The sequence below is a fragment of the Panicum virgatum genome, chromosome 7N (genome assembly GCF_016808335.1).
Source record: "Panicum virgatum strain AP13 chromosome 7N, P.virgatum_v5, whole genome shotgun sequence".
NCBI classification, from domain to species: Eukaryota; Viridiplantae; Streptophyta; class Magnoliopsida; order Poales; family Poaceae; genus Panicum; species Panicum virgatum.
The window spans coordinates 37308893-37447048 of NC_053151.1; the positions used below are offsets into that span (position 1 = coordinate 37308893).

The 138156-nt window shown below is 50.0% G+C and overlaps 9 protein-coding genes across 20 annotated transcripts; 5 read left to right on the forward strand and 4 right to left on the reverse strand.

Annotated features, from left to right (window-relative positions):
* Window positions 1–13630: 13630 nt before the first annotated feature.
* On the forward strand, window positions 13631–13942 carry LOC120681216 (prophenin-2-like). The gene has a single exon (XM_039962736.1). It carries the CDS (start codon window positions 13631–13633, stop codon window positions 13940–13942), a length of 312 nt encoding a protein of 103 aa, XP_039818670.1.
* A 6096-nt stretch (window positions 13943–20038) lies between these two features.
* On the forward strand, window positions 20039–21290 carry LOC120683946 (protein diaphanous homolog 2-like). The gene is made up of 3 exons (XM_039966035.1): window positions 20039–20423; window positions 20503–20814; window positions 21133–21290. The coding sequence occupies exons 1-3, from the start codon at window positions 20082–20084 to the stop codon at window positions 21211–21213; spliced, it is 735 nt and encodes a 244-aa protein (XP_039821969.1). The 5' UTR covers window positions 20039–20081; the 3' UTR covers window positions 21214–21290.
* A 3328-nt stretch (window positions 21291–24618) lies between these two features.
* Window positions 24619–28182, forward strand: LOC120683945 (probable cytokinin riboside 5'-monophosphate phosphoribohydrolase LOGL6). Its single transcript, XM_039966034.1, has 7 exons — window positions 24619–24882; window positions 25807–25904; window positions 26096–26126; window positions 26747–26846; window positions 27301–27371; window positions 27489–27632; window positions 27757–28182. Exons 1-7 carry the CDS (start codon window positions 24700–24702, stop codon window positions 27895–27897), a joined length of 768 nt encoding a protein of 255 aa, XP_039821968.1. The 5' UTR covers window positions 24619–24699; the 3' UTR covers window positions 27898–28182.
* Window positions 28183–31207: 3025 nt separating this feature from the next.
* On the forward strand, window positions 31208–36993 carry LOC120680600 (UDP-xylose transporter 1-like). Its single transcript, XM_039962099.1, has 8 exons — window positions 31208–31393; window positions 33610–33744; window positions 33838–34022; window positions 34092–34159; window positions 34422–34554; window positions 34789–34950; window positions 35568–35840; window positions 36708–36993. The coding sequence occupies exons 2-8, from the start codon at window positions 33630–33632 to the stop codon at window positions 36792–36794; spliced, it is 1023 nt and encodes a 340-aa protein (XP_039818033.1). The 5' UTR covers window positions 31208–31393; window positions 33610–33629; the 3' UTR covers window positions 36795–36993.
* Window positions 36994–38805: 1812 nt separating this feature from the next.
* LOC120680599 (pentatricopeptide repeat-containing protein At3g53360, mitochondrial-like) lies at window positions 38806–41341 on the reverse strand. The gene has a single exon (XM_039962098.1). The coding sequence runs from the start codon at window positions 41196–41198 to the stop codon at window positions 38919–38921; it is 2280 nt and encodes a 759-aa protein (XP_039818032.1). The 5' UTR covers window positions 41199–41341; the 3' UTR covers window positions 38806–38918.
* Window positions 41342–47851: 6510 nt separating this feature from the next.
* Window positions 47852–50692, forward strand: LOC120683106 (auxin response factor 8-like). Its single transcript, XM_039965126.1, has 3 exons — window positions 47852–49198; window positions 49278–50170; window positions 50312–50692. Exons 1-3 carry the CDS (start codon window positions 48062–48064, stop codon window positions 50382–50384), a joined length of 2103 nt encoding a protein of 700 aa, XP_039821060.1. The 5' UTR covers window positions 47852–48061; the 3' UTR covers window positions 50385–50692.
* An 18695-nt stretch (window positions 50693–69387) lies between these two features.
* LOC120682547 (endoplasmic reticulum metallopeptidase 1-like) lies at window positions 69388–84779 on the reverse strand. Of its 5 annotated transcripts, none has more exons than XM_039964504.1 (14): window positions 84569–84779; window positions 82530–82847; window positions 81346–81584; window positions 80864–81020; window positions 80016–80093; window positions 79618–79689; window positions 79192–79311; window positions 72664–72828; window positions 71984–72509; window positions 71750–71906; window positions 71516–71625; window positions 70902–71014; window positions 70264–70627; window positions 69388–70033 (listed from the first exon to the last, which is right to left on the reverse strand). In XM_039964504.1, exons 2-14 carry the CDS (start codon window positions 82836–82838, stop codon window positions 69702–69704), a joined length of 2742 nt encoding a protein of 913 aa, XP_039820438.1. In that variant the 5' UTR covers window positions 82839–82847; window positions 84569–84779; the 3' UTR covers window positions 69388–69701. The 5 variants fall into 5 exon arrangements, with proteins under 5 accessions (XP_039820438.1, XP_039820437.1, XP_039820440.1 ...); XM_039964503.1 differs by lacking the exon at window positions 84569–84779 and adding an exon at window positions 83877–84485 and having other exon boundaries at window positions 69400–70033; XM_039964506.1 differs by lacking the exon at window positions 84569–84779 and adding an exon at window positions 83877–84137 and having other exon boundaries at window positions 69400–70033; window positions 81346–81571.
* A 2082-nt stretch (window positions 84780–86861) lies between these two features.
* LOC120682686 (exosome complex component RRP4 homolog) lies at window positions 86862–91492 on the reverse strand. The gene is made up of 7 exons (XM_039964667.1): window positions 91208–91492; window positions 91034–91135; window positions 90250–90295; window positions 89793–89882; window positions 89362–89427; window positions 88009–88077; window positions 86862–87463 (listed from the first exon to the last, which is right to left on the reverse strand). Exons 1-7 carry the CDS (start codon window positions 91360–91362, stop codon window positions 87032–87034), a joined length of 960 nt encoding a protein of 319 aa, XP_039820601.1. The 5' UTR covers window positions 91363–91492; the 3' UTR covers window positions 86862–87031.
* Window positions 91493–131747: 40255 nt separating this feature from the next.
* LOC120682213 (DNA-directed RNA polymerase V subunit 1-like) lies at window positions 131748–137382 on the reverse strand. Of its 8 annotated transcripts, none has more exons than XR_005678292.1 (7): window positions 135771–137381; window positions 134431–135676; window positions 133731–134336; window positions 133222–133627; window positions 132868–133168; window positions 132198–132306; window positions 131748–132118 (listed from the first exon to the last, which is right to left on the reverse strand). XR_005678292.1 is itself a non-coding variant. In XM_039964014.1 (7 exons), exons 5-7 carry the CDS (start codon window positions 133503–133505, stop codon window positions 131960–131962), a joined length of 909 nt encoding a protein of 302 aa, XP_039819948.1. In that variant the 5' UTR covers window positions 133506–133627; window positions 133731–134336; window positions 134431–135676; window positions 135771–136081; window positions 136282–137382; the 3' UTR covers window positions 131748–131959. The 8 variants fall into 8 exon arrangements, 7 of the variants coding, with proteins under 7 accessions (XP_039819948.1, XP_039819949.1, XP_039819951.1 ...); XM_039964014.1 differs by having other exon boundaries at window positions 132198–132309; window positions 132868–133627; window positions 135771–136081; window positions 136282–137382; XM_039964015.1 differs by having other exon boundaries at window positions 132198–132309; window positions 132868–133627; window positions 135771–136081; window positions 136270–137382.
* Between the last annotated feature and the right edge of the window lie 774 nt (window positions 137383–138156).

The window sequence follows — 138156 nt, forward strand, 5'->3', positions numbered from 1 at the left end:
ATGAAGTTGCCCCGAAGGCTCACGATGCTGCTGTCTCGTCTTCGGAAGTTGAAAAACATGCCGAGAAGACGGCGTCGTCCTCTTCGGGTGGAGAGGAGGAGGAGGAAGTGAATGTTGTGGTTTCTGATGCGGCCACTAAGGGGAAGCAAGTCGCTGCCGAGGGTAACTCGGACGGTTCAGACTCTTCCGACAGCAGCGCCTATTTGATCAGTTAGTCTGTTCCTTCTGAAATTATGGAGGCCCTCGGGATGAAACATGCGAAGTTAATTGGTGGCCAGGTTGTTGGGAAGATTCGCTTTGAGAGCGGGCAGCACGAGCGGGACTACCTAGCCGAAGCGGGTGGGTCGTTTTGCTTCCTGCTCATGGAGCGAAGGCTCATGCTTACGGAGCCAGGAATGCTCTGTAGTCTGCTGAAGACCTCGCTTTGAAGTCATACGTTGTGGCAAGATGCGCCAGTCGTCTACTAGAGGCGGAGCGCGATCAGCCTCTTCGCATCGCTAGTTTGGAGCAAAAAGCTCGTGGCCTGGAGGAGGAGAAGGCTTCGCTTGAAGCTGAACTAGCAACTGCCCGCGCTAGTGCGAAGACGGAGCTGCAGGCCGCCTGCCTCGAAGTCGAAACCGCCAAAGCTGAGGCAGCAGAGCTTCGCCGGTCGCTGGAGGCGAAGGCTGAGGAGCTTAAGGACGCGGAGTGTCGTGAGCAGGTTGCTACGCAGGCAGTTAACGCCTATCGCGAAGCCGTTCGTGCTGGTGCCGAGCCCCTGCAACGCGACATTGCCGCATTCCTTGAGACGATGGGCCTGTCACCTCCCGATCTCTCTCCGATAGCTAATTCTATTTCGATATCTGAACTATTCCGGGGGCTTCGTGCATGTGTGTCTATGGCTACCTGCGGCAATCACGCGATGGGCGACTTGAGTGCCGCGGTGGCAGTGCGGTCCCTTAGTGCTGCTGTCTGCAAATTGCTTCCCGAGGGCAGCAGCACCGAAGCTTCTGTGACAAAGCCCCAGATGCGCACAATGCGCGATGCGACCTTTGTGTGGCCTTCGCCAGATGAAATTCGACCCGAAGCTCTGCCTCCCCTTCCCAAGAATATTGCTAAGAACTTCACTTCAAGTTTTTTCAAGACGCACGGGAGGGACCTCGTCCGGGGCGAAGCAGATCGACTTCGGAAATAGGTTTGTTTATGGTATTTTTGGGAGGTGCCATTTTATTTTGATTTATAGTTAAAATTTTGTTTCTTCCATAGCTTCAAGACAACACAGAAGCCTTCGCACGTGCCTTCCTAGGGTCTGCCAACGCTGGGAATCTTCGCGGTGCTTCGGCAAGTGGCACTGCAGCGACTCCTGAGGGCGAAGGTGGACATGACGCTCACCGCACAGAAGAAGTAGATGCCGTAGAGGAGTGACTTGTGGATGTAATTATCTTGGGATAACAATGTTTTTGTAAGAGACTAATGCCTTCGGTGTCTGCGCAGGACCCTGCACTGGAACCTGCGCGGATTACCGAAGGTACCCTGCCTTTATGGATGCGATTTGGTTCTTTTCATGTTGCCGGTCAGGCCTGGGCTAAGTATCATTATGAGCATTCCTGGGGTTCAGTTGCGGAATGGTTGGAGCGTTTGGAACGAAAGTATGATAGGGATAATGCGGAGTCCAAACAATTTTGGGCTGAGTTTTCGCGTGATCCGGAAAAACAAGCCAAGATTCTTGCTGATAGGTCGCTTAGTCGCGAGATGAAGCGTATTTTAGATACGGAGCATCCTTATGCGCCCGCGAGGGGTCTTCTTGAACCTAAACCAGAGCCCATCGAAGAAGTCTCTGACGTTGGGTGCTTTGCATATCGTCTGCGAGGAGACATTATGTCCGAATGAGACTTACGGCGGGCTTCGATCGTTTTCAGGCCCTGAATTCGAAGCATATATGCGGAGGACGGCCGACGAAATAATTGATCGTGCGGTCCGCATGGTCATCGAAGATGTGGAATGCACTATTTTCGAAGAAGAGGTGTCGAGTGTGACTGTGTGATTAATTTGATGGGTGAAGCCCCTTTTTGTAAATGTGACTGTAACTGTCAAATTTTGTTGTTTGATTGGAAAGTGAGTCCGTTCGAGAACAATGTTGACTTTGTAAGCGAAGCGCCACCTCCCCATCGTTGTGCTTGGAGGGTGATACTTTCCAATGTGTATGTGGGGTCTTCGGCTGCGCGAAGTACCACGCCACCTGTATTGAGGTTATATGCGAAGCCAACATGGCTCGTTTGTCTCTTCGATGACACACTTCCTTTTCGAGGTGCCCCCCCTCTTCATTCTGAGAGAGGCATTTGTTTGTACAGACGTATATAAATTTGCGAAGTGCCACCCCCTCTTTTTCTTATTTGGGCGGCACATGACTGCAAGGACGCAACACGTTTGCTTGCGAAGCGCCACCCCCCCCTTTTGCGTTCTTGGAGGAGTGGGGCACGCTCTTCATGCAGGTGCCTTGGGAATAATTTTCCGAAGGGCTTTTTGTAGGGGGGGCCTTCAGCACTTTTGCTCGATTAGGTGACCCTAGGCTTCAGCTTATGCACGATAGGACTTTCCGTGCCCTCGGAACTTTGGCGCGGAAGGACTTTCTGTTGGGGGCCTTCGGCTCTTTAGCACGTGTAGGCTAGCCCAGGGCCTTCGGCTTTCGCACGATAGGTCTTTTACATGTCCTTGGCCTTTTGGCGCGGAGGGACTTTTGATGCCTTCGGCGCTCTGCGCGGAAGATCTTTTCCATGCCCTTGGCGCTTTGGCGCGGAGGGACTTTCCGATGCCTTTGGCGCTCTGCGCGGAAGGTCTTTTCCAATTGAGAAAAAGTAAGAACTGAGGCCCAAGGGTGTTGTGGGCCGTTAAGCTCTGCGAGCCCTGGGCTCATTTCTAGAAGTGTTAACCACGCACAACGCACCGATGACTCCCCCCTTCGCTACGACGAAGGGGGGAAGATGCTTCGGCGCCTTCTCACAAGCTAGATTTTTATGGGGACCTTGTTTATATTTCACAAGGGGTTACACAGGGTTGCCGCCTCGTTAAAAACCTAACACCTTCGGCAATCACAGCGATTGCGCGAAGGCTTCCCCTATGAGGAAAAGAGTACATGCCCTTGCATACATTGTTCAAACCAACTTAAACAATATTACATTTTATTTACAAAAAAGAAAACATCGTGAAACTAGACAAAATAATGCTGGAGCATGTCCTTGTTCCAGGAGTATGGCTCTTCGACTCCTTCAAGCGTACGAAGCCTGCAGGCTTCAGGTCTTGCCATCGAAATGACTAGAAAAGGTCCCTCCCATTTGTTGTGCATTTTTCCTAGCTGTTTGCTCTTCGGGATGCGACGAAGTACAAGATCACCCTCCTTGATTTCCCGAGGCCTCACCTTCTTGTTGCGCCACCTTCGGGTTTCCTCCTGGTACCTGCCGAGGTTGATTGCCGCTTGGGTCTTGATAGCTTCGATCGTATCGATTGTTGGTTTAATGTCTTCATCTGGTGCTTCGGTCCTGTATGACCCGTGGCGAAGTTCTTCTGGAGTCATTACCTCTTCGCCATAGAGGAGCTTGAAAGGAGTGAACTTTGTTGCCCTTGACTCTGTTGTATTATGAGACCAGATTACTTTTGGTAACTCATCAACCCACTTACCCTTCGGCTGTTCAGTGATGTTCTTTTTGATTCCGGAGAAGATGATTCCATTTGCCCTTTCAACCGCCCCATTCGATTGCGGGTATACTGAGGCGAAGCACAGCTTGGTGCCCAGTTGCTGACAGAATTCTCTGATTGTTGTGCAATCAAACTGTTTGACATTGTCTACTGTGACTTCTTTGGGTACACCGAAGCGGCATACAATGTTCTGCCAGAAGAATTTCTGTAGTGTGGCGGCTGTGATGTCGCGAAGTGCCTTGGCTTCGATCCACTTTGAAAAGTACTCTACAGCGACAACTGCATACTTGAAATTGCCTAGAGCTGTTGGTAGGGGTCCCACAATATCGATGCCCCACTGAGCGAGGGGCCAGATCGGGGGTATTAAATGGACCTCTTCGGGTGGGAACTTGCTATAATGGGCATGTTTCTGACAATTTGGGCAAGTGCGAACGATTTCATGGGCGTCTGCCACGGCCGAAGGCCAATAGAACCCTTCGCGGAAAGCTTTCCCCACCAGTGCCCTTGTTTCGATGTGCGACGAGCACATTCCTACGTGTATTTCTTGCAGTAGCTGTCTTCCTTCGATTTGAGAAATGCATTTCAACAATGGTGCGCACACACCCCCTCGATACAATGTGTCGTTGACTATTGAGTAGCTTCGCGCCCGAAGGGCAAGTTGTTTTTCTTCTTTCTCATCCTCTGGAACAAAATGTCCACGAAGGTAAGCCATAATTTTGGACCTCCAGTCTTCGCTTGAGATAGCATTGACAAACTTTGCTGGCTCTTCGGCGCAATTTACCGAACCGCTCTTGATTGTTTCAAAAAACACATCCGGAGGCAACGGGTCATTCTCTGCTGCTGCCTTCGCCGGGACATCTGCTTGCTTGTTTTGTATTCTAGGGAAACTTCGCACACTGAAACCCAAAAAATATTTTTCCATGCTGCGGATAGCCGCCAGATACTTCGCTAACTCTGGATTGAGTGCTCTGTAAGTTTTGCCAATGTCGTTTGTGACGAGTTCAGAGTCAGACTTGATGGACAACCTCCTCGCGCCCAGTGCCCTTGCCTTGCGAAGGCCTAGAAGCAAACCTTCGTATTCTGCGACATTGTTTGTACACCCTAGAAAATCCAACCTAGCTGCGTACTTCAATTGAGTTCCCGAAGGTGCTGTGAGAATTGCCGACGCGCCTGAACCATTCTTGCAATAGGCTCTGTCACATTCCAACAGCCAAATCGCTTCAATGACTGGAGGGTTCTGCGAAGGTGCTGATGGTGTCCAGTCAGCAACAAAATCTGCCAAGACTTGAGACTTGATTGCACCTCGCGGGATACAATCGATGGTGTGCGATGCCAACAGTGTTACCCATTTTCCAATTCTTCCTGAGGCCTCTCTATTCTCAAATAATTCTCGAAGAGGGAAAGATGTTGGTACTTTGATCTTGAAACTCTGGAAATAATGGCGAAGCTTCCTGGCTGCCATTACCACTGCTTAGGCCATCTTCTCCATTTCAGAGTAGAGCAACTTCGATCCGTTTAAGACTTCGGATACGAAGTAGATTGGTAACTGCTTCAAGGTGCTTTCAACCGTTCTCTCTTCGACTAATGCTGCACTCACCGCGGAGCTTGAAGTTGCAATGTATAACAAGAGCTCTGCTCCAGGCGAATGGCTTGTCATTACCGCCAAGTTTTCCAAGTACTTTTTCAGATCTTCGAAGGCTTTGTCTTGCTCAGGACCCCAGTGAAAATTTTCTGTGCCCTTCAACACCTTGAAGAAAGGAAGTGATTTCTCTGCTGATCGCGAAATGAATCTGTTCAGCGTAGCTAGGCGGCCGGTCAACTTCTACACCTCCTTCTTGGTCGAGGGCGGTCACATTCTTCTGATGACTTCAATCTTTACTGGATTTGACTCGATGCCCCTGTCTATGATCATGCATCCCAGAAGTTTTCCCCTTCTGACTCCGAATACACACTTTTCTGGGTTCAGCTTGAGCCCATGCTTGCGAAGGTTTGCGAAGGTTTCTCGAAGGTCCGCGATGTGGTCTTCACATTTTTTGCTTTGCACGACGACATCGTCGACGTATGCGGAGATATTCCTGTCCAGTACTGCTGCGATAGTTCTGTTCAAAACGTGCACCCTGCATTGCGAAGACCCTCGGGCATTCTTACATAGCAGTAAGTGCCGAAGGGCGTGGTAAAGCTGGTCTTCTCCTCATTTGACTTCTTCATGAAGATTTGATGATAACCGGGAAAGCAATTTAACATGCTTAACATCTCCGACCCTGCCGCCGCATCTACCAATGTATCGATGCGAGGCAAGGGAAACTCATCCTTCGGGAAAAACTTGTTCAGGGTGGTGAAATCGATGCACATTCTCCAATTTCCATTCTTCTTTGGGACCATAACTACATTCGCCAGCCACTCCGGGAACTGCACTTCACGGATTACACCCGCATCAAATAACTTCTGAACTTCGCTTTGTGCGGCTTTTTTGCAGTCTTTGGACATTGTGCGAAGACGCTGCTTACGCGGCTTAACCATTGGATCTACTCTTAGTTCGTGCTCCATAACTTCCGGACTGACTCCTCGCAGGTCCGAAGATGACCATGCGAAGACATCTTGATTGTTTCTCAAAAATTATATCAACTAGACTCTTTGGCTTCTTCTAGGCCTTTGCCTATTGTCACTGTGCAATATGGTACATCTTCGCAGAGCAAAACATTTTTGGTGTGTTCAGCCGGCATGACCCCTTCTTTTTCGGTCCGCTCAGAATTGAGTGGCTTCGCTTCCTCTTCTTCGATGACGTTGTTACTGGCTTCGATGGCATGCACATTTTTCATGGCACATGCTGCATTGTCTTTGCATCTCCTGGCTTCTTCTTGGTTGCCGAGGATCGTGATGACTTCTCCAGCTGTTGGGATTTTCATGCATAGGTAGGCTTGATTGATAACTGCCGCGGACTTGATGATACTGTTGCGGCCAAAGATGGCATTGTATGGGTAGGTGATGTCTACCACATCAAAGGTTATGAGCTTTGTTCTCTGGGTATTGCCTTCACCAAAGGTCACATTCAGATCTATTTTGCCGAGGGCTTCGATTCTTTTGCCCCCGAAGCCAATAAGTGGGTACTGGGACTTTTGCAGGTTCTTTTCTGTGAACCCCATCTTCAAGAAGCATTGCCAGGTGAGGACATCCGCGGAGCTGCCGTTGTCGACGAGGATCCAACCAACATCGTTTCCCGCGAAGTCCATGGAATTTCTTCCAATGTTTGCTTGAATGATGAGGGGATCATTGTGCGGGTAGTGTTGGAGTCTAAGGTCGGCTTTGAAGAAGGTAATTGGGACGTGAGACCAGGGGGTGCGGAAATGTTTGCCTTCGAAGACATGAGAGACTGTGCGGAGGTATTCTTTCCTCTGACATTTCGTCTCATGCACTGGCTCATTTGATCCACCGGAGATGGCGTTGATGACATTCACCGTGCCTCCGACGGGATCATTGGCTCTCTCTGGGATCGTATCGGATTCTAGCTTCGGCGGTGGAGAGAGGTAGTTGGATGCTTGTGGCTGGGGTTGTGGGCGCCACCCTTGATGTGGTGTCGAAGGGGTTTGGATTTGCGGGAATTGGGGTGCCGAAGGTGCTGGGAGGGCCGGAGGCGTGTATGTGGGGTTGTAATGGAAGGTTGGGAAGGATGGTGAGAGGGTGGGGTACGCCAAAGTCCAATGGGGTTGATGCGAAGGCTGCCACTGAATCTGCGGTGGCGGGCCTTGTGGCTGAGAGGAATGGGTATAATTGACGGGCTTCGGCGGCTGTTCGGTGTTTGTGGCTCGATCTAGCTCTTCTTTTTTTCTCCTTGACGAGGGGTCACTCGCTCGTCCAATGACCTTTGTCTCTGCCATGAATGCAACAGTAAGGAACTTTTTGCTTTCGGCCGGAGTTTTCCCTCCGACCACGATTGGAGTTGCTTCGGTCGCTCCTCCCTCCTCTGTTGTTCTGAGGCCGGGAGTCGCGGGCTTCATCACCGGAGACCGTGTTCACGGCCTTTGGGGTCTTCGCTTGCTTGGCTTGATGAGGCTTCGGTCGGTCGCGATTGCGCGACCTCTTCTCATTCATCTCTTCGATTCTCCGGCGCTTTCCTATGTCTGAGATGCAATACTCTTGAATAATCTCGAAGAGCCTGTTCAGGGTCTTCGGCTTGCGGCACTCGAGGTACTCCCCGCATGGGCCAAGGTTTAAGCCAGCGATGGCGGCTTCGATGGTGGTCTTTTCTGCCACATCTGGAGCCCTCGCGCGAAGCCTGACGAGGCGGTGCAAGTATTCTTGCAGAGTGGATCCCTCTTGCTTCAAGCTGTGGAAGTCATATGAGTTGATTTCTTCTGGCTTCGGCGCTCTGAAGGCAGCTGTGAGCTCTCTTCGGAGCTGGTCCCAGGTGTGGATGTGACCACCTGGGAGGTTGGAGTACCAATACTGAGCGAGGCCCTTCAGCGAGAGGACAAATGCTTTCACTTTGCATGCCGCGCCACCCCCGGATGCTTCGATGGCCACTTCATACTTGAGGAGGAAATCTTTTGGGTCGGATTCCCCATTGAACTGTGGAAGAATGGTGGGGTTGAAGCGTGGTGGCCACGGGAGCTCTTCGAATTCTACAGAGAGAGGTGTTGGCTTGAGTTTGCTGAGCTTGTACTTTGCGGAGATGCTCGGATAAACGAGTGTCGATTCTCCTCATGGTTTGGATGTCTTCGGCGGAGATACCGAGGTCGTGGAGATCGACCTCGAAGTCCCCATCAGTGAGGTCTTCGACGCTGAGGTCTTCGCCGTTGTCTTCGGTGTTGTCGCCGTTTGTAGTGTCGAGGGTGTTGTCATTCGTAGGAATGGCATCGGTCGAGGCATTGGCCTCCGAAGTGCCGGGGTTTGGTTTCTTCTTCGCTGCCATGTGGTCGTGTCGAGGATGAACCGCGGGTGGGCTCCAAAACTGTTGGTGTAGGACACTCTCTGGGATGAAGAGGTCACAACAGTTCGAGTGATTGTGAGCGAAGACTTGTGGGAAAATAGCAGCGGACGCAGTAATGACACGAAAATCAAAGCAACAGTGCGTTAGCACAGTTACAAGGGGGGGTATTTATAGCCCAACGGCTCACCTACCCATTAGCTAGAATTTCCAAAATGTCCCCTAACTGCCCCAAATACATAATATTCCGTGGGCTTTTAGGTAACATCACATTTACAGACACTCAGTGGATTACAGCTGGCATGACACACGGCCCCAGGTCCTCCGCGCCGCCAGATGCCTTCGTTTCGGGGCTTCGGGTATGACCCTTCGCCGAGCGAGTCCATCACTCTTCTCCTGCAGGGTCGCCCTTCGTCCTCGCACCTTCGCTCCGTACCCTTCGCGATCAAGCCGGACCGGGGCCGATCGTTGCATCGGCGGTTGGAGACTTATTCGAAGATTCTTCCCCCAGAAGTCTTCGGTCCGAAGTCTTCGCTCCTGGGCTTCCGCTGCGTCCGCCTCATCGGTCCTGGTGCCTTCGCACCCTACCCGAAGGTGGCTCCCCCAACAATATCCTAGCTAATGATGCCGTGCGTGCTTTCTCTATGATCTTGTTGTTCAGGAAGAGGAACGCGCCTTGCTAGGTTTCCGGCTCGTAAAAAGATGAGAGAGATTTGGACGACCGAGGAGAACGGTACTCGTAGCATCTGCATGGACGTAGTCAGTGAGCCTTGCGCTGTGTTGTTTACAGTGGCCGGATCGAGATGGAGAAGGCACAGAAGGCCAAGCTATGCACCGGCCGTGCGTTTGTGTATCATTGTCTTTCCGGAGGACCCCCCACAAAACTAGCTTGTCGGGAAATTACTGTTGTTTACTGCTGCTTTACAAATTGTAGAATGGTTACTTAAGATTTTCTTTTTCTGTTTTCAAGGTAAAATAGGAGGGGGGCCTCCCTACTGCTGCTGGTTAGGCGGAGCCGGCCGCAGCAGTCATCGGTGTCAGCTCTACTACGAACAGTGTGGAATAGTGATTTGCTGACATCAACAATTATACCTAACTCCGCCCCTGTTATATATTATAGATAATAAAGTTTACAATAGCCATTCTACAATTTGTGGAGATTGTTTCTTCTTTGCCATATGGCTAACATGGCAAATTCATGCTTGACGGTAAGTTTATTTACATGAGTCCAAAATCTATTTTGAGTTTATATATTTTATGCAAAGATATATATTTGATTATCGATATCTAAAATCAGTACTATATATTACCTTAATATTTGACCAGTAAAGGAAGGCTCCACCATGTTCTCTATCAAGGCATAGATAGGAGATAGTAGTATATAGGGTGCTTAGTGCTTACTATCTTATCTTACTATTACTAATAGGAAGCTTCTTTCGAAATCTCTATGTAAAGCCATATAGAATCTTAGGATTCTAAGTGGGCACTTTAAAAAATAGAGAAATTCTAGAAATTCTCAAAAATAAAAAATATCCAGACCATCAATCTAACAACTCTAATCATAATAGTGATTGAATCTATTATCTTTCCTAATAAATTATCCACCTCTGTAATTATAAAAATAGACTAAAGCAACCTCCCTAAACATGTATCTAAATTAGACCTGATCATCCAGTGGGTCGGGTCGAATCAAAAGGAACCCGCGAGTTTTTTTTGGTTCGGCCCGAGTTTGGCATGGCACATGGTCGTGTCGGGATGGGTCGATTTCGGGTCGGTAAAACCCTATTTTTATGTATAATTTCTAGATTTTTTTTCTGATTTTTGGTTAAAATTTTTGGTTCGAGCCCGGGCCATACAATATTGGTGTCGGATTGGGGTTTTTTTAGGCTGGTTAGGTCGGTGTTTTACCGGCAAACCTACCTAGGGATGATACCCTAAGGTAGAAGATTGCTCGTAGGGAATCGCCGAGATCAAGAACACGATGGTGCAAGCAACATAAGGGTTTAGATAGGTTTTAACTGCGAGTTGTGTAATACATTACGTCATGTTGGGTGCCCTTATATGGCTTAGGGAGACAGGGTTACATGAAACCCTAGATCACGTTGTTTCAGCTTTCGTTAGCAGGACAAAGCCACAAAACGTGGCTTCGAACAACTTCACCTTCATCTCGTTGTTTTGCAAAATGTTTTCTAAAACAGATTCAGCTTCACTAGAAGTTTTAGGAGAAGCCGAAGTTATGCCAAACCGAACCTCAGTAACTCCATCGGCTTGCTTTGCTTTTTGACAGGCCACTTTGTTTGATACCAACAATGCTTTTGCGATCCGCCAGCAGGACACGTTCGATAGACCCTCCAGGCCTCCACTGTGTGCTGTATTTGATGTATCTATGCAGATGCTTATTACTACGCAGCTGTGTCCCTGAATCTGCAGGTCCGCGTGCTGCTGGCTGGACTTGGACTGGTTCAACGGCCGTACCTGATCGACGACGATCCACGCTGCTCCAGTGCTCCTGATCTAAGCTGAACTATTCCGTCGAGATATTGCCGCTGGATTCAGCGGCATGCGATCGTGGACTCTCGCACGAAAATGGAAAGAAATAGTAATCCCGTAGTACACATGGGCACGTTCATCAGCTGCTCCACAGTCCCCCTCCTTTAGGGCAAGCTAGTATCATCGTTTAATATTTTCTCTTCTAAAATATAAGCCATTTAAGTTTTGTCCCAATTCAAACTTTGATCAAAATCTATAGAAAAACGCACCAACATTTGCAAGATTAAATTCGTTTATTAGTTAGTGTAATTTCCCCTTTTTTTTGTAGAAGTTCATATTTCGAGAAGTTGATAAACCACCATAGGAAAATGCACCATAAACTAATGATTCTCCTTTTTTTTTGTAGAAGTTCATTTTTCAGAGAATGCCTTTTCTCTTTCGGCATTGTTGGCTAATGTAACTGTTATAACATTGTAAAGAAAAATGGTCATTAGCATTCCGCATGTGCAGGCCTTATATTTTGCGCATAGAATCGGGCCCCAAATTTGGAGGTACGGCCCCAATCAGTAATGCCTCCATGGGCCTGCTGCAGGGAAACGCCCACTGATGATGAGCTGATCCATCACTGATGCCTCATCGATACCCAGCAGCGCCGCAGACTCCACAGGCCTACAGTATATCTTTTTTTTTGCGGGTATATTTTGCGTATAGAATCGGGCCCCAAATTTGGAGGTACGGCCCTAATTAATGCCGCCATGGGCCTGCTGCAGGGAAACGCCCCACTACCGGAAACAACAGTTATGCCGAGTGCCAGAGACTTTGCCGAGTGCATAATATCGAGCACTCGACAGTGTTTACATTTGCCGAGTGCTTCAAAAAAACCCTCGGCAAAAACCTAATACTCGGCAAAATTAATATTTGCCGAGTGCCGCTCATCTGACACTCGGCAAAATCAATCTTTGCCGAGTGCCTCTGATGAGACACTCGTCAAACATAACTTTGCTGAGTGCCTCAAAAAATACACTCGGCAAACATCCTCACGTGCCCCGCACACGCCCGTTCCTGTGGGGTGGCGTTCAGACCGTTATTGTTTGCCGAATGCCAGCTACGGGACACTCGGCAAACCCAGCTTTGCCGAGTGCCTGACAGTAAACACTCGGCAAACAATGTCATGTGTACCGCACACGATTGTTACCACGACCATTACTCCGTTACCCCGACCGGTACCGGTTACCACGTCCATTACAGTTACTAGTTGCCGAGTGCGAGGTGTAGGACACTCGGCAAAATATATTTTGCCGAGTGCCGTCCATGGGACACTCGGCAACGTTCTGTCAATGCCGAGTGCATTATGCTGGCACTCGGCATCCAGTCACCTTTGCCGAGTGTCTTTTTTGGCTCTCTTCAAAGTTAGAGAAAAACATTTTCATTTACCCTCCAAACTTTTTTCTCTGTTATTATAGTATTTGATGGACATCATATATAATTTTGGTAAATTATCCTTGAAGTTTACCATATTTACATTATTTATTTCATTAAAAGCGTATTTTGTGGATAATTCAAATTTGAACTACAAAATGTAGTGCAATTCGTGGATAATTAATGGAAAAAGTATATTCATGTTATTGAGTCCAATTTGATGCGTTGTCCAAGAATTCCAAGGAAAATTCGGGCCGAATAGATTTTAAATTCTATAAAACTCAAACGTAGTCCAAAAATTTTGAAATTTATCTTGCAATCATAATATCATATGTGGAGACTGTGAAAAAAATTGAGGACATTTCACAAAAGTTATCACATATGTTAGTTATAAGATGAAGTATCTCGTAAAAGGTTCAAGAGAGCTGTGAATGGGTACAGTTAAGATTTTGAGTCCAAGTGACAATCAAATTGATTTTTTACTTCAAACTTTTTGTGTAGGCAATGGTCATGATGGAATGATGTATGCTTAATTTTCATTATTTTTTGTGGCCATTTGATAATATTAGATTTTTTTTCCGCTGCATCTGTGTATGTAATATCAATATGAACTTATACTGCATGAAATAATGGAATTTTTTCGTAAAACATGTCACATTTTTTATATATGCAATAGACATCATAAATTAATCACTGTTAAATTTTGGGTATTTAAATTGTTGCGTAATTTTTAATTTATTTTGTCAAATGTAGAGAATTAGTCCATATAAATGGAAATATAGCTAATAGTGATTGAAATAATATAATATTTTTCGTTAAAGCATGAAAAAAGAATTGTTTCGTGAAATATAAATTTTGAAATGAAATATCGAATTTCATTCAAAGGAATATGTGAAAACAAAAATTGTATTCAAAGGAGTTGAGTTAAAACAAATAATGACTTTGCCGAGTGCCAGATCAGGGCACTCGGCATAGCTTTCATAGTTTGCCGAGTGCCAGATCACGGCACTCAGCAAAGCCAGTGTTTGCCGAGTGCCAGATCTCAGCACTCGGCATAGAGGCGCCAGCCCACAAATAACTTAGCCGCGCCGCCACACCCGCACACACACAAACACACCCACGCACATGCCAGCCACGCCGCCGCGCCGCCGCTCCACGCCGCCGAGCCAGCTCCCCGTCGCCGCAGTCCTTCCACGCCGCCTCCACGCCGACGGTCATGCCCCCGGCCGGAGCTGCCCGCCCCGGTGCGTGCCACGCCCCCGCAAGGCCGTCACCTCCCTGCCTGGCCGGCGCTCGCCCCGCCCCCGGACCCCGGCACGAGTGGCAGCGGCGCCCCCGGCTCCCGAGGCCCCCACCCCAGACGCTTGGCTCCCGGCCTCCGTCCCCGCCCCGCCCCCGGCGGCCGCCCCCGACCCGGAGTGCCAGTCCCCTCCTTGACTGTCGCCCCGGCTCCCAGCCCTGCCGTCCCCGCCCCCGGCGCCTGCCCCCGCCGCCCGGTCCCTGCGCCTGCCCCCGCCCAAGGCAGGTTGTGATTTCCCTGCTCGAGGTACGTGACCTCCCCCTGATGGCAATTGTTAGATGGTCTGGCACAGATTGCTTTGCCTGTGGTAGATTGGATGAGTTTGTTTCCATTTAGTGTAGTATCTTGCTATGAAAAGGACGTGAAACATCACCAGTGTGCTGTTTTGGGCTTTAGGGGTATCGGGCTCCGTCCCCGCCCCCGGCGCCAGAACCGCGTGTTCGGCGAGAGCACATCGAGAGCACCGGAACCGCCCGTGACATGTTCGGTGAAAAGCCGGAACCACGAGTCCACTTCACGCCGGCCACGACTACACCGCCGACTCTCGGTAAGCAATGCAACCACTCCCATTATTGATAATGTTCATAGATCATGCAACCGCAACTCAGTTAGGTGTCTCCCGTTTGGAAGAGATATAGTTGAAGATATGCGGATTTTTGCATATCTATAACTGTATCTTTTTCGAACTGTCCACGTTTTTTTGGACAGCCCGAGGATGAGTAGATACGATTAGTTTTCATGGTCCAATTCTATCTGAGACAGTCTCGGCATCACCTTCCCGTTGTTCTCTGGATACACAATCTCCCTTTCGGGACATGTATCTGGAGAACAGCGGGGAGGTGCTGCCGAAATTTTGTCTCGGATGGTAGTGGATCATGAAAACTGATCATATCTACGCATCCTCGGGTGGGATTAGAACCTACCTTCACCTATTAGAATGTAGGGACAACATGTAGATGCATTTGATTTTTATTGTACTCACTCCGGTCTAGAGGATGGATGACCATCATTGGATGTACACGGGCCGTCCAAGTCAGGCTACCATGACCGATGAATGGATTCGAAAGACCAATGATTTTTTGGAAGCCGCGTGGAGTCAGGCTGAAGGATCGAGTTTCTTGTGGTGTCCGTGCAACAGATGTGGAAATAAGAAACAGAAAACAAAGAAGGTTATGGGCCAACATCTTTGCAAGTATGGATTTACGCCGGACTATACCCGGTGGATCTTTCATGGTGAAGGCCACCGTATGAAGGACGAGGTCATGAGGCAACGCATCGATGATTGTGATGCTGATGGTGGGGTTGGAGACATGTTACATGACTATCATGAAGCACATTTCGGTGAAGGACCGCAGGAGGAGGAGCCAGAGGCATCCGCAAAGGTGTATTTCGAGATGTTGGAGGCTGCATAGAAACCACTTCACGGTCATACAAAGGTTTCTCAGCTGGACGGCATCGGACGGCTAATGGCCTTGAAGTCTCAGTTTAACCTGAGCCGAGAAGCCTTCGACAGTCTGTTGACCGTGTTTGGAAGCATGCTTCCAGAAAATCACATTCTGTCAAAGTCAATGTATCAGGCACAGAAAATTCTCGGTGCACTTAAGATGCCATATGAGCAGATACATTCTTGTCCAAATGGGTGTATCTTATTTAGGAAGGAGCATGAGAAAGATGCTTACTGTCCAAAATGTAAAGCCTCTAGGTTCCTCGAAGTGGACTCTGGTGATGGTCAGCCTAAGAAGCAGCTCACGATTCCCGTGAAAATCCTACGCTACCTTCCTTTCATTCCGAGGATCCAACGACTATTCATGACTGAGGAATCCGCGCAACAGATGACCTGGCACAAGAAAGGTGTTCGATACAACCCTGACAAGATGGTGCATCCATCCGATGGTGAGTCATGGAAGAATTTTGATAGGATTCATCGTGACAAGGCTAATGAAGCTCGTAATGTACGTATTGCGCTTGCAACAGATGGGTTCAATCCTTATGGGATGGTGGCCGCGTCGTACTCATGTTGGCCTGTGTTTGTTATCCCTCTGAATCTCCCACCAGGGGTCCTATTTCAACAACAGTCCATATTCATGTAGTTGATTATTCCAGAGCACCCGGGGAATAAAATGAGTGTTTACATGGAGCCTCTGATTGATGATTTGGTCAAGGCATGGGATGAAGGGGTGTGGACCTATGACCGAGCAACAAAGACAAATTTTAGAATGTATGTTTGGTACCAATTCTCCCTGCATGACTTACCCGCATATGGCATATTCTGCAGCTGGTGTACTCACGGGAAGTTCCCATGTCCAACATGCAAGGCAGCTCTGCAGTTCATCTGGTTGAGGAAGGGGGTAAGTATTCGTCGTTTGACAAACATCGACAATTCCTCCCCACTGACCATCCTTTTAGACAAGACGTTAAGAGCTTCACGAAAGGTGTAAAAGTTACAGAAATTGCACTGCCGATCATGACGGGTGCTGCGATTCATGCTCAAATAGACGCTCTTCGAGTCAACGATGGCGGTGGTTTTGTTGGGTACGGTGAGGAACATGCTTGGACTCAGAAGTCTGGGATGTGGAGGCTCCCTTATATTGATGATATTCTGCTTCCACACAACATTGATGTGATGCATACTGAAAAGAATTGGTGGGAGGCACTTTTGGAACAGTCGTGGACATTTCTGATAAGGCGAAGGACAACGTAAAGGCAAGAGTGGATCTGGCAAAGTTGTGCGATAGACCAAGATACGTTATGAGGACTCCTGGACCCAGGAGGAAATGGAAGAAGACACAGGCCGACTTCGTCCTCACGAGGGCCCAGAAGAAAGAAGCACTAGAGTGGATCCAAAAGTTACAATTTCTCGATGGATATGCAGCGAATCTTAGGGGGGGTGTGAACTTGGCTACTATGCGAATCAACGAGCTAAAGAGTCATGACTACCATATATGGATTGAGCGGCTTCTTCCGGTGATGGTTCGAGGCTACTTACCTGATAATGTATGGCTCGTGCTAGCAGAGTTGAGCAATTTTTTCCGTCAGCTTTGTGCTAAGGAGTTATCTCGGGCTGTTATTGCAGACATGGAAAAAATGGCTCCCGTGTTGCTCTGTAAGTTGGAGAAGATCTTTCCACCAGCTTTCTTCAATCCAATGCAGCATTTGCTTCTGCATCTGCCTTATGAGGCAAGAATGGGAGGGCATGTGCAGTTCCGTTGGTGCTATCCAGTTGAAAGATGCCAGAAGTTTCTTCAAACGAAATGTAAGAATAAATGCAAAATTGAGGCTTCGATTGCTGAGGCATATATTTTGGAGGAGGTGTCAAACTTCACGACTAAATACTATGGTGAGAAGCTTCCCAGTGTGCATAATCCACCTCCTCGTTACAATGCTGGCGATAATGAATCGAGTCTCAGCATTTTCCGAGGGCAACTTGGAAGTGCAAGTGATGCAAGGTACAAGACCCTGAACCATGAAGAGTGGCGTCGTATCATGCTTTATTTGTTGACCAACCTTTCTGAGGTGGATCCGTACATAGGGTAAGTTCTCATTTAACGTGTTCACGATGTTCCACGATTCAGCATCTCATTTAACATCTTCTTGCGTTTGCACTAAGTAGCATCCAACCCCTTGATCATATTTCACACAAGCAATTTCTTCGTCAATTCTGGCGTTGCTCAAGGTCTCCGACCCAGAACGAATCGGAGTCTCTTCTTAAAAATGGCGCCGGAAATTCTCAACCCGATTTCATTTATTGGTTGCAATAAAAGGTAAACTCCGATTCACAGGATCTTTGCTGTAGCTATAGGTTCAAGTCATTTAACATTTCGAACAATATGACGAACTTTGTCCCTTTCGCTTTCAGGGGCAAACCGATTCGTCCATGAGTGCCGAGTAGAGACAAGTGGCTGATGGATTTAGCTATAGGGTTAAGTCATTTAATGTTTATGACGTGAATGGATATCGCTTTCACACAACAGGATACGAGCAAAGTCGGCACAATCGAAAAACCACTAATACTGGAGTCTTTACACTAGGCCAAGATGGGGTCGAGTATTATGGAAGACTTGAAGAAATATACAAACTCAAGTTTCAAGGTTCCGTACCACTGACTCCCGTTATTTTCAAATGCCATTGGTTTGATCCTACATTAACCAGGCGAACGCCAAATGTTGGCCTAGTCGAAATTCGTCAGGATTCAAAGTTACCAGGCGACGATGTCTACATTGTGGCTCAATAGGCCACACAAGTTTATTATCTCTCATATCCGTGCCAAACCGACAAACGTCTTCAGGGTTGGGATGTTGTGTATAAGGTATCGCCACACGGAAAACTTCCTGTCCCAAACAATGAAGACTACAACAATGTCAGAGAGTTCTTTCAAGAAGAAGGACTAGAAGGGAGTTTCGAGATAGACTTAAGTGACGTGATGGGAATGGAAGTGGACAATGAAAGGATTGCTGACGAGGAAGTTGGAGACGAGGTTGAAAATGCTCATGACTTAGAATTACTCGAGTGGCTGCGTTTGGGCAGAGACAGTAAAGATGACATTCCTCCTTCGAATAATGCTGATTACGTCGAGGAGCCTAATAGTGATGATGAGGATTATGATCCAGCTAATCCCGATCATGATGACTATTTCTAGTACATGTATGAACTGAATTATTTAATTCTATGTATATATATTATTTTATTTTGCTTAATTTGCTATGAACCGAATTGTTTAATTCTATGAACTGATTTTGCATATTTGTAGATATATTTATTGTTTATTTTGCATAATTTGTTAAGTACATATTGTTCATTTTTGCTGATTCATTTACAATTATTCATTGCAGGTTATTGATTCGAAATGCCAGGCGGGGGCAAGATTGGTTTCCTGAGCGCCTTGTACAGGAGTAGTGGTGGAGAGCAAGAGGCTCCTGAGGGGTCCAGTGCAGCAGGGGGGTCCAATGCCTCAGAGGGGTCCAGGAGGCATTGGGGACGAGGGCCAAGGAGAACGAGAGGAGGTAAGACAGGTGGTGGAGGCCAGGGGAGGAAGAGAAGGAGCAGGAGGGAGAGGACACCTCCAGATTTGACGATGACGGCGACGGCGGAGGAGGAGGACGAGGACGAGGAGGAAGAGCGGGAGCAGGAGGAGCAGGAGCGGGAGCAGGAGGAGCAGGAGGAGCCGAGACAGGAGGAGGAGGACCTGGAGGAGGAGGAGGCAGCAGGAGATACGAGGGCGGTGTGGTTGCGAGGACCGTCACAACTGCCGCAGCGGCCGATATCTCTTGCGAGACGCCCGATGATTCGACCGGTACCGGACAGGAAATACTTTATGTTATGCACAATGGCATTTATTTTTCAATTCATATGTTCAAAATGATAAGACACTAATACTTTATGTTATACACTTTTACAGGTATTGGATGCACGTGCAGGCGGGTGCCCACAAAAGGAAGCCCAACGGCATCCTGGGAACCCTATGCAGGGAGCTCTTCCCTGGGCTGGTGATGCATGCCGGGATCCTCGAGCCGGCATACACGTGGGACCACTACATCGCCGTCCCAGATGCAGAAGATCGGGAAGGGAGGTCCTTCGGCAATAAGGCGAGACGGGTGGTGGGAGAATTCTGGGTAAGTCGTCGCACTATATTGGTGAATAGTTACCATATATTTGAAACTCTTTGAATATTGACTGCAATTATCGAGTCTATATGCAGGATTTCTACAGGTGCGAGCCAGGATATGAGGTCATAGCGGCTCAGGTGGCTAACACAGCATGTCGCAAACTAGTGAAGGACATGCACTACGAGGCGCGTATTCAGGCCGTAATTACCTACTGCGCCGATGTGGAAAAAAGAAAGGTCGGCAAGGACGTAGCAAGAAATATGTTCCTCACGCGGGAACAATACTTGAGGGTAAATGACGAAATCACTACTCATTTCTTTTGAATTTCATTTTCAGAAATGTCATCCACTTTGCTTCCATTACGTGTAGGTGCCTCCGAACTGGTGCGCCGGCAAGGGCGCGTGCTGGGAAATGATGGTGGACAAGTGGCTTAGCGAGGAGTGGATTCAGCGGCACAACTTATGCCGGGAGTGCCGCTTGTTGATGCAAGGTGCGCCACACCATCAAGGCAACCGAGGCCTTCTCGAGTACAAGGATGTTTGGGTAAGTCATTACACTTTTTGGTACTTTCAAACTCTAAATTCTGCATTCTCACTAATCATTGTATTCTTTCGTTTGCTTGCAGTCGGAGTCACATGAAGATCAGGAATGCAACGACTTCCAGGCATACTGTATGGCGCACAAGGGCAGGGCGACGTCCGACGTCTCCTACAACCCGACGGATCCACCCCAGGCGTACAGCAACCCGAGCGTCCACACACGCATCACTGAGTACACGGAGATGGGAAAGGCGCTCCATGGGGACACATGGGATCCGGCCACCCAGCCCCTTTCTGGAGAAGCCATCATGAGGGCAGGAGGAGGGAAGAAGCACGGCCGTTACTGGATCGCCAACAGCCTTGTCGACACAGCCAATACGCCGACTCTCTCCCAGCTTCGGGCAAGGACCACCGACTTGACCCCGCCAATACGCCCACGGCCTGAGACTTCAGTGGCCAGCGTGCGTGCAATCCAGGTTATTTCTGCTCCATTTGTCGTTCGTTGCTTTTAGTTATCTTTTGTTCGCATTGTAACATTTGGGTGAAATCTTATAGGCCCGGATGGACGAAGAGACGAAGAGGCGGGAGGAGATCGAGGCGAGGCTGGAGGAGGAGCGGACGCTAAGGCAGGAGCAAGAGCGCAGGTGGCAGGAAGAGCGGATGCAGGAGCGGCAGAGGATGGAGCAGGCGCTTCTTGCTGAGCGAGAGGCCGCGCAACAACAGATGCAGACCATGTTCTCATACCTCCAAGGTCTTGGCGCGACAATCAACTATCAACCGCCGCCAACGATGCCCTGGCCTCCACCACCGCTGCCACCGCTAGGCCTTCCTTCTATCTTTCCTCCATCTGGCGCTACAAGCACTCCTGTGAGTATGATATATAGATTTACTTTGCTTGCACATACATATTCAAATTTTGAGATACTTTATGTCAATATATCATGTGCTATATCTGAAAGAACATATAGATTTACTTTGATTAATGACATATGCTTTAATAAGAATGATTAGAAGGTATCACAGCTGATATATATACATGAGCTAAGTCAAGAATATGAAAGTTGAAAAGCGGCTATTCATTTAATATTTTATCTTTTCAAATTGAGTTTAGGAATGTCATACTATCAAGAGGGACATGAACTCTTACAATTTTCTCAAGATGTAATCCTCAATTTCTTTTTGCAGAATCAATCGATTGGGGGGTCAAATGAGCCTCCGGACGAGCATTCACCGGCACAGGCGGCATCACAGTGGCCACTGAGCTGATTTAGAGTAGTTTATGGTATTTATTCTACAGACTTGTACTTGTTAGACTTGTGCTTGTTTAATTTGTTGGACTTGTGCTTGTTGAACGTTACACTTATGGCATCGATGTTAGACTTGTGTTATTTGTGATATTCGTGCTATGTACCGTCAGATATTTGTACTATTATGCGATATTTGTGATGGATGTGCCATATATATGCTATATTAAATGTCTGGAATGTATATATGCTTTATTTCTGATGGATGTGGTTATTACATAAAAAACAGAAAAAATAAAAAAACAGCAAGCTTTGCCGAGTGTTATTACCTTGACACTCGCAAAGCAACCATTTTTCTATTTTCTGGAAAAAGGATTAGCCGAGTGCAATTACTTTGACACTCGGCGAAGTCTGAAACTTTGCCGAGTGCCGGACGCGTGGCACTCGGCAAATATCCAAACTTCGCCGAGTGCCGACCTGGCAGCACTCGGCAAAGCTCGAAACTTCGCCGAGTGCTGCCAGCTTGGCACTCGGCGAAGTTTGAATCTTTGCCGAGTGCCACGCGTCTGGCACTCGGCAAAGTTTTCGATCCCGTCCCGTTCGTCCGTCCCGTTCGCCCGTTTGCTGTTGTCCGTCCCGTTTCAACTTTTTTTTGCCGAGTGCGGCTTGGCACATGGTAAAGATTTGTCGAGTGCCCGAGAAAAGGCACTCGGCAAAGCCGGCTTCGCCGGTAGAAGAAAGGCCGTGTGCGCTTCGCCGAGTGCTACACTCGGCAAAGAAGTTGACAAGCGTTTTTCGGCCTGTGACACTCGGCAAAGTACGCGAGTCCGGTAGTGGCCACTGATGATGAGCTGATCCATCACTGATGCCTCATCGATACCCAGCAGCGCCGCAGACTCCACAGGCCTACAGTATATATGTTCTTCGGCTATTTGTAGCAGTGGGGCTACCCGAAAGTGATCCGCTGTAATCTGTTGTGCTTGAGCATATAGTAGTATTTATTACTCCAATAAATATGCACAGCAACGGTCGTAATTTCCTTTTACTTATTTACTATTTACTCCGACCCCGTGGTTGATCAGGCTGCTAGCTAGCTGCAATAACGGGTCCTTTTCTTCCAGCCGCCAGCGAGCAGTTCGTGCAAAGTTTCGCGAGCGATGCATGCATATGCCGGAACATAGGATCCCAACATAGCCCACGGAGGCACTAGCGGAGCGTCGTTTTGGCCATAGAGGCCATGACCCCCCTTGCCATGAAAATTTTCAATTAGTTAAATAGTAATTTTAACATTGTTCATTGCTTCAGCAGTTCAATTAACAAAAGCTGATCCCCTCATTCTTTGGTCAGCAGCTCAATGAGTATGCCTGCATATCCACTTCTTCTACTGAATTGCGTTTGCAGCATCAGACATTTGGGCAATTAGGCACTGCACGTATGTGAAAGTGATCGGGTGCTCTAGCCTAAGAGGGGGAGGGGGTAAATTATGCACAAATAAAATCTTAACCTAAGGCTCCAACTAGTTTGCACAAAACTTAAACTAAAACAAGCTATCTAGATGTGCAACTACGGTTCACCTTAGTGTGTAACCTTCATCCCAAAAGAGTTTTGCAACCTATAGCCAATCCTAACAAGATACTATACTAAGAAAGTAAAGGCACACAAGTTGCAATATGAAATTCGGAAGCTTAAAAGGAGGGATGAGAGGAAACGAACTCTCGACACAAGGATTTCTCTCGTGGTTCGGATTGCCACAAAGGCGCCCCTACGTCCACGTTGTTGAAGCACTCACGAAGAGTATCGCTTCCCGGCAATCAAGTCTCTTCCGTGAACACAATCACGGTCACCTTGATCCCGATCTTCACTAAGGGAGATTGCCCACGAAGGAGGGGTCTCCGTCCCCCGCACAATATCGTCGACGCTGCTCCACACCAAGCCGGAGGGTCGTTGACTTGCCGGCGAGCCACCAATTGCTCTAAGGGGCCGGCGCACCGTAATACAAATGTGGCTCACTCTAGAACCAGCCACAAGGATCTCAACCTTGCTTGTTCACTCACTCAAGAGCTAATCTAGCACTCACACTTTACAAAGCTAGTGCTAAAACCTAAGGATACGATTAATGAGCTCTTGTATGGGTTGGAGGTGTTCTTGGGTGTGTATGAGATGTCTTGGGACTCCAGCAAACTTCAAATGGCCGGGGGAGCTCATATATATAGGCCTCCAAGTCGAACTAGCCATTTGTAGCCGTTTGCAGCTTTCTGCGTAGGCATTGGAACGTCCGGTGCATAGTGCATCGGTTCTTCCGGTCACTCTGCGCTCTGAACTAGCCGTTGGCTTCTCTGACACGGCCACAACACCTTCAGGGACCATCGGTTGATCCGATGCTTAGGCGTCGGTTCTTCCAGTGACACTTGATCCGCAGATAGCCGTTGCTCTTGCTGACATTATTACACCGACGCCTTGCTCCGACGCACTACCGGTTCAACCGGTGCTGAAACCTTGGCTGCTGCACGCTTGACACCGTCTCTGGAATATAGTACGTTGATTGCACCGACGCTTCTCTTGACACCGTCGGTTCAACCGGTGCTTCATTTTTTCTTCACTTGATCTCCAGAGGTCCTCAGTCTTGCACCAAAGCTAGGCCGTCGGATCTTCCGACAACCATCGGATGCACCGATGCTATAGGCATCGGTTCTTCCGGTGCTTCTGGTTTCAGTAGAACTCGTCCAATTCAGCGTTTCTTTGAGTTCTTTCTTCGTGTTTTGCTTTGTATGGTCTTTCTACTTCATCCCTGGGATCTAGAAATATTCACTTAACAAAATCATTAGTCCCATTGATTATGTTGTCATATGATCACCAAAATCACTCGAAATGACATAAATGGTGCCATGTTCGTTACAGTACGATTTCATCCCTTGTCTCTGCACTTCTTCTACTCAATGAGCTTGCTTGCATTGTGTTCAATTTTTTCAGCGTCTCTTTCTTTGCAAGCAAGCATGTCTCTGTACGTCTTCCTTCTCGATGAACCCTAGCTAGTATGTGTGTGGGCAAGCCGGCGGTCGTAGCCGACACAAAAGCCGGCGGATGGCATTCAGTTTAGTAGGGATTGCGTACGACTGTCGACTGTCACCGGCCGCTAGCTAACCGAACATTATATTGGAAGGGAGCGAGATCAACGGACTGGACTGAGTGAGATACAGTAATAAATAAATTAAACTCTGTCCGATTCTTCTTTCAGAACTGATGAACGTGCTTAATTAGACCTTGATCAGGCCGGCCTTCTAATTTCCACCAGTTAGGTAGAAATAGAATCACACACCAGCTCTCCGGATATGCTTCAGCAGATAATGAGCTCCGCTAGCTGCCCCCCCCCCCCCCCCCCGAACTAGTATATAACACCGAAAGTGGTGGTGCAATCGAGTGCGGCAAAGCTAGCCATGCTGTAGTGGGATATCGCTCCATTCTACAGTTGCTGCAAAGGAGTGGACATATACGGAGGGAGGAGGGGTAGATGATGAATAGAGAAGATCACATGGAGATCATCAAGGAGGAGGAGGAGGAGGCAGCCGTGGAGGCGATGGGCCTGTCGTCGGTGGTGCCGTCTCGGTTCAGGAGGATCTGCGTCTTCTGCGGGAGCAGCCAGGGCAAGAAGAAGAGCTACCAGGATGCCGCCGTCGAGCTCGGCGAGGAGCTGGTGCGTCTTCTTCGTTTCTCCTCGCAATCTCGCTAGACGGCAGTCGTTGCATCATCTTTCCGCATGCTTGCGTACGTCTCTCTGTTAATGCTGAAGCCTGAAATGGCTGTTTTCTGTGATCAACGGTAACATGGTTCCTAGTACGCCAAGTTTTTCTTACACGACTACGACGACGTGCCAACATTATTTACCGTGTTTTGTTCTAGCTTAATTCCATGGTTGTGGCAGCAACTAACTCTATATATGCTGTGTGCTTCAGACATTCAGTGTGCTTGCTTAAATATGCATTAAGCGCATATTTAGGTCGAGCCGTAGAGCTGAATTCCAGCAGCAAAAACATTTCCAGGAATTCATATACACCTCGCCAGTTACTGCAAATAAATGCACTGAAATCCTGATTAACTTTTTTTATTTTTCTTATATCAGGGGCACCGAGTTTGAATTTGAATTTGAATTTTGCAGGTTTACACGTGACTTTTCGTGCAGTACAATAAATGAAGTTCTATAGATACTACATTTGAAGCACTATATATACTGTGTGTGCTTTTTACAAATAGGGACCCATGCTCCTGGCACCATATCCTCATTCTTATAATATTAATTGATGCTCCACTAGCTAGTTCTTTTCCATGCATTTGCTGAAATTATTTTCTGTTCCATTGAAAAAGGTCTCACTGAATCACCATCAGCAAGCTCCCGTGCATGCGTTCAACTGAATTTTGAGCAATTTTTTGTTCTCCTCACATCCTCAGTTTCAGTTATCTATCTCTCCATCTCATGACATTGCATAGTTGCAAAACAAATAAAATAAAATATGTACGATAGATCACCTGCATTCTAGTTCTAGCTAGTATATAAACTAGAAGTGCCCATCAAGTTAACTAGTTCCGCCAGAATTGTTTATCACTAGACTTGTCATTGTAGGTCTCAAGGAACATTGATCTGGTCTATGGCGGGGGAAGTGTCGGGCTAATGGGCCTGGTCTCTCGAGCAGTCTACAACGGAGGGAGGCACGTCATCGGGTACGTTAACAGCAATGATGCCATGATGGTCAGTCTTCAGCACTACTAGCACACACATGCATGAAAAGAATAGCCAGAAAACTTTTGTAAAATCGTGACAAAAAGAGTTGGATTGGTCGCATCCTCAGGTGCTAAATGCTATATAATTTGTCATCTCATTGTCGACCTCGACCCCTTACATTTATGTGCAGGGTGATTCCCAAGACCCTCATGCCGAGAGAGGTACGATGACCACGCCCACACTCCTCCCAAAAACACTGTCATTGTTTAATCACATTGCAAGCAATGATTCCCATGAATTCGACATAGCATGGTAGATCAGATTATCTGGGATTTTATATAACTGTTGGTAATTAATTAGGTAAGTATACATGTATGTATATACTATGTAATGAAGAACTGTTTTTACTCGTAGTGAGGTATATTTAGTGATAAAATGAAGATGCACCTACATATTTAGATGTATCTTTTCTTGAAAGTGGAAACAAGGATGCAATCTTATCTGCTTTCGTCTGAAAGATCGCATGGAATGTTCAGTGAAAATCTGGTTTTCCTTTCCCTCATAGATGAGATCTTGGCATCTTGCTGATCCTGACTGCTGCTTCCAGTGTCTGCCCCTTTGTTCTTAAGGCTTTGATCCTTCAAGCAGATAATGGCTTTATTAACAAAAGAAACGTCCCTCGCGTTTTCTTTCTGTCCCCCACAACAACACCATCATTACTTCTCCTGAACCATGCCGCCCTGCTGGCCTGAACAAAAATAAAATACTGTCACAGCCACCCATTTCTGTTTAGGCTGAGTGTTGATTACAGGCATGCATGCATGCTTGCTTGTGTGTCCAGATAACAGGCGAGACTGTTGGGGAGGTGAAGGCCGTGGCAGATATGCATCAGAGGAAGGCTGAGATGGCCAGGCAATCCGATGCCTTCATAGCACTCCCTGGTACAGTAACTTTTTTTTTTTAACTATCATCAAGCTAACCAGCCGACAGGTAGATGTAGTTCACTTTTTACTGTCGCTTTCTCTCCTTGGTCATGTCACGTATCCATGCCTAGTGGAAGCGTGAGTCGAAAGTTGTAAAGCAGGATGCATGAGTTAGTTTGACTTTAAATTGACCACCCAAATCGGCCTGTCTGGGTTGGTTGGTGCAGATCCTTGTGCGCATGGGTTTCACTTTATGGAAATTCAGATTCCTTTCTGGTCCAGTTGAGTCAACTGAAGCATATTTATTTGTGATAAAAATACTTATCCTACCAAACTGTTGACGTGACCAGTAATATGGTAGTTGCTTCAGTTATCCAAGCAGTGGTCAATATGTGCTAAGAAACACTAATCAGCATCCATAATTCTGATGGTAGAAAAACTTAACTGTTCCTTCCGTCCTTCGGTTATGCAGGGGGCTATGGAACGCTTGAAGAGCTGCTGGAAGTGATCGCATGGGCGCAGCTTGGCATTCATGACAAGCCGGTACGTGCTAATCGACTATATATAGCCCTCCAGTGCCTGCACTTCATGCACTAAAGTTTCATGTACTACCAGAGTCACAAATGTATTTACAGTTTTATCTGGGGATGGATCTTACAGGTTGGGTTGCTAAATGTGGACGGGTACTACAACTCTCTGCTATCCTTCATCGATAAAGCTGTGGAGGAAGAGTTCATCAGTCCGACCGCTCGCCACATCATCGTCTTGGCTCCGACACCAAAAGAACTGCTCGACAAGTTAGAGGTAACCTACCAGCTGACAGAAATACTGCTGATTCATGTTTAAGTATTTAAGCTGCTCAGTTTTTTATGCTTGACACTGAAGAAAGGAGAGCATCGACTGACATTTGTCTGATCCTGGTTCACAGGAGTACTCCCCTCGGCACGAGAAGGTCGTGCCGAGGATGCAGTGGGAGATGGAGCAGCTGAGCTACTGCAAGAGCTGCGAGATCCCGGGGCTCAAGGAAGGGAAGCCGATCATCCAGGCGCAGCGAGGAACCATGCTCTGAAGTCTGAGCGGTAGCTAGTTAGCTACTACTACCATGTGCTAGCCAGTGGCCATTTAGGTTTCTCTGCAGGCCTCTGCAGGTGTGGTGATGTAGGAATTAAGATTCAGAATTTTCAGATTCAGAAAGGCTGCAGGGTTTCTCTGCAAGCTGCGGAGAGAATTGTTGCCTTTTATTTATGTAACTTGGGTAGAATGCGCCCAACGTTGGTATGCGCCGATCGATCGGTCTACTATATATTTATTATGGGCTACATATAGCAGCTGTATTAATCCTGTAGAGATGACATTTCTAAGTGTGTTTAACTCGAGCTTCTAACTAGCAAATGAGCTGTTGATTTACTGGATTACTGTGTGCATTCGTGCAGTGCCCTGAGGGAGCTAAGGATGAAAACGTCCGTCCCGTCCCACCCGTATTTCTATATTTATCCTGCCCGTTTTCGTATTTATGGAAAAATACGGAAATGAGACGGGAATCGGGAGGAGGTGTATCCCGCCCGTATTTGCGGGATTCCGTTTTTAGCCGGGATAATCCTGTATTTTTTCCATATTTATAAATTCTGGAAAAAAAATTAATAGGCACATCATATATCCTCTCATGTTTCTCAACATCAATACATGTTCCTCGACATCAATACATATATTTCACGCTTTAATCGTAGGAAACAAGAAATATTGATCATATTTTTTAAAAAATAGCTTGTGTAAAGGAGTGTCTTGTGTTATATTCATGCAAAATGAGTGGTGATTAAATCATAATGTATTCCGATAGATTTTCCGGTTTCCGTAACCGTTATATCCCGTTTCCGTTTCCGTACCCGGGTATTCCGCTCCCGCTCCTGTTTTCCGTAATAAAAAACAAAAACGGAAATGGTTGAGGAGTTTTCCCGCCCGTTCCCTCAGGGAAAGCAGAAGATGACAGCATGCAGTACGCCGAGGCATTGAGATCTGAGAGAGTTTCTTTTTCTTTCTTTCTTTTTTTTTTGAGAGGATATCAGACTACCAGAGAGTTTTTTTAGAAGAGAAATGCGGCATGCGCTGAAACGACCATGCGACTGATGTCCAGCCCAGTAGGCTTTCAGTTTCGTTCGCATGTTGAGGTTTTGGGCCAGGAACTTTTGGCCCAGTAGGATCAGCCCACGCGAAATGGGCCTGTTTCGAGCCCGAGCCTGGGTCTCAAAACAGCTGGCCCTGGCGGCGGATGGCCTGGGTCTGCCTCCGGTTTTGTTTGTTCATCCTCTTCCCTCTGATTGGTGATCGGGGACCCGTGAGCTGATTCTGGGTGATGGTGCATGCATGCAAGTCCAATCGAGAAGAGGACCACCGCACGTCCGCACCACCGGAGGGCAACCCTCGGGTTCACTCCAGCCTCCAGGTCCAGGCGGTAGTATTTTCCTTCTACCCAGCCTTGCGTTGCGTTGGCTCAAAGCAACAGGCAACCACACGGAATGGGGTGAAAAAAAAAGGGAGGACAATTCACGGAGCAGTTGGACACGCCGGTTGCGTTCCTGGGAATTACCGTCAGCTTACGCTAGGCACTGTGTCAGTCTGACTGCAACTGCAAAACAGTTTCAGTTTCAGTTTGGAATCAGAGCACGAGCATCATCAGAGGAGCGAGAATACGCTCTGATTAGAATTGGAGTCTGAAACAGAGGGTCGCAGCGCATTTCACAATGCAGATTACTAGCACAACGGTTTCCAAATCAAACTTTTGTGTGGACAGAAAATGGAGTGCGTTTTGGCTGCGGGATCTTGGTACAGCACAGCTGCACAGGCGCATGAAAAGAGTGAGACCGAAGTCTCACCAAACGGGGACATTATATGGAGGAGCCGCTCGCTCCTTCTCCGTGTCCCTACGGTTGCGCAGCTCAGCTAGCTGTTGGGCCATTGCCTTTGCTTGCATTCGCAGGAACCCGATGCTTCCTTTACAACAACCGCCTCCCCCGGCCCTCCTCCCAACTTGTCCTCCAAGTGACAAAACAAACAAACAAACAAACAAGACGCCCAAAACTTTTATTTTCCTTTTTATTTCTCAATTATTGGAGGCCAGAGCGAATTCTGATCGTTCTTTTTTTAGACCGGATTATTTTTCTTTTTATTCGAGTGACTCTTTTTTTTTTGAACGGGTAGTGGGTGTACTCTGTTTAGGTCGCAATGGCTCTCTCATGGCTCAGCTGGCAGGCTGACTGCTGTTCGATTTCAGTTGATGCGTCGCCTGCATTATTTTCCAAGCTTTTCCATTCCCGTACGTGGACGCCGTGCCGGATCCTTGGGAAATCCATGGGGGTTGTGGCTGTGTTTTTCAGGCGACAAGTTAGTAGGAGCTGAAAACAAACATGTCACCTTCTCCGGAATGGTGGGTTGTTTTTATCATTCTGTCTCTGTGATCCGGCAACTATCAGGTGAATTAAAACTGAAGTTACAATCGAGCTAATGCCAGGGCTTTGATGTTCTCGGGTTGTATTGGACGTACCGCCGGTTGAGATCAAACGTCCTTCTCGCATTGTCCTTGGTAAAGTTATTTGAAAACGAATGTGCTCTGGTGATTTGTTACTTTTTGCGGCAAAAGGAACCAAGCGTGATGGCTAGGGATGACCAAAACAGGCGACCATCATGCTACAGGGCAAAAACAACCCAAGGAAGGTGAAAACTGGATGCTAGGACTAGGCTTTTACAGACAGTAATGCTAGGACTAGGCTTTTACGGTCAGAATCAGTCCGCACATCACGGAGTAACAAGTAATTAGAGAGACTTTGACTGTGGACAACAAGGGACACGCTATACAAGTTACACCCATAGGCCATAGGCACATTGGAAATTTTTCTGACACGAGGCAAGCCCTATTTCATTACTTAAAACGGAAGTACCATAGGCACACATTGGAATGTAGATATATGCCAAGTTTTCATCATAAAAAAAAGTAATAAAATAGCAGAATCCTCTACGCCGTGCCAAGGAGAAAAACGTACAGCTTGATTCTTTTAGCCTTGCCACCGTTCACCCTTAAATTTTGTCACCGGAGAGGGTCACGGGTTGGGCATGTTTGCAGCACTTCTACGGTACCATGCAATGTCGCAGTTCACCTTTCCGGCACCAGCACTTGTTGTTCCTAGCACCGTTTTTTCTATGCAGGTGGAGGCCCAAGACCAGTATTATTCTAGAACAGATGTTCGTTGTCACGTACCCACGCAACACAGTATTTTCCCACACAACATGGCCACATGTTGCACGATGCCTTGTAGGCTCACCAAGGAAGCATCCACTGACCTGACCAGCTGCATCCAAGCAAAGCGCCTAACCGCCCACCGTACGCGCGCGCCCGTGCCCCGGCCTGCACCTTCCCCCTCCTGTAAACTCTGAACATAAAAGTGCATCGCCCTCGCTCCCTTCCCCTCCCTCTTCCAAGGAGAAGCACCGCCTCCTGTTGTTGGAGCCTGCTGGAGAAGACGAAGGAACAGGGAGCGGAGGGGAACAAGTTGCGGCGACGGCTGGACTCTGAAGTAAGCTCCGTTCATTCATTCAGAGTGCAGTCTGATCTTCATGTTGCTTGCTCCCAACTTTCCAAGTTCAGTACTGTTTGTGTCTGGTTTCGGTTTTGTTTGAGCTCATCTCTTCATTCTATGCCTTTTGACGATGTAATTCGTAAACTTGTCGATGAGCCTGCGCATTCGTCGGGCTAGATTTGGAGAAGCAATTATTTTGCCCAAGAGCTCTAGTACCTGTCATCACAATATACTTTTTTTATCCTCCTCATTTTCTCCTGAAAATGATAAATTGCAGTTTTTCTTTCTCTACGGAACAATGGTCAAGTTGTTTCTTATATTGTTCTTAGCACACTAGGCACTTGAAATGTTTCTTTTAACGATATAGGCATTTGAAAGTCAACTGATCTAGTAGGCTGTTAGCCTGGGATCCCATGTTTTGTCAAACAAAAATGCATACGAAAGCAATATATCAGTAATCGCAAAGGCATCAGGTCAATGCAGTGATATTGAGTCTAATAAGTAATAAGTGTTTGGTGGATGGTTATTATTTCAACTGGAAAAGGCTATATAAGGTGTGATTATTTTCATGAAATAATTGAGTTGAGCTGTCTACCCATGCCGTTACGGCAATGCTAGCCATGTTAGGCGCAACTAGCTTCTCAGCCCGTACATCTGCATCTACGTGAGTTTGCTACTTTAGGCTGATTAAAATTCATACGTTTTCACATAATAAAATCATTCTAGTATGATCAGTTTATATTATAAAAGGAAAAAAATACGGGTTGCAAACTTTTACTATTTTAGTTGGCAATAGAAGGAAAGAAGTTATCCAAGCTGGGTTTTTTTTTAAAAAAAAGGCAGAATCCTGTGTCAGGGAGATAGGTGCCACAGAACTTTCCATCTATTTTGTATAAAAGTGAACTTATCATTTATATTGAAAGGTTAACAACCACTTGGAGCTCACCAACCATGCAAAACTACTTCTTAAGCAACATATTAATATACTATTTTAATAAGTAACCACCAAACACATGAAGCGTGCAGTGGATTGGATAACAATTATAAGGTATTGCATGTGTTTAGTTTCTTCTCTTCTGGTCAGCTTGATCATTTGACAACGACTTTAACCACTTTCGTTTGTTGTGTTCTGGGTCCCAGTAGCAGCCTGAGTAGGTAGTGGGTACCAGCTCGCCAAATCATAGGACACAAGCCAACAGATTGAGTCAAGACTAGCCACTGACTTGTCCAAAAGTTAGGTCAGGTACAGCGTTCAGCCATGTTGATAAATCAGCATATACAGATGCAATTACAAAATTTGCACGTCATGATCTTGAGCTGACACGAATTTAGTCAATATATTGGCATGTTGGGTTACCTAGGACTAAACTTTGGTTCGGACTATGACTAAACTTTAGTCCATGCCTGTTTGAATCCATGGACTAAATTTTAGTTAGGACACATAAAGAAATATAGAAATATCCTTTTGCTCTCGGATTATGCTGCTGTTGTGCCTGCTTGCGGATAATGAGTATTGAGTAGTTTGGTCTTTTCGCAGTTCGCTAGTTGGTTTAGTCCAAATTGTAGATTTTGAGGATTAATGGATTAAACTTTAGTTGGAGTGGAACTAAACTTTAGTCACCTGTTTGGATCATCTAATGGACTAAACTTTAGGCTCAAATTTTAATCCAGGGATCCAAATGGACCTTAGTGGCTTTATGTGCTTAGTTTGTGATGACCAAGGTCGTAATGATTAGCCTTATGTTACAGTCAAATGCCAAGCTTACATCATTGTGACTGCTATGTGAAGCACAACAACATTCAATCTTGTGCAATCTAACAAACTTAACATGGATCCGATCTTCTACATATGGTTCTTGTACATGAATAGGCAGCTAAGATTTTGTGAACACCCCTTGTGTTCTAGAATGAACATCAACGGGTTCCATTGGCAGCGGCAACGAGGATGCTATAGTCAAACGCTAACTACCTACCAGACTAGACCTGGGCACTCTATGCAGCAGTGAGCTTGGGCATCAATAGTTCATACTACTAATTTATAAGAATTAATAGGTAATATCACTTCAACAAAAGGCATGGCTGAGCAATGAATTCAAGCTAATCAGGCACAGGGAACGAACTTGACATGCTTTTACTTTCTCAAGTGAGTACTAATACACATACCTTGGACTAATTCTTTGTTTTTAACAAATAATTTGGATTTGGACAAGCAGAGAAATACCAGGTGGTCAAGATGTCAGCTGGTTTCCAGCTCGGTGTGATCGGGTCACTTGCACTCTCTGTTGCATCTTCAGTTGCCATTGTCATCTGCAACAAAGCTCTCATCAGCACACTTGGTTTTCCATTCGGTTAGTACAGCACACAAGTATTCCAAACATCAATGGAACTTGAAAAATTACCAGAGGGTGGTGCTGACTTGCCTTGTTGCTGAACCTATCCAGCTACAACATTAACAAGCTGGCATCTGATGGTGACCTTCTGCACCCTCCATGTGGCACAGCGCTTACATTTATTTGAGCCCAAGGCAATTGATGGACAGACAGTGATACTCTTTGGGTTGCTGAATGGCACCTCAATTGGCCTTCTCAACCTTAGTTTAGGATTCAACTCCATTGGATTCTATCAAGTAAGCTCCATTTGGGTATCTTTCTCTATATAACATGATCAAATACATTAAACTTGGTATGTTCTGCAGATGACAAAATTGGCGATCATACCTTTCACTGTGCTATTGGAGACAATCTTCCTGAAGAAAAGATTCAGGTTTCAGATATAACTGAGCATTTGTTTTATAATATCAGACCTCATTTATGGTAAAAGTAAACGAGATAAATTGACAGGCCTGAAATCTTCTGAATTCATCATGTACTTTTGATTGAGGGGAACAATTAGGTTTTAGATATTTTCACATAAACTCTAGGACCAAATGATAATAAAATATTTGTTTAGTTTCCTGGGCCAAAAATCGACTTTGTGGTATTGACTGTTATTTCCACTGAGCTAATATCAATTCAATGATGTGCAGTGAGAGTATCAAGCTTTCTCTTCTGGTCTTACTTCTTGGAGTAGGCATCGCTTCAGTTACTGATCTCAAGCTAAATCTGCTCGGGTCCATCCTTTCTGGCCTCGCCATTGCCACCACTTGTGTTGGCCAAATTGTATCCTACAATTAATACCAATAAGATTATCAATAAAGTCTAGACCTCACTTCTCATTGCAATGTACAGTATCAGTAAAGTACTATTATAAAAGAAAGCATACAAGGACCCAGTAATTATAATCTTATAAGCTGTTAAGAGAGTTTTTAGGTTCTAATTGGTATTTTGAGTTTGTGAATCTCTTGGCATGAATCTGTCACATGCTATCCTTAACCAAAATTTTTCTTAATGAAGCTCACAAATACAATACAGAAGAGGTTGAAGGTCTCGTCAACACAGCTATTGTACCAATCTGCGCCTTACCAGGCAGCAATTCTGTTTGCAACTGGCCCTTTTGTGGATCAACTCCTTACTAACCGCAGTGTCTTCGCACACAAATACTCTGCTCCAGTTTTGGTATGTTCTCAATACTTTAACCAAATACATGAAAATGGTACTCTTGTAATTATTTAGGGATATCAACTGATTTAAGATTGGAGAAGATGAAGGTGCCCAACCAGTCAATTCTATATTTGCAGAATACAAAATTCTGAGACCTACAAGATTGCTAGGGGTGACAAGTGAAACTAAAAATATGTAGTTCTCCAGTAAGATTCCAAAATGTTAAGTTATAAAAAGAATTTCACGAAGTAGCCGTTATGTGGATAACATGGGTCAAAATTGGACAGCCTGAAAAGACATTTTATATGGATGTATTTCAATGAAACAAACATGAAAAAAACTAAACTCATTAGTAATTCAGTATGGTGGTGGGGCGGATACATGATGACCTTTAACCATGTTAAGTGCTTTACATGCAAATTTATTCCATGTACAGTAAAATAGTCCAGCGATACCTATGGAAGTAAAAATCAAATCAAGTATGCAATGGCTTCAGCGGTTATTGGTACAATATACCAGCATTTTCAAGATAATATTACTCAATTGCCATGTTCTTGTGTGTTCCCTCCCTCCCTCGCTTCCTCGCTCTCTCTAACATGAAAAATGATCCTCTCTATATGAATCATATGTAGGGTTTTATTGTCCTATCTTGCTTGATTGCGGTGTCTGTGAACTTCAGTACATTTCTTGTGATTGGAACAACATCCCCAGTGACATACCAGGTGCTTGGCCACCTTAAGACATGTCTGGTTCTATCATTTGGCTACACTCTATTGCATGATCCTTTCACTCTAAGGAATATATTGGGCATTCTGGTAGCCATATTTGGGATGGCACTGTACTCCTACTTCTCAGTAAGAGAAAGCAAGAAGAAGTCAACAAATGATGCTCTGCCAGTTTCACAGGTTTGATTTTACCCCAATCATTGGACAACATACATTAGAATTCGTATCGATCATCATGAAGACAGAGTTGTTACGGTACAAAATAAAATGAAACTGATAAGCATATAACAGTCATGCCAATGACTGTCCTGCTTCGTATACTTTCTCTCAAAAGCGCAGGAGAGCTGCGCATCCTGCTTCGTATACTCAGCAGTAATAATCAAGAGTCATTAATCAAACTAAATATATTAGTGTTTGAACCTTTTACAATGGTGCAACCACGATGAAAAACATTGAAATTTGAAAAATTAATAATTTTAAATTGAATAGAATTGGTATTACTGACCAGAATAAGTATTTTAAACTGCTCAGGAAAAAAGGTAACAATTTGTATACTTTCTCTCAAAAGCGCAGGAGAGCTGCGTATCCTGCTTCGTATACTCAGCAGTAACAATCAAGAGTCATTAATCAAACTAAATATATTAGTGTTTGAACCTTTTACAATGGTGCAACCACGATGAAAAACATTGAAATTTGAAAATTAATTAATTTTAAATTGAATAGAATTAGTATTACTGACCAGAATAAGTATTTTAAACTGCTCAGGGAATAAAAAAAGGTAACAAGAATTTGTGCCACAGTTAGACAAATTATGGTGCCTCCAGTATTGTTAACCAGATTGAAGCTTGTAACTTGGAGAATCATGTGGCCCATACTATAGTGAATTATTAACTTCTTGAAAGAATTTCAAACATGGTCTACTCAGCTGCAACATAATTTATTACATGAGTGTCTGCAGTAAAAAACTGCAAAATAATCCTTGAAATACACTTTAATTTACAGCCTTTTTTTCATTTCACCCTTTTGATGTCTTTCATATGTATGTAGATGCCAGATAAGGAGGCTGAACCACTTTTGGCAACGAAAGACAGCAACGACACCAAAAAAGCAAATGGTCTATCTCACGACTGCTAAGACTTTTCTTGTAGTTTAGGTCTAGTATGAACAACTGCCCTTCGAATTTAAAGGACCTGGGGAAAGCCATTCTTTCCATTCTTGATTTCCTTTTTAGGAACGGAGATTTTTATGTGTAGAGAATGTATATTTGACATTACAATTATTATTTGAGTGTATTTTTTCACACAGCAGTTCCATCTGAAGCTTTACTCATGCAGATCTCAAACTATATTTTAGCACATGTAGTTTTCTACTTAGCCAGTCCAACAAAATCAAGCAATAAAATATCGTGACATTCCACAGATCACCTCTATACTGCTACTACAGGTACACTATGAAACACGGATATGTGGGGGTGCCGCCGTATCTCGTATCCGATACGTATCGGATACGGATACGCTATGGATACGCAGGGGATACGTATCCAAGCCGTATCGGCGTACTGGGCCGTATTGGGCCTAGAAACTCAAGATTGGATACGTATCTGTGTGTGATACGGCCCAGTAGCCCAACTAGCAGATGACATAGGGGTGGGGAAGGAGCACCGCCGCATCCGCCCGCCCCACGCCCGCAGATGCACCCGCTTGTGCCGAGAGGGGTGGGGAAGGAGCTGCTGGGGAAGAAGGTTGAGGGAGATGGTCGCCGTCCGCGGGGAAGAATCCCTGCCGCCGCCCCTACCGCCGCCGCGCGGTCGAGCCCGAGGCGGCCTTCCTGCCCGCGTGCTGCGCTCGATCCGCCGCACTGGTTCGCCGGCGAGCTCGTCCTGCCCGACGCCGGCGAGCTCGTCCTGCTCGACGCCGCGCTCCGCCCCGAGCCGGATCCGACCGCCGGCGCGCGTGGGGAAGGAGCTGCCGGCGCGCGTGGAGAAGGAGCTACCGGTGCTGGCCTCGAGGCTGCGCACTACCGGAGAGGGAGGGGCCGGCGGCCGGCCGGGGAAGGGAGGCGCCGGCGGCCGGCCGGGAAAGGGTGGGATGGGAGACCGAGAGAGAAGAGAGAATGGGAGAGAGAGAGAGAGACGGGGAGACCGGGAGGGAGGGGAGATAAGATAAGGTTTTGTTTTTTTTATTTTGCCCCTTTCCTTTTTCAATAATTATATTTTAGCCCCTAAAACTTCTATTTTCTCACATTCTAATTCCTATAACTTTTATTTTCTCACATTTTAATCCTATAAAGGTAATAAATGAATTTTTAAAGTAAAATGCCCACACTGTTTTTAGGTGTTTTAACTGCTTTTCGTTGTATCTGAGTGTGGCTACTTAATATGCATTATTATCTATTTATTTATATTTTTAGGTAAATGTATCCGCGTATCGGATTTTTTGGAAAAATGGCGTATCCGCGTATCCGTATCCTTCCGATACCGATACACGTATCCGTATCCGTGCTGCTTAGCAGGTACATAATAAACCTGCCAGTCTACCATCAGCTCCGAATAAGTTCCAATTCCATGGTGAAAGAAATGGAGGACAAAAGATTATGGATTTGTTGCTCCAAGTGGATTCATTTATGCAAAAGTGATCTACATGAACTCTGTATGTCACAGCTAGCTTGCATGAGATGTGTTACTACAAATTTATTTAAGGTGGTGTACTCACGAGCTGCTACGCTTAAAAGCCAGGGATTCTCAGCAGCAGATTATAAATTAAAATACCTGGTCTTTGACCATTCTGTAACAGCCCAGATCCTTCACTCGTTCGTTGGCTTGAAATATACCGAGTAAGAATATTTGACATTTCAAACAGGTGTTACCTTTCCCTCATCTATGAAACAGCAAAATCAACCTAAGTAGGTCCCTCCACACATTCACTACTATGTACACTGTCCAACTACGACTTAAGACATACCTCATGTAAACTAGTTCAAATTAAAAACTAGCGATGGAAGCAACACAGTTAAAAGAAGAAAGGGTTCTTCTGGTCTCAGACCGTACCTTTTCTTTCCATTCATCCAGGGAAAAGGAAATCACAACCTCCCGTTACTGAGTTATCAAAATACAGAACACCGGTAAGCTCTGTGTACCTTATCTGGGTTTGGCACTGCAATTCTGGTAAACCTCTATTGATTTCCATGGGCATTTGACAAGAACTCGTGACATGGTTAACAAAAAACCACCGGAATAAGCAATGACTGCTGTGAACCAACTCAACCGTATTCAGCTAATATTTCTTCATTCAACAAATCGGGGTGGTCAAAACTAGCATATTTACATGAGTGACGTGAAAGCTCTGGAATATAACCTGCCTTTACCATTTCTATTCCAACTAGCTCCAGCATTGTGTATATTTCATCAGCCTCTGGGTGTGATCTGTCCTCTACAATAAAGACTTTTAGCTCGCCCTTGAGTTTAATCCAACTCTTCCCAGGTGATTTATGGACACCGCTGCTTCTCATAGCATTCTTCAATCTTGCAAACTCGTCCCAATTGCCAGAAGAAGCATATATGTTGCACAACAGGACATAGGCTGCTGAATGAGAAGGATCAATATTTAAAATACCCTCTGCTGCCCTCTTCCCCATCTCCACATCATTATGTGTTCTGCTAGCAGCTAGCAGAGTCTTCCACATTATAATATCAGGCTCAAATGGCATTTGATCAACAAACTTTGCTGCCTCACTTAGTCTCCCAGCACGTGCCAGCAAATCAATGACACATGAACAATGCTCTCTTGTTGGGACAATGCCATATTCAGGCTCCATAATACTGTAGTAATAACAACCTTCATCAACAAGTCCCACACGGCTGCATGCAGTGAGAACACCAACAAAGGTTACATGATTTGGCTTGATTCCTAGGTTTCTCATCCTAGCAAATAAATCAAGTGCTTCCTTGGCATAACCAAATTGGGCATAGCCAACAATCAAGCTGCTCCAAGAGAATACATCACGACCAGTACCCATTATTTCGAAGAGCTTGTTCGCATCATCTAAACTTCCACATTTAGCATAAGTGTCAATGAGCCCATTACTCAGCATTGTATCACACACCAGTGCAACCTTGAAGGCATATGCATGGATCTGTTTCACCAATTCAAAATAACCCAACTCAGCAGAAGCACTCAGAACATTGTTTAAGCTGATCCTATCCAGACTTGCCACTGATCTGTGCAACAGGCTGAATAACCTAAAAACATCTTCGAAATGCTGGTTCTGTACACAAGCAGTAAGAATGCTGTTCCAGGTGACAACGTCAGGATCATTTGTCTCATGAAAGACATCCATTGCAGAGGGGAAATCCAAACACCTAGCATACATGCTGAGTAAAGAATTGCATACTGTAACATCCCTGCCCAAACCTAATTTGAACAAGTAGGAATGGATGGCTCTACCTTGACTCAATGCATCATGGCCGACACACGCACACAACAAACCCCTAATAGTGATGCCATCAGGCCTCAGACCAGAATCTCTCATCTCATAGAACAGGACCATAGCCTCACTAAGGAGACCCTCAGCAGAGTAAGCATTTATTAAGGAATTCCATGAAACCAAGTCAGGTGCCTCGATCCTGTAAAACACCTTCCTGGCTGAGTCAAGCTTATTGCACCTGGCATACATGTCACTTAATGAGCAACCTGCATATGAATCGCGGTCCAACCTATACTTTACAGACAAACCGTGAATCTGCTCCCCATACTCCAAACTATGAACAACTCCGCAGGCCCTAAAGACACTTCCAAAATGGAACTCATTGGGGTGATGCATGCCCTCAGCAATCATCTCCCTGAAAATCCGTAATGCCTCCATTTCACACTCTTGCTGCGCAAGCCCAGCGATAATTGAAGCCCACGAGATCAAGTCTTTGTCCCTGATCCTCTCAAAAAGTGTGAGCCCATCCCCAACCGAGCCACTCTTGGAGTACATCGTGACGAGCGCGTTCTGCACAATCAAGTCACTTCCCTCCTCCGACTTTATGGCCTGCGCATGCACCTGCCTCCCGAGTCCCACGTCCCCGAGCTCCGCGCAAGCACGCACCGCGCTGCCGAGCGCAAACTGGTCGGGCGCGGTCCCCGCCCTGAGCATGGAGGAGAAGAGGCCGACCGCGTCGGCGCAGCGGCCGTTCTGCGCGTGCGCGGCGATGACGGCGGCCCAGGAGACGGGGTTCCTGTCGGGCATCCCGTCGAACACCGCGCGGGCGGAGTCCGGGGCGGCGCAGCGGCCGTACATGGTGATGAGGTGGTTGCTGAGGACGGTGTTGCGGGCGAGCCCGGCGCCGTCAGGGGAGGAGGCGAGGAGGTGGCGGTGGACGAGGCGGCCGTGCGGGAGGGAGCGGAGGCGGGAGCAGGCCCCGACGAGCGCGGCGTAGGCGGCGGCGGAGAGGGGCGCCGAGGCGGTGGAGGCGGGGAGAGACTCGAAGGCGCGGAGCGCGGCGGAGAGCCGGCCCGAGTGGTAGAGCTGGAGGATGGTGGCGCTGGGGCTCTGCATCTGCGGCCGCTGGCAGTCGGAGTTGGAGGCGGCGACGGGGAACGCCGCGGCGGGAAGGGGACACTCCTCCCATACAGTAGAGACTAGCTAGACACAGAGGCAGCGGTTGGCTCGTTGTGAATGTCAGATGCTTTGGGCCGCCTGGTCCCTGCAGTCTGGGCAGCTCAACAAAAACATTGTTGTTTGTTGGTTTGTTTTTTAATAAACAAAAAATATATACTCGTAGAGAGCAATTCACTGGAATTTCCATCTGTCTGACATTCTGGCATGTCATAAATGATGTGTTCCTGTGCTCATGTGAACCCAGAACCCTCCTCTGATCATAGTGCCATCATGCAGCACGAATTTCATTCCACGCTAGCTGCACAGCACGGGCGCATGGTGCACCGACGGCCGGTCCAAGACAAGGGCCGGGAGAAAAACATGCCGCGCGCGCGACAGCAGGGGTTCGGCCCATCTCTCCTCCGCAAGTCCCCGCACCAGAGTCGCCGGCGTCGGCCCCAAAGTCAGGTGCCGCGGGCGGCAGCCTGGCACCGCAGGGCCCGGCGAGATGTTGGTGCTTGTAATTTGTTTGCGCTCTAAAAATGCGGTCCGTTCCACGATTTTTGCCCGCGTTTTGCTCTGGCCTCTTGCCCTCTCTTCTCCCTGGATCCAGTCCGCCAGGCCCTCGATGTCCGCAAGTCAAACTAGATGTTCGGGGCGATAAGGCCCAATCTTTCCTAGCACCAACATGAAGAGGTCAGCGCGCTCTTACTGGTTTTTTTTTACGTGCGAGTCCGTGATCCCGAGGCGCCGGGGTTCCTGCATAGCGGTGGCGTCGGTGCATGCACGCGCGGCATGGCCATGGATTTCTCTACTCTGTGGATGATGACCACGGTTTTCCCTAGGGGTGGGCATTTAAAACCCGAAAAAACCAAACCGAACCGAACCGAACCGAATAGACCGAAATGTCGGTCTATTCGGGTTCTCGGGTTCGGGTTCGGTCCACACTTATGGTTTAATTCGGGGTACGGGTTCGGGTTCGGTTCCTAGCCTCCAAAACCCGAATAGACCGAATTACCCGAAATTCATTCAAACTCTTGGTATGCCATGATATCTTATGTGATTTTTGAACTTATTAGCTAATAGTTGTTATCTCATCTTAATATTTGTATGTCTATTTCATTATGCTATTTTTTCATAGTTACTTATCGCTATTACTCGTACTTCTATTTAACTATTCATTGCATATATTTTGATGGAAGATGAGAGTGTGTTTATTATTCGGTTAATTCGGTGGACCGAATAGACCGAACCGAAATATTCGGTCTATTCGGGTTCGGTTCCTAATTTTGTCTTTAAAATTTCGGTTCTCATTTTTTTAAACCCGAAATTCGCAAAACCCGAATAGACCGAACCGAAATACCCGAATAGACCGAATGCCCACCCCTAGTTTTCCCTCCCCGTTTTGCTGCAACAGTTGACCAGTGCTTATGCCGTGTGCTGACCGAAAATCAGCGGTGATGTACACGCAGCTGTCTTCTGGGGAGCATGGATCGGATCAGGTTCAGTTCGGAGCACCGAGTCTTTGGCCAGAGCCTTCGTTTCGCCATATTTAATTAGGAGGAAATGCTACTATGCTACCAAAAAAAGGGGAGTTCCTTTTGTTATTCAGCGGTAAAAGCTCTCGATCATTACAACCAGAGAGCTCTTGCATTGCGTGCATCATGCATTCATGCATGTAGTAGTAGGTACACAGGCAGGCGTCCTAGCTGGGCGACGGGACTGCCCAGTGCCCATGCCACTGCAGCATATATAGGCCATGTTTGGATGAATGCATCAAAACTTTTTCACAAAAAGACGAATGCATGCATGAAGTACTAAACGAAGTTTATTTGCAAAACCTTTTTAGGAATGGGTGTAACTTTTCGAGACGAATCTAATGAGCCAAGTTTCATCATAATTGGCTACAGTGATGCTACAGTAATTGCACTCAATCATCTTCTAATCGTGCGGTCAAAAGCCTCATTAGCTAGAGCAACTGCTACAGTACCATAGTTGTGGAGGTAATTTTGTAATTAGACTTTATTTAATACCCCTAATTAGTGGTCAAAACATCATTTCTCTCTCATCAAAACTTTTACACGCCTAAACCAAACATGGCCATAGGTACAAAACGCACGTAGGGACAATCCTACCTATCCCTGTTTATTCTCACCCCATAAACTCCGTAAACACACAAAAAAATCATCACATCGAATATTTCGATACATGCATGGAGTATTAAATGAAGTCTATTTATAAAACTTTTTACATAGATAGGCTGTAAATCGCGAGACGAATCTAATGAACCTACTTAATCTATGATTTGCAACAGTGATACTACCGTAACCATCCATTAATTATTGATTAATCATGGATTAATTAGCATCATTAGATTCGTCTCGCGATTTACAACCCATCTGTGTAAAAAGTTTTGTAAATAAACTTCATTTAGTAATTCAAATTAGTAAGATTCCAATGTAAAAAAATTATACGCTGAAACTAAACAGGCCCTAGTGCTGCTGGATCGGAGGCGTCACGTCACACAAACAGTGGGCGTGTCGCCGGGGAACAAACAAAAGCCTGCAGGCAGATAGATCCAACACCGCACGTATACCGCCAAGGCCAGTCTGAAAGCTGCCTGTCCTCCCCCTTCAGCGCTGCCCCACTGTCCGGGAAGGACCCTACTATTGCACTGTGGAAGTGAAGACATTTCCCGTCATGCGTGTGAGAATGCACACTGTACCTGGTACGTCCAGCTGACAGAGATTCCAACCCCCAAGTAATCTAAATTCATCTTCTAAAAAAATATTCTATTCTAGTCATCAAAATTTTATTCTTTATTCTCAATTTTCCTACACTCATCATACTCTATATTTTATCCTCTATACCGATTACCAGTCGTGGGGCCCACATGTCGTGAATTTTTTTTCACTTTTTTATCCCCCACCCTCCCTCCCTCCATCCCCCCTCTCTCCCTCCAGGCCTCCTCTCCATGGCTGCGGCTGCCGCTCGGCCTGCGAGCGCACGCCGCCGCGCTCCCGCCGTCCGAGCTCCGCGAGCTCGCCGACCTCAAGGCACTGCTCGCCAGGCACCCGGACCCCTCCCGCGGCCGCGGGGCGGGACGGCACGACGCCAGCCGCGGCGGGAACGCGCGCACGCGATGCCGCACGGACGGCGGTCGATGTGGCGGCGGCGGCGGCTGCGGCGGTCGACGAGCAGGCCTCGTCCTCGCGCCGGCGCTCCGTCCTCCGCCGCCGCCGGCCCGTGGCGCCGGTGGGAGGAGCGCGCGTGACTGCGGCACCGGCGAGCGCCCCCTGGAGCTTGCAGCCGCGCGCAAAGGCCTGGCGGGATCTTGGACGGCTCCCCAACAAGCTTACCTGCCGGTGCCCCTCCTCCCTCCCCTGCGGCGGCGGGCGGGCGGCCTGCGAGCTCGAGCTCGGCTGCCGGCGCCCCTCCTCCCTCCCCTGCATCGAACCCCAAGATCCCGCCTCCCCTGGCTCCTCCCCGGCGGCCGCGCCGCTCCTTCCCAACTCCACCGCCTCCTCTCGCATCCCCGCGCCGCTCCTCGCGTCAGGGCAGGCACGCCGCCGCCTGATTCGTGCCTGGAGGAGCTCCGCCTGGATCGAGCTCGCGCGCGTGCTGCTGCTGGGCGAGGATGGATGCGCCGATTCATGGCGGGGTGGTGGCGCGAGGGCAGTGCGTGGAGCGCGGTCGCAGGAGGGAGGAACGGGCGGAACAAGGCCGCTCCTCGCCGGCGGCGGCGCCCTGCCTCCCGCCTTCTCTCTCTCCGGCTCCTCCTCCGCTCCCTCCTTCCCCAAATCCTACGGTCTCTTTTTTTCCCCACTGTGCAGGGCCCCCGCCCACATGGCGGGTCTCCTTGAGCTCCGGCCATGGCGGGCCTCGCGCGCGGAGGGGGACAGCGGCGCGGGCCTCCACGATGCTGATGAGCTTCGCGCTGGGCGTGGCGCGGGATCCCGACCATGGCGTTCTGGACCGGCAGCGCCGCCCCTGCTCCTTCTGCCGGCGAGGGCGGACCGGCACGCGCGGCTGCCGTGGCGGGCGGCGAGCTCGGCTCCGGTGGCGGAGCTCCGGCCGTCTCCCTCCTTCCCTCCTTCCTCCTCGGCGACGGGCTTGCCGGCCGCCGCCGCCTCCTCCTTGCTGCCTGCTCGCCATGGCCTCGAGCGGCAGTGGTGGGTCCTTGCGAAGCGGAGCAGTTGGGAGCGGCGGTGGCGGGAGGGCCGGGGTGGTTGGAGCTGCCAGTCTCGGGAGGCGGTAGCGGATGTCTCGCTCGTCTCCTGGGAATCCCGGACGAGCTGCCGTCCACGACAATAGCGCCCCCGCTTCCAGTACCCGCTGCGGAGGATTTTCCGCTAAAGCGGTACTGGAGGGTGGCGTAGCGTTCCTTTTCGCGTACCCACTGCGGAGAGCCTAATACTGAAAAAAATGGAGTTGAAGGGGTATCGTTTTGTATGTCCATCTAGAATTTCATAGGGTCAATCAGTGATAATCGTCTGATGAGTAGTCGAGGCGTAAGCCAGGGCAGGCAGCGGTCAGGGGTTTAGTTTACTCGTGTCGCGGTCAGTCTGCGTCAGGTGGAACGGCTCCTCCGGCGCTCGGTTCCTTGTCGGCTTCCTTGCTGCCACACGGTGCGTGCTCGTTGGAACGAATAGAGATCGTCGATCACATGGATGTGGAGAATTATGTAGATTATTACTGCCGTGTAAATGTAATCAGGATACGGGGGCGTACCAAAATCTTGTAGAATACTCTGGCGTGGGGCTTTGTCGTTAGTTACGTTAGCTCAAGACTAACGGTAGCTTTCAGTCACAGTCATAGTGTATGCTTCAGAACATGGCATGCCTTCTTCTTTTTTTCTGTTGTTGGCTTGTTGCGAGGAAGACGAGAGATGGCACTGCGATTCCTGCACCACGTACCAACCTTTGGCAGCAGCTGCAGGCTGCAGCTCGGCCTGAGGAAGTGAGGAAGCCCGATCGGGCGGTTCCTGTACCGTGCGGTGGTGAGCGGGACGGCTGGGCGGACAAATAAGCCCGGCGACACGGGGATCCGCGGTGGAAGCGCAGCCGTGGCGCGCGCGCGGCCGGCACGCATCGGCGGCGACAAAAGAATCCATCCCCTCGCCTCGCCACGCGCGCGACAGGACAGCACCGGCCGGCGGCATGTCTTGTGCCTGGTCCGGTCCGGGCCACGCGTCGGCCCCCCGTCCCCGTCCAGCCCACGCCAGCGACGTCGACTTGTCGTCCCGTAGCTGTCCTTATCCACACGGGCCCGTGGGGCCGCGCGCTCGCTTGGCTTCTGTTGTTCAGTTCAAAAAAAATTTCTACAGTACTCGTCACATCGTCACATGGAATGTTCGGACACATGCATAGAGCATTAAATACAGTTGAAAAAATAACTAATTACACAATCTAACTGATTAGTATGAGATGAATCTTTTAAGCTTAATTAATTAATAATTGGATATTATTTGTCAAGTAACAACGAAATATGCTACAGTACCAAAACCCAAACTTTTCCGCGAACTAAACAGGCCTTACTTGCTTTAGTTGCTTGTCGCCAAACTCTTCCAAACCCTCCTCCCTCTACCACCCTTGATCGCGTCGCGCCCGGCCCTGCCTTGCGTTCAATTCCTGGATGGCTGTCTTGGCCGGGGACGCGGGACACGGCCGTTCCCCGGCTCCCGGGATGCGTGGCGCGCGCGGTGGGGCGGTGGTACGTAGTACGTAACGTACCGGCGGCGGCCGAACCACGGATCGGGCGCCAGCGGGTTTCTCTTGACTCGGACACGGGGTGGCTGCGGGTATCTCTCCGCGCCGAGCGGATCGCCCCGCGGGGAGGAGGACGCTGCTCCGTACGCCGGGGAACGAACGAACGAGATGGGGGCGTGCGTGTGGCACGCGCGTTCGAAATCCCGGTGTGGAATCCAAGGCAGAGTACGCGCGCCGACCGACGAACAAACCCCCCCCCCCCCCCCACCCCCACCCGCTCGCACGGCGGAGACGTGTCGGTAACCTGAAGTTTTGTACGCACGTGATTCACTAGAGCTGGATGGGAAGGGCAACTTGGAGCCAGATCAAACCAGATCATTCCTAGACAGAGCCTGCCTGCTTATACAAGTGGAGAAAGCGATCCGGGACGAGTGACGCTGGCCATGGCGACGTGCATTTTTGTTTATTCGGCAAGTCAAGATGCTCGGTCGGTGACGACGACGATCTAAAAAAGAAGAAGAAGGGGGGCAAGCACCGCTCAGGGCAGGCTCGCCCATCACCTTCAACGTGCCCGTGTTTGCGGGGAATTGAACTCCGTGTCTGCAGTTCGGCACTGCGTCGTCAAAGCCTTGCGTTGCGAACGAACAAAGATGCCATGCGTGCGCCGATACACAACGCCAACAACACATCGCCGTTGTGCTGCCCTCTACTAGCCATGAGTCCATCCGGCGGCCTTTGAGACCTGGGCACCTGGCCCATCCATCCTGCCATGCGCGGCGTTGCTCCGCGGAACGGCTGCCGACGGCACGCCCCCCCGGTCGTCCAGGGCCAACAGCTCCACCCCGAGTCGCGCTCCGCCGCTCATGCACCGGCGCTTATTATAAGCAACGGGCAGGAGCGAGCGCGGAGGGTTTGTTACTGGCTGCTGCCCAACAGCGGAGGACTCCTTCCACGTCCCCGCCCGAGCCGCCCGCTCCCCGGCAACCGCAGCTCCAGGCGACCAGGCCCCCGCTCCCCACTACTACTAGTAGAGTCAGTCCACCGCGCACATCCCCTACCCAGAGCCAGAGAGAGCTCTCCTCGTGGACTAGGGACTAGAAGAGGAGGAGAGCCATGTCTGCTGCAGCCTGCGCGCCGACGCCGCTCGGGATGCTCACACTCGCCCACCGGATGGCGCCGCCGCCGCCGCTGGAGGAGGAGGAGGAGCCGGCGCCGGGCGCCGGCGAGGGGTGCGTCGACGCGCAGCTCTGGCTCGCGTGCGCGGGCTCCATGTGCACCGTCCCGCCCGTCGGCGCCGCGGTCTACTACTTCCCGCAGGGCCACGCCGAGCAGGCCAGCGCCGCCGTCGACATGTCCGCCGCGCGCGGCGCCCCGCCTTTCGTCCCGTGCCGCGTCGCCGCCGTCAGGTACATGGCCGAGCCGCACACCGACGAGGTCTTCGCCAGGATACGCCTCGTCCCGCTCCGCCCCGGGGAGCCCGTGGCGGACGCCGCCGACGCCGACGCCGGGGACGACCACCAGCACCAGCCCAAGCCGGCGTCCTTCGCCAAGACGCTCACGCAGTCCGACGCCAACAACGGCGGCGGCTTCTCCGTGCCGCGGTTCTGCGCCGAGACCATCTTCCCGGAGCTGGACTACCGAGCGGAGCCGCCCGTGCAGAGCGTCTACGCCAGGGACGTGCACGGCGTCGAGTGGACGTTCCGCCACATCTACCGGGGCACCCCGCGCCGCCACCTGCTCACCACGGGGTGGAGCAACTTCGTCAACAAGAAGAAGCTGCTGGCCGGCGACTCCATCGTCTTCCTGCGCGGCGAGAACGGCAGGGTCCACGTGGGCCTGCGCCGCGCCAAGCGCGGGTTCGGCGTCGGCGGGGGCGACGACGGCTCCCCCTCCCTGTCCGTGTCCGGCTGGGACCCCTACGGGAACCTGGTGCGGGGCAATGCGGGCGGCGGCGCGCGTTCGCCGAGCGGCAAGGTCCCGCCCGAGGACGTGGTCGCCGCCGCGAGGCTGGCCGCCGCCGGGCAGCCGTTCGAGGTGGTGCACTACCCGCGCGCCAGCACGCCCGAGTTCTGCGTGCGCGCGGCCGCGGTCAGGGCGTCCATGCAGGTGCCGTGGTGCCCCGGCATGCGGTTCAAGATGGCGTTCGAGACCGAGGACTCGTCGCGGATCAGCTGGTTCATGGGCACCATCTCCGGCGTCCACGCCGCCGACTCCGCCCGCTGGCCGCAGTCGCCCTGGCGACTCCTCCAGGTACGTGCACACTCTCCATCCATGAGCGACAGACAGATCCTTGTTGAGCCGTTGGTAAAATAGAATTGCCCTGTCGCAGGTGACCTGGGACGAGCCGGAGCTCCTACAGAACGTCAAGCGCGTGTGCCCGTGGCTGGTCGAGCAGGTGTCGAGTATGCCCAACCTCCACCTGCCCAACTTCTCGCCGCCGCCGCGCAAGAAGCAGCGCATCCCGGAGTTCCCCTTCGAGGGCCAGCCGCTTTTCGACCCGCCCGCCCGCCCGCTCCCTCCGCTGGCGCCCCACCCGCACCCGCACCCGCACCCGCACCCGCACCCGCTCCCCTTCTTCCCCTTCCCCGACGGCAGCGCTGCTGCAGGCATACAGGGAGCCAGGCATGCGCAACTCGCTCCATTCTTTTCGGATCTCCACACCGGCAACCTGCAGCAAAGCTTGCTGTTTTGCGGCGTCCGCCCCGCCGATCACCACGCCCCTGCCGCGCCAAGGATCAGCACCGACCTGGCGATCGGCAACCCGCCGCCCCGCCGCGACGCGCCGCGCTCTCCACCAGCTGCCGCCAACAAGGCCGACGACGTCAAGCCAGTGGGGATAATGCTTTTCGGGCGGGCGATACTGACCGAGGAGCAGATGAAGAGCAACAGCCCGACCTCGTCGCCGGGAGCCACCAGGAAAAGGTCACCCAACACACCGGATCGCTCCGGCTCCGGCTCCGGCGTCACCGAGGGCAGCCCTGCAAAGAACAACCTGTTGGACGCGGGGCTGGAGCCCGGGCACGGGCACGGGCAGTGCAAGGCCTTCGTGGAGTCGGACGCCGTCGGCCGGAACCTCGACCTCTCGGCGCTGGGCTCGTTCGAGGAGCTGCGCGCCCGCCTGTCCCGCATGTTCCTGATCGACGACGCTGAGCTGAGGATGAGCCATGTGCTGTACCGCACCGCCGCCGGCGAGGTGAAGCACGTCGGCGATGAGCCTTTCAGGTGAGCTCATCAGCAACTTCTTCTCTCTCCAATTTGCTTTTATACAAATCCAAAGCGAACTTAACAATTGTTTTTCCAATGCCTTAGTAAACTGAAAGATAAAAAGGCTAAACCTTGTTTCCCCTCTCATTTAATTTGCAGTGCGTTCATGAGATCAGCGCGAAGGATCACAATACTGGGTGACGCCGGCAGCGACAACACGGGGAGCCAATGAGCACCCGGGATCAGCTGCAAATAACTTACGGCGCTACACTCCTAGGACGCGCGCAATAAGCCGGGTGCACAGCTGAAGAAGCTAGCTGCATCTGCTTGCGGTTTTCTTTTTTCCGATCGGCAGAGGCCTAGGGAGTTCACAGCTTAGCCAGGGAGCTAGGCTGATGCGGGTGTTCAGCTAGGTTGATTTTCCTCATCCCTTTTAATCAGTTTAGTTCTTGTTGTTGATGTTTTCCCCTTCTGATAACGCAAACAGGATGTAATCTTTGGTCCTTAACCTATATATCCGGTTCCCCTTTTGGATTTCAATGTTCAAACTCGAAGCTCTGTGCTGCTGGTTCAGAAGCAAGACCGGCTGCTCCTCCTGGGCTCTGTTGGCATCCCGACCCCGGTGGCAGGGAGACAGGAGCAGCAGGAGAACCGATTGAATGCCTGGAATGCAGGCTCTGCCTCTGATGACTGATGAGATGAGCCTGGGGGTGTGCTTGGGATGATGCAGCTCCAGGCATTTCATTTGCTCCCTTGTTTGTCTGTGGCAGGTGGCCGGCCTCCTGTTGCGTATCCCTGCTGCCTTTGATGCTGCTCTGGTGATGCCTCCAGTCCAACCAGGGGCCTGCCTGTCCTTTGCCTGCCGCGGCAAAATAATTGTGCTGCTTGCCCGTTTCGCCCCCGGGAATAGGATAGGATGTCGCCGCGCGAAGTGGACGTCCCAGCTAACGCAACAGTGCTGTGCACCGCAGGAGCAGTAGTGTAGGTAGTGCCGCTCCCACGTACTGCCACCCTGTTCATCGTTGCTTGTTTGTCTGCTGATAGGCTCTTGCCTTCTTGGGGCTTTTGCTCCACACTGCTAGTGCTAGCTCCGGGTGGGTGCTGGACTGATCAGCGAGTGATGGAAACAGGAAACCACTACTAGCCTGGCGCTACCTGCTGACAACACGAGGAAAGAGCGAGCGTTTCTGCGGTCGTATTCGGAATTAACCATGCAGTTCGCGCCTAACTACTCCGGTCATTTTTTGGGCGATCGAGGGTCGTCTTCCGCGTCCACGCAAGACGCGACAGGCATAGCGACGGGTCGGCAAAGGTTTTCGTCGACGTCGACCGGTGCAGATCGCACCGCACGCCGGAGGCCCCCTGGACCAGCCAGTGCCACCACCAGGAGACAAAGGTGGCTCCGTCGCGAGCTCATCGGTCCCCACGGGGGCCGGCTTCTGCTTGCTTGTTCGGTAGGTGTTCTTGACCTCGCGTCGCTGTCGCCACGGCCGCACAAGAAGAAGACGGGGCGGAAAAGGCAACACAGCCAAGGCAGAGCAGAGCGAGCGAAGGCGCAATCGGCCGCCAGTCTCCGGCGCGACACGAAGGGTGCCGGACGTCAGGAGGGGAGGCCTGCCTGCGTACCCGTGCCGTCCGGCCGGCCTGCGTTTCAGTTTCACACACGACGCCGGCCGGCCGACGGGTCTGGTCAGTGGCCAGAGAGGACGCAGCGGCAGGAACAGGAACGGGAAATGGGTTAGCTTGGCGGCAGGTCATTAGCTAGCTAGCTATAGGACTTAACGGATTACGGATGTGCCCGTCTACTTAACCAGACCGGACCCGACCAGACCAAACCAAACCACCTAGCTCTCCTGCTGTGACATTGACAGCAACAGCTGGTGGGGGCATAATTTCAGGTCAAGGGAAGGGACTGGCACATGTTTGCGGCGCAATGCAAGTCGCCACGCCACGCTTTGCGGCGCGAGTCTCTCGGCATTGTAACACCTACGAAAACCGCGGACGGTCCGCTAGGGATCGGCAGACGGTCCGCCAAAGTCAAAGTAACGCCTAGATATTTATCCTGGTTGTTTGACCCGCCTATCATATCCTCTTTCCTCTTCTTCATTCTTCAACCAGTGACGAGCCACCATACTTCGATTCCTCGCGCCCCCTTCGGTCGATCTCCCTCCTCCGGCCACCATATTTCGATTCCTCGCGCGAGAACCTTCCCCGACACATCCTCCACCTTCCCCAACCCCCAGCCCGGCTTCTCCCCGGCCGGAATCACTCCAACCACCACCGGTCACCATTGGAGCCTCTTGGAGCTTTGCTCCACCGTCGATCTGCCTCTCCGGTTGAAGCGTACCCTCATAAGAGAGAATTTAAATATGATACAAACATCAGCCCCAGGAGGCTGATGCCACATTTATTACATCAGATGGTTCATTACCGTACAAACCTCCGAGGAGGACACTCGATACAAATGATAATAATAAGTAACCAGGCTACGACATAACACCAGAGCGCGACCCACATGGGATCTAGCTCGGGCTCCGAGTACTGCGCCAGCGAAAACATCTCGAACATGGCCGGTCCCACAGGCAAGGTTGGGTGTAGAACGATAACCCTACTCGGCGTCGTCTGGTACGAAGTCTGGGTCTTCTTCTGTAAAAAGTAAGAATGGGGTGAGTACAAACGTACTCAACAAGTCCAATCACACCCACGGAAGGGGTTATATCAGAATAACATGCTCAAGTAGAACAAGGATAAGGTTACGGTTTAATTTGCGGAAAGCTAAATTTTATGCAGGGGTTCGTTTAGCCGAAAACATTTCAGAAACCAGTTTTTATATGAGTAACACGGAGTTCAAGTTTTAAACTGCTACCGGACTCCCCGTCCGTCGTAGCACACGACACAACTGCTGGATACAATTTCAAAATAACTCACGCTAGCCCAACCCAAAGAAACACTAGTTATGTGACCACACCATAACTTGCCCAATACCGTGGGCACGGCTATTCGAATAACTTTTGACTCTGTAGAGGGGTGCAACTTTACCCACAAGCGGGTACCACAACACGAGCACCGTGGTGACGGTGTAGATCCGGACATAGCCATTACACACCTTAGCTAGACCTGATTTGCCATCACGGAATTCACCAAGGGGTCATCGACCTAACTCTGAGGTATAACCGGGGTATAAGTCACACTGAGGCTATCCCTTCTCCTTGGTCACCCGTTGCTCTCAGCCCTCCTGATGGCTATCACATCAACTAGTGGGGTTTATGCTAAGCCGTTGCCCATTCAACGGTCGAGTGGTTTGCACGATGGTGGAGTTAGGTGAGATGACACATCAACTCGGTCCTTAGTTGTGACAAGATGGATATCTCCCTTCCTTGCCCTGCCACACCGGCACGGGCACACCAAATGGCAAATCCCGCAGAAATACCATCCATCCCGTCTAAAACTCACTTTTTCAAAAAAAAAAAACACCGCATTTATCCCTTCCCACATACTCACACATTTTCTTTTATAAAACGAAATAGCTTTATGTGTATAGTCCTAAGCGTTCTAATAGCGATTAACGTCCAAGCAAAAACAGACATTAATCTAGGTGGTCAAGAAATGGTTATAACAAATCAAGGGGTGGCTATCCAACTGTGTTTTCATGCAGGAAAAACATATGCAATTTTATAAAGCAGTCCAATAGGTTATGTTAATAAAAACTAGGACTGAAACATGCATCAAAGGACGGGATTGAACTTGCCGTCTTCGAAGCCTTCGGGGATGTCCTGGTCGAAGCACTGTCCTTCGGGCTCGGGGTCACGGATCTGGTCCTCGTTCACGGGCTCACAGTACTGCTCGTCAACGGGCTCTCCTTCGTTCACACCGTGGTCTATGTCACGAACAAACAAACACACAATCAATAAAAGTTTATCGTTGAGCTCGAATCGGAAGTAATTAAGATATGGGGTTCGGAGTAATATTTTTGGGTGGTTTCTTAATGGCATGGCTGAAACTAGGTTAAGAAAGGCGTGGTAAAGTTTCGGGCCGATCAGAGTTCGTTTGGTGCATGAAATAATAGTTTTTATAAGGGTTCAGGGGCTAGATCAGGAATCCGGGGCCTAGTTGTAAATATTCTCGAGAAGGCAGGGGTCTGTCTGTAATTTCTAGAAACATTTGGACTATTCGGGAAGGGTCAAGGTTATATTTAGAATTATGTTTTTATGAGGAGAAGGTTTATTCTAAAATAGGGTAAAGGGCAGGGTTTTCTTTGCAAAAAGGAAAAAGGTGGGAGGTTTCTTTACTAAATATAGGGAAGGGGAGGGGCTTTTGGGCAAATGTGCCCCCCTCTCTCCTTCCTCCCGACCGTAGAATAGGGGAGGGGGCGGCGTGTCGCCGGCGGCCCGATTCGGGCGCTCTGGGCCACGGCGGCGGCCGGGATCGAGGGGGCAAGGAGGAGGGAGGTGTGGGGGCCCGATCCCTGGCCGCAGTTCGGCCAGAGGCGGCCCGAGGTGGTCTGGCCACGGGGGCGGGCAGCGGCGAGCGGCGGCGGTCGTGGTGGCACCGTTGCGGTGCTTGCGGGCGGCCAGGGAGAAGGGGAAGGGTGAGAGAGTGCCAAGAGGGTCCTACCTTGGCCCTTGGCCCGGGTGGGGAGGAAGCGAGGTGCTTTGGTCACGGGAGCGGGCGGCGGCGGGCAGCAGTGAGCGTGGCGGCGGCGCTGCGAGCTAGGGAGGAGGTGCTGGGGGTGGCGGAGGTGGTCATGGGGCGAAGGGACGGTGCTGGGCGTCCTTTTAAAGTCGAACTAAGGCGGTGGAGGTGAGGGTGCGGCGGTGGCGGCCCGGCGGACTCCGCAGCCGGCTTTAATGGCGGTGGGGGCCGGCTCGGCGCTGTGCCGCTCGAGCGTCGAGGCGAGCAGTGGGCTGCGGTGGCGCGTAGCGGGGACGGCGGCAGCTGGGCGGTGGTGCGGACGGTGATGCGACGCCTCGGGCAGGCGGCGACCGGCGGCGCTGTGCGGGCGTCAACGGCGGGCGGGGTGCGAACGGCGAGGTGACGCGATGCCTCGGGCAGGCGGCGACCGTCGCAGGCGGCGCTGTGCCGAGGTCGCTGGCGCTGTGCACCCAGGGCGACGGCGCGTGCGCGCGGGTCAGCGATGCGGCCGGCGACGTGATGCGTCGTCGGCTCAGCAGGCCGAGGCGAGCGGCGTGGCGGGTGGCTTGGCTGTGTGGAGCACGCGTGCGCGTGGCACGGCGAGGCGTGCAGCGTGCCGGTGTCGCGGCGTGGCGCGTGCGTCCCGGCTCGGCGTGGGCGTGTGGGCGGAGTGGGGAGCGCGCGCGACGGTGGCGGCGCACGGGGCCGGTGTCGTGGCGAGCCCGAGCGTGTGTGCGTGCGTGCGCGCGCGATGTCGCGGCGGTTCGTGCGGCGGTGGGCGAGCGGGGCAGTGGCGCGGCGGAGAGCGTGGGCCAGGGGCGTGCGGAGCAGGGGTAGGCCGGGGCATGGCCGGCGAGCTGCCCAGCAGCGCGCGAGGAGAGAGGGGCGGCGCTGGAGCGGCGGTGCGGCCAGGAAGTGAGGGGGCCAGGCCAAGTGCGCGGCAGAGGGAAGGAGAGAGAAAAGGAAGGAGGGAGGAAAGGAAAAGAAGAAAAGAAAAGAAAATGGAAAATGGAAAAAGAAAAGGAGGGGAGGGAGAGAGAGGTGGAGGGATTCGCGCCGCGATCGCGGGGCCCGGTCGGCCACGTGCGGCGTCGGGCACGCGCGCGCGGTCGGGCGCGTCACGCGGGTCGAGGGTGAACAATGCGATGGATTCGGATGTCGGGGTCGGGTCTTTCGGAGATCGGGGGATCAGGCGGGAAAAAGGTTTGAGCTCAACGACGAAAAACTTTTTAAACCATTTTATCGTGTGAATTATTTCGGTGGATTTTGGGATGTTACACCGGTCGTCCTTCGCCCGAACCGACCCCGGGAATGAATTCGTGGTGAGTTATTTGTACTCCCCGGCCTTTTTCCCCTTCCGTTGTGCGCCGCCGGCGACGGAGAACAGCCGCCGCCGCCGCGCTTGCTATCGCCTGTTGCGCGGTGTCAAAAGATAGGAACGGCGGACGGTCCGCCTAGGAGGGGCGGACAGTCCGCAGGTCAAGTAGAAGTTGTCCAGAGACGATGTTGTCTCTGGTGTTTTCGTAGAATTGAACTGCGGACGGTCCGCTATTGGAGAGCGGACAGTCCGCCGTAGAGATCAAAATTTGTCCAGAGACGATGTTGTCTCTGGTGGGGTTCGTCCAGAGACGTTATCGTCTCTGGTGGAATTGGCAGAGTGAACTGCGGACGGTCCGCCAAGGAGGGCCGGACGGTCCGCAGTAGAGATTAAAATTTCGTCCAGAGGCGTCGTTGGCTCTGGTGGTATTGCAGAGTTAAACTGCGGACAGTCCGCTATGTTGGAGCGGACAGTCCACCGTATAGATTGAAATTTGTCCAGAGAGGTAGTTGGTTCTGGTGGGTCGGCAGAGTTGTACTGCGGACGGTCCGCCACTTGGGTGCGGACAGTCCGTAGGGCATTCCAGTTGAAGTATAATAGTTGCATCATTGAGCTGCACTCAATTATTTCATATGCATTCGTGTAGCATCCACCGTTGAGGACGTCGTGTTCGAGGTGATTGCGGCGCCACAGGAGCAGCCGGAGCAAGCCCAGGAGGAGAGGCGTGAGAACCCGGCTCAAGGCCCGTCTGACTCTAGCTCTGAGCAGCAGCACGAAGGCAAGCCCCGATGCATGTCCTATTATTTAAAATTATGACACATATATATGTCTCTATTACTTGTGCATTAGGTTTAGGAATTGATTGGAACCCTAGTTGCATGATCCCTAGGTTTCCTTGAGTTTATACTAGTATGTATAGGACGATAGAAATGCTATACTTAATAATTCTCGGTAGAAGCCGAGTGATTTCTTGTCACTCGCGAGATATAGGATATTTAGAAGTCGAGTAATTTCCGGTTACTCGCGAGAATTAGGATTTATTTATATTCCAGTACATGAGATATTGAAGTTGATATGGAAATTGAAGACCGGACGGGAATGGTGATGATATATAGGTATGGCAGCAGGACAGGGTTCCTGGTTGTCTTAGTCCTGTCTGAGTCGATTAAGGACCGGCCGTTGTCGGCAGTGCTGATCGGGAATTGAATTGTACTAACCGCATGCCGGGAGTAGGAGATAGTCGAAACCGGTAAGCCTAGTACTGCTTTGCTTCGAAAGTACAGGACTTCATCTCACCTCCTGGGGTAGTCGAGTAGTCGTAGAGAAATGGGGATGCATGTATTACTTTTGGTGGTCTCATGTTGAGCTCGGCTGACCATATGATGGTGGGGTGGTCCTGTAGTTCGAGGCGAGGAGGAGAAGGGTTGGTGTGTGTGGTCCGACGGGGCTTATACGTGCCGTGTTGATTAGGTCCACCTTGCAAGGTTAAATCGAATCGATTCGCCGTGTCTCGCGGTTATGAGGGCCTTGATCTCTTTGCTGCATCGTAGGAAAATGTTAGCATAATGTTGAACATATTGAATTATTCTTGATTGCACCTCCATGTTTGCTATAATTTGTTTATGCAAATATTGGATTAGGGTTAATTTGTATAAAATCTGGAGCTAAAATATGGAAATTAAGGACTCATTTTAGTCGCTGTTTTCTGCAAAGTAACCACCAGCCAAAAGCCTTGCATGTCTAGGTATGTGGGCTAAGTTATACCCATTGGTCGGGTAAGTCTTGCTGAGTATTAGTTGCTCAGGGTTTGTTGCCACAATTATTTCAGGACACCCAGATGTCGACTTATGTTCCTGCTGCATTAAATTCATCCGTCGTGATGCAGAGGGATGGGAGGTTGTGGAGCCCGACGCTTAGTTAGGGATCTCCTCGGGTACTCTTTGGTAGTTGTAGATCCTTTCCTCTATTCGGACCTTATTTTCGGTTTTGTAAAGTTTATAGGTTATGTATGTATTCAAACTTGGTTTGTAAAACTCAAGGTCGAGTCTTTTGTATATTGTTGTATTTTCGAATGTATGTTGTGTTTATACCATCTGCGTCCACCTTCGCGTGAGACTATCGGTGTTGTTTCGATCGGGACGTGGGTTGAGAAAGGATCGCCAAATTAAGTTGTTAAGCTAATGCGCCCGATGTGTTTAAATGACGGCCATTACTTAATTAGAGTTTTAATTTGGCGGTTCCGTGACACTGATCGACAACGGGCTTAAATGCTTGGCGTGTCGGGATCGCAAAACTAATCAATCCGTCAGAGCGTACGGAGAGAGAGAGGACTAGCAGGATTAGGCGATCGAACTTTAGCTGGGCGATCTGACAGCCGGCGAGAAACGTGACCGGGAGGTTGGTGGCGCCATCGTCGGAAAGATGGCGTGACATGCCCCCCTCCTCCGGGTCTTTTACGGTGCACACTAATCGTATTGTGCACCGTAAAAATCCTTACTCCTGTATCCAATGAAGAGAGCGCGCTCGTGATGATGTGTGAAGGGTCGGCGTCGCCATGTCACTTGGAATGGGCGTGCTCGATCGATCGGCCGTGCGTTCTAGCTGGTTGGTGCCTGCAGCCATCGCCGTCGCTCGCTCGCCCTTGCTTTCCCTTCAGAGAAGGGGGAACCGTGCGATGTTTCTAGTTCGAGCAGACGACGTCGACTGGCGGAACGGAATCACACGCGCACCCACGACGCAGACGGAGATAGAATAGAACACAGGTTGGGCGTTGCGTATCTGCCGGAGGCACTCTGCGTTCTCAAGCATTGGTTCCTTGAGACTGTGCTGGCTAGTGATGATCGACTCGCAAGGAACGCGCCGGCCGGAATAAAGAAAATGCGGGCGTCGGTGCGGCGCATGCGGTGGCCGGAGCTGCCCGGGGCCGGCGTGCCGGGAGCCGAGCTCCAGCGGTGGGGAGGCGGCGAGCCGACAGCAGATGGACAGCGGCGCATAGGCGAGCGCGGAAGCAAGCACGCGCGCTCCTTCCAGGCTCTGGCTTCCACCACCGGGAGGACGAAAGTCAGCAGGGTCAAGAAGTCAACGGGCGAGGCTACCTCGCCGCGGCACACGGCGCCATGCCGGAGCTGCCAGCTGCTTGCCTGGAGACACGAGCTCGGCTTCCGACGATCAGCGCGATTATAATTAGCCGCTGATCCAATCGGGGGGATTAACTAAAGTAAAAGCAATGGAACCGGGGTGCCCGTGTGGGTGATGCGCCGGTGACGGCAGCGGCCGGGCGGATGTCCCGCCGCGTCGTGGGTGTTAGAAGTAGAAATTGTACAGACAATTGGATAGTTGTTATAATATTTTTATTTGGTATCATCAAAAGAGCAGTTACAATTGAGGCCATGAAAGTCATGGTTAAGACAATGGTAACAGTCAATGTTAAGGCCACTGTAACAGCTATGTTTGTTGCTGCTGTTAGAGAAAAAAAATTGAAGGATGGAACTTATACTAGACATAACATCTATTCTGTAATTCCCTATATATGTAACCTTGAGATCAATAAGAAGTCAGCCATTTTTCACTATCCAATTGTCTCTACAGCTCTTCCAATTGAGCAAGAACAAGAAAACAAGAGGTCACCAGATTTGCAAAGGTAAGAATGGCCCGTAGATCAATTCCCTTTGAGGCTGGTTCCTCTCTCCCAAGAAATCGCCGTGCATCGTCGCCTGCTTGATGCACTCCTCCGGGCTCCGGTGCGTCGCCCCTACCGCTGCAGCGCCGCTCCGCTGGTGCCGCACCGCCGCTGCTCCGATGCGCCGCCGCCGTAGTCTGGCATCGCCGCGCAGATGCGCCACCGTGCTGTCGCCCACCGCCGCGGCGTCACGCCGGTCAGGCGCCGCCGCCCGCCTCCTCCTGGACCCCGTCTCCCTCGCCTGTGCTCGAGCCTCCCCCTCACTTGAGGGTGAGGGGCGTCAGGACGGGACATGCCCGATCTTGATTATGCGACCGGGACGCGCGTTGACTCCCGCGGCTGCGGTCGGGCGGCTGGCAGTCGAGGAAGCCGGTGGTGGAGGTGGAGGCGGTGTTGCCGGGGCGATGTTGCTGGAGCTGTCCACGATTATGGAGAAGTGCGGGGCTCCGCGGCGCGCGGCAATTATGCCTCTGAGGAGGAATTCTGGCGGCGTGCCGGAGTTGGAGAGTTCGGCGGCGTTACCGGCGTGTACTCCGGTGAAGAGGAACCGTCGTCGCCACAAGAATAGGACGACTGGCCATGGCGAGGACAGAACGTCGTCACCATGATGGATCCCTCCTGTCCGCGATGAGTTGTGTGAGTGCAGGAGTCGCTGCTGTCGGTTTGAGCAACTCTTCAAGTAGCTGCGTTACCATTGCGGCGTCTTCCTCCACAATTGAAGAAGTCCCTGCCGCGGTGAGGGCGACGCACCGGAGCCGGGAGGAGTGCATCAAGCAGGAGACGAAGGAGTCGTGCACGGAGATTTCTAGGAAGAGAGGAACCAGCCGCAAAGGGAATTGATTTACGAGCCATTCTTACCCTTGCAAATCGGTGACCTCTTATTTTCTTGTTCTTGCTCAATTGGAAGAGCTGCTGATAACGTGTTTGAAGTAGAAATTGTAGACAATTGGATAGTGAAAAATGATTGATTTCTTATTGATCTCAAGGTTACATATATAGGGAATTACAGAATACTCCCTCCGTCCCAAAAAAACAAGTCATTCTGGGATTCAAAAATTGTCCCAAAAAACAAGTCACTTTACCCTATTTAGAAAGTGCATGTGCATGTAAGAATCAATTACTACCAAATATGGATAACAAATAGGGATAAACATGGTCATTTTACCTTCTAGTAAATTTGTCCTAAAATTTCTAGGATGACTTGTATTTTAGGACGGAGGGAGTAGATGTTATGTCTAACATAAGTGCAATTCTTCAATTCTTTCTATAACAGCAGCAATAAACATGACTGTTACAATAGCCTTAACAATGACCATTACCATTGTGTTAACCATGAATTTCATGGCCTCAGTTGTAACTGCTGGGCACCGCCTGCCTGCCTCCCGGCCTGACCACGCCGGCGGTTGACCCTACTAGTACAGTGTACACCTCAAGCGTCCAGTGCAGACTGCAGAGTAGAGCTCTTCTAGTCTAATGCTAGAACTAGAAGACAGCATAGCCGACCTGGGTAATACACCTAGCCTGTCGCCAAACTGCAGCTCAAGTCAACAGATGCTTGCAAATGTCGACCGGTTCTATCCTGGCAGCAGCAGAGCCATTTGCGTCCGACTGACTGACACGCACCTGCCAGTTCTAAAATGATTCTCTCATTAGTAGAGCAGGACATCGTCTCTCGAGTCTCGACACTTCGATGACGCGCACTGGTGTTGCAGCCTGTAGTGCACCATGGAAGCCGAGTTGGGCCATCACACATTCACACCCCTCCTCCCAGGGGAAACTTTGTCCCGGCGCCTCACGTGCGCGCCCCATGTCTAATGGGATTGGATTTTTTTTTGAGCGAAACCTATGCATTTATTCATTAACTAGCATCCGCATAGGAGTTACAAATACCATATGGTGGATACAGAAACCAAACATGGCGGCCTTCATCCTCATAGAGGGAACTACGAGCTATTCTATGGGCATCGATGTTTGTCGATCTTCTCTCATGGATGAACTCAACGCTCTCCAAAGACTTGCTTTCTTCTTGGATTTCCTTCACTATCTGGCCATAAACACCATTGCTACCTTGATTAATACTGCTGATCACATTCGCATTGTCGCAAGCCAACCTCACTCGCGTTACTTGAATGTCTTGTGCCAAAGCCAGACCTTCTCTGCAGGCTATCGCCTCCACAATTTCAGGTTCTTTGAGACCCTTGAGAACAAGCACCGAGGCTCCAAGGAAATCACCTGTTGTATTCCTAGCGATCGCCGCCGCTGCAACCTTGCCTCCATTCTTTGCTAAACCAGCATCCACATTAATTTTAACAACGCTCAACCGGGGGGGGGGGGGGGGGGGGACACCATGCCAGGCCGCACTGAGCAGGAAGGGAAGGACCCGTTCTTTGTTTGGATGAATCAGGACAATGCCGTTGAGTTTGCACCACCGACAGATCCGCCATAAACCTCTGAATGAAGCTATGTGTCGAGAGAGGGCTCTGGAAGACGGATTCATGAATCGCCTTTCTCCGCGCATACCAGATTGCCCACAAGACCACTGCACATCGGACTGCTTCCTCATTGTTCAGAGATCTGAATATCTGAACTAACCACCCCTTTGCGCACGGATCATCAACCGTGCTGACCATCGACGCCATCTGCTCATCTTCTAGCGCCCATATACACTTGGCTACGTTGCATTCAAGCAAAGAATGACGCCAAGAATCCTGCTGCCCGCAGAAATAACAGGCACTGCTATCCGCCATATGTCTATGATGTCTCACATCATTAGTAGGCAAAGAATGACGTGCTAACCTCCATAAGAACATATTAATCTTTGAAGGTACCTTTACTGCCCATAGTGATTTCCACTCCTTCTTCATAGCTGATTGATCAGATCTTTCCGAGCGATTAGCATCCGCTGAATCCACCTGGTCACGTTTGTGGATGATCATATGGTAAGCCGATCGAACCGTGAAAACCCCCTTCTTTTCATAGTGCCAAGCCCAAAAGTCCTCTTGGATTCTTGTGCTAATAGGTATACTCAAGATAGTATCAACATCAAGCGGGGAGAAAAACTCATTAAGCACAGAAATATGCCACCTGGCTTCCGTGGCGTCGATAAGTTCAGAAACCAGGTGAGGAGCGTTTGGTTTGTCCGTCGGGATTGGTCTCCTCAAGTTGCCAGCTGGTAACCAATTCGTTGACCAAATTGGTGTTGATGCTCCCGTACCAATTCTCTTAATCAATCCTTCCTTGAGAACCTCTCTGCCGTCTGTGATCGACCTCCACACACGAGATGGGGACGACCCCAATTCAGCCTCTAGAAATTCTGTGTTCGGAAAATACACAGCTTTCAAAATCCTCGCACTCAAGGATGATGGATCTTTCAGCAGTCTCCACCCCTGCTTTGCAAGAAGAGCTAAATTGAAAAGCTCCATATCTCTTAACCCCAGTCCTCCCAGTGACTTCGATTTCACCATTGAGTCCCAAGCCACCCAGGCTGTCTTTCGCTTCCCCTCCTTGCTGCCCCACCAGAATTTCCTTATCACGCTAGTGAGATGATCACACAGCCCACGTGGTAATATGAAAACTGACATTGCATATGTGGGTAAGGCTTGCGCTACCGATTTCACCAAAACTTCTTTGGCAGCTGCCGAAAGAAGTTTCTCCTGCCACCCCTCAACCCGTGTCCACAATTTGTCCTTCAGATATTTGAAAGCATCCATAGTTGTAGACCCTACTACTGTAGGGAGGCCGAGGTATTTTTCATTTAGAGATTCATTGTGGACATTCAAGAGCAGCTTCATCTCCTCCCTGGACTGCTGTCCAACTCCTTTAGCAAAAAGGATCAATGACTTCTCCATATTAACACGTTGTCCTGATGCCCCACAATATATCCCCAAAACCTCCGTAATGATCTCAGCATTTGCCACATCCGCTCTGAAAAACAGCAGGATGTCATCGGCAAAGAGTAGGTGGCTAACAGTCGGAGCCGACGGTGCCACTTTTATCCCATTGAGTACAGATGACTGAATTTTAGAATTTATGAGGCCACTCAGGCCCTCTGCTGATAATAAGAACAGATAAGGCGAAATTGGATCACCTTGGCGTAAACCCCTCGTTGGTCTGAAATTTTCCAGACGATCACCATTAAGCAAGACCGAGAATGAGACTGAAGTAACCAAGCTCATTACCATTTGCACCCAACTCTGATGAAAGCCCAGTTTAGTCAATATAGCAGCAAGATAAATCCACTCCACACGATCATAGGCCTTCATCATATCCAACTTGAGAGCACAACATCTCATATTCACCGCTCTCTGGCGCTTCATGAAATGCAAGCATTCGTATGCTGAAATAATATTGTCTGTGATCAATCTTCCAGGCACGAAAGCTGATTGCTCCTCCGATATAATCTCAGACAAGATTACCTTCAATCTGTTTGCCACCACTTTTGAAGCAATCTTGTATAACACATTACAGAGGCTAATCGGTCTAAATTGACTGATCTCCTCTGGACTCGCCACCTTGGGTATGAGAACGATAAGTGTTTCGTTTATTGCCGAAACATCTTCCCTCCCGCTCAACAACTTAATCACTATATTAGTGACCTCCTCTCCACATAGCTCCCAATGCCTCTGAAAAAATGTGCCGGGAAGCTGTCAGGGCCTGGTGCTTTTGTGGGAAACATTTGAAACAAGGCCTGTTTAATTTCTCCTCTTCCATAATCTTTCAACAGATCCCTGTTCATACTATCCGCCACTTTTCTAGGTACTGTAGACAGGACGCTCTCCATGTTCTCAGTAGCCTCCGATGTATACAAAAGCCCATAGAAATCGGATACAACCGTTTTGAGTTCCCCCTCATTCTCAGTGAACTGTCCATCAGGACGCTTGAGCCATTTTATCTTGTTTCTTCGTTTTCTCATGCTCGCTTGCAAGTGGAAGAACTTGGTATTTTTGTCCCCCTCTGCCAGCCATAAAATCCGAGAACGTTGCTTCCACATTACTTCCTCCCTATGGTTGAGTTCACTTATTCTCTCAACCAGTTTTAACTCCTCATAGGAAGGACCTAACCTCTGTTCATCATCTCTTCTCTTCTCTAGCTCCTTGTTCAGCCGCTGGAGTTCCCGTTGCACACTACCGAAAGAGTTTCTATCCCATACCGATAGATGTGATGACACCTCCTTCAGCTTGGCGAGCAGATCGGTTGCTGAAGCTGCTGTCCCTGAGCAACCCAAGCTTCCTTCAATGTATGTGCAAACTCCGGGTGGGATTCCCACATTGTTTCATAATGGAAACGCCTACCACTCCTCCTTGGCTGGCTTGTCGGGCGCCAGCACAAGAGGATCGGTTGGTGGTCTGATGCAGCCGCGGTAAGATGTCTAACTGAAGCATTTGGAAAACGGCTACACCAATCACCCGTAGCCAGCCCTCGATCCAGCCGCACCCGGCAGAAAGAGCCCCCTGTTACTCTCTTCTCGAAAGTCCAATTTCGCCCCTCAAAACCAACATCACAGAAGCCACAAACATCTACCATCTCTCTGAAGCCTGCCATTTGAGAGAATCTGCGCTCCTATACTCCCACATGCTCAGACTGCTGAAGCACTTCATTGAAGTCGCCTACACACGCCCAAGGGAGGTGCGAGGACGACTTGATAAATTTCAACAAACTCCAAGTTTTGTGCCTCTCCTGAACTTGCGCTTCCCCGTACACACACGTCAGCCTCCACGGCTCAGAGTCGCCCTCTTTGACGATAGCATCAATATGGTATTGTGAGTACGGTAAAATCTCAATTTGAATATTATTAGAATTCCAGAAAATTCCCAGACCACCACTGCGACCTGTACTGCTAATAGCAAAAGCTCTATCAAAGCCTAATGTACCTTTAAGTTGTTCCACTCTCGCCTTATGTACCTGTGTCTCAAGAAGGTATAGTATAGAAGGGGCAACACGCCTCGTTAGATCACGAAGCTCCTTCACTGTCGCGGCGTTGCCAATTCCGCAACAGTTCCAGCTCAAGCAACTCATTTGGCCTGGCGAGCCTCCTCCACGGAGCCCGCCTCTTCATTCCGAGCTTCTTGTCTCGTCGTGCCCCTCCGGGCACGTTTCACTTCTTTAGGGGACTTGTAGGCTTGTGGTAAAGGTGGAACATCAGTCACCACCAGCTGCCTGCTAGCGGTGGACAGCTCACCCATCTCCCTCGGAGGCTCCTTGGGCTTGCTGGGGCTCGACGCCGTATCCGCCAACTCCTGCTCGTCACCGTCCTCCTCCACATCAGCCGAACCACGCTTCCTGGACCCCGAACTGTCACCCTCCTGCTGCTGCTTAGCCCTCCACATCGGGTTGCGTGCACCTCGACTCCCCACCGAGCCGCGACCTCCCCTCATACCACCTCGGCCACCTCGAGACGCCGGTTCAGAGCGTGGAATATCACGATCAATTGGCCTGAACCTTGGTGTTCCAGGGTGCCAGAGGCTCTGATCCGCCACCATCCATGCGCCAAACTCCAGCTCTTCCTCCTTTAACTCCCCCGTTCCACACTCAAGGTGGACATGTCCCATTAATCCACAATGGCCACAGAATCGTGGCAGCTTCTCATACTTCACCTGAAGCCGAATCTTCGCCTTACCTTCAGGTGCCAGAGTGACAACCCGGGGTTTTGCTATGGTACACCTTTTACCTCTTAGGAGGTAAGAGGTTGGATAAACCTGGATCCTTGAATTTTGAAAGAGAAACTAATTAATTGAAATAAATTTCCGGCTATTCAGTTCATCATGCATGCAGCCATGCAGGTGTCTGGCGAGTGGCGTGAGCGCCTCCGCTTCCTCCTCCAAAGTTGTTGGATCTACGTGCACATTCGGGTTACAATTTTTTTTTCTAAAAAAGGGCACAACTAGATATATGTGTTTTCGATGTTATCGTTATGCATATCCACTTGTTTCTCAATTCCAATCAATTAGATCCATTGTGGTGATAGATAACAATAGCAGAATAGCTATTTGTTCAGAGTTATGATTGGTTGCATTTTTGAAATGCTCCTATGCATCATGGAGGCGGACACTAGCACGTATAAAACAGGCCTTGGCCAACTGTTGTTACCTGGCTAGTAAACTGCTGTAGGTGTACCCTATTACTAGCATTTTGCAATGAAAGCAACTGAAAGAATTGCCAGATGGTACATTAGAGCCTCCTTGAACAATTTTTTTTCCTAATAACAAACAAAAGACCAAACATATAGAAAACAAATTGTTACACTCCCAGATGTCCCATGACGAGATTGGCAAAAAAAAAATTCAAACGGTGCATGCAATCTGCTCGTGGTTGTGTGACGTACCTGGATAGGATAAAAAAATATTACACGCATGTCTCCATCTAATTCCCATGGGCAGCCCATCACGTGGTGGGGAAAAAACTAATCATGCATGCATGTTAGATCTAATTCTTTATTTTCTGATTTAAAATATCTAAAATAAATATTTAAATTATTATTTCTTAGGAGGTAATATGACATTAGATCAACGGTCCACAATCACTTCGGTGTACCATAGCAAAGCCCGACAACCCGAGGTAAAGGTTTAGCTGCATGCAGCATCACACGAACTCTATGGAAATCACCCTCTCCCGAAGCGATTGCCCTCGTCTCGACACGCAACACCTCTCCCACCTTGGCTCCCAGCTGTTTGATGATCGGTTCAGGCCGAAAGAGGTGAGGGATCCTGTGAATCTGGATCCAAGCAATGACCTTGTTAGGAGTCTCCTTAGGTCTTGAGGTCGACCCATCGAATTCTTCCAGCATAAGCGCCATCCCCCTAAAAATCCAAGGTCCCTCATCCATGATCCTCTTCCAGTCGCCTAGGCAGAAAGCCTGGATCACAAAGAGATTTTTATCAATCGTCCTGAACGTGACTTCCCTTGCCGGGTTCCAGGCCGATTTCATTGTAGAGATCAGCGACGCCGTGCTGAAAGCTTTCGATGTTAGCAAACTCGCCACTGCCATCCACTTCACCGCCGACAAGTTCTCGCACTCCTCCCTCGCCAAGACCACTTCCTCCTCTTCCGCCTCGTTGAGATGAAGCATATCCAGCAACTCATCTACATTCATCTCCCCCTTCTTCTTTCCTCCCGCCTTGACCCCTTCTGCTGCCATTATCCTCGATCGTCGATCGGTCCTTCCTCTCCTGGAGCCGGTGGGGGACGCCAAGGCCGGGAAGCTGAGCAGCGTTAGCCCCTTGGTCAGCCCGAACGTCCGGACACCGGCGTCGTAGGAGGGAAGGTCGCCGGCGGACTGTCGAAGCCGCGGTGGCAAGATCGCCGCCCGCGTAGCCAAACCCTAGAATAACCTAGGTCGCTATTGTCTAATGGGATTGGATGGCAGCAACAAAGCGGAGGCAGGCCGGCACCACGTCCCTAGTGGCCCGAACCGTGCCACCCACAGGCGCAACACGGAACGGAACATGGCCGCAACACTGACCCCCTCGGTTTGAGCTGGCTGGGCTCCTCCTTGCTTTCAGTGCCTCGCACCTCGCGGCAACAAAACAAAGCCACCAGGACAGGAGGGCGAAGATGGCCTTGCTGATCCGGTGATCCCGACGCCACCAGCGCTGCCTGCCCTGACGACACGATCCCGGCTCAAGTCAAGTACTAGTAGTTCCTGCTACTCCTATCCTAGCATCTAGTAGCCATCTAGGACCCCTTTGTTTGCGGCGATCGTTTCGTCATGGTTCGTTTGACCGGCGTGGGAGGGAGGGCCGCGGCGGGCGGCTTCGGGCAGGGAAAACCGGCGGGACTCGCTCCCGTGCCGCCCGGGGCCTCGGCGGGCGCCACTCGCTCGGCTTTGTTTTTTAGGGGCTCCTGGCCCCTCCCCTACGGCTGCCCCGTCGTCAAACACTCAAACCCTGTGCCGTGTGCCGGCCTCGGTAGGACGCGCCGGCGGCCGGAATGGAAAACTCCATGCTCCCCCGCGCGCGCACGAATGGCCTTGGGCGTTGGGACTCTGCTCGTGCGTGGGTATGATGGCGGCGTCCTCGGTCGGCCATTTGTCTGGCCCGCTTCCGCCTTGGACTGAAGCCGGAAGGAACGGTTCAGAACTAGCTAATACTTTTTTTAAAAAAAAGATTACAATACTTTTTTTAAAAAAAAGTATCCGGCAGGCAATTTACTGGTGCTCAGTGCTCACGATGCTCTGGATTCTGGAAGCAGACAAACGAGAGTAGGTCCCTAAACGAGAGCCGGCATATCGTTTCGTGAAAAGTACTCTGGATGAGGTCGGGAATGGTGGATCGAACGATTAAGTTCAGGCTTCTGGTGCGCTTTCTGTTTTTTTTTAATTATGTTCAACAGGCTTCTGGTGTGCTTTCTGTTATTTCTTAATTATTTTCAAAAGGCTTCTGGTGTGCTTTGGGTGAAGCCATTACGGAACGATTCAGAATTAGGCCAAAGCTGCTGACAACCACGATGGTCTGGAAGCAAACAAAAAACCTTGCTGAGTTTTGGGTCGACCAAATGACCCGAAGAACATAAAAATTGCATCTCTAAACCATGAAAACTTCATGGAGTCCGCATGGAGTTGATGTTGGGACGCAAGAAATTGAAAAATCTTGAACAGGTGTAGCAGAAACAGATCGAAATGCAAAATCATTCTTTCGTGTATACCACCAGCACAATCCAATATTAACGTTTTTACATAAGGCAACTAATTGCTCAGAAAGAAAACACACGACAACTAGGAATCTGCAGAACACGTTTTTAACCGGTTCGTCCCGTACTTTTGTACGTTCCATGCTTATTTTCCCAGAGTCCTGTCAGACTTCTGGCCGTGAATGTGGACATTCTGTGGGGCTATAACTTGCTATGTTTGGATGGTAAACTAATAGGTATTGCTAAATACATGACGAATGAAAGCTGTGACTACATCCAAGTCTGAGGAACAAATGTTACTGCCTAAATATATTGACAGGAAGGTCCGTCAAGAAAGCGAGTGTGTAAGGGGAAGTGGACTTGCCGAAGGGCGTGGACCACCGTGGCAGCTTCTCGAGGACATTTGTGACCTGTGGTGTAACTCTATTCACATCTGTTCTGAGTTTTACTAAGAGAGGAACATCCGATGCTTCTTTAGCTTCTCTTCGAGATGTTTTGGTAGCAGTGTTCGACCAGTACAGTGTCAGCTGGAATTTTGTTGGCGAGTTTTTGCCGCCAGCAAACTGGATTGTATGCCATCCATCCACCTCAGTCTTATCACCCAGTAGAACCAGTTTCTCTGAATCCACTGAGCACAAAAAATGAAATAAGTCAAATAATGTGGAAAGGCCAAACGGCTACAATAGTACTTTAAGCATGTTCATAGCCAAATTGGTACTGATTGGTACCAAGTGCGCCCGCTATTTCTCAGCCCTAGCTAACAAGATGACAAAATGAAGTCACTAGCTATGCACTCGCATTATTTTCAGGGTAAAGGTTATTAGGAATTAATTATATCTATTAAATGCTTCAACTCACCTTGAACTGTGAAGTCATCAATTTCTTGTTTGTTGATTCCAAGTGACCAACGTGTCGATGACTTTGTATCAACTGATATTACTGTCTGTCGAGCACTATCTGTAACTGAATCACTTTCTACACGGAGCGTAGGAACTTCAGACTTGCTCCATCCAGTACTGCTATCTTTGTAACTCCAACAGCCATACTTCATTGTAAATGTTACAAAATCAGTAGTCATATTCCTTCCGCAAAAAAACTCTTCATCTCCAAGGTCTACCAATTCCTTTGTTAACTTTCCAGGTGTATTCGAAAACAGAGAAATATAGGATAATGGCTCTCTATTTCCATCATCTATTCCTGTAGCATCCACGATATGTACAACCTGAGAAGAGGCAAATCGTCAAGTTACTATATTGAAGTCAAATCATAAAAAAGTTACTATCTTACGTATCAACACTAATACTCCTATTTTTGGTTTTTAGTACCTAGGGACAAATCTGATAATGAAATTCCGCAATAATGCATGAAGGTAAATTTGAAACAGCATATTAGGCACTTGTCACAAATGTGGTTGGTGGCTCCCCTGGTCATAAAACAACTTTGAGATAAACTGACCAGGCATTGTAGCAGAATAGTAGCATAAAAGAAGTGCTTACATTTACAGATCGAGCCACATCCTCCGTAAATGCTGGCACAATGCCGCTTGTCACCAATGCCAGGGAAAGACCAAAGAATATCCATAATAGCAAACCAAGAGTTCTTTTATCACCTAAAGAAAGCATAGTTTGGTATATCAGCTTACTTCTAGAACACAACTAAAAAAAGCAAATGCATATAAAACTAATAAATGCAGAGAAGCATAAAAATATCAAGAAAAATCAGATGCCTTGCTGTACAGAGAATGCCAGATAGAAAAGGTAGGGACCTGATTCTGACCAGTGAAGATAGCAGGAAATGTACAAACATCAGTTACATATCTGCTGTACACTCTTACATGAACGGGCCGGTGTCTAGAGAAGAGAACCAAATACACAAGTGTCTGCTGGTGGCGCAAATGCTCATACACAGACTAAATTACTAATTACACAGTGAAGAACAAAACTGAAATGTGATACAACACAGGAATAGCAGATAAACCAAACCCCTTTCCTTTCTATATGGCAGAGGAAAATAAAGAAATGAAACGTAAACAATAAATAATGCAAATATTAATGTTGATATTACTTTGACAGGAAAGAAATATGACTATATCCAGCATGTCATGATTTACCTGAGATATGAACATATGAAAGAAGATACACAAACATGAAACAAATGACAATTGCAACGGCAACAGCTACAATTACATTTCCAAGCCAGTCTGGTAGTCCACCAGGATTCCTGCATACCAAAGCAAAGTGAGGTTAACAAAAGTTTGGTTTGCTATAACAGACTTTACTTTTCAAAGAACAGCAAAGATTAACAAAAGAGATGGTACATTGGGAGGTTATGGGCTGAATATTACCTGTCAACACGTACAATACTCCCGACAATTACATCTGCCATGCGAACAGCCAAACCAGCAGAGGATACAACTGGTGCAGCCATACCCAGAACCAATGTGACAACTTTAAGCTGTTTAGGTAACCGAACAGGAGAAAGAGTAGCTTCCAGAAAACCATCTACAAAGAAACAACAGTCATGAATGCTCAAGGTGATACCAAGCTATTAACGTACTCAGACTGTACCAGCAACTTACATGCAAAAGCAGGCGAAACAAGCCAGATGAGTGCTATATACGATGATCCAACCTTGAAATAGGTTCCCAGTATTAGAACTATTAGCCACTGGACAAAACCAGATTTAAAAATCCATCTCTCAGCTTCTAGGTCAATAACATATTCCCTTGTGTTATGAGTTAGGCCTGGTTTTGTTCTAGAATACACACATCGAAGATGCCTCTTCAGGAGATTAAACCCAATATGCTGACCGATAAATGCTCCAAGCAGTGCAGGTGAACCAAATAAGCCAATAATTAACCAAGGATTTGCAACATAAGGAACAGGAAACGGACATATATGGGGCAGAATAAATGCTACCACAACTGGTAAGCAGATAGAAAATATCAACATTAGAATAATGCCCAGACATGATAATCCAAAGGACACAAGCCCAGAGCATCCACCCATAAGTAATGATGTTCCCCATATCAGAAGTGACTGCAATATGATTGAGTTGTGAAACATGGTAGCAAGTCGCTGTGAGTAGACCACCATGTACTTGCCCTGCAAAATTGTTACACACGAGTGAAAAGGAGGAAAATCAGTTGAACAATTTCACATAATCCGAAAATTATATAGTAGTATCTAGCAAAGGGACAGAGATTTGATGACACAATCACAATCATTTGCAGAAACAGACAAAGAGAATTTACTGTACCAGAATGTCAAAGAAAACAGCCTTATTCTGCTCCGTGTTTTCTTGCTTTTGTTGCTGTGCATTTTTCAAAAAATTTGGTGATGCTGCAGAGTGGAGTAGGAAAGCAAGCATGTTATCTCCAATATGCTGAAGAGACCCCGGTTTCAGAAGCTTTATCTTGTCATTCTGCACAGAGCATAACAGAAACAATCACAAATCAGAAGTTGGAATGCTGATATAAGAAAAATTGGACCACCAAATATGTATTTGACCTTATATTATTATATTTAACAATATTAACCTAAGCGGCACGGATACGGATACGTGTATCGGTATCGGAAGGATATGGATACGCGGATACGGCAATTTCCCAAACAACCCGATACGAGGATTCGTTTTAACTATTTTTTAATAAATAATAATAGTGCATAATAAATTACAAAATAGATATTCTAGTTCAACATAGAGACATTAAAGGTCTATTACACTCAAAATAACATGATAGCAGCAGGTTCTAAATTAGAAAATAATTAAAAGGTAGTAGCAAACTAGGCGGGGCGCACTGGCTCAGATCTAAATTGGATTGGGGAGGGAGAGGAACTCACCTAAGCAGGGGGCACGAGGCAGGGTGCAGTCACGGACTCGCCGTCGCAGGGGATTGTTGGCGTTGCAGCCGGCCGGGCGCCGTCGCAGTCGCGGGGGCTCGTCACGGACTCGCCGTCGCAGGGGATCGTTGGCGTTGCAGCCGGCCGGGCGCCGCCAGCCCGTCGCGGTCGCGGTCGCAGTCGCGGGGGCTCGTCGCCGGCGGGGGCGGAGGGTGGTCGCCGGCGGCGGCGGGCGGTGGACACGGGCGCTGCGTGGGGAAGTCTCGTCCAGTCGCGAGGCGGCGGCGGCTGCGTCTGCATGAGGCGGACTGCGCGTGGGAGGGAGGGGTCGGGAGTAGGGCAACGCAGAAGGTTGGGCCGGGCCGTATCGATGGCAAGGATACATATCCCTTTCTTAGCTTTCGGCCCATTTAAATTGGGATACGCGGACACGTCGCGGATACGTATCCGGCGCGTATCCGTATCGGATACGTCTCCGACACGGGATACACGCCTACCCTGGCGTATCCGTGTTTCTGAGATATTAACCAAGGTGATGTTCAAAAAGTTGCATAATTACAAGACCTCTAAGCGACAGATCCACATGAAACTTGCAGCATTCTAGGAATAATAACTTAATATGTCAGGTCCTGTGGGCAATGCCCTTGATCCTTGACCTGCACCCAACCCTACCATATCATAGATCCTCTATCTAAACAGCTCTGGTCTGTATTCCATGTGGACAAAACTAATGACGGGAATTGTTGATGTATTCCTCCAACCCTAGATGGGTGGGTATATATAGAACTTATACATGGGCCTCTAGATGGGCCACTATACACATGGGCTCAATATACTCCAACACCCCCCCGCAGTCTGAACTACCGGCACAGCGGTGTTCAAGACTGGACAACAAGAAAGCTAACACCCCCCACAGTCTGAACAACCGACGCAGCGGTGTTCAAGACTGGACAACATGAGAGTACAAATAGAGCACAAAAGGGCTAAGACCCCCCGCAACCACAACTAGCCACCGGCTACGTTGAGGCTGGATCGAAACTCCGAGAAGGTCGACGAGGGTAGCCCCTTCGTGAAGATGTCAGCAAACTGGGAGGTAGTCGGGACATGGAGTACCCGAACATCGCCGATGGCGACTCTGTCGCGCACGAAGTGTAGGTCGATCTCCACATGCTTCGTCCGCTGATGCTGGACAGGGTTGGTGGAGAGATACACGGCGCTGACGTTGTCGCAGTAGACGAGCGTGCTCTTGGCGAGCGGGCTGTGGAGCTCCGCCAAGAGCTGTCGCAGCCAGGACGCCTCTGCCACGCCGTTAGCGACAGCCCGGTACTCCGCCTCGGCACTGGAGCGGGAGACAACCGGCTGCCGCTTGGACGACCAGGAGACCAGGTTGCCGCCCAGGAAGACGGCGTAGCCAGAGGTGGAGCGACGAGTGTCCGGGCAGCCAGCCCAGTCAGCGTCGGTGTAGACCACTAGCTCAGCAGTGGACGAGCGGTGAAGTACCAGGCCGAGGTCCACAGTGCCACGGACGTACCGGAGGAGACGCTTCAGCGCAGCAAGGTGTGACTCCCGGGGATCATGCATGTGGAGACAGATCTGCTGAACAGCGTAGGTGAGGTCCGGCCTGGTGAAGGTGAGGTACTGCAAAGCGCCGGCCAGACTCCGGTAGGCTGTAGGGTCAGCCACCGGATCACCCAGATCAGCAGACAGCTTCGACTGAGTGTCGACTGGAGTGGAGCAGGGCTTGCAATCAGTCATCCCAGCCCACTCCAGAATATCGAGGGCGTACTGCCGCTGGTGCAGAAGAAGACCAGACGGGCGAGGCTCAACAGTGACGCCCAAGAAGTGGTGGAGCTGACCAAGATCCTTCATAGCGAACTCCTGCTGCAAAGAGGAAATGACACTCTGAAGCAACTGCTGACTGGAAGCTGTGAGCACAATGTCATCGACATATAGCAGCAGATATGCCGTCTCATCCCCACGGCGGTAGATGAAGAGAGACGTGTCAGACTTGGCCTCGGTGAATCCCAATGTCATCAAGAACGTGGCGAACCGAGAGTACCAAGCCCGAGGAGCCTGCTTCAGTCCATAGAGAGACTTGTTGAGTCGGCAGACCATATCCGGACGACTCGAGTCCACAAATCCCGCTGGCTGAGAGCAGTAAACAGTCTCTGACAAGGTGCCGTGAAGAAATGCATTCTTCACGTCCAGCTGGTGCACAGGCCAAGTGCGCGAGAGCGCAAGTGAGAGGACTGTGCGCACCGTAGCGGGCTTCACGACCGGGCTGAAAGTCTCATCATAGTCCACACCAGGCCGCTGAGTGAACCCCCGGAGAACCCAGCGAGCCTTGTAGCGCTCCAGTGTGCCGTCAGCCCGACGCTTATGCGTCCAGATCCACTTGCCAGTCACCACATTGCAACCAGACGGACGCGGCACGAGATCCCACGTCTGGTTGGCAAGAAGAGCCGCATATTCCTCTTCCATCGCGCGACGCCAGTGAGGATCCGCCAAGGCGTCGCGGACCGAGGAGGGTACCGGAGAGACCCGCGGCTCTCCCTCGGTGGCGGAGAGAGTCGCGGCCTGGGACGCCATCCGCCGAGTCACCATGGGATGGATATGCCGAGGATCCCGATGGATGACCGGCGGGTGGTACACCTCCGGCTCGGCTCGAGAGGAAGCCGGAGCTGGCGGCGGCGACGACGGCTCTGGTGTTGGCGTCGCAGGAGCCTCCGGAGCAGGAGGCGGCGCCGGTGTCGACGCCGAACGACGCCGGTACACCTGCACCGGCTCAGCGTACCGTTGTGGCGCCGGGTTCGGCGCCGGACGACGCCGGTACACCTGCACCGGCTGAGCGTACCGCTCAGGTGTAGTGGAAGGCACCGGGGCCGCGCGTGGCGCAGCGGGAGACACCGGGTCCGTGCGCGGCACGACCGTAGGTCCGGGGGCCGTGCGTGGCGCGACCGCGGGCACCGGGGCCGCACGCGGCGCAGCAGGGATCACCGGAAGTGGTGTCGGTGCGCCGGGAAAACCTGCAGGAAAAGGACAGACAGGTAACGGTGCCTGAACCACCGGGTCAGTCGGAAACAGAGACGCGAGCTCAGGATCAGAAGAAGGTGTGGAGGAGGTGGAGTAGGGGAAATCCGACTCGTCGAAGACGACGTGTCGGGAGATCAGAACGCGGCGAGAGGTGAGGTCAAAGCATCGGTACCCCTTGTGGTCAGGGGAGTACCCAAGAAACACACAACGAGTCGAGCGGGGCGCCAGCTTGTGAGAAGCGGTGGCGGAGGTGTTAGGGTAACACGCACACCCGAAGACCCGAAGGTGGTCGTAGCGAGGAGGGGTACCGAAGAGAGCGTGGTGTGGAGTGGGAGCAGGAGAAGCAATGGACGGAAGACGGTTGAGCAGGTAGGTGGCGGTGTGGAGGCTCTCAGCCCAGAAGCGCGGGGGGAGAGAAGCCTGGATCAGAAGGGTGCGCACGACGTCGTTCGTCGTGCGAATCATCCGCTCAGCCTTGCCGTTCTGAGGAGAGGTATACGGACAAGACATACGCAGCTGAACACCCCGAGATAGGAAGAAAGACCGGGAGGTGGAGTTATCGAACTCCCGCCCGTTGTCACACTGGACGGCCTTAACGGTGAGGCCGAACTGAGTGGACACCCAGGCAAAGAAGTGGAGGAGGGTGGGGAAGGTCTCAGACTTAGCGCGCAAAGGGAAAGTCCAAGAGTAATGAGAGAAATCATCAACAATGACCAGATAATATCTATAGCCAGACATGCTGAGAACAGGAGATGTCCACAGGTCACAGTGAATGAGATCAAAAGCATGCGCAGCATGCGAAGAAGAAACAGAAAATGGAAGTCTCACATGACGACCTAACTGGCACGCATGACAGAGGTGCTCAACAGGAGCCCTAGTACATGGAACATCGGTACTACGGCGGAGCTGAGCCAAAACGTCGCGGCCGGGGTGACCAAGCCGGCGGTGCCAGGTGGTGGAAGAAGGCGTCACGGCAAAAGCAGAAGACGAAGAAGCCGAAGGCGAGGCAGCGGAAGCAGGAAGGCGAAGAGTGTAAAGGGGCCCCGGGCTGTCACATCGGAGAAGTGGACGCCGGGAAGCCGAATCCTTCACAGTAAGACCAGAAGAGTCAAATTCGATAGAAAAGGAGTTGTCAGCAGTAAACTGGCGAATAGAAAGAAGGTTGTGAACCATTTGAGGAGCAACAAGAACATGAGGAAGACGAGGAGCAGAACCCACGGCGGTGACAGGAAGGCAAGACCCATCACCAACCATGATAGAAGAAGGACAAGAAGGATGTGGGGGTCGGACAGAAGAGAGGATACCAGCATCGGGAGTGGTGTGGAACGAGGCGCCCGAGTCGGCGATCCACTCGGTGTTGGTCGGCGGCGTCAGTCCCATGGTGCTGAAGGACTGCGCCAGAACGGCCTGGTCCCACCCCCCAGGCCAGGTCGGCTGCTGGCTGGGCTGAGCGGGCGGGGTCCAGGAAGGCGCGAAGAGTGGAGCAGCGCCAGTGAACATGGCCGCCGGCTGGAGCTAAGGACGAGGCCCCCCTCCCGGACCCTGAAACGGCCACATCGAGATGCGCCCTGACCATGGGTTGCTGAAGGATGGCCAGGGCGTACCTCCAGCAGCAGGGGCGGGAGCGGGAGCCGGAGCCGGTGTCGGCGCGCCGCCCCGACGGCCCCCACCACTCCTCTGTTCCAGCCGCCAGGGAGCCGACTCCCTGTTGCGCCGCCGCCGCCGGCCAGCATGGCCGGCCGCCGGCCGCCGGCTCCTCCCCCTCCTCTCTCCTCCTTCCCTCCCCTCACCTCCTCGTCCTCTACTGCTGGCGCTCCGTCCTCTGCAAGCGCATGGCCGGTCGCTCCGTCCTCTGCAGGTGCCGCCGCGACCCGATCCGTCGCCACCTGGTACTCTGCTCCACCCGGATCCGCCGCCAGCGCCTCCGCTCCACCCGGATCCGCCGCCAGGACGTCTCCTCCGCCTGGATTCGCCGCCGGCGGGACTCCTGCTGCGGCCGCCGCCCTGGTGGCCCCTGCGCCCCTGCTCGACCCCGCCGCCGCCGCTGCTGGTGGTGCGGGCGTGGGGGCTGCAGGAGCAGGCGTCGCGGATGCGGAGGGCGCGGGAGGCGCGCACCCTCCTGGGACCCTGCCCCAGGCGCCGCCCGGGCAGCTACCGCAGCTGCTGGAGCCGCCTGGGCCTCTGCCAGCGCCCCCTGGGATGCTGGCGCCCTCTGATACCATAATGACGGGAATTGTTGATGTATTCCTCCAACCCTAGATGGGTGGGTATATATAGAACTTATACATGGGCCTCTAGATGGGCCACTATACACATGGGCTCAATATACTCCAACAAAAACAGTTAGATACCTATGAAGTTAACTTCATCTGCCATCTATTCCACATTGTTAAGCATTGACTCCCTGTACTGTATCCTTACAAATGGCTACTTGTGGGATGGAAAAAAAAATTCAGTTTAGAGTCATAGTAATGTAGTTTATCAAACAACATAGTTAGAAAAGCTGAGCATTGACAAATAGCATAAATTAAAATTTTAAAAAAGTATCAAATACACAAAGAGCTGTCAATGGATAGTATGGACAGGATTTTTATTCATAATGGAAGTTCATGAACCGGCAAATATGTTTGTCCAGTCATGGAAAGGTCCAAACTCAGATAACTTTGGCACTGATAGCTGTTCTCCTACACGGCCGTTTACACGGCATGTAAATGCTACTCGATGGGTAGCTATGTAGGCCGATTAGCTGTGTAAAGCTGTGCAAAACTGCTTCAACCGTTTAAAAGGCCATTTAGACGGCCGTGTATACCCACTTTTTTCTAAACGAAGGGTGACCGACCGTTCACCGTTTAATGTTTAGGCTAACTTAATGATAAGAAGAATATATACATATATAGCGAAGAGAACCAACCTTCGTGTGATATACCGATGTTGTATCTGTATATGCAAAATCAAGTCCAGGAAGACCACCAACTTCCTGATATATTTGAAAATCTGTAGCAGATTTTATTGCTCCAGAACGAAAAATATCCTGCAATTACAAAATGTCAATCTGCAAGGAAGAAGACCAAGATATTCACCGAAACGACAGATCTGGAACAATGTTCTCACTTTAAGCTCCATTTTAGCACCAACTAATTGTGTTTGAGGGGCTGAGAAACAATCTTATATGTTTCCTCACAAAGATGGTAAGCCTAATTTAATAGATTGTTTCTAAAACCAAACAGGACAGCAGAAAACTAATATATGCTCTCGGCTGCTTGGTTTCATGAAATTATAGAAGCATGACTATACAAGTTGCACAAAAGCTTTATTGAGAGGGAGGGAATGCTGCTACCTGTGAAGCTATCTGAGCAGATGGATATTTGGCTACAGCTGCAAAGCTCTCCAGGGCCCAATAGTCAGTACCCTGTCAACATTAATAGGCTGATTAAGTTTGTAATTTTCTCTTATTACAAATTGAGCAAAAAGGAAGCATTCAAAACAACCACCAAAGTAGCCCCAGACACCTTCATGCTTATTTGTTTTTTGTATTTTCCTCCATGTGAAAATCCAACAAAACCTTAGTTCTCCGTTTGCCCAATTTTTTCAGTAAAAATATTTTTACTATAGGCAATTCCCCTGGAGCCATTATAGAAGTTCTCAATTCCCTACATGCCACTGGAAAAATTGTGGCTCCTACCCAGCCATCAACCCAACTAAGGTCAGCACCAATATTATGGGACAGAAACATACCTGAAAAAGAGTGGATTTCCCACTGATACCCATAGCTTCCAAATCAACAGCAAAACGTACTGAATTTCTCCAATGGTGCTGCAAAATTTACATTAGGATTCAGGAAGTTACATGTAGCATGCATTTGCGTATTGGTAGCATGACACGTGTCTTCCAAAGTTTAAAAGAAAATAAGTACCAATTAGGAGGTTCTATTACAGTTTACGAAGTGTCATGCAGAGGATTGCTTATGGACAATAATAGAAGGGAAAGGGACCACTTTAGTGAACAAGTAGGGAGCAGAAAGGGAAAAGAAGTAAGTTATGCTGGTTTTGAGGCAAGGTAGATCTTTTTTTTAAGACCAAGGCTGTATCCAATATGCGCCTACAGTTGTACTCATTGCTGAATTAAGGGAAACATTTATCGCAAAAAAAAAGAATTAAGGGAAACATTAGCACTAACAATTAAGAGACGATAATCTAATGCGCCACAAAAATGGATAGTAGACGTCTCCCACATTACCACACCCAAAAAGGCACATTCACGAAAACCAAATCCTACTGAACTGCATCCAAGGACAATTTGGGACATCATAATGGTGAGAAGTTATCCATAAGAGAATGTTGGGTGATGACTGCTAATAGATCCAAATAGCAGCCAAGTCCATAGTCCATACTTGCCGGCAGTCAGTTATACATCCCTGTTTCTTCCACATATTAGTCAATCTACTTGACTCCATCAATTAGGATTTATAATAGACCAAAGTTAATCGGACCAGGAGATTAGATATATGGTTACTTGACCTGGACTGGACAAGCAATATCTTATGCACTGGATATGGCATATGTATGAAGTTTCAAGAGACTGACCTGAGTTATAAAACTATGGGCGCCATCAAGACCCTCTTCTTCTCCTGTGTTAAATAAAAACAGGACACCACTCTTAAACCCATGTGCCCACTGAGCTACTCCCCGTGCAAGCTCTAACATGACTCCAACACATGAACTGCAATCTCCGGCACCTTCCCTGAAAAGCAAAGAAAGAGGGAAAAAAGTTTTCCTCGAAAAATCAAATGTTGAAAGTCACTACAACTCAAAAGATATATCAGTAAAAACAACTAATGTACAAAGAAAACTGAAAAATGATGTCTTACTGTTACCCCAACATGGATTGCTATTCAAGTTAAACAGATTGACAATGTATACAAATTATGGCACCGTACACCATTATTCATATGTTTTTTTTAAAATCATACTTGAACTCACACCCAACATTCGTCATCAAGTTAATGTTTAGCAACCTTTTTCGTAGTTTCATCTATGTGTTTGCCAAAGAGAATATGAGGCCTTACGTTGTGGAAACAGTGTCAATATGTGAAGAAACCAGAATCAAATTTTCCTCAGCTTCAGGCATATACTTGGGAACAACTCTCAGTAGTACATGCTTCAAATCTGAATACAAGAGAGTTTTTCCCTTGAAAAGACCTTTAGATAGACGATTTGCGCCAATATCTGTGTGAAACAGCTCCAATTGAACATCAACCTCCCACTGAGCTGTGGTCTTTATTTTTTCTGCTACTGCATACACATACTATCATGGGCATGTCAAAATGGATAGAACAATAAAACAAAATTTTCCACAAAAGTTTTTAGTTTCAGTAATGTTCGTGATCATGTTATTATAAGGTGAATCCACAACACTGAGATAGTGAGATGTAAGGCGTAGATAAAACAATTAATAAAGAGAGACATGAAGAACTAATTAGGTGGATCCTAATTTCAGCTTGTGTTTTTATTGTCATCAGTTCACAGCAAAATTGGCTGCCACTAGTTATCAGTTAGCTGTACGTGGCACTTGCAGCAACAATTGATGGTAGATGAATTCAAAATTGCGCTGAGCTGTGCGGAGAACTTTATCTAGTGATTTTTTAACAATTATGCTGAAGCACTTGCCATAGGCTCGAACAAAGAGGTTAGTGGTTAGTTAATAGCTTAGGACAGAGGAAATACTTTGAAAATACATGGCATACTTACACATAGAAATCGATGGGCTGCATTTGCAGAAAGCATAATATAAACACATTTTAGCACCTTGAATTATGAGAAGTGGATTTATAACAAATTTCTCATACAGCACACAGCATCCTGTGCCCCCAAATGAATCAAGAAACATGGTATCTATTTACTGACAAAAATTAAGAAGTTTGACCTATCTAGATTAGATAAGTGAAACATTTAGCATTATTATAATTGAACATGACAGCGCACAAAGTGTAGCCTTGATAAATGTTAGGTGCAGTGGCGGAACATGAGGCATATGAAAGGAGTGGCCAATTATTGCTAACTTAGCTAATTTAGCTAATCTACCGATGTATAACTGTGCTAATATACCATATCATATCTTGATTAATAAGAAGGTTAATAGAATAAATGTGCCCAATTGCGTCATGGATAGGGACAGTTTACTTGGAACAAAAATGTAAACGACAAGACTGAAGTGTTAAAACAGTGAAAATAAGCAGCATGAATGAACAACCTGGATGGCAAGATCAAGGGAGTCTGAACCAACTGGATGAGGACCCAAGCTTGTTAAATACTTCACATGCTCAAGCGCAGAAGCTTCCGAGAAACCCCTCTTGCCAGCCTGCTTGGAATCTAGGGGCAAAGGAAGGTTTCCAAACTGGATACGATAAACAGACCAGGATCCATGAAGGAATACTATCAACAATCCCAGCAACAAATAAGCACCCCTCCTGTGCTTGCGGTTGTCCTCATTTGGATCAACTGCTTGATCAACTTTAGGCTTCTCACGAGTTGACATAGAAGAGCTTTGCCCTCGAGGCATTCTGCTAATCTGAACTCAAACAATGTAAAAAAAAAAGATTTATCTTCATAAGAAAAATAATAAACAATTAGCTCATTTTCCGTGGTATTTTATAAAATAGAAAGCAAAAGACACCGTTTGGCTTTTCTGTTGACAATAGGATAACAACTTTTAAGTTCATCCTATCAAAATAAGTTTATCCAACGAATCAAAACAATATGCATCGAACACAAAAAAGTAAATTGTGATGTGATTCAGAAATATGCATCCTATCAAAAGAACTTTCCTCAGTTCAAATCAAAACCCAGACATTCGAATAAAAAATATGCAAGTATGCAACCTGTCCAGGTCATGTGATTTTAGGCGGTACATTTGAAGCACAGTTGTACCGAGACCCATGGTTACACTGTCATAATTGGACCACCCAACAGTAACTTAATAAAGGGCCCAATGCAGCAGGTTTTAAAGCAGCTAGTCTGGACCAGGACAACAGATGACTCTTTTACAGAAGAAAATCAGACAACACAAAGCATGTGGCAGACCACCGCAGGGACTTATGAGAATGTGAGAAAAGGAGAGGAGACAGACTGGTGTGGCCTACCCAGTTTAAGGACGGACCAGTCCAGTAACCTTTTGAAGTAAACTTTCTCACCACTGGTTATAATTCACATGTGTGAAAATAAGGCTGGCCTCAAATTTCCAGTATCAAGTACTACACATGAGACTTGACAGACATTGAACTCGCGCATCCATCTCATCTCTTCCAGTAGTGAAGCGTAAAAATAGCGTGGGATTCCTGAATTAGATCTAAAAGCCGAGATCAGGAGCGATCTTCAGGTGGAGAATTGTGGTACTCAGTTGAACCCCGACGGATCATGGAAATACTAGCACCCCCACCCCTAAAGCAAGCAAATCCGCAACAATTCGGGTTCTATCACTTCCATCCCAGCCAAAATGATTTGGGTGCGACAGCTCACAGCGAAGTAAACATGCTAGCAAACGAAGCCCACTCCTAGAACAATCCATCCGAGAAAGCTAGGGGCCCAAGGGCTTCCTTACCAGCAGCCGAAGGAATCAATCACAGGAGTATCTCCGCCCGACGCCAGTTCACTAGAGAGGAGGAAGACGACTTGCGGGAGGATGATTTCCGCGAGACGGCGCGCTTCACTTCGGCCGGCGAGCCCGCAAGGGAGGAGGCGGCCGTTCTGCAGCGAGGGTTCCGTGAGACTGTTGGACTCGACGCGTTGGGGTCGTCCCTCGCGCCACCAGAGTCCGCAAGGATGGAGGAGTTGTTGAAGATGAGGGAATCTATTACTAGCTGGGAACGCGGGCGGGGCCAGGGCTGCTGAATAGCGAGCCGGCTCGGCTCGGCCTAGTTGACGAGCAAAAACTGCAGCTTCGTTTGAACTCGTCCTAGCTTGAGGTGGCTCGTTAAGCTCTTAAGCCAGGCAATAATCGTCAGCTCAAGATCCCAAAATCGAAAGGAAACCAACACGAATCATGATGGCAACCCATTTGCGGGAGGTAGTGACAATATTTAGAGATTGTTAGCAAATTAAACTGAATCCAGTTAATCACCGGGAACAACAAACAAGAACTCAAAAGAAAAACAAAGAAACCCGATTTTGTCTGGGGAAAAGCAAGATTATCCCAGTATAGGGTCGCTCTATCCTGTTCAAATCACTGATCCCCACTTCAAATTGCGAAGAACAACGATCCAACGAGAAGAGAGACCCGGAGCAGAAGCATACAGGATGAGAGCATGGAGAAAGACCGGCGTAGCAGCGAGCGGTGAGCCGGTGACGACGGCGGCGGCGTGTCGAGCGAACGGATGCAGGCGTCAGCTCGAGTCCGCAACGCCGCGAGCGCGACAACAGGGGAGGTGGAGGGAGGAGTCGCGGAGGCGGTCAGGTGCGTGAGGGCGCGCGCTCGCCTCCGTTGATGGGTCTGCTGCGGCGCAGAGTAATATATCGTGAAGCGGTGCAGTGATCACTGATTTCAGGCGAGACAGAGGGTCTTGGAGAATAAGATCCTGTTTGGTTCCAATAAGTTATCTAACTTATTAAGTCAGTGACTTATTTATTAAAGAGTTAAATACACCAGCGGCCCTCGAACTTGTCCCCAGGTGCCATTTAGGTCCACGAACTCGCAAAATCGAAATCTTGCACCTTGAACTTGTTAAGTTGTGCCACTTAGGTCCATACCCCTTGATATGGCGCCACGTGGCATGAATATATGCAGAAAACTCCTCCAAAGTTGCTATCTTCTACATTCACCCCCTTCCCCTCCCATTCTATCTCTTTCTCTCCCCCCACGCCTCCCCTGCTTCCTCCGCCAGTGCGCCGCCGCCTTGGAGCTCGCGGCCGCCGCCGCCGCCGCCCCCTTGTAGCTCGTGACTGCCGCGCCTGGATCTCGCGGACTCCGCGCTCGCCGCCGCCCTTGGAGCTCGCGGACTTGCTCGCCGCCACCCCTAGAGCCCGCGACTCCGCGCTCGCTGCCCCCTAGAGTTCGCGGCCTCCGCGGCGTCCTCCGAGGAGTGCCGGAGGAGGAGGAGGACGAGGAGCGCTGGGCTTTCATCTCCACCGGCGGTTGCACCTCCACCGCGGGCCGCACCTCCGCTGCCAGCCGTCGCACCGTGCCTCTCCGTCGCAGCCCCCACCTCCGCCGCCGGTCGTGACCCCGGTCTCGAGCTCTCCGGCGCCGAGCAGGTCCCGCAAGCCCCTGTCCTCCGCGCGCGGGGCGGCCGTGGCGCGCACAGTGAACGCGGCGGCCACAGCGGGCATGGCAGGCGAGGCCGCCGCTGTTGCTGGTGCCGGGGCACGGCGAGCGGGCCGGCACGGCGGGCATGGCGGGCGTGGCGGCCACGTCGCGCATAGCGAACGCGGCGGGCATGGCCGGTGAGGCGGGCGCGGTGAGCGCGGCGAGCGGGCGGGCGCGGCGGGCATGGCGGCCCGCGCGTGCTCCGGCGAGGAGGCGGGGGGATGCCCAGATCCGCTCGAGCTCCGGCAAGGAGTAGGAGGGAGGAGGGAGGGAGGAGCACCGGTGAGAGAGTGGGCTCGGGGTTCCGCCGCCGCTTGTCGTCGCTGCTCGAAGGAAGTCGTGCCGGAGGAGGGAGGCGGAGGAAGCCGCATCGGAGGAGGGAGGACCTCGCGCCGGCCCTGCTCGCCATCGGTCCTCCCCCGCCGCCCGGATTTGCTCGGAGCTGCGCCGCAGGCGCCGCGAACGGGAACGAGGCCGAGGTGGCGGCGAGGCGGGCCGAAGCCCCCGCGGGGCTCGCGGCCGCGTGCGGGTTGTGGAATAGCGCGCGCGAGGAGGGAGATGGGACAAGCTCGGTGCGGCGGAGGGAGGAGGAGGAGGGAGGGAGGAGGGGGCGGCGCGCCGCCGCCACCTCCGCCATGCCATGGCCTCCACCGTGACTCCTTTCCGCCGCCTGGATCCGCCCCGTCCTTGGCGCATCGCGGCATCGAGCGGAGGAGCCGAGACGGCGGGGCCGGCACACGCGCTCGGTGGTGGAGCCACCGGAGCAGTGAGGGGGAGGGGGCGGCAGAGGGCGCAGGGAGGGGTAGGGGCGGCGGAGGGAGCTAGGAGGGGGAGAGCGCGGCGGAGGGCGCAGGGAAGGAGATGGCGCAGGGGAGGAAGCGGCGGAGGGCGCATGGAAGTGAAGATGATAAAACTTAAGGGCATTTTTGCATATATTCATGCCCCTTGAAGGGGTATGGACCTAAGTGGCACAACTTAACAAGTTCAGGGTGCCAGATTTCGATTTTGCGAGTTCGTGGACCTAAGTGGCACCTGGAGACAAGTTCGAGGGCCGCTGGTGTATTTAACTCTTTATTAAACCTCTTTGCTTTGGTTGCAGTGACTTTAAGTTAGGACTTGCTGCACAAAAAAATGACTTATTTAAGTAGAGGTGCACTTGCTTATGACTTAAAAGTTCCTATTGGCAAAATAAGTAGTTTATTTCACTTTTTGGCTTATAATTAGGAAGACTTATTGAAACCAAACAGGACCTAATTGCTCTTGGTGGTATGGTATGCTAGCATGTCAATTTTGAGGTATGAATCTTTCGGCCACAAGATAGTTTGTTCAAATAATGCATACTCCATGACTCGATGGAAATGCCAGACCTCAAATGGAAATGTTTACACACTGCTACATGTCAGGTACTGTTCTCTGCAAATCAGGTAGCCAGGATCATCAAGGCGTCACCTATTTTACCTCCCCCCATTCTTCTTCCTCAGCAGATCAGCTCGGCGCTTAGCCTCTCTCTCAGCCGTCTGGACATAAAATTCAGCCCCCAGCATGTTGTTTACCTCAACATTTGATGTCACACTTGCTTCCGCTGTCTCAATTATCAGCTCAACAGTCAAAGTGAATCCTAGGGCTGAAAGTACACGCACGGCATTGGCAAGTCGGCAGATATGCTTCCTCGTTTCTAGTGGGGTGAAATTCTCTGCATCAGCACTGGATTTCTGCTGATCCTCTGTCGTTTTAGTTTTTTCACCCACCACAACATGCTGACCTACCCAGATGAATCCGTTGCAACCAAGAATCAAATCAACATCATACTGTGCGAGATTATGGAAATGCTGCTTCCTTCGTTTAACCAAGTACGGAGGTACCGTCAGCAATTGACCCCTCTCAAGCTGCAGCAATACAACACCTCAAAACGTATCAGCAACAACCAATTGTAATCTTAGGAAGCAATTGCAACATTGGAAAGACAAGAGTATAACTACATCAGTCACAGATCATAGACCTACTTAAGATATTATTAATATGAAGACAACTAGAATATATGGATGCTTAAGGAGGTACTGATACATCATACAACCCCTCAAGACATATTAGTCAAGGCCAAATGTTTGACTAGATCAAACCTAATTAAAATATTATCTACACATCAGAAATACATAAAACATTATAAACATGAGGAAAACAAGAAGGCATGGAGGCTAAGTCACATCTATGAAATATCCGCGAGCATTATTGCACCTAGTGATCTGCATGCCAACTTTTGCACTCACATTAAATGCATCTTAACTTTTACAGATGGTGCAAACTAAATTGGAGGCATTAAAATGTGTGACTGGTAATGGTTCAACGGTACACTAGCATAGGCTGTGCCATCTAAACTAGTTAGGAACTGCAAATTAAAGATAACCGCCAGAGTAGCTGAACTGGCATGTACCTTTCCATACTTTTCACTCCTTGCTTGTAGGTGCAGAGATCCATCATGTTGGAAACCACGAACTTCAGCCTGGTAATCGGTTACACAGTTCTTGGTGAAAAAAAAGAAATTGAAATCATGCATCAAACTATAAAACGATGGAGGTCAGAGAAGTACGTCAGAACTATAGTTTTTTTTTAAAAAAAGAATGTCAGAACTAAGAAATAAATAAAAAACAATTTCAGCTTGTCTGCATGGCTAAGACTGAAAGGTGAGCAAAGCATAAAAATCCTTCCGAGATTGAAAAATGCATTGCTTCTAAGCAAATAATAAAATAAAGGTAAAAAAGTTGAAGCATACACTAGTAGTCACAATAAGAGTAAAATACCAATATTTAAAAACGGGACACAGAATATTGGAACTGGTGTGCTCATTCAAAGTCTCTTCATGGTTCAGCCTATTCAATAAAAATATTATTTTTGAAATTAAGTCACTTCAGTCAAAGCGACATATCAGACAGTTTCTTTTCAATGGATTGATCTAGTGAATGGTTCACAAAGAATGAATGATCAATGGGTTTTAGAGACTAGATGTGGTAAATGTGGTAACTATATGTTTCATTTCATTCTTTACAGAACTATTTGACTGAAAACAAGTGCGAGGTCCAGGTATGGCGTCCCAATTCTATAATGATGAACCATACAGGTGCTAAAAATTAATGAAACTTGGACAAGTCAGCTCATCGCCAAAGATTAAATTCTACATAATACAAAATATGAAATATTTCCAGGTGAATTGCAACTATGTGTGATAGAGGTGCAACAGTGTAAAGACTGCTTTAGCAGCCCTTGAAGCTCCGCAGAAGACTCTGGACTAAAGAAGGAATGTTTCGAGTTTCAACTAGGCACAAAGGGGGCCTACCCAGTGTGAACCACAAAATGTGGGGGTCCTTTGGAATCCTGTAAAGAGGTTGGTTTGATCCCAGGACCCCCAGGCCCCGAGTGGAGAGTCTCTAGGTGGCGTCACGTGGAATGGTTTCAAGTTTCAACAAAAGCAGTAAAAATGATGCCTCAAAATAACTTTAAGACAAGAAACAAACACAGCAGAGTTGCTCCAGGACTACTTAGACATTTGCAAGAAGGAAAGTCCAAGCAAGTATTATAAGGTGATTCCTTGGCGTAAAATATTGATGAAAAGTGGGCACAGCTCACACAACTTTTTGTTGGTGCTACTGCTGACATGCTAGATATAGAAGCAAAATGTGTCAGTGTAACAACCTAGTTAAAAATCACTATACCGAAGATGAACTGAGTATCAATTCCAGCACCAAAACAAACAACTACTTCAAGAAAGAGGGCAAGTATTGCCACTTACACAGATAACATCATTTTCTTCAAAGATACTCCGCATATTAAGTTCATCAACAGCAGTTCTCCTTCTCTAACAAAGGGTGCAGAAAATATAGTTAAGGGGATACTGGACAAGAATCATGAGTGAAATTAGTAATGGAGTAAGATAGCGCTCATTAATCTCATTTGAACTGACACAACATATAGGCTGATATATTCCAAACTATCCTGACATCACTACAGTTGCACTCCACGAAAGCAGTACAAATTTTTCAGCAAAACAGGAAATAGATTTCTGGTGTCTAATTTGTTATAAGTATCGATGTGTTGTGCTCAGAACTTGCTTATGACATTACATTGTTAGCACTTTTTATCCTCAGAAAGGTATATCAAATGAAACCCCTGTTTACTGCCAGACCATTAGTATGTTACAGGGCAAAGATGTAGAAAATCTACCTGAATGCCGTCAGGCAAATTCATGGAAGAAAGCATCAACACAGCATCCTGGCTAAAATTTATCTCCAATCTCCAGCGCTTAGGAGCAATCTTGAGAAACAAAAAAAAAATGTCAGATAAAGTATGTTGTCTGCATCATCATTAGGTAAATGACATCTGATTCTGAGTGACAAATATGAGTATTATAAGATAAAGATTTGCCTAATAACTCTGACCACAAAATGGATATGTATGAAAAATAAATATCACAGGTCTTTAAATACCTGCAGTTTGACATAGCTACGACTTAATCAAATGGAGGCACAAAAGTTCTGGCAGATGTGTATTCATAATTTATAAGAATATGAAGTGTAAAGCATCCTAGTGATTATATGCAACTAAATCTCCATGACAAGCCCATTTTCTAGATAAATGAAAAGAAAGTCCAAATGCTGACAGACATCATGAACTTGCACACCTCAATGATACGTCCAACAATGATATCACCAACCTCCGGCTTATATCTGAAAAGGTTGAAGATACAAAACTGGACTAAGCTTTTCCACTTGTGAGTTCATTTTTGTAAACAAAAACATAAAGAATATTAGTAAACCACACTTCCTCAGCACTGACAAACGGACCCCTGCGGTCTGATTGTCCAAACATATTAATTCAGAAAAAACCTACTAACATAATACTGCATCTCACAATGGGGCTACAATACTTTACACTGACAACTTGAGAAATGAGTTTGCACCTAAATCATACGTGCTGAATTGGCATTACAGTATATCAGTATTACACAACCCCTCCCAACTATTCCAATCAAAATTCAAAACTACCACTCAATTCAGTGCATCGAAAGTTAACAATAAATAATTTCCTGTCACACTACAATTATAGAGGTCAGTCCTAAAGGCGATTCCCCGGATGGAATTCCACTGTTGCCAAAGCTATCCAACAGGGACACAAATGGGGACAAACAAATCAAAAGAGGACGACGACTTCAGCAATGAATTGACAACCAAAACTATACAGGCCGAATCGACAATGCACAACCCTTCCCAACTATTCCAATCAAACCTACCACTCAATTTAGGGTCATAAACTCATAATATAACAAGCTAACGTGAAATATTGGTCCGACACTAGGACTGTAAAACTCAGTCCTAAAGGCAAATCCCTGGATCGAATACCAGTCTTACCGAACCTATCCAACAGGGACACCAATGGGGACGAACAAATCAAAAGTGCGTGCGTACCTCGCCCGGAGAGTACGGACGTAGACCAGCTTGTTGACCCGCTCCACCACCCCGCATAGCGTCGCCACCACCTCCCCGTCCTGGTCCGACGTCCCGTGCCCCCTGCACTTCACACGCCCATCAGCCGCCACACGAACGGGCAAGCAGGGAAGGTCACAGTGTGAGGGACTGTACTTGAGGATGTTGTCCTCCTGGTTGACGGGGATGGTGTCCGCGACGGTGACGGCGGCGGCGGACGCGGCGGCGGGCGCGAGGGACTGGAGCTCGTGGAGCGCCGCCTCGAGGCGGACCCGCTGGGTCTGGTTCAGCGAGAGGTGGAGGTCCCTCATGGCCGATCTCCCCGCCTCGGAAGCACCGGAAGAGGAGTAGGCGGGTGGAGGCGATCAGGCAACGGTGCCGAGCAAGGCGAGGTAAAACCCTAGCAAAATCCTCCTCAAGTCCGGCAAGTCCCCTTTCTGGCTCTTTCCACCGGGCCGTCCGGCACGGATTAGTTCGGTTGGGCTGCGTGAGGAAGCCCGGTTGGGCTGTTAATGGGCTCTAGTTGGCTCAGCACCAAATTTTGCCCCGCATCGCTGTTGTTTTAAAGAAAAAGGCTATTTTTGCTCCCTCAATTATTAAAAATTTAATTTTCATTCTTCAACTACAAAATCGAGTATAGAGTCTCCCCCAACTATCAAAAACTCTTGTTTAACCTCCTATGGCGGTTTTATATTGTTTTCTCATAGATTTTTTCTCCCTTCTCTCTTTTTTTCACTCGTCTGAGGTAGCAAATGTGGTTAAAAAATCATAAAAATTGGTGCAGTAGTACAGGAGAGTACAATGAACTCAATTTTGCAAAATTTTAAAGTTTAAACCCAAAGAAATTTGAAACTTAAAATTTTAAAGAAAGCAATAATTCAAACTTAATTGATTTTAAGGCATCAAGATGAACTCCATCTTCGATAGAATTCGAACTGTGTGACACATATTATAGTTACATCATTTGAGAATTTTTGTGAGTTTAGGTTTCATAGAAAATTTGAAATTTATTACGAAGGGTTAAATTTGAGCAAAATTTTATATTTATTTATTTATTTTCACATAATTTAAATTCTACTCAGAAATTTGCATACGCATAGATCAAAAATACAAATGCTTGAGTAGATTTTAAATTTCTTAAAAAATAAAAATGATAAAATTTGGCTCAAATTTGACCCTTCCCAAGAAACTTAAAATTTTGCTATGGAACCTATACACACAAAAATTCTCTAATGATGCACCTCTAATATATATCATACAATTCAAATTTTGTCAAAGATGGAGCTCATCTTGACACTTTAAAAATTCAACAAATTTTAAATTCTTTCTACCTTCAAAATTTTAAATTTCAATTTTTTTGTGTTACAACTTTAAAGTTGTGAAATTGTGTTATTCGTACTCTCCTTCATCACTATGCCTGTTTTCATGATTTTAAATCCATGTTTGTTACCTTGATTGAGTGAAAAAAGAGAAAAGAAAGAAAAATCTATGACAAAAAAATCGCTTGCAAAACCGCCAAGGGAGGCAAAACAAACGGGTTTGATAGTTGGGGGAGACCAGATACATGGTTTGATAGTTGGACCGCAGCGCAGCGCCGGAGGGGGCTGCTGGCAGTTGGGAGGCGGCGGATCTGAGCTCTGGGAGCGGGTCGCTCGGGGGAGGGGGCACTCCGCGCTCGGGACCGAGAAGGGGTATCGGGGGGTAGGGGGAGGAAAATCGCCTCGCTTCTGGGATGCGCGACTCGCGGAACGCGATGGAGAAAATCGCCTCTCACGTTGTATTCACGATTGGTGGAGAAGCCACGTCCCAAATAATCAAGCAGTAATCAGACCGTTTGGGTGGGATTATGGATTATTTTCATCCAGAATCTGATTATAAGCGGAAACAAACACCCCCTTATTTATGTCGTGGAGCGCGGCCTCGAGTTCGATGAGGTAAGTATGACGCACGCAGTACGTCTTCCACCAAAGCTTGAGATCGATGCTGATGCGGTATCGGCAGGGCAATCAAGTACCGACCTGACCATGCTCTTGCTCAAGCTCAACTACAGTCAACAGATCGCCTAATAACGCAGAAGATGATGCTGCCTCTTGCAGAAAGGCAGACACATTCTGATCCATCGTTGTCTACGCTGGCTGGGCTGGCCCGGATCATTGCGATTCTAAAGCGTTGAACGATATCAGACCATAAGAGTTACAATACCAAGCAATCAACCATCTGGGGGTTATTCTATTGCTCCTCCTACATGTCTTTACTGTGCTGCTGATGGAAAAGTAGATTACGTTTGTCGGTACCCTGTAGCAGGGATACCCACTCCTATTGCAGCAAGGCAGGACTCGCGTAGTCATCCATAACTACGCCCTAAGGGGCGGAGCAGCCGGGCCCAGGGGTCCGGCTCCTACCTCACCAGGCCAACGGCCCCGGACCCGTTCCCCGCTCTGGGAACAGGTCCGGTGACGCCACGTGTCCCTGAGGAGGGGAAGCTCCGCGCCAACAGCCGAGGGCTCGGACCCCCCATATGGGTCCGGGACCTCCCCGCGTCCGTCCGGACCTCCCACGCGCGTAGAACCAATATACCGCCGGGGCGGGGTTCAGGGGCGCCACGTGTCCCGCAGGCGCAGGCGCGGGCGCGATTCTTCCGCTGGAAGACTCGCCCACCCACCGCATTCAATGCGGGTGGTTGAGGCGTGCTCTGCCGCCGCGGCACGCAGGGCAGTCTTTGTCAGGCCTCACTGTAGACCGCATATTACCGAGGTACACAGTGTAGCCGCATGCGCCGCATCCGCGCAGAGCCCGTCTACCGCATTAAATGGATACGACGGCACGGCACCCTTTCATCATACCGCCTACGCCGCAAGTTACACGGCCCGTTCAGCTACGCGGCAGGCTCCGGCAAGCTACGCCCTGGCACTGTTTCGACAAGACAGGGCATGGCTATGCCGGACGGAAGATTCCCACGGGCAAGGTAAAGAAATCCAGGAATAAGATCTCCGTCGCCTGCAATGCCATAATGTCTGTACAATATGTTATTTTATACTACATCGCTGGACCCATCTGTCGGGGACCCAACGGCTATGTACACTCCTCCCTTGAGATATAAAAGGGAGGAGTACATAAGGTCATGGAGAGAGAAGGCCAAGCCAAGCCAAGGCAGTCACAACACAAGCTCGGATTCACTCTGAACAATCCCGTTCTCAACCTCTTGAGAGCGCAAGCAATACAACACACAGTGGACGTAGGGTATTACGCTCCGGTGGCCCGAACCACTCTAAACCTTCTGTGTTCATCGAGTTCTTGCATTTAGATCGGACTAATTCTAACTACCCCCGAGTACTCACCCTCTGGGTTTAGGCGGGTGCACTACGCCACCCGGCTGTGGGTTTGCACACCACGATCTAAATTTATTTCATCTCTTGCTTTAGCTAATTTATTTCATCTCTTGCTCATCTCCATGGTTTGGGTGGTTGAGCACTCCCACCACGACGACGACGTGGAGATGACGGAGGGTGTGGCGTCATCCGCGCCACGCGCCTCTCGCCTTCCTGCGCCAGGGGCAACCATGCCCGTGGAGCAGCCATCGTTGGCAGCGGCGCACGCTGCACGTCAGCGGGAGTCACGGCGCCCGTCAAGGGCCCCCTCACAAGCTACGAGCGGCGGAGCGCTGGCGGCAGCTAGGGAGTTGCTTCGCAACCCTCCGGCTGCTGCAGCCTCGCCAGACGCCTTGAGGCAGTGGCGGGATGACATTGACCGTCTCCTCCATCTGGCTCAGGCCTCCCCCAGTTCTGCAAGGACTGGGCAACGACCTCCGCCTGGCAACGCGGTGGTACCCTACCACCGGTGCCAGGGCGGTGCGTCGGCGTCCGTGTGCTCCCCCACGGTGAGGGGTGTGCGAACAGAAGACCTGTGGGCGGAGCTCAACCACAGGCGCGCGGGTGAGGACGCCCGCATCTCCGTGGAAAGGGCGCGAGAACGCCACCTCAACATCGACAGCCGCAACCTCAACGCCGACTTGGATGCAGCGGCACCCAACCCTCTGGGAAACGCCCGGAAACAGGCGGGCACCCCGGTGGCTGGGGTGGGTTGCGCTGTGCTGGCGGATCACCTCCGCGCGGTGGCATGACCGTCCAAGTTCCGCCCGCACCTGCCGGAGAAGTACGACGGTACCACTAATCCGTCGGAATTCCTGTAGGTGTACGTTACCGCCATCACAACAGCTGGTGGCAACGACGCTGTCATGGCGAGCTACTTTCATGTAGCCTTGACTGGGCCAGCCCGGACTTAGCTCATGAGCCTCACTCCTGGGACGATTCAGTCCTGGGAGGAGCTCTGTGCGAGGTTCACTGCGAACTTCGCCAGTGCGTACCAGCAGCATGGTGTGGAGGCTCACCTCCACGCCGTGAGGCAGAAACCCGAAGAGACGCTCCGGCATTCATCTCGCGCTTCACCAAGGTACGGGGTACCATTCCTCGTATCTCTGACGCATCTATCATTATTGCTTTCCGTTAGGGAGTACGTGATGAGAAGATGCTCGAGAAACTGGCGACACACGAGGTGGAAAGCGTTACCACGCTTTTCTCCCTGGCTGACAAGTGTGCCAGGGCCGCTGAGGGCCGCGCATGGCACTCAGCCCCCCAAGACGGAGACGCCAAGTCTGGTGGCTCCGGAGCTACCGTCCAGGGCGGTGGCAAGAAAAAGAAGAACAAGAACCGGGGTCGCGGGGAGCCACAAGCTGGGGGTCCGGTCGCTGCAGCAGCGGCACCAGCAGCTGCGGCAGCGGCTGGGGGCCAGAATACGCATGGCAAGCGTCCGCGCCCGCAAGGTGGCAACGGAGGTTCATGCCCAATTCATCCCACCGCTCACCACAGCGCCGCTGACTGCCGCGAGATCCAGAAACTCGCGAAGCGGGTCAGTGGGCGGCGTGAGCAGGCCTCCAAGGACGGCTCACCCCCTCATCGCCAGCGGTCTGGCAAGGAGAAAGCTTCCGACAGTGAGGCCGCTGCCGGGGGGAAGGAGCTGGGGTACCAATCCCCCGCTCGGGAGCTGAAGGGAGTTTACAGCCACGACAACTCCGACTCCGACAACGAGGAGCGCCGCAAGAAGCTGTACGTAATGTACGGTGGAAGCTGGGAGCTTGTCTCCCGGCGGGACGTGAAGACCCTTCGCCGAGAGGTCCTTTCGGCGAAGCCGGGGGTCCCGAAGGCGGCGCCACACCACAGGTGGAGGAACACCACCATCTCCTTCGGGCCATCTGACTGCCCGGAGAACATGGCCGGGGCTGGTGTACTACCTCCAGTCACTGCCCCTGTCATAGCCAACATCAGGCTCTATCACGTGCTTATTGACAGTGGGGCTGGCCTCCACGTCATCAGCTATGCAGCGTTCAAGCAGCTGCAGATCCCGGAGTCCAAGCTGACTCCCTCTTGCCCATTCTCTGGAGTGGGCCCACATCTGGTGTTCCCTCTAGGGAGCATCACTCTGCCGGTCACGTTCAGGACCGAAGAGAACTTCCGCACAGAGAGCATCCAGTTTGATGTTGCGGAGGTGAACCTCCCGTTCAATGCCATCATTGGCAGGCCGGCTCTCTACCGCTTTATGGCCATTGCCCATTACGGGTATTTGGTCCTGAAGATGCCTTCCCCTGCCGGTGTCCTCACCGTGCGGGGTGACCGCACCGCTGTCGTCGCTGCAGTTGAGAAACTGCATGCTCTGGCGGTAGAGGCTGCACGTTCCGAGGAGGACCCATCCACCTCGCGAGCCAATGTGCCTGCCAGGGCACCTAAGGTTCAACCGTCCGACCCGGACAATGTTCCCGTGAAGACCGTGCAGGTCGGAGCGGATTCCTCACGGACCACCCGCATCGCGGGGAACCTGGAGGAGAAATAGGAAGACACGCTCATCACTTTCCTCTGGGCAAATGTGGACGTGTTCGCCTGGGAACCGTCACAGATGCTACGGATCCCCAGAGAAGTGATCGAGCACCATCTGAGGATCTACCCTGACGCCACACTGGTGCGCCAGAAACCTCGGAAGCAGGCCGTGGAGCGGCAGAACTTCGTCCGTGAAGAAGTCCGCAAGCTGTTGCACGCTGGCTTCATCGAGGAGGTCCACCACCCCGAGTGGTTGGCCAACCCGATCGTCGTCCCAAAGGCCAATGGGAAGCTTCGGATGTGCATCGACTACACCAGCCTCAACAAGGCATGTCCTAGAGACCCCTATCCTCTTCCACGTATCGATCAGATTGTGGACTCCACCTCCGGGTGTGACCTTTTGTCTTTCCTAGATGCTTACTCTGGTTTCCACCAGATACAGATGTCTAGCGAGGATAGGAAACATATTGCTTTTGTAACAGTGGATGGACTTTATTGCTATATTGTCATGCCATATGGTCTGCGGAATGCCTTACCCACGTTTGTGTGAGCTATGAACAAAACTTTCTGCAATTTAATTAGAGATATAGTTGAGGTGTATGTCGATGACATCGTAGTCAAGACTAAGGTAGGGTCAACACTAGTTGAGGACCTGTCCCTCGTCTTCGACCGACTGCGCGCCACGCGCACGAAGCTGAATCCCGAGAAGTGCGTTTTCGGCGTCTCGGCAGGGAAGCTGCTGGGTTTCCTGGTCTCACATCGAGGCATCGAGGCAAACCCAGCCAAGATCAAGGCGATCGAGGCGATGAGGCCTCCTGGCCGCATCAAGGACGTCCAGAAGCTTATTGGATCTCTGGCCGCTCTTAGCCGCTTCATTTCGAGGCTGGCTGAGAGGGCCCTCCCCTTCTTCAAGCTATTAAGGAAGTCTGGTCCATTCTCTTGGACTGAAGAGGCTGAACAAGCCTTCCAGGAATTGAAACAGCATCTCACCTCACTGCCAGTATTGGTGGTTCCAGAGCTAGGTGAGACGTTGTTTTTGTATCTTGCTGCATCTGCAGAGGCGGTCAGCATGGTGCTGGTGGCCGAGAGGACGGAGCAAGCTCTCCAGGGGGACACCAGGGTCCCCCCGGCCAAGGATGGTGAGCCGGACCACGGACATGGAGGTCCGGCAGCCACTCCTCTGCCTGAAGGTCCGGACCCCGGACAAGGGGGTCCGGAGGAGCCTCGACCCAGTGGGAACCCAGAACCGCGGGGAGCCCAAGGACCTGACGTGGTGGACAAGCCGGACCCGGTGGCCAGTGTCCGGACCATCCAGAAGCCAGTCTACTATGTCAGCGAAGTCCTCCACGAGGCAAAGACCAGGTATCTTGAGACGCATAAGCTTATCTATGCCATATTTATTGCATCCAGGAAACTGCGCTACTATTTTTAGGCACACAGAGTTGTCGTAGTGACCTCTTATCCGCTGAGAGCGATCCTGCACAACTCCAACACCACGGGCAACATCGCCAAGTGGGCAGCAGAGTTGGCTGAGTTCCAGCTGGACTTTCAGCCCCGCCATGCAGTCAAAAGCCAAATCCTGGCTGATTTCATAGCAGAATGGACTCTTTCCCCAAGCAATTCTGGGGGTCCGGACCTCAACGCCGAACCCCCGGAGCCGGAAGTCAGGACACCAGTCTTCACCGAGCCCCACTGGACACTCTTCTTCGACGGGTCCGTCTGCAAGCAGTGGGCTGGAGCTGGTGTGGTCCTCATTGACCCAAACGGAGATCAGCTGAAGTACATGGTGCACCTTGAGTTCAAGGCCACCAACAACATGGCAGAGTACGAAGCTTTGATCTTTGGCCTGACAGAAGCCCTGTCTCTGGGGGTCCGGCAGCTCCTGGTGAAGGGAGATTCTCAGCTGATCATCAAGCAGGTCCGGGGGGATTGCAGTTACAACAATCCCCAGCTCACGGCATACCTCATTCACGTGAGGAAGCTCAAGAAGGACTTCGACGCCTTGGAACTGCAACATGTTCCCCGCGAATTCAACTCAGCATCAGATGATCTATCCGCGAGATCATCTACCTAGGCACCCGTGCCCGAGGGCGTCTTCGAAAGACGGTTGCTGAGACCTACCGCCCAGCCTGCCGAACTGGGTGAAGAGGATCAAGCTAGCACCTCGAAGCTAGCGGTCCCGACTGCATTCCATCCATGGTGCCTGCCCAAGGTTGTGTGCGCTGTTGAGGACCCTGGAGACCTCATAGAGCCACTTCCACCTGCTCAGGAAGGTCCCGATGCATGGATCTCCGAGATCCGGGATTACCTGAAAGACAATATCCTTCCTGATGATGATGTGTCCGCTGAGCGCATAGTACGATTGGCTAAACGTTACGCGGTGGTAGAAGGGGATCTCTATCGCCGTGGCACCAATGGTATCCTCATGCGGTGCATTTCCCAGGAAGAGGGCCGCGAGTTGCTCGCGGAGATCTATGGAGGTGAGTGTGGAAGTCATTCCTCATCCCACGCGCTTGTTGGTAAAGCCTTTCGGCATGGCTTCTACTGGCCGACAGCACTCCAGGATGCAGCTGAGCTGGTAAGGTCCTGCAAAGCATGCCAGTTCCATGCAAATCAAATACACACACCGGCTCAGGCTCTGCAAATGATCCTGCCCTCATGGCCGATCGCCGTATGGGGCGTGGATATCCTGGGGCCGTTCCCCCGGGCCGTCGGCGGGTACCGGTTCCTCTACGTCGCCATTGACAAATTCACAAAATGGCCGGAGGTTACCCCTATGGTGAACATCACCAAAAAATCAGCAGTCGCATTCCTGAAGTCCATTGTGTGCAGATTTGGCGTCCCAAACCGCATCATCGCGGACAACGGGACCCAATTCAAAAGCAGACTCTTCCAAGAGTACTGCGAGGACATCGGCATCCAGCTATGCTTTGTGTCCGTGGCACATCCCCGCAGCAATGGACAGGTCAAGAGAGCGAATGCAGAGGTCCTTAGGGGATTCAAGACCCGCACCTACAACTGCTTGAAGAAGCATGGTGCAAAATGGGTTGATGAGCTTCCGTGCGTGCTATGGGGCAACCGGACCACACCCAGCCGAGCCACTGGGGAGACCCCATTCTTCCTGGTCTACGGGGTTGAAGCATGCCTTCCCCCGGAAATTCACCTGGGCTCACCACGGGTCCAGGCTTTTGACGAATCCATGCAGGAACAACTGCGGCGTGACGATGTGGACTTCGTTGACGAACGAAGGTGGCGAGCAGCAATCTGAAATGCACGCTACAACCGGGCTGGGGACCTCGTCCTAAGGCGGATCCTGAATCGAGCAGGGCTCCACAAACTCTCCCCCAGCTGGGAGGGTCCCTTCAAGGTTACAAAAGTATGCCGGCCCGGATGCGTTCGCCTTGCCATAGAAAAAGGGGTGCTGCTGCCCAACCCATGGAACATAGAGCATCTGCGTAAGTTTTACGCTTAGACAGAGCAGGAAATGAATTTTTCCTTTGTAATAAGATAGAATCAGCATGCGGTCCAGAGCGGTGGGGGTCCGTCCTCGTAAACCCGGCCTCTGGCATCCATCGCACCATCTGCTAACGTTAACGCGCGGCCAAGAGCGGTAGAGGTCCGCCCTCATAAACCCGGCCTCTGGCATCCATCGCGCAAGCCATGTATATCAAGTTGCAAAGGAAAGATTTGCTCCCCGTTCTGTCTTTGTGTCAAAATTTTATTTCACATTTCGATTCTCGAACTTTTCCCTTTCTAACCCCCGGGCGGACTTCCACTCTTGTCGCTACAACTAAGATCTGTATTGAGTTGCCGGACTGTCGTACAGGTCCGGACCCCCTTGCTGCTGGGAGAGGGGTCCGGACCCCTAGGGACCTGCTCTAGAGAGGGGGTGCTTGTTTCCTGGGATGGTCCGGAGTCCTGTGTAGCCGCTTAGCCGGTTTCGTACCCAAAGCCTACACACTCCACCACCCTGTAACGAGTGCTCTAGTACCCGGAGCTGGGTAATTAGGGGCCCGGACCTCGTTCTAGCTCAAGGGTTGGCTTCCTAAGTCCTACATGGCAGGTCCAGCTTCATATCTCAAAGGATCGAGTACGACAGGATGGCATCGCCCACTGCTAGGGAGGGGTCCGGAACGTCGGGAACCAGGTCCGGTAAAGTCGTGCTTGTTTCCTGGAGTGATCCGGTGCCCTGTGTAGCGGCTTAGCCTGGTTCCGTACCCTAAGCCTATACACTCAATCACTCTGTAACAAGCATCGTGCTGCCTGGACCTGCGTATCTGGAGGTCCGGACCTCATACTAGCTTGGGGGCCGGTTCAGAATAGGTCCCGCGGGCCTGCTACTAAGCTTTGACTTTGAGTGGTATGCAGGTTAAGCTTTGACTGGTGGTAGCTAGCCTCAAACCATTGAGCCTACCTACCAGGGGGCCCAGGCATCCGCTTTAAGACTTCATGCAGATCGAGGTCCAGTCTCGATGGTAGACAGACTCAAACAACTGAGCCTGTCTCCCAGGGGGCCCGGAGTGTTCGCTTTGAGCCAGATACCAAGGATCGATTCTGCATGCGTCAAACAGCTAAGTTGCAGTATCATTACTACCATCCCAGCGAGTTTGATTTTCCTCTCTGTAGTCTTTTCTGCTATTCAGGGAATAAGTCGCTCGTTTGACTTACAATCAGTGCTACACCTATGCCCAAGAACACTTGTTCAACCTCATAGGGGGGTCCGGAGCGTCTTCTCGGCTCGGATGGCAGATAGGTTCTAACAACTGAACCTATCTTCCAGGGGGCCGGGGCGCCGGGGTGCTGCATACCGCAAACCAGAGCAACTGACAAACAGCTAAGTTGAAATTTCTTCTATTAAAATTTCAACAAGTACAATGTTTTTACATAACACAAAAAATAAAAGTTCTACTGCTGTGATGGTCCAGCTCAAGAATCTACAGGCTCCCGCTTGAAATAAGCAGCTACAAAGTCAATGACCTCCCGCACGCTTCCCCGAGCGGAGGCTTCCGTCTCCGCCACTGGACCATCGACGACGGGGGCTAGCGAGATGGCAGGGTCGTGGCTCCGGAGGAATGTCAAAATGTACTCCACTTCAAGGTGGCCAGCGAGGATCTGCTCCAGGCGCCGGAGTCTCTCTGAAGTAGAGTCTAGCACAGGGAGGCCGTCAGCAATTGAAGCTGGCGGCTCCGCCACTTGAATTGGACTCATTCCAAGTGGCACCAGAGCTGAGCTTGCTTCGCCCGCCCAGTCGAAGATTCGCTGGGCCCCCATGCGCTGGTCCTCCTGCAGCTTCCGGGCTGCCTCCTAGACCGCCTCCTGCACCTGGGCAACCAGTGCCGCCTAAGCCGCCTCCAGCTGGCTGGTCTTCTCCTGGAGCGAGGCCTCCTTTCACGCCGCTGATTCCTTCAGGGTCTTAAGAGACTCGCGCTGGCGCGCAAGGGCCTACTCCATGCTGGTGGTGAGAGATTCTCACCGTGCAATGGACTTCCTCTCCTCCTCGAGGTCCATCTCGGCAACAGCCTGCAGGATGGCAGTCTCCTGCAGCTCTTGGCGCCATCGATGCAGGGACTCAGAGAGTTTCTCGAGCTCCTGCTTGCGGACCTTGAGTCCCTGGCTATGAGACTCGAGCTCGGATCGCTGGGCCGCAAGGCTAGCCTCCTCCTTGGCAATAACCTCCTCCCGCAGCTCCAGGGCTTTCTCCCGTCCCGTCGCTGCGAGCTCCCGGTCCAACACCTTCCGGAGCCCTTTCCTGTAGGACTCAAGGTCGGCCTCAAGCTCGGATCGGGCGACGATAGCATGAGAGGTCTCGGCCTTCGTGCACTCCTCCAGGCGGATGTGCCAGTCACCGAGGCGCTGACGCTCGCTCTCTAGAGCTGCCCACTCCCCCCGGAATGCTGCCTCGGCGGTAGAGGTCGCCTCTTCTATCATACGCCGGACCCCGACCAGCACCCGGGGGAGCGGAACCGCATCCTCCTCTGGGGGACCCTGCAAGAGCTGCCTACCAGAGACCACCTCCAGCTCTTCCTCTGCTGTAGGTTGGGAGCTTGGGGTGGGGACATCTGGCACAGACGTCGGGCCCTCGGGTACCGAGGTGCTCGTCGTTGCTGCGTCCGGTGTCGCTGTGCTCGCCGTCGCCAAGCCCGGTGTCGGCGCGTCTGCCGCCGTAGCCGGGGCCTCAGGGGCCACCGCGTTGGGTGTTGCTGCGCCTGGCACTGGCGCAGCCGCCGCCGCCGCGTTGGGCGCCTTCGGGTTAGCGGAGGTTGCCGCACCCGAGGTTCCCACATTCGCCGTCGCTTCCGCCGTTGCTGCCGAGGCACCGGTCGCCTGGACCCCTGCTGGAACCCCCCTCGGTGGTTCGGGGCATCGAGCTGGAGCCAGTCGGGGCGGCGGAAGAGCTGCCTGGGTGAGAGGCCCTGGCAAACGAAGAGAAGAAGCTCTTCAGCAAAAAGCGAAACACCGGGAATAAGGGGAGTGAACGAAAGAACACTTACCCCGAAGCGCCGGGTCTCCAGCGTCCATGGAGGCTGGGCGACCGCTGCTGCCATGGCTGCGGCGGCGCTGGATCCTGCTGCTGCGGTGGTGGCGGTGGCACCAGATCATCCTGCAGCCGCTGCTGCTCCTGCTGCTGTGGCGCTGGAGGTGGTGGTGGCGATGTCCGCTGCTGAGACGTGGGCGCCATCCGATGCGGCGATCACTCTTGATGCTCCGGCGGCAGTGGCGGAGGTGCACCTCGTGGCTGCTGCTGCTGCCCTTGTGGTGGCGGCGGTGGTGGTGGAGGTTGTTGCTGCTGCTGCTGCCGCCGGGGAGAGGCATGTTCCGGCAGTGGTGGTGGCGGCGCAGCTACACCAGGGGTCCCGCGTGAGCAGGGGGCCCAGGAGCTACCCTGGCCTGCGTCCTCAGTGGCCCTTTGACGCTTTGCGGCAGGCCACATAAATGGGGTCCCGTCGCTACGCTGCAACCTGCGCCGGCTCACCTCCACCGGCGGAGCGTCGGAGCTGCTTCGGCCCGGGCTGGGACCACTCGGGGCTGAGCTACCAGCCACGGCCTGCCTGCCCTTGGCAGAAGGGTCGGACCTCATGGCGCCAGTCTGGGCCAGGTCCCCAGTTTGTGCCGGGGATCTGGATGCCGCGGTTGGGGTCGCCTCCCATTTGGTGCGGTGCCAGACCGTCGTTGTCAAGGGTCGGCAGAGCGGCCAGCACCGCTGCCCTCAGGCTCGGGTCCTCGCAGAGGGGAACGACACCCTGAGGGAGGATCAGGTGCTCCAGGACGAAGATCTCCCCCATCACCGCCCGCACCACGACCTCCAGGCCTTCCTGGGTCAGATCGATGTCCTCCCCGCGTTGGGTCCTGCTGCAGTCTTGGAGTCCGGGCGATCCGGCGCTTCAGGAAGTCCCCCAGCACGTGCAGCGAGGTGAGGCCACTCTCCGCTAGCGTCCTGATCTTGCTCTGCACGGGCTCAAACGCCGCCGGCAGGGATTGCTTGGCCCTCCAGGACTGGCGGTCGGAGGCGGGTCCCTCGGTCGGCATGGCGAGGCCCTCGTTGGCTTCGGTGGTGGCGATCACCCACTCCTTGCGCCAATCCTCCCACTTTCTGCCAGTAAGCCCAGGGATGTAGGGCGTCTGCAGATCGCTCCTTGTCTTTAAGTAGTACGCCCCCACTTCATCCTTGCTCTTCCCAGACTTCACCAGGACGAAGAAGTGGCGGAAGAGAATGACGCAGGGCCGCACCCCCACAAACATCTCGCATAGGTGGACGAAGATCGACGTCGGGAGGATGGAGTGGGGCGTGAGATGCTGGAGCTGGAGGCCGAAATCCTCCAGCAGCAGCAGGAAAAACGAAGAAATCGCAGCCCCATGCCGGTGGAAATGTGCAAAATAAACAGCACAAATTCCCCGGCGCGCAGATCGCCGAGGGGAACCAAGCCTGCTCGAATTCCCCAGGCGGTCTCCTGTGGACTCCACCCCAGCAGGCGGCGCACCACGTTCAGTTCCACCTCGGTTTGGAAACGACGGGGACGAACGAGGGACGCCATCTTGCTGTGGAGGCGAGGAACAATCTGCGTAGAAGAGCAAGGGGCGAGGAGGCTCGAAGGAAAAGGGGTGCAAAGGTTTGGAAGGAAGAAGGCGAATGCAGAAAAGTAACCGCGGCATGCGGTTCGGCCTCTTATGAAGCCTGATCCATCCGGCGCGCCCCAAAACCATCGCTGGAAGCCAAGCGACGCTCACGCCTGGTGTTAGCCGCCCAGTCCATGACAAGGGGGCCCAGGCCCGCCTGTCAGGAGAGGCGGGTAACAAACGAAGGTGTGAAAAGGCGGGATTCGAACCGTCGCGCGCCCGCGGGGCGAGGCGGAAGCCGAACCGACGTGCCTGTACGAGCGCTGACAGGGTCAGACCGTTCGGAAACCGTGCTGGTAGAAAAAAATTCCTTTTACCCCGGCGGCAGTAGTGCCGAGCGTCGTATGTGTGACTAGGCGCACCACTGTGTGTGGGGGCCTTGTGTCAGTGAGCCGTTGCGACATGATGGGCCAGTAGGGAACCCAGCGGATGGTCAAAGCCGGACAAGACTCCTGCAGCGCGCATAGTCTAATGCTGGAGGCTTCAAGTTATGCAGAGCTAGACCACAGTAGTGGCCCCACCTGCGGGTTTGTAGCTGTTGGGATCTTTGCTTTGTAAATGCCCAAACAGGGAGCATGAATAGTAGGAAAGGTGGCAATGAAAGTAAATGTCGAGCTCTCCAATAATAGTCAGAAAATTCAACCCTTTACACTGTGGAGAGAGGGGGCTATTTATACCCCTAGCCCTCGGCCAGGTTTTCCTAAATTGCCCCCTCCCAACTCATTTACAGCTCACTCTCGGCCGGTTCCGGGGTAAAATTACAAGGTGAGAGGTTTACAAATCCGACCTTCTCACGCATTTGAAGGGTGTACAACTCCAACCTTCTGACATACTCATGTTTTACTCACGTGTCTTCAGTCGACAAAGGTCACCATAATCTTCGGGTGCCTCCGGGAGTTTGGGTCATGAAGGTTCCATCAACGATCAGCCGGACGCCACCGTTCCCGTTCGCAGGCTCTTCTCCTGAAGGTCTTGATCTTCGAGTCTACGTTTCCGAGTAGCCGTTCGTCACCTTCGGCGTGGTGGAGGCGAAATCCTTCGGACCGAAGGTCTTGGAGTTTGCGCTTGCGCTTCAGGGCAGCTATCCGTTACCTTCGGCCTTCGGAAGGTGACATCCTTCGGACCAAAGGTCATGGTCTTCGAGCTTGCGCTTCTCAGCGTTCATCCGATACTCTCGGGTGCGCTTAGCTCCATTTCATTGTGGCCCTGCAAACAGGTTAGGGAGCATTTCCGAGGGTGAGGGCTTGTCCCGAAGGTCCAATCCCCAACAGTAGCCCCTCGAGGGCGAGGTCCGAAGCCGACGGTCCGAACCCTTGTTAATGAAGAAGATTGCGCGTAACCTTCGGGAATCTCCCGAGGAAAAACGTCTCCCGAACCGTCGGCTGCAACGGTCGGTTTTTGTTGTGTACGTGTCGTTGCCTTATTGCGCCGCTTGGGCTGACGTCTCCTCGGTTTTACCGCTGGAACTGTTCCTTTTCACCGCCTATATAAGTGGAGGAGGGGGGTAAAATCTGTGCCCTTTCGAGCTTTGCTATCCTTCGTCACTTTTTGCTATAAAGCGTTTTGTCTGAAGGTTCTTGTGCGCGATGACGCTGCTTGTTTTCCTCGGTGTAAGTAACTTTGCGGCTCATGGCTCGCACTAAACAGACAGCAAGGCTGATCGAAGGTTCGTTTGAGTATTTGTATGTAATTTGACTTTGCTTTTTTGTTTACTTTTGTAGTTATGGCATTTATTAAGAGGGCAGTTCTCCGTACAGACTCTGGTGCAGCTTCCGAAGGAGAGGGTGGTTCGCAGCCTTCTTAGCAGCAACAGTCCAGCGAAAGCCTTTCGGCTGTTTCTGCGGATGTGTCGGATCTGATGGCTCCGGAGAAACGTAAGACTCTGCTTTTCGAGCCATCTATCGTATCTCAGAGCATGATAGACTTCTAGGTTACGAAGGTTTACTTCGCCGAGGGGGTTTGCCGCCCTCCGGGGGCAGAATTGATTCCTGTACCGGAGACCGGCGAGGTTGTAGTCTTTAAGGATTTTTTTACAGTGGGACTTAGACTTCCGATGGATCCGATTGTGCCGAAGCTTTTGGAGCCATTCAACGCGAAGCTACACCACTTCACTCCGAACGGGATTGTTACACTGTCCAAGTTTCTGTGGGTAGTGCGGAGCTTTGGAGGGGAGGTGTCTGTGGATGCATTTTGCAGGTTCTTTCAGCTACACTGCCAGCCTCGGAAGGTCTATGTAGATGACGATGATGACCTTAGCGAGGTTCAGAACGGCTGCTGCACCTTCGTTCCTCGTAAACCGAACAAAAGGACTGGCCTGTTGAAGGTTATGCTCTCGACAGCTTACAAGAACAAGTGGGAAGGGAACTTGTTGGAATACTGGTTTTACGCGAAGATTGGCTTTCCCGATCCCGAAGGTTCTAGCGAGGAGAAGTATCTTCTTGCTTCGGACATTGAGATGTTCGATCACGTTTATCAGCCTGCCTTCAACAAACGAGGGCCAGGTTTCAAGTTGTGTCTGGAAGCTTTCATGACAGCTTGCCAAGTTTGTGGTGGCCGGGATGCTGTCGAGGAGTTTCTGGCTGCGAAGGTTTGGCCACTGGCTGCTGGCTGGTCTCCGGTGAGGTTCGAGCGCAAGCGCTTTGTTGGTTTGAAGTACGAAGTGACTTCTCCAGTTTTTGGGCTTCGGAGACCCGAAGGTGCCAGCGATGAAGTTATTGTTGATGAGCTAGAGCATCATGCTGCGGAGATTTTGGGGCCATGGAACAAAAAGTAAAAGCTGGAAGTGCTGGAATAAAATAGATACTTAGTTGCCACCTAACTTATAAAACATAATTAGGGCATACGAACTATCTATTCTATTCCTTAGCGCATCTAGCGTCAACTTTTCGAAAGAAAAAAAAAACCCAAAATCATTGCAAGATAAACACCCCAGTGCAATTTAGAGCTCTGATGCCAGCTGTAGCAGCGCCGTCCAAATTAAACCGGCTTAAATGCACTAACCATCATCTTAATACTTAATCCAGTTACTGTGCACTTAAAACGGTGTAACCTGACAGGCTGTCGGGTAAAATCCCGATTAAACTACTGTACTCCAGGATCACAATTGCACTTAGACCCGTACGAAGACGAGCACAGGTGTTACCAGCATACAGAAATCTTCAAATTAATTTACAACACCAGTTTTACATAAAAGTCTTAAATACAAACAACAGAGTTCAAACGCACAGCGGAAGTTTAAAACTGAGTTCGAAATACAATACGATAGCTATGACGATGATAAAAGGTGAGCTCCACATCCTGCCCACCGATGTGACGCCAACCTGCCCAATCTTCACGGGGAAGACGGGGCCCACTCGACGTTCCAACCTGGAGGAAGCGGCTGTCCAATCCAGGACGCACAGATCTCCTCGAAGTCCGCAGGGACACAACCTGCTCAGAAGGGTTACAACAACAACCCTGAGTATACTAATACTCAGCAAGGCTTACCCGACTCTGGGTATACTTAGCCCATTATCTAGACATGCAAAGCTTTTTGGTTCTGGAGTTCTTTTGCTGAAAAGCTGCTAGAAGTGAATCCTTACTTTCAATATTTTAGCTCCATTTAGTATACCAAGTATTACTAAGTTCGCCTATTCATCTAAAGCACACATGGTGGAACAGATTATCTTTTAGTAACTTCCAAACCAGTCTTTTCCATCCCGTTTTCAATTCAACTTCTTACTACGATGTGACAAAGTGACCAAGGTTCTCTTAACCGAGAGAGACGGCGAATCGATCCGATTTAACCTTGCAAGGTGGACCTAACTCACACGACACGCGTAAACCCCGTCGGGCCACACACGTCAACTGTTCCCATCATCACCCCGACGTCTGAATCACGCCTGCCAAAACCCGGGTGAAGGGTCCCTCACAGCGAACTCCCAGAGAACTAGGAGGCGACATACACTCCCACACCCGCCATCATTCCACTCCCAGAGTAGCAGGTCGCGATTCAAAGTATCGTTGCAAATCAGGTAATTAGCTTACCGGTTTCGACTACCTCCTACTTCCGGCATGTGGTTAGTACTGTTCAAACTCAGTCATCACTGCCAACAACGGAACGGTCCTCAATCGACACAGGCGGAGATTTCTTTTCATCCATTCTATACCATTAATCCAACTCATTTCCGCCCGGTCTCCAATTCTCTTTACTCAACAAAACATTTCAAAGCCAAGGCTAAGGGATCAAGATCTTAAACTCGCGAGTGACAGTAATCACTCGACTTCTACCGAAATCCTATTTAGCAGAGCATTTCTACCGACACCTGCATACTAGTATAGGCCCACGGTACCTAGGGAAAACATGCATACTATGGTTCCATTCAACTCCTAGAACATAAATGCACAATACTTAAATAAACATTGAATAAATTGAATTAAGGTTATGCTCCGGGGCTTGCCTTGCAGGTCAGCGGGGTTAACTAGGTCTCCGGGGGCGTGCTCAACGGCGTCCTCCTGCTGCGTTCCTTCTCGTGGCTCCTGAACCGGCTCAGCAACTAGCTCGTGGACAACGTCGTTCGTGGCGTCTACACGAATAAAATATGTCATGCAACAGTTAGGACACAGAGTAATGCATAAGAGCTTATGATGCGAAAACAAAGTTCAAACATTTAGCCTGAAGTGTTTCCTTCGGAAATAACAACTACTAAACTTACTTGCTTAGGGCAGCAGCGATTAAAACAGAGGCTTGCTTTGCATGCATGAAACAATTAACTAACAGCACTTAAAAAGGAAAAGAGCATGGCTAGGAAAAATATAAGTAAAAACTCTAACATGCAAACATGATCTAGCAACTAAAATTTACCAACTTAACGATAAGCAGTAAAGCATGCCACCCAAAATTTTCCAACAAAGCTGCTGCTAATAAAGCATTTAAAATAACCCTAGCAAGGTCAAAGGAACATAAATAGATCTACCCAAAAGTGCATAGCAACAGGCCATGAAACTTTTACAGTGGGCTACACATGAAATGAGTAAGACACTGCGAATTTTCCATAATTTTTAGAGCCATGGAACTTCCTACAATAATTATACTAGGTTTAACGCAAACTAAATTTTCATCACAGCAAAAGTGACAAAACATAGGCACAAGTATTTTTACTCAGAAGCTTGTGATTTTAGAATCCTAACAAAATTTGTTTTGCATTTTTCGCATTTTTCTGTGATTTTCTACGCAATTACGAAGTCTCAGCCGAGATAAAATAAAGAAAACATAAAAGATAAAAGGGGGGGGGGGCTGACAGCCGGGCCCCACTTGCCAGGGAGCCCAGCCCGCCCCCTCCTCTGCTTCATGCGCACGGGCGGCGCGCGCTGGCCGCGCAGCGGTGCAACGGCCGTCGGCCCGCGGCTCGCCGGCGGCGGTCTTCCCGGCCGCAGCCAGGGCTACCCGGCGGCGCCGGCACAGGGCGGTCGGGGGTCGGGGGCGCGCACGGGACGGGCGCAGGGGCGCGCTTGCGCGGCGGCTCGCAGCGGCACACGGCCAAGGCAGCGGCGGCGCGCGATGTTCCGGTCCGGCAAGGGCCGGCCGGCGGCGGTGGTGGGCGGCGCGAGCACCAGGGAGCCCAGGCGGCCCTAGGGCGCACGGCAGCGGCGCACGGGGAGGCGCAGGGAGGGCTGGCGGCGTGCGCAGTGGGGGCGGCGGCGCGTTCCGCGGCGGCGCGAGGCAAAACGGCGGCGGCGGCCGCGGATTCGGGCGGGAAGAGGGTCGGAGAGTAGGAGAGGGTTGCAAGGAGCTCACCACGGCTCGATTTGATGCGGAGGATGGTCGGAGGAGCGGCTCGACGGAGAAGGGCGGAGCTCGACGGGGATAGCAATGGTGGCCGCGACGGAAACGCCCGATTCGGCCGGGAAACAACTCGAACGGGCTCGGGGAGGGGCGGAGTGGTTGCGAGGTGAGGTCGCGCGGATCCAGGCACGACGAATCGAGGCGGGGTGGCGAGCTTTGACCGGTGCGACGAACGACGACGGCCCGAGCTCGTCTCTGCGCTACGAGTGAGCTCGAGGAAGGAGAAGACGATGAAAGGGGAAAAACGGAGACGGCACCGCGACCGGATAAGGACGCGCAGCGCGGCGTGCGAGGATCGTCGACGGCCGACGCGTGGAGCGGCGCCGACGAGCACAGTCGCCGGTATGGCGTCGGGCGTCACAGTGACGAACACAGTGGAGACACTGTTTCTTCGTTTAAAAGATTTTTGCTCGAGTTTGACCAGTTGAAACTCCAAATTTCATATGGGAACATAAAATTTGGCCAAAATAAAAGTTGTAGAGGAAAAGAAGATCTACAACTTTCGTTTTGGGCGGAAGTTGATTTGGAGCTCGGATCAAGGACAAAAATGAGATCGAACACAGCTAAGTAGATGTTTACTAAGCGAACGCGATTAGCGTTAACGACGAATTGAGTCCACGATTAGCGAGTTAATTCAAGATTAACGAGACGATTAACACAGGGGTGTTACAGCCTTCCCCCCTTAAAGGAATCTCGTCCCGAGATTCACGCACGAGAGAATTCAAACAGGCGGAAAGGGTTCGAAGATGTAATACCTGGATGAGCGTTTAAAAACTCCGGATACTTGGATCTCAGGAATTCCTCCTTCTCCCAAGTGGCTTCATCTTCGGAATGATTACTCCATTGAACTTTGTAGAATCGGTAGGTTGTGCGACGAGTAACTCGATCCTTGCGATCAATAATCTTGATAGGATGCTCAGGATAGGTGAGATCAGACTCTAATTGAATCGAGTCACTTTCAACAGCTTCAGTCGGAACTCTAAGGCACAATCTGAGTTGCGACACATGGAAGATGTTATGAACTGCAGAAAGATTTGCTGGAAGATCCAACCGATAAGCCACAGGACCGCATCGTTCCACAATTGGATATGGACCGATGTAGCGAGGAGCTAACTTCCCTTTTATTCCAAATCTTTGCACGCCTTTCCAAGGTGATACCTTTAAATAGACATGGTCACCGACTTTAAAGACGAGTGGATCTCTTCTTTTATCCGCATAGCTCTTCTGTCGGGACTGTGCAATCTTTAAGTTGGCTTGGATAAGGCGGACTTGTTCTTCGGCCTCTTGAACCATGTCGGGCCCAAAGATTGTTCTTTCTCCGGTTTCAGACCAATTGAGAGGTGTACGACATCGACGACCATACAGGGCTTCGAATGGTGCCATTTTGATGCTCTCTTGATAACTATTGTTATAAGAGAATTCAGCTAACGGCAAACATTGATCCCATTTCTGTGGATAGGTCAAGACGCAAGCACGGAGCATATCTTCCAAAATTTGATTTATCCTCTCGGTTTGGCCGTCTGTTTGAGGGTGATATGCAGAGCTGCGAATAAGATGCGTTCCCAAGCAAGCATGTAATTGCTCCCAAAAACGAGCAACGAACTGAGTTCCACGATCGGAGATGATAGTCTTTGGCACACCATGTAAACATAGTATGCGATCCATGTACAATTCCGCATATTGCTTAGTCAAGTACGTTGTCTTAACTGGGAGGAAATGTGCCGACTTGGTTAATCTATCCACTATAACCCAAATAGAGTCGTAACCCTTTTGAGTTCGAGGTAAGCCGACGATGAAATCCATACTAATATCTTCCCATTTCCATTCTGGAATATTCAAGGGTTGAAGAGTCCCAGTTGGTCTGAGATGACTGGCTTTAACCCTTCGACAGATATCACACTCTGACACATACTTGGCTATTTCCCTTTTCATCCGAGTCCACCAAAATCGTTGCTTCAGGTCTTGGTACATCTTGTTGCTACCCGGATGAATTGATAGTCGTGAAGTATGGGCTTCGTCAAGAATTTGTTTTCTGAGCTCAAAATTCTTAGGCACCACTAATCGGTTCTTGAACCATAATACATTTTCAATATCTTGGTGGAAGCAATTCACTTTAGGGTCTCCTTCTGACAGTCTTCTCTGAATTTCCTTCACCCCTTTATCTTGCTTTTGTGCCGCTATGATGAGATCGCGAAGAGTAGGAGTAAGCTCTAGATGAGTCAATGTGCCATGTGGTACAATACTTAAATTCAGCTTTTCCATTTCAAAGCAAAGAGATTCGCTTAATGGTATAGCTGAGATGCAATGACAGTGAGCTTTGCGACTTAGCGCATCGGCAACTACATTTGCCTTTCCAGGATGATAATGCACTTCGAGCTCATAATCTTTAATCAGCTCAAGCCATCTTCTTTGACGCATGTTCAAATCAGCTTGAGTGAAAAGATATTTGAGGCTCTTGTGATCGGTATAGATATTGCACAATGAACCTAAAAGATAGTGTCGCCAGATCTTCAGAGCATGGACGACAGCTGCTAATTCAAGATCATGAGTGGGATAGTTTTCTTCGTGACGCTTGAGTGATCGAGAAGCATAGGCAATCACTCGGTTTTCTTGCATCAGAACACAGCCGAGTCCTGTGCCTGAGGCATCACAGTAGACATCAAATGGTTTTGTAGTGTCTGGTTGGGCCAAGATTGGAGCAGAAGTGAGAAGTGTCTTCAATTTCTGGAAAGCTTCCTCACATTGGGCACTCCAATAGAATTTGACACCCTTCTTAAGAAGTTCAGTCATCGGCTTCGCAATTCGGGAGAATTCTGGAATAAATCGTCGATAATACCCAGCTAAACCCAAGAAACTGCGGATTTCAGGGAGTGAAATTGGGGCTTCCCAATCGAGTACATCTTGTACTTTACTGGGATCCACAGAGATGCCCTCAGCAGATATGACATGACCGAGGAATGGCACTTCCTTCAGCCAGAAGTCACACTTGCTGAATTTGGCATAAAGCTGGTGCTCTCTCAGACGCTGAAGTACGATGTGAAGATGTTGGGCATGTTCTTCCTCATTCTTGGAGTAGATCAAGATATCATCAATGAAGACCACGACGAACTTGTCTAACTCCGGCATGAATACCGAATTCATGAGGTACATGAAATAAGCTGGAGCATTGGTTAATCCAAAGGACATCACCAAATACTCGTATAACCCATAACGAGTAGAGAAGGCTGTTTTTGGTATATCCACCGGTCTGATTTTGATTTGATGATAACCAGATCGTAGATCTATTTTTGAGAATACCTTAGCTCCGGCTAGTTGATCAAAAAGAATATCAATACGAGGAAGTGGATATTTGTTTTTGATGGTGACTACATTCAACGGTCGATAATCCACACATAGCCTCAGTCCGTGATCTTTCTTCTTTACGAACAGAGCCGGGCAACCCCAAGGTGAGGTGCTCGGTCGAATAAAACCTTTATCCAACAACTCTTGTAGCTGGATTTTTAATTCAGCTAACTCACTCGGAGTCATTCGATATGGCCTTCGAGATATGGGCGCTGTGCCAGGCTGTAACTCAATGACAAACTCAATATCCCGATCGGGAGGCATGCCTGGCAAGTCCTCCGGAAACACATCGGGGTATTCACAAACCACCGGAATTACTTCTAGAACTTTCCCCTCCAGATGGTATATGATAGTGGCTGGAATTTCATGCTTGGAAAGTTGAATATCCATAGAACCATATATGGGGGAATTAATCCGAATGACACGAGAAGAAGTATCAAGGATAACACAGTGTTCCTTCATCCAATTCATTCCAAGTATGATATCTATCCCTCGGCTTGGAAGGACAATGGGCTTAGTTTGGAAGATTTTTCCACCCAATTCAAGGGACACACTCGGAATTATTCGTTGGGTGTGCAACCGTGCACCCGGTGTACAAATAGCATAAGGTCTTTTTATTTGAATTTCTTGCAAGTGGAGTCGCTCTACGCATGCTTGACTGATAAAGGTATGGGATGCTCCCGAATCAAATAACACAGTAACAGGGCAGTGATTAACGGAGAACGTACCCGCCATCACTTGGGTGCCCTCCGGAACTTCCTCCAGAGTGGTGTAGTTCACACGACCAGTCTTGGCAGGTACAATCTTCTTTTTCTGATCCTTCTGGCTGGAACCTTGACTCAGTGCTGGAGTCTTGTAGATGTTCTGCCGAGGTGGCAGACGGCAGTCTCGTGCAAAGTGCCCCAGATTACCACAATTGTAACAGGGGTAGTTGTTGGGGCGTGGAGCTTGTAGCATTAGGGGTCTCTGCTGCTGTGTCGGGAAACGAGGTACCCACGGCTGCTGTTGCTGGGGTGGCCTAGCGACCCAACGGCCCTGCTGTGGAGGACGGTTTGAAGCCTGCTGATTCCCTGTCGGAACCAGCTTGTATTTCTGGGGTGCATTGCTGGAGGATCCAGCAGGTGCCTTTCTCTTCTTGTCAGCTTTGTGTGCCAGCGTGGCATCTTCCTGCGTGATGGCCTTATTAACCAGATCAGTAAAGTTGTTGCACGTGGTGAGAGCTAGCTTGTCTTGAAGCTTTGTGCTGAGTCCCCTTCTGAAGCAATCCTGCTTCTTCTCATCAGTATCCACATGAAAACCGCCGTACTGAGATAGCTGATTGAAGGTTTGAGCATATTGCAGCACGGTATTAGTCCCTTGCTTCAGGGCTAGGAACTCTGCCATCTTTCTCCTCATCAAACTGGTAGGGATGTGGTGTGCTTTAAAAGCTGCCACAAATTCATCCCAGGTGAGACGTGTACCAGCGGGAAGTAGAGCCTTGTGATTGACCCACCATATTTTCGCAGGTCCCCGCAGCTGTTGCGCCGCAAAGGCGGCTTTGTCCATCTCTGTGCAATTGAGGATGCTGAACTTATCCTCAATGGTGCGAATCCAGGCATCAGCCTCAAGGGGATCATCGGCCTTATGGAACAGAGGTGGCTGGGTGGCCAGAAAACCGACATAGTCAGTTTCTGCTGGTGCTAGCGGGGGAGCATGTCGACCTCTGCCGGCATTGACTTGGGCTTGCACCAGTTGCCTTATCAACTCCGTCTGCTCGTTGCGGTCTGCGATAAGAGCTGCAACAGCTTGAGCCAAAGAGGGAGGTTGTTGGGGCAGTGCCTCGTGATTGTCATTGTCATGGTTATCACCCATCTGCAAAAATAATCATTCCCCTGGTTAGCCATTTCGCTAGCAAGACTAATCCATGCAAGTAAAGAATGTGCATATATAATATGAACACACGGCATGAATCATTTCTCTCGCGAGATGGTTCACCAAGGGAATTAAATTTACTTGCTTCGGTTGAAACCGTCTCACCCAACAATTTCCGTCCAGAGTAGTTCTAACGTATGCAATACTAAACATCGCTCACAAGTTTTCAGTTTTGAAGACGATCAAAGCGCAACTCAAAGCTGAAATTCCACACACTGATAGAAAAGCTCATTACGGAAGTAAATTTTACATTAAGCAGCCACGATGCTTAAGCTGGAACAAGGTTCAGTACAACCCAAGCCGTGCTACGGCAACAAACTAACATGGGAGAAGGGTTCACAAACGACCCTACAACACACCACTACGGGGTCTTACACGACCCGGCTACACACCACACTAGGAGGGTTATCCTACATGACTCGAACTACTGAGCCACAAAAGAATTCTCAACCCAAGGTTAGCCTAAAGCTCTATGTTGGTCATCCTACCCAACTATCCTACAGTAAGGCTACACTGCAAGGGGAGAATCAACACTATCCCACTGCGTCCTCACGGAGTCCCAGGTCCCGACTCGACTCCAGACACTCCCTCGATCTCCTCAGGGTCCTCTTCCTCTTCCTCTTCTTCTTCTTCTGGCTCCTCCTCTGCTGCCTCGGCCTCCATCTCTGCTGCTGCCTGCACCTGAGCCTGAGCGTCCTCAATCCACTCCTGGGCCTGCTGAAGCTGCCCCTCAAGGTGCTGCACCATCTGAGTCCTGTTCTCTAACTCCTCCTGCAACTCCTGAATCCTGATCTTCCTTGCTCTAGACTTGGCCTTCAGGGTCTTGATCTTGTCCTGGGTACCAATCATGTGCTGCTCATGGAGGTGAGCCTCTCGAGCCTTGCTCCTGCATATCGCATTCTCCTCGCGAAGCTGCTCATACATGTTGCTCAAAGCTGAGGAGTAGCTGAACGAGAGTGCTGTCCTGACATTGTAGTCGGGCATCATGTAGTTCAGGTTGCGGTTCACCCGATCTGTATAGGCCTGAGTAGTCTCATCCCTCAGAGGAAACACACTGTAAGGAGTATCTATCACCTCTGCATTATGCTTCTCTGAGAACTCCTCAATAGCCTTCCTAGCTGCAATCTCCCAGGAGTCTGCCAGCTTCCTACCATAGACAGTGAGCTGCCACGAGTCCCAATCCAAGCGAGCGGGGCAAGCAGGAATCTTCACAATCATCTGACAGCACTCTGTGCCCAGCAAGCTAGACTCGTGTCTGGAGTACTGTCAACTATCTATTATATTCCTTAGCGCATCTAGCGTCAACTTTTCGAAAGAAAAAAAAAACCCAAAATCGTTGCAAGATAAACACCCCAGTGCAATTTAGAGCTCTGATGCCAGCTGTAGCAGCGCCGTCCAAATTAAACCGGCTTAAATGCACTAACCATCATCTTAATACTTAATCCAGTTACTGTGCACTTAAAACGGTGTAACCTGACAGGCTGTCGGGTAAAATCCCGATTAAACTACTGTACTCCAGGATCACAATTGCACTTAGACCCGTACGAAGACGAGCACAGGTGTTACCAGCATACAGAAATCTTCAAATTAATTTACAACACCAGTTTTACATAAAAGTCTTAAATACAAACAACAGAGTTCAAACGCACAGCGGAAGTTTAAAACTGAGTTCGAAATACAATACGATAGCTACGACGACGATAAAAGGTGAGCTCCACATCCTGCCCACCGATGTGACGCCAACCTGCCCAATCTTCACGGGGAAGACGGGGCCCACTCGACAGTCCAACCTGGAGGAAGCGGCTGTCCAATCCAGGACGCACAGATCTCCTCGAAGTCCGCAGGGACACAACCTGCTCAGAAGGGTTACAACAACAACCCTGAGTATACTAATACTCAGCAAGGCTTACCCGACTCTGGGTATACTTAGCCCATTATCTAGACATGCAAAGCTTTTTGGTTCTGGAGTTCTTTTGCTGAAAAGCTGCTAGAAGTGAATCCTTACTTTCAATATTTTAGCTCCATTTAGTATACCAAGTATTACTAAGTTCGCATATTCATCTAAAGCACACATGGTGGAACAGATTATCTTTTAGTAACTTCCAAACCAGTCTTTTCCATCCCGTTTTCAATTCAACTTCTTACTACGATGTGACAAAGTGACCAAGGTTCTCTTAACCGAGAGAGACGGCGAATCGATCCGATTTAACCTTGCAAGGTGGACCTAACTCACACGACACGCGTAAACCCCGTCGGGCCACACACGTCAACTGTTCCCATCATCACCCCGACGTCTGAATCACGCCTGCCAAAACCCGGGTGAAGGGTCCCTCACAGCGAACTCCCAGAGAACTAGGAGGCGACATACACTCCCACACCCGCCATCATTCCACTCCCAGAGTAGCAGGTCGCGATTCAAAGTATCGTTGCAAATCAGGTAATTAGCTTACCGGTTTCGACTACCTCCTACTTCCGGCATGTGGTTAGTACTGTTCAAACTCAGTCATCACTGCCAACAACGGAACGGTCCTCAATCGACACAGGCGGAGATTTCTTTTCATCCATTCTATACCATTAATCCAACTCATTTCCACCCGGTCTCCAATTCTCTTTACTCAACAAAACATTTCAAAGCCAAGGCTAAGGGATCAAGATCTTAAACTCGCGAGTGACAGTAATCACTCGACTTCTACCGAAATCCTATTTAGCAGAGCATTTCTACCGACACCTGCATACTAGTATAGGCCCACGGTACCTAGGGAAAACATGCATACTATGGTTCCATTCAACTCCTAGAACATAAATGCACAATACTTAAATAAACATTGAATAAATTGAATTAAGGTTATGCTCCGGGGCTTGCCTTGCAGGTCAGCGGGGTTAACTAGGTCTCCGGGGGCGTGCTCAACGTCGTCCTCCTGCTGGGTTCCTTCTCGTGGCTCCTGAACCGGCTCAGCAACTAGCTCGTGGACAACGTCGTTCGTGGCGTCTACACGAATAAAATATGTCATGCAACAGTTAGGACACAGAGTAATGCATAAGAGCTTATGATGCGAAAACAAAGTTCAAACATTTAGCCTGAAGTGTTTCCTTCGGAAATAACAACTACTAAACTTACTTGCTTAGGGCAGCAGCGATTAAAACAGAGGCTTGCTTTGCATGCATGAAACAATTAACTAACAGCACTTAAAAAGGAAAAGAGCATGGCTAGGAAAAATATAAGTAAAAACTCTAACATGCAAACATGATCTAGCAACTAAAATTTACCAACTTAACGATAAGCAGTAAAGCATGCCACCCAAAATTTTCCAACAAAGCTGCTGCTAATAAAGCATTTAAAATAACCCTAGCAAGGTCAAAGGAACATAAATAGATCTACCCAAAAGTGCATAGCAACAGGCCATGAAACTTTTACAGTGGGCTACACATGAAATGAGTAAGACACTACGAATTTTCCATAATTTTTAGAGCCATGGAACTTCCTACAATAATTATACTAGGTTTAACGCAAACTAAATTTTCATCACAGCAAAAGTGACAAAACATAGGCACAAGTATTTTTACTCAGAAGCTTGTGATTTTAGAATCCTAACAAAATTTGTTTGGCATTTTTCGCATTTTTCTGTGATTTTCTACGCAATTATGAAGTTTCAGCCGAGATAAAATAAAGAAAACATAACAGATAAAAGGGGGGGGGGCTGACAGCCGGGCCCCACTTGCCAAGGAGCCCAGCCCGCCCCCTCCTCTGCTTCACGCGCACGGGCGGCGCGCGCTGGCCGCGCAGCGGCGCAACGGCCGTCGGCCCGCGGCTCGCCGGCGGCGGTCTTCCCGGCCGCAGCCAGGGCTACCCGGCGGCGCCGGCACAGGGCGGTCGGGGGTCGGGGGCGCGCACGGGACGGGCGCAGGGGCGCGCTTGCACGGCGGCTCGCAGCGGCACACGGCCAAGGCAGCGGCGGCGCGCGATGTTCCGGTCCGGCAAGGGCCGGCCGGCGGCGGTGGTGGGCGGCGCGAGCACCAGGGAGCCCAGGCGGCCCTAGGGCGCACGACAGCGGCGCACGGGGAGGCGCAGGGAGGGCTGGCGGCGTGCGCAGTGGGGGCGGCGGCGCGTTCCGCGGCGGCGCGAGGCAAAACGGCGGCGGCGGCCGCGGATTCGGGCGGGAAGAGGGTCGGAGAGTAGGAGAGGGTTGCAAGGAGCTCACCACGGCTCGATTTGATGCGGAGGATGGTCGGAGGAGCGGCTCGACGGAGAAGGGCGGAGCTCGACGGGGATAGCAATGGTGGCCGCGACGGAAACGCCCGATTCGGTCGGGAAACAACTCGAACGGGCTCGGGGAGGGGCGGAGTGGTTGCGAGGTGAGGTCGCGCGGATCCAGGCACGACGAATCGAGGCGGGGTGGCGAGCTTTGACCGGTGCGACGAACGACGACGGCCCGAGCTCGTCTCTGCGCTACGAGTGAGCTCGAGGAAGGAGAAGACGATGAAAGGGGAAAAACGGAGACGGCACCGCGACCGGATAAGGACGCGCAGCGCGGCGTGCGAGGATCGTCGACGGCCGACGCGTGGAGCGGCGCCGACGAGCACAGTCGCCGGTATGGCGTCGGGCGTCACAGTGACGAACACAGTGGAGACACTGTTTCTTCGTTTAAAAGATTTTTGCCCGAGTTTGACCAGTTGAAACTCCAAATTTCATATGGGAACATAAAATTTGGCCAAAATAAAAGTTGTAGAGGAAAAGAAGATCTACAACTTTCGTTTTGGGCGGAAGTTGATTTGGAGCTCGGATCAAGGACAAAAATGAGATCGAACACAGCTAAGTAGATGTTTAGTAAGCGAACGCGATTAGCGTTAACGACGAATTGAGTCCACGATTAGCGAGTTAATTCAAGATTAACGAGACGATTAACACAGGGGTGTTACAGATGACCTTCGACGAGTCTGGTAATTTTTACCTTTCCTGACTTCCTAACTTGTTCGCCGCGTCCGAAGGGGTTTTTACTTTTGCTTTCTGCAGTTGTATCGGCGTCGATGCAGCAGCTGTTGGCCGTGATGCACAGGCCTGGCGCGACTGGGATTCTCTCTCCCGAGAAAGGTTTGTGGACTTGTTTTATTTTTGTCTCTTGAACAATTTCTAGAGTTCCCGAAGGTGATTTTGTTTTTGATTCAGGGTTTGATGCTGCGGTGGCTGAAGCGTCCACCTCCGACGCTGCTTTCATCGTTGGTGAGCTAAGTAAGAAGCTTACCCATGCCAGTCGGATGTTAATGCAAAAGGCTAAGGCAGATGCTGATCTTCGGGAGAAAAGTGCCACCGAGAGATTGAGCCTGGCTGATAAACTGCGGCGGGCTGAGGCGGAGGTTCTCGCTCTGAGAGAGGAGAACCAGCAACTGAAGGTTAAGTGCTCGAAGTTGGAGTCAACCACTTCGGATAACGAGAAGGTTCTAGAGAGCCTTCGGAGGGCCGTTGAGGTGGACGCAAACAAGAAATCTGCCCTTAAGAGTAGGATAACGGAGTTGGAATAGGTTCAGACTAGAATGGCAGAACTCGAGCGGGTCATACCCGAGGTTGCCAGACGGGCCGAAGGAGTGTACCAGGAGTACAAGAAGGCTCTTGGTGCCCTTGGAGCTGAGCCTTTGCCCTTGCCTAAGCCGGTCGAAGGTCTTCAAGTTTTCTTTTTGCTTTTGGACTGGTTGAAGTCGGAATTCGAGGGCCTTGGCGAGGTGATGAGCGTGGCAAATGACAACGCGGCCTCTGTTTCCTTCGTGGGGCTTGTTGGAAATCTTCTTCGTGTCGGCGCAGTTGATCTTGCCCGACTGGATGGTTTTCAATATATACCGTACGAAGGTTTGGCGGTGGAGGTGGCAAAAATTCAAGAGTTGAAGGCTTCTTTTTTTGAGCGTTTCTGGGAAACTTCTGGCAAGGTTGCTGTTCGGACTCTGGCTGCCGCAGCTGCTGAGGTAGGGTTTTTTTTCAGCAATTTTTCTTTTTTTTGTTTGTTTTTTAATTGGTTTTGTCTATTTGGTGCAGGAGGCTTCTCCTGATTGTCCTTCGGAGGATAATCGAATGTCCGAGGATCGGAGATCTCCTTCGGGAATTGGTGCTGCTGGTTCTTCCGGGGCACAGGTCTAAAGATTAGCTTGTGGGGATTTGTTTCTAGGACTTGGAATTTTTTTGTAAATATTCCCGTACTGCAGGACGCGAACAATGCTAGGGTAATGATGAGCTGGGTGGCCTTCAGCCTTGCTCATCCTGGATGCAGCGTTGCAGAGTACTTATGCTGGTCCGGTCGTGATTCGTTGTAATTTTCGTTTTGCTGTCTGAACGCTACCTTCGCAAAGATTTTCAAAGTGTATAATATTCTTTCTAGGCTTATTATTGCGCCTTTCGGGTTGCCTTTCTGTGCGTTTCCTTCGTTTTTTCCTTCTGGATGCAACCTTCGAGATTACTTCTTCTCATCCTTCGAGGTGCTCTGATTTGCGCATCCTTCGAGATGCTTTGATCTGTGCATCCTTCGAGATGCTTTGATGTGTGCATCCTTCGAGATGCTTTGGTGTGTGCATCGTTCGAGGTGCCTTGATTCGTGCATCCTTTGGGATGCTTTGATGTGTGCAACCTTCGCGGTGCTTTAATGTGTGCATCCTTCGAGGTGCTTTGTGACACTTTGTTAAAATGCTTCCTGTATTCTTTGGCTTCGTTAGTGATGTTGGGACCCGAGGAGTTAAGTGCGAGGAATTTTAAGAAAAACGTCTCCCCCCTTTCTCGCACTTGGTTCGTTGGTGTCCCTATTTCGTAGGTTTGGGGTTTGTGCTTTTGGTGCGTTAGTGCTTAGGTGGTCATGATTCGTTCGGGTAACAAGTTGCTGCCATAAGAGACAATGCGCGCATATTTGCTCTTTGAAAAACGTCTCCCCCTTACCTGCGCGGCGTTGTCTCATTGGTTTGTCGAATGAAGGATGCCGAGAGTTCGGAAAGAAAAAACGTCTCCCCCCTTTCTGGCATCCGTCTTTCGATGCTTTCGAGTCGCTTTTTTGTCGAAGGTTTTTTGGTTCGAATCATTTGTAAGGTCGAAACCCTTTTGCGTTTTTGCACTTATTGTGCGTTTTTGCCGAAGGTTTTTTGGTTCGGACCTTTTGAAAGGTCGAAGCCCCTTTGCATTTTTGCACTTATTGTGCGTTTTTGCCGAAGGTTTTTTGGTTCGGACCTTTTGAAAGGTCGAAGCCCCTTGGCGTTTTTGCACTTATTGTGCGTTTTTGCCGAAGGTTTTTTTGCTTCGGACCTTTTGAAAGGTCGAAGCCCCTTGGCGTTTTTGCACTTATTGTGTGTTTTTGCCGAAGGTTTTTTGGTTCGGACCTTTTGAAAGGTCGAAGCCCCTTGGCGTTTTTGCACTTATTGTGCGTTTTTGCCGAAGGTTTTTTGGTTCGGACCTTTTGAAAGGTCGAAGCCCCTTGGCGTTTTTGCACTTATTGTGCGTTTTTGCCGAAGGTTTTTTGATTCGGACCTTTTGAAAGGTCGAAGCCCCTTGACGTTTTTGCACTTATTGTGCGTTTTTGCCGAAGGTTTTTTGGTTCGGACCTTTTGAAAGGTCGAAGCCCCTTGGCGTTTTTGCACTTATTGTGCGTTTTTGCCGATAGTTTTTTGGTTCGGACCTTTTGAAAGGTCGAAGCCCCTTACCGTTTTTTCACTTATTGTGTGTTTGCGTTGATAAGTATGCAAAGTTTGCGGGTTCTGCATACTTTGCTAACTTACTTTTTTGTTTAGCATGCAGTTGCTTGCCGAAGCTTGCCATTTTGGCTGCTTAGGCGAGAGTGACACTGTTTGGGGAAAATTCATTGTATTTAGATAGTTTACACTGGGTCCGCCTCGTCAAAAACCTCACCTCCTGTGCGGAGTTTCCCTTGTGAGGAAAAGAGTACGCCCCATTTACATTGTATGAAATAACTGAAAATAAATGTGAAGGTCCGCAATCGCTTATAGCTTCGCAATGCGTCCTTTTTACAAACTTAAACGTAGTATTTTTTGAGGCTGTCGGCATTCCACGGATGCTGCAGCTCATTTCCTTCGGCGTCGGACAAGTGAAATGATCCTGGCCTGTTGCTTTTTATTACAAGGAATGGTCCTTCCCACTTGGGTTGTAGTTTGCCGGAGGTTTCGGCATTTGCCTTCCTTTTTAGGACCCAGTCTCCGACTGCGATGTCCTTTTTCACTATTTTCTTGTCTCTCCACTTCGTTGTTTCTTGTTGATATTTTTCTAGATTTTCCGAAGCTTGCAGGATGTCTAGCTCTATGAGGTCTTTCTCCTCCGAGGGTGTGCCCTCGATTTGATGAGTCACCCTTAGGCTTCGATTCTTAAGCTCTTCTGGTGTCATTGCTTCGGCACCATATAGTAGTCTGAATGGGGTGAACTTGGTGGTTCTTGTTTCTGAGGTGTTGTGGGACCAGATGACCTTTGGGAGTTCATTTGCCCATTTACCCTTTTTCTGATCAAACAGGCACTTCTTGATGCTGCCGAAGATGATGTCATTGGCCATTTCGACAGCCCCGTTTGATTGTGGGTGGTACACCGAAGCAAAGATTACCTTCGTGCCTAGTCTGTAACAGAATTCTTTGAAGAGCTGCGAATCAAACTGTTTTCCGTTATCGACGGTGATCTCCCTTGGGACCCCGAATCTGCAGACGATGTTCTGCCAAAAGAATTTTCTGATTGTTTCCGACGTGATGTTGATGAGTGGCTTGGCTTCGATCCACTTTGTAAAGTACTCGACAGCAACTGCTGCGTACTTGTAATTTCCCTGAGCTGTGGGTAGGGGTCCCACTAGATCAATTCCCCATCTTTGAAGAGGCCAGGAGGGGGGTATAAGCTGAATTGGCTCCGAAGGTTTTGTGGACATCGGGCCCATCATTTGGCATGCTTGGCATGTTTTCACTATGTGCTGAGCATCCTTCAGGGCTGTTGGCCAAAAGAATCCTTGCCTGAAGGCTTTGGATACAAGTTGTCTGAAGCCAATATGAGATCCGCAAGACCCGGAGTGTATTTCCTTGAGGAGCTCGATTCCTTCGGTCGTTGAGATGCACTTTAACCATGGGCTGGTTACACCTGACTTGAATAATTCTCCTTCGGATATGACGTAGCCCCTTGCTCTTTGGAACATTTTCTTTTCCTCTTTCTTGTTTGGCAGCTCAATGTTTCCCCAAAGGTACTCCATTATGGGTGCTCTCCAATCTTCGGCTGAGATGGCTGAGTTTTGTTTTTCTTTCTTCGGTTTGACTGAAGGTTCTTTGATTTCTTCGAAAAATACATCTGGTGGTAACTGTTCTTTTCTTGATGCTGCCTTTGCCAGTTTGTCTGCTTCGTCGTTCATGTGCCTCGGGATATGAACGATGTCGAAGCCTTTGAAATATTTCTCCATGGATCTAACTGCATCAAGGTACTCAATAAGCTCTGGTTTTCTTGCCTCCGAGTCCTTTTCGATGTGATCTCTGACAACCTTCGAGTCTGTTTTGACTATGAAGTTTTGGTGGACAAGGGCTTTCATTTTTTGAAGTCCCAGGAGCAGGGCTTCGTACTCGGTTGTGTTGTTGGTTGATGATTCTAATTTGCCAAAGTTGAGTCGTGCTGCGTATCTTGTTTTTGTTCCCGAAGGAGACTCGATGATTGCAGCAATGCCCGCTCCGTCGTTACACCAGGCCCCATCGCAGTGCACGATCCACGTTTTAGTCGAAGGTTCCTCCTTGAATGTTGGGGATGTCCAATCGGCAATGAAATCTGCTAATACTTGAGATTTAATGGATGTTCTTCTTTCGAAGTCTATATAGAACTCCGATAGCTCCGAAGCCCATTTTGCAATTCTGACTGAGGCCTCTCTGTTGCTGAACAAGTCATGCAAGGGTTGATCTGTTACCACGATTATCTTATGAGCTTCGAAATAGTGTCGAAGCTTCCGGGCAGACATGACTACTGCATATGTGATTTTTTCTAGCTCTGAGTACAAGAGCTTCGAGCCCGCGAGAGCTTCGGATACGAAATAAACAGGCAGTTGCTTCTTTTTTCCTTCGCTCTCTCTCTCTCTCGAGTACGAGCGCTGCGCTGACGGCAGAGTAGGATGCTGCAATGTATAGGAGCAACACATCCTTCGGATCAGGTGAGGTCATTTTGACCATGTTCTGCAGGTGGTTTTTGAGCGCCTTGAGGGCTTCGCTTTGCTCAGGGCCCCACTCAAATTTGTTTGCGTTGCGAAGGACCTTGAAGAAAGGTAGGCTTCGGTCTGCAGAGCGTGGGATGAATCTGTTTAGGGCTGCAATCCGCCCTGTAAGTTTCTGTACGTCCCTGATGGACCTTGGCTCCTCCATGTTCCAAAGAGCTTTTACTTTGTCAGGGTTTGCTTCAATGCCTTTGGTGGACACAAGGCATCCTAGCACCTTTCCTTTGTGCACTCCAAAAATGCACTTGTTGGGGTCCAAGGACAGTCCTGCTTTTCTTAAGCTTGCGAAGGTTTCAGCCAGGTCTGCCACGTGGTTGCTTCTTACTGAACTAGTTACAACAATGTCATCAACGTAAGCCAAGACATTCCTTCTGAGTTGATGCTCCAAGACTACAGAAGACATCCTTGAAAAAGACTGTCCTGCATTCCTTAGTCCTTCGGGCATTCTTACGAAGCAGTAGGTGCCGAATGGGGTTATGAAACTTGTTTTTTCTTCGTCCTCTTTCCTCATCCAGATCTGATGGTATCCGGAGAAACAGTCCAGTAGGGACATGAGTTGACTATTTGCCGCATCATCGACGACTCTGTCGATTCTTGGCAATGGGAAATCATCCTTCGGACAGGCTTTATTGAGGTCTGTGAAGTCAATGCACATGCGCCATTTGCCATTCTTCTTTTTGACTGGCACAGTATTTGCCAGCCATGTTGGGTACTTGACTTCTCTAATGACATTTGCATCTAGCAGTCTCTAGACTTCGGCCTTGACTGCTGCGACTTTTTCATCTGCCATTTTGCGAAGTTTTTGCTTCTTCGGCTTGATGTTTGGGTTGGTGTCCAGGCGATGCTCTATGATGTCTCTGCTGACTCCCCGGAGGTCGTTGGCGGACCATGCAAAAACATCTTGGTTCTTTCGTAGAAACTCTAGTAGTTCTTTCTCCTCTTGAGGCTCTAGTGTTGCATTGATAGTAACCATTTTGTCTGGGAGGTGTTAATCGAGGGGGACCTTCTTGATTTCACAGTCTTCTTCGAAGGTTGTTTTCTCGCTGTCCCCTTGGTGCTTTTCGACTGTAACTGGCTTGGATTCAGTCCGAAGGTTGTGCACATTTTTCTGTCCTGGGGTGTATCCCCGTTCAATGTCCCGTGCAAGTTGCTGGTCTCCGCGATCGGTGATGACCCCTGCGGGAGCTGGCATTTTCATGCACAAGTATAGTTGATGGACGATAGCTTCGAACTTGTTGATTGTACCTCTTCCTAAGATTGCGCGGTATGGGTACGGCATTTCTACCACATCGAAGGTGATGTGCTCTATTCTTGCGTTGGCAGTGTCTCCGAAGGACACAGGGAGTGACAGTTTGCCGATTGCGTTCACTCTCTTTCCTCCGAATCCCATTAAAGGGATTTCCGAAGGTTGAAGCAGGCTTCGGTCGATCCCCATCTTATCGAAGGTGTCGGAGAAGATGATGTCTGCAGAACTGCCGGTGTCAACTAGTATCTTGCCAATCCTCCAGCCCTGAATGTTTGCCTCGATAACAAGAGCATCTGTGTGTGGGTAGCTGATGAGGTTGACATCTTCTTCAAAGAATGTGATCGGAGAGTGTGACCACTGGGTTCTCTTTGTTGGGCCTTCGGAGACGATGCAATGGACTTGACTGAAGTAGTCCCTGCGTTGCCTTTTGTTCTCGAAGTCCAGGGTAGAACCTCCGGAGATTGGCATGATCATGCCGAAGGATGGTAGTGCCGCGGGTTGGCTATTTGTGGTTTGGCTTTCTTGTTTTGGTGCCAGAGCTGGGGGTGGCGGTAGCTGTTCCTGAGTGGGTTGAATGTTTTGCGTTGTAGGGTTTGGCTGCGGCTGCCAGCTTTGATTGTAGTTGTAGCTAAACATTGGTGGGCGGTATGCTTGTGTAAATGGTTGAGGTGGAACGAACGAAGGCTGTGTGTACTGTATTTGTTGAGGTTGTTGGGTCTGTGGCCATGTAGTGTGGCCAACTAGCTTGGCCTTTTTCTCGGCCTCCATTCTGTCGAGGATTTTCTTTTTCTCCGGGCAATGGTTTGTTCTGTGGTCGGAGTCAGATCCATGGAAGTGACAGAAGAATTTTTTGGGGTCACGCGAAGGTCCACGACCTCGGCCCCTTCCTCTGCCGCGACCTCTACCTCGTGCCCCGGACGAAGGTTGCTTGTCGTTTGAGCGTTGAGGCTCTGACTCTGGTGGTGTCATGAAGGGATCGAAGGTTATCTGATCCTCATCTTCGTGCGAAGTTTCCAGAGGTAAGATGAGCTGGTGAACTGGCTGCTTCTCTTGCTGCCATGTTTGCTGGTTGTACTTTTCAGCCTGGCGCATGATTCTTCTTTGCTCGACCCTTCTGCGGTGGTCGGCATCTGACTTCGCGTACTTTTCTGCTTCTAAATAAAGCTCCTCTAGAGTCCTCGGAGGCTCTCTTATGAGGTGGGAAGCAAGCTGACCAGGCAGTAGTCCCTCGATGCATTTTTCTATAGCATCTTTCTCCGGGAAGTTTGGAATTTGAGCCTTCTTTTGGACGAACCTCCGGAAGTAGTCATAGAGGGGCTCGCGGTCATGCTGGGGGCACTTGAAATCTTTTACAGTGTTTGTAGTCAGCCTTCTGAAGCCCTGGAAGTCCTGGAGGAGTCTTCCTTTTAGCTGATACCAGTTGTTGATTGATTGCGGAGGCAGGTACGAATACCAGTTGGCCACAGAACCTTCGCAAGCCATGACGAAGGACTTGGCCATGGTGGAGTCGTCACCTCCGGCCGAAGCGATGGTTGCTTCGTAGGCCATGAGGAACTGAGTTGGATCTGTTGTGGCGTTGTACTTGGGGAGTTGAGTTGGCTTGTAGCCGAGCGGCCGTGAAGTTCGCTGCAGAGCGACTGAGAGTGGCGAGGTCGGGTCAAATGGGAGGTTGACCGGCGGTGGCCTTTGGTTCTCATTATGAGCGAAGGCTGTCTGTAGGATGACACGATTTTCTTGCTGGGAGGAGCCTTCGGGCATTTCTTGGTATGCCCTCTGTAAGCTCTCAACTTCTGCCTCCATCTCTGCTAGCCTGCGCCTTGCCTCGGCTAACTTGTTGGCTTGGTCCATTGCCCTCTTTTTGGTTGCAAGCTGGGCTTCTATATTCTTTTTCTTCATTTCGAGGGCTTTGAGCTTGAGTGCAGTTTCTGTGAGTTGATGAGCTTCGGAGTTTTCAGTGTTATCAAACTGGTCTCCGTGAGGGGGAGCTTCGTTGTTGATCTCTTCCATTTGTGGGTTGACTCCTTCGTGCTGCGGTTGGGGGCCATCGAGGTTGCGGCCAGGCTCAGTGGAGGTGCTTGTGGTGCCGGCGGTGGCTTTCTTCTTCGCTGGGGCCATCGAGGGTTGTTTTACGTGCTGGAACTGTGGGCGCCGCTGTTGGGATCTTTGCTTTGTAGATGCCCAAACATGGAGCATGAACAGTAGGAAAGGTGGCAATGAAAGTAAATGTCGAGCTCTCCAATAATAGTCAGAAAATTCAACCCTCTACACTGTGGAGAGAGGGGGCTATTTATACCCCTAGCCCTCGGCCAGGTTTTCCTAAATTGCCCCCTCCCAACTCATTTACAGCTCACTCTCGGCCGGTTTCGGGGTAAAATTACAAGGTGAGAGGTTTACAAATCCGACCTTCTCACGCATTTGAAGGGTGTACAACTCCGACCTTCTTACATACTCATGTTTTACTCACGTGTCTTCGGTCGACGAAGGTCACCATAATCTTCGGGTGCCTCCGGGAGTTTGGGTCATGAAGGTTCCATCAACGATCAGCCGGACGCCACCGTTCCCGGTCGCAGGCTCTTCTCCCGAAGGTCTTGACCTTCGAGTCTACGTTTCCGAGTAGCCATTCGTCACCTTCGGCGTGGTGGAGGCGAAATCCTTCGGACTGAAGGTCTTGGAGTTTGCGCTTGCGCTTCAGGGCAGCTATCCGTTACCTTCGGCCTTCGGAAGGTGACATCCTTCGGACCGAAGGTCATGGTCTTCGAGCTTGCGCTTCTCAGCGTTCATCCGATACTCTCGGGTGCGCTTAGCTCCATTTCGTTGTGGCCCTGCAAACAGGTTAGGGGGCATTTCCGAGGGTGAAGGCTTGACCCGAAGGTCCAATCCCCAACAGTAGCCTTTCCCGTAGTGGGCCCGGGGGGCCACTGTCGGTACCCTGTAGTAGGGATACCCACTCCTACTGCAACAAGGCAGGACTCGCGTAGTCATCCATAACTACGCCCTAAGGGGCGGAGCAGCCGGGCCCAGGGGTCCGGCTCCTACCTCATTAGGCCAACGGCCCCGGACCCGTTCCCCGCTCTGGGAACGGGTCCGGTGACGCCACGTGTCCCTGAGGAGGGGAAGCTTCGCGCCAACAGCCGAGGGCTCGGACCCCCCATATGGGTCCGGGACCTCCCTGCGTCCGTCTGGACCTCCCACGCGCGTAGAACCAATATACCGCCGGGGCGGGGTCCGGGGGCGCCACGTGTCCCGCAGGCGCAGGCGCGGGCGCGAGTCTTCCGCTGGAAGACTCGCCCACCCACCGCATTCAATGCGGGTGGTTGAGGCGTGCTCTGCCGCCGCGGCACGCGGGGCAGTTTTTGTCAGGCCTCACTGTAGACCGCATATTACCGAGGTATACAGTGCAGCCGCATGCGCCGCATCCGCGCAGAGCCCGTCTGCCGCATTAAATGGATACGACGGCACGGCACCCTTTCATCATACCGCCTACGCCGCAAGCTACACGGCCCGTTCAGCTACGCGGCAGGCTCTGGCAAGCTACGCCGCAAGCTACGCCGCAAGCTACGCCGCAAGATACGCTCTGGCGCCGTTTCGACAAGACAAGGCATGGCTATGCCGGACGGAAGATTCCCACGGGCAAGACAAGGAAATCTAGGAATAAGATCTCCGTCGCCTGCAACGCCATAATGTCTGTACAATATGTTATTTTATACTACATTGCTGGGCCCATCTGTTGGGGACCCAACGGCTATGTACACTCCTCCCTTGAGATATAAAAAGGAGGAGTACGTAAGGTCATGGAGAGATAAGGCCAAGCCAAGCCAAGGCAGTCACAACACAAGTTCGGATTCACTCCGAACAATCCCGTTCTCAACCTTTTGAGAGCGCAAGCAATACAATACACAGTGGACGTATGGTATTACGCTCCAGCGGCCCGAACCATTCTAAACCTTCTGTGTTCATCGAGTTTTTGCATCTAGATCGGACTAATTCTAGCTACCCCCGAGTACCCACCATCTGGGTTTAGGCGAGTGCACTACGCCACCCAGCTGTGGGTTTGCACACCACGACAATGTTCATGGAGTGGCGGGCGATACCGTCGCTCCCAGATTATTTTGCCTTAAAATCTGCAGTAATAACATGGCCGAACATGAGTCTGCAATCTACTAACAGTTAATTCTTGTTATGACAAGTTGTAAGACAATTGAACTTCAAAATCTAGGTATCTTGGTCTCGTTTTTGCTATTTTTAAAGTAATAAGATCACAGTTACACAAGTTTCAAGCACATTGAAGTTAGCGGACATCAAAGATAACATTGTAGCCGAAATCGCATATGGTCCTCATCACCGAGGGACTTAGAAAGCGGCACTACTACAAGCAAGCAGCACTAAAGCAAATTAACATCCCATGGCTCATCATTTGAAGTACTTTCTGCAGAATGAGTCCGCAGCATCAGGGTAGTGAATCCTGATGAAATTCTCTAGACACTTCTTGTAGGAGAAATCTTGACTTGATCCATCTGAGGTTGTAACGTACAAGCACCTGCTGCTACGGAAAGTTTGATGCTTAGCAACCTGCAAGCAGGGAAGCAGTTAATCACATGGATATTCCCTAGTTCTCCATCTCATGCAAAGATGAGCTGAAAGGGCTTACCATAATGTAATTGCCCTGACCGGACATCTTCTTCTCCTTCTCCGGGTGGTACATTAGAACATTGTTGACGATGAACATCTCATCATCTAGAGAAAGTTTCATGCCATCCCTGCTAAGTATTGAATGAGAGACTGTCAATAGGGATAAAGACACAAAAGGAGCCACCTGGTGTCTCGAGGGGAAAAAAACAGGGTATTATCTGTTGTTGCAGTTTCTTGGACCTTATGATGTTCAGGCTAAATCTATCATGGTTATCTTAACTTTCAGCATGTTATTTGAAGACTCCTAGTTTTTTTGAAAACTTATCCAGCATCGGCTGAGATGGTTTGGACATGTCCAACGAAAGCCTCCTGAGGCGCCGGTGCGTAATGGGGTTCTTGAGCGCGTCGATAATGTAAAGAGGGGTAGAGGTAGACCTAAACTGACGTGGGATGAGTCGGTTAAGAGAGACCTTAAGGATTGGAATATCTCTAAAGAGATAGTTTTGGATAGGAGCGCTTGGAGACTAGCTATCAATGTGTCTGAACTTTGAACTTATTTCTTTTGGGTTTCATCTCTAGCCTACCCCAACTTGCTTGGGAAAAAAGGCTATGTTGTTGTATTTGAAGACTCCTAGTTGCTTTGCAAGCGAGATTTTTTCCTTCAAAATGCATTACGCCAGGAAACGCACCTTGATTCACGGATGATCCTCTTTACATTTTTCATGATTGGTTCAACTTGTGCATATATCTGCTGCTCCACTGGTGTGAAATTGTAACAGATACCTCCTTGTCTAGCAATGCAATTATTCTGGACTCTCGAGTTCCTGCTGTTACCACCTCCATGGTGTGCTCCTGATTTCCACATGCCTCTACCACCACCTCGACCAACACCACTATTCTTCCTAGTGCATTCACCTGAGTTAGATGATTCTGCAATGCCATATTTCTGTGCGCCTGCAATATTTTTGCTACACCAACTTGGCTTGTCACCTTGGTGTGTCACAGCTGAGCTCCAGCTATGATTTGGTTGTTTTCTCTCAAACAGTTGGCCGCTAAACCATTTTTTGTTCCAACCGCCAGAGCTAGTTGATCCTGCAAAAGCAGAATGCAGAGGACCGCCTGGTCTACCATTTTTCCAGTTTGCAGCTGAGTTCCGGTTACTCTTATTTTGCATTCCTTGGCATTCCTGCCTAGTGATGTGTATTCCAGTCCTCCTACCCTTTAAATCAAGCAGTAGGGAATCAACCTGGTCTGTCCAGGAGATTGGAAGGTTTTTACCCAAACATATTATCACCTCATCCTCTTGAACTTGATCCTCTGGAATCATGCCGACATCATACAAGCATGAACTATGAAGAGTCACTGTGTTCTGTTCAGCAGCTCCTATTGTTTCTACTGTTGCGAGGATGTCATACAAACCATACCCTCCAAGTATTTCGTTGCTTGCAACTGTGAAGGACCACAATAAGTTCAAAAAAGATGGGAAATAGTGGATGATCCTGTTCTGTGCAATAAGAGCGCCAGAGTGGCACAAATAAGTTAAATGGCGTACCTGGTTCTCATCCTTCCAGTTTAAGATGGGAGTGGGCCGGGTCGACCAAATGGGTAGTTGGCCCGGCCCACGAGAGCAAGGCCAATGGGCCACATGGGCCGGCCTCAAATCAGAGAAGGGTCCATAAAAGCCGAAGCCTACCGACCCAATTGGCAAGATGGTGGTCGACCCAAAACAATCCTACCATCCCACACCATCTAACAATCCCACAATCCCACACCATCAAACAATTGCCCAAACCAATTGTGAAACACTTCGAAAGCACAAGAAAATAAGGTGTGAAGAAATTTACGATGGGATAGATCGGATCCCCAATTGAAGCATGCATTCACCCAACAGATTCAAAAGAAGAAACGGCAAGGGAGAGCAAGCTGCTAGATATAATCATCTGGATTTATTATTGACAGACACATAAAGGATCGAGGGGCACAACGAATTCGATCGGTACCACCATCTAGCCCATTCCCATCCTGACTTTCAGTGAATTTCGAAAGTTGAGGCAGTCCCGATCGCTGGTTGATTACCCCAAGAGCAAGCTGATACAATATTAGCCAGCTGATCAGAGTCGACCTTCTCTACACTCTTCCGAAAGCATTGTATTGGTCTCTGCAGCATGTTTCCTAATTTTTATATTCTGGTTGACAATATAGGCACTTGTGCACGAAAACCGGAGAACTCAAAATAAATGGATGGCACTTACAGGTAGCAGTGTAGCTTCCATAAATGGCGCCTGAATCTTCAGGGATTGTAATGTGGCCTTGCAACCTGATCTACCAAAGTCATGCAAGCTACCTGTGCAGGTCATGCTGCTTGCCACAGTTGTCAGATGCTCTGTGAGAACTGATTTTGTAACCATTCCAACGGCTTTGGAAAGGTGCTGAAAGGATGATCCAGGAGGAGAGCAAAACATGAGAAACCTGGTCCCATGGCGGCGGATCCCCCTGGTCCCGCAGCACTTGGTTGCCCTCCCCCTGTTTGTAAGGGATCCGCAGCTTGTGCAGCTGCAGCCGAGCCACCAACCCCGGAGAAATCAACATTGTCAGCTGTACTTGAAGCCTACATTATCAACATTACATGTATTAGTCATATGGCATATTTAAAAAAGATCATTGCTGAATCATGAAAGAACAAATACATATCACATAATTTGTGCGACTAAAGCTCAAATAAACAACGGTCCAATGAATATAAAGCAGTTCAATTCCATGACACAAATACATTCCACAGCATCCACTGAGGAAAAGTAGTAATGCAAATTACAAAATGACATAACATAACTACGACGCCATGGCATCGAAATGCATGAGGGAACAGGTTAAAAGGTTATTTCTCTAGAAACGTTGGGTCCGAGTAGGCATTCTGGATCCAGGACAGCCGCTCCTCCGGACTTTGAAAGTATTGGAATATAGCTCTCCACCTCTCCCTCTGGAACACTTTGGTAAGGAAGAAAAATTCATGGCTGCTCCTGGAGATGCCACATGCAACTGCCAAATCCAAGCAGTTCTTGATGTCCTGCTCCTCATGCTTCTTCATCTGCACAGCTTTGTCCACAATCTGTTGCGGTGCTTCATCTGTGCCGTCCAAATCAACTACGAGCTTTGTCAGAAGTTTGGTCACTTTCATTTCTTCCTTCCTTTTTGAACATGGATTGCCCCATAAGGACTTCTTCGATGGACTTGTAGCTGTTGAGTCCACGGCCATTGCTGCTCTTGCTTTCTTGGAAGGACTTGTAGCAATAGACTTTGTTGCCGCATGCCCACACTGCTTGACCTCTTGCGGCCTTCTGAAGTATTTGTGGGACTTAATGAATCACCAAAAGAGGGTGCAGAATCCTCTGTAGCTAACATATTGCCCCAATCAAAAATACACTCTTTGAACATGTCAAACAGTTTGTCCTTCCAAGGTGGAATGGGCCTCCTCAATTTGGGAAGCTGCTCAGAAAATCTCTGTACAATTAGCAAAGTGCATGTATGTGAGTATCATTTTCTAGTGAGGTGAGAAATGACAGAAACAATAAATGTGAGGCCTCAAATGTTGTACCTTTTTTTACCCTGACCCAGACAAATTGGGAGCATTGTAACGACCGGTACCACTGACAGAAACCCCTGTATGCTTATCCAGGTATACACAACCGCCATAGAATTTTTTGAGATAACTTATGCGGTTCTGCAACTGCCTGACGGAATGCTTGAACCCAGTCTTTTAAAGTATTCCTTAGCAATGGATCGGTAGCCAGCTTGGTTCAATTTACCATTGGGACAATTCCCTAGTATTGTTTGGTCTATCCATAAGTCGCAGAATGTATTGGTGTTCTCATCGTTCAAATTTGCAACCATCATAGGGATTCCTCTCTATGAACAAAAATGGAACGTCCTCGTTAAGTAGGCTCCTAATTAGATTTTGTTTATTGTTTGTATGAAACTAATGAACAACAATTAGCCTAATTAATCCTAAACACAAAGTAAGCATACGGATGTGCAGATAAAAGAACATAGTCAGAGTGTCCCAAATCAACTGAAATGAGAAAGCATGAGAGTACAGAGGGCCTCACCGAGGATTCATTGTCGGTGTCGTCGTCGCTTTCATCGTCGTTGTTATCGGTGTCGTCGTCCTCCGCATGCCCTGCGTCGCCGTTGTCGTCAATGTTGATGGCGTTGCGCGCAGCGGACTGAGTCCATGAGGTACCCGCACTGGGAGATGGAGGGACACGGCCGGAGCGACGTCCACGTCCACGGCCACGGGCGTCGCTCCCTTCACCGCCTTGAGCTGCGATGGATGAAGACGCGTTCACGAAGAAGCCGTTGTACGGATGGTTAGGATGTGGTGTGCCGCCGAATGAAGCGAACCGCGGATCCTAGACACGGAAGGGAGGGAGCTATGGATGGGCGCCGGCAAACGGGGACGACTGTGTTGGGTTGATGCCGAACGCTGCCGGCAGCGGATAGTAGGCACCGTAGCCCACCATGTGGCGATGGTTGCCGGGGAAGGCGCCGGATGGGGAGCTTGGGTGGCGCCGGATGGGGAGCTTGGGTGCCGAAAGCCGGCGGCCACGGATAGGGGTTGCCGAAGTTCGGCACCGCCGCAGGGTGGCCGCTGAATGAGGGCGCCGGAGGAAGGTTGAATACGCACGCCAGGAGCGCCAGGGTTCACGGATGCATGGCGGCGAACGGATCCTCCGGCGGCCATGGAGCACATCGGAGAAGCGCTGCTCAGCCTCCGTGCACCAGCAGGATGCGCCGCCGGAGGTTGATGACGCGGCGACGTGGCCGCCCTCGCCGGTGGGCTGCTCGCCGAGAGACAAAAAGTCCCCGAACTCCCCGTCGCCAGGACTGGCCATCTCCGCGCAGGAGGGAGTGGATCCGTCAAATCAGCTGCCGGATTTGCGACCGGCGCCGGTGGGGAAGAGGAGGGACACCGGTGGTCGCCGGATCTGCGACGGGCCACCGGGAACCACGGCCACGCAGCCTGGTCCCATGGCGAAGGAGCAGCCATGGCGCCGGCGCCGTGTTGCCTCGTGGGACGCGGGAAGCTCGCTGGGGGCAGCAGGCGGCCGATGGGGTGAGGCGGCGGCGGGCGTTCGGCCAGGCGGCGGCGGCGCAAGGAGGCGGCGTTGCGGCGCGGGAAGGGAAAAGGGGGTGGGGTGGGCATTCGGTTCTCGGTTCGGTTGTTCGGTTTTTGAAAGAAATTCGGTTATTAGGAAATGGGAACCGATTCGTTCTCAAAAATTCTTGGAACTGAACATTTTGGTTTTCGGTTATTTCGGTTCGGTTTCGATTCTAACCGAACTAACCAAACTTTTTCGAGAGAGACTAAGATGGCAATAAATATATGTGTTATAAAGAAAATTTATGCAATAATATATTCATTTTAGACTATGTTAATCTATTAGAGAACAATAGCTAGGTAGGAACACAAATATATAACAAGTCAGATGCAAAATATCACACATAAACCAAATATAATCTTATAAAATGCAAGAAGTAAAGTATCATTTATATAATTCGGTTCTTTCGGTTAATTCGGTTAATCGAGAGTAGGAACCGATTTTTTTTGTTATTTCGGTTCTTCAATATCTGGAACCGAACAAGAAATCGAATTTTTCGGTTCCGGTTATTTCGGTTTCGGTTCTTTCGGTTCGGTTCTTCAATTTCGGTTAAATTTGCCCACCCCCGTCGGGGGCGTTGCTGCAATACGGATGGGTGCCCTTCATGGGTACGCCAGGCGAAGCTGTTGTGGGCCCAATCTGTAGCACTCTAGAATTCTAGGAATGCATGGGCTCATTTGGTTTCCTGGAACGGGCCCAAGAACGAACCAAACAAACCAAACAGAGCCCGAAAATGCAAAACACTTCATAGACTTCTTGGATATTGTAAGGCGTAGACCTGGCGGTGTCAATGAGATCCATCACAGGGACACATGCATCCAT

Bases quoted from the DNA above. Each gene is read 5' to 3' on its own strand.
- LOC120683946 (XM_039966035.1), top strand. From the start codon at position 20,082: ATGGCGCACAAGGGCAGGGCGACGTCCGACGTCTCCTACAACCCGACG. The intron at 20,424-20,502 runs GTTATTTCTGCT...GAAATCTTATAG, and splicing joins CCAGCGTGCGTGCAATCCAG to GCCCGGATGGACGAAGAGAC. The intron at 20,815-21,132 runs GTGAGTATGATA...TTCTTTTTGCAG, and splicing joins CTGGCGCTACAAGCACTCCT to AATCAATCGATTGGGGGGTC.
- LOC120682547 (XM_039964504.1), bottom strand. From the start codon at position 82,838: ATGCCTCGAGGGCAAAGCTCTTCTATGTCAACTCGTGAGAAGCCTAAA. The intron at 79,690-80,015 runs GTATGTTTCTGT...TAATGTTGACAG, and splicing joins GGAAATCCACTCTTTTTCAG to GGTACTGACTATTGGGCCCT. The intron at 72,510-72,663 runs GTACAGTAAATT...ACAATTTTGCAG, and splicing joins CTGTTTTCTTTGACATTCTG to GGCAAGTACATGGTGGTCTA.
- LOC120680600 (XM_039962099.1), top strand. From the start codon at position 33,630: ATGTCAGCTGGTTTCCAGCTCGGTGTGATCGGGTCACTTGCACTCTCT. The intron at 33,745-33,837 runs GTTAGTACAGCA...GAACCTATCCAG, and splicing joins CACACTTGGTTTTCCATTCG to CTACAACATTAACAAGCTGG. The intron at 34,951-35,567 runs GTATGTTCTCAA...AATCATATGTAG, and splicing joins AATACTCTGCTCCAGTTTTG to GGTTTTATTGTCCTATCTTG.
- LOC120681216 (XM_039962736.1), top strand. From the start codon at position 13,631: ATGCCAGCCACGCCGCCGCGCCGCCGCTCCACGCCGCCGAGCCAGCTC.
- LOC120680599 (XM_039962098.1), bottom strand. From the start codon at position 41,198: ATGCAGAGCCCCAGCGCCACCATCCTCCAGCTCTACCACTCGGGCCGG.
- LOC120682686 (XM_039964667.1), bottom strand. From the start codon at position 91,362: ATGAGGGACCTCCACCTCTCGCTGAACCAGACCCAGCGGGTCCGCCTC. The intron at 91,136-91,207 runs GTACAGTCCCTC...TGTGAAGTGCAG, and splicing joins CAGGAGGACAACATCCTCAA to GGGGCACGGGACGTCGGACC. The intron at 88,078-89,361 runs GTAAGTGGCAAT...ACCGATTACCAG, and splicing joins AAGAAAATGATGTTATCTGT to GCTGAAGTTCGTGGTTTCCA.
- LOC120682213 (XM_039964018.1), bottom strand. From the start codon at position 133,505: ATGATTCCAGAGGATCAAGTTCAAGAGGATGAGGTGATAATATGTTTG. The intron at 132,310-132,867 runs GTGCGTTTCCTG...TTCAATACTTAG, and splicing joins AGGATCATCCGTGAATCAAG to CAGGGATGGCATGAAACTTT. The intron at 132,119-132,197 runs GTAAGCCCTTTC...CCCTGCTTGCAG, and splicing joins GTCAGGGCAATTACATTATG to GTTGCTAAGCATCAAACTTT.
- LOC120683945 (XM_039966034.1), top strand. From the start codon at position 24,700: ATGATGAATAGAGAAGATCACATGGAGATCATCAAGGAGGAGGAGGAG. The intron at 26,127-26,746 runs GTACGATGACCA...TTGTGTGTCCAG, and splicing joins AGACCCTCATGCCGAGAGAG to ATAACAGGCGAGACTGTTGG. The intron at 26,847-27,300 runs GTACAGTAACTT...TCGGTTATGCAG, and splicing joins TGCCTTCATAGCACTCCCTG to GGGGCTATGGAACGCTTGAA.
- LOC120683106 (XM_039965126.1), top strand. From the start codon at position 48,062: ATGTCTGCTGCAGCCTGCGCGCCGACGCCGCTCGGGATGCTCACACTC. The intron at 49,199-49,277 runs GTACGTGCACAC...GCCCTGTCGCAG, and splicing joins CGCCCTGGCGACTCCTCCAG to GTGACCTGGGACGAGCCGGA. The intron at 50,171-50,311 runs GTGAGCTCATCA...TTTAATTTGCAG, and splicing joins GTCGGCGATGAGCCTTTCAG to TGCGTTCATGAGATCAGCGC.